We start from the raw sequence: 144,179 nt of genomic DNA, 5'->3' as shown, positions 1-144,179 counted from the left end.
ACCTCTGTTGTATGATCACCTGCGAGAATGAAATTTCACGTATTAGTTATTGAATATGTCGACAACTTATATTAAAAACGGCATCTTTCTACCGATGGATACGAATTTTTTTATACCCCCTCTTAGTAAAAGAGTTGAAATATGGAAGATTACTGAAGTTTAAAACATTGAAAAATGTGTTTTCTGAATGGCAAAAATGACTTACACTACGGTCATATTTAAGATTAATAAAAAGTGAATTAAAAAAATATTTCACTATGTTAATTTTCGACTGAAATAAGAAGATAAGCAAACGAATTTAAAAAATACTGAAACTTGAATAGTGAAAAGTATATTTGAATAAAATCGAAAGGAAATTATAGTAAACTCTGACTAATTTAACCATGCAGTTGAAAGATTATTTAATAACCGAATTCTTCTGATGACTTTATAATGTAGGTAAGGGAAGTCGGCAAGACGGATCCGTAACCTCGGGACAAGCATTGGCTCTGAGGGCTGGGGTCCGAAGCGGGTATTGCACTGCTGATGTAGCCGAGTGGTCAGGAGCGAGAGTGCATAGCACGCGTTCCTTGAGTGGACCGGGGTTCAAGCCCGTGACTACTAAATACCATAAATATTTGTATTGAAGATTTATTGTAAACTCTACTGACTTGGTCGTCGTGCCGGAGTATAAACAGGAAAAAAAAAAAAAAAAAAAAAACCTATTCTCCTTCATATAAGTCTTAAGGGCTCTCATCATCTGCTACCTCAGTCGGCGTTGTGTGTGTGTGTGTGTGTGTGTTAAGTGACAAAGCGGCTAAGACGATAAGGTAACAGTATATTGCGTCTGTAAATTGCGTGTATTCTGTGGTCCTTTGCCTGTTTGCTGGACGAAAAACCCGAGTTTCCGGGAGAAAAAATCATGAAACCCTCAGCTGAGACCGACTAACAAAAACCAATGAAAATTCCTCGCGTCATTGACGTGATTCGAATTCGGGAATTTTTCATCCTGTGTGTGGAAGACGGTGATTATATCCACTGTGCTTCCCATGAGGGCGTTGTAGTACACTTAGAGGAAATAATTATCAAGTGTTGCAGCATATTCTTTTTCTTCGACTTCATGATTGAGTGTTTTGTTGGGTGTAATTTCTCTTGGTGATAAATGACAACAATTTTAGTTAGTTTTCAATTTCAAAAGCTAATCAATTTCGCTTTTAAATTCAAAATTTGAAAATCCATAAAATCTTAAAGGTTCTCCTTGTGCAGAATTTCAAAAGGACGACTTTTCTCCATACCAAATCAATTGCATCAATAACTAGTTGACTGGCAAATTTTTCGTGTTTTTCTTTCGCCTGGTGATGTTTTTTCTAGGGATGTTGTAGGAAAAACCATTTAGACTGCATTCTAGAGATAATAAACGTTTTATTTTAATGATATATTTTAACACATTTTGTTTATGGATACCCTCAATGGTAAAACTACACTAAGAATAATACCACTGTTACCAATCTCAGAGTTATCCAAAAATATTGCTTAGTAGTAATTTAAATACTATGTATATTGGTTTACAAAGCATCAAAATTTTAAAAATAGCCTCTGGAAAATAATTACAGTAAAAGTAATTTCCACGTATAATCAGAACTATCGTTTTTACAGTGTAAACATAACCTGCCACTGACTTCCACCACTCTTTCTGAACAGTTAGTAATTTCATTCAGTATCATAAACCCTCATGTGTAGCACACCAGATAGAAAAGACATGAGTTCGAGTCCCGTCAATGACGTGAGGAATCTTTATGGGCCATTTTCACAACGTGACTGAATTAGTCGATCTCAAGCAGGGTTTTTTATCCCCGAAATTGGGATTTTTCATCCAGCAAACAGAAAGCGGACCTCAGAACACGCAATTTACAGACTGTATACATGGAGCAATATGGCCTTAGTCGCTGATGCTCCTAAAACTCTACAATAACAACATCAGTATCGTAATGAATTGGTTACTCCCTGTGATGACTCGTGGAACTAAAAACTTAATTCGCTCGCAAAATATAAGGAAACAAGGTTAAGGACATGTACGTGAGTCTAAGTCATAAAAATGACTCTTGCACCCTCCGATACTCACCGGCTTAGTTGTTGTCTATATTAGAGACAACAGCGCCCCTCAAAGCACTAAGGTCCACAGTGCAACCTGACTGAGTTGTTAATCATCGTATGATTAGAACATCCAAGAGCTGAGAGTTATTATCTTCACAAATATTTAATTGGACAGAACTGTCTGTATCTCAAGAGCATTTGAGTCAGAGAGCCAAATTAGAATAACATTCTATTTTGGCTCTCTAACATTCTTGCTCATTTTACAAGGCTATTTACATAAATGCACTGCCCTACCATTAATATCCGGATACACCACCGTTTATAGTTGGTCACGTTCTACCCAAGCACTGTGTGTCAGACAAAACTATAAATATGCTCGTAGGCCTTCTATTAGACAGTACTACGATTGGGAATTCAAAGTGCTACAGTCATTGACTCGATGGAGTTAAGTGTTCCAGCGCAGAATGATAATAGGATGCCACATAAGCAACTGGGTCCCCTTAGATTGCAGGGCCTGGTACGGCGCATCCAATGCACCCTATTTGCACAGCCCTGAAGGTAGTAGAGATAAAGGCTATGGTAGTGCGAACCCTTCTCGCCTCAGCTTGTCACTGAGGGCCCAAGAGTGCGCAGGACACTGCATGATGTACGTGACATTTCAACTGCGCTGAAGACCACTAGATCAACGATTGGTGATGTGATCTTCAAATGGAGGCGCACTAGTGCTGAAACCGTCACGAAACGACCGAGAAAATATCCGAAGCTGACAGAATATGACAGGAGAGCCCTGCAAAAAATCATCCGCTCGGAACGCAGGTTGACATTGTCACAGAACACAGGCCCTCAGTGAGACGATTGGGATACATATCAGCACCAGCACAGTGCATAGGACATAGTGTATAGGGTAATGTGGCACCGGTAGTTTCTTTCCCCCCTCCCAAATCCGCGTGTAAACGCCGTGAGGATTACAAAACTCTGTAAAAGCCAGATTATGTTATGTGAGTTAGTGAGCGTTTGTGTAATGTTAATATTAGGTTGTGTTGGTATGTTATTCTTCTGGCCTCTTAACCTAGGAATCCATGAAACACCACCAACCCCTGGTTATCGTCCAGCGCCACGCGCAGGTCGGCCAGGTAGTCAGGGCCGTGAAAAGGTACTTAAATAAAAATAAATTTTCTGTTTATACTCCGGGACGACCAAACGGTCAGAAGAGTTCACAAGATAGACAGAATACAAGAAACAGCACCGTATTCAGTAGTCACGGGCTTGAACTCCGGTCACTCAAGGCACGTGTACTTATGCACCCGCGCACCTGACCACTAGGCTACGGCGGCCTTAAAATTTCTGTTTATACTCCGGGACGACCAAATGGTCAGAGGAGTTCACAAGACAGATAGAATACAAGAAACAGCACCGTATTCAGCAGTCACGGGCTTGAACCCCGGTCACTCAAGACACGTGTACTTATGCACCCGCGCGCCTGACCACTAGGCTACGGCGGCCTTTGAGGGTTCAGATGCAAAAGAAGCTAAGGGGGCTCTTTTATTTAGTTAAGACTTTAATGGCTCCCTCGATTGGGGCCCCCTAGATTGTAGGCCCTGACTACCTGGCCTGCAATCTAGGGGGCCCCAAGATATAGCTGCAAAACTACATGTCTATTCATAAATATTTGCAATTCACAATACTTATCTTACATAACAACTTTAATTCAAAAGGAAGCATCCATCAGTGAATTCAATATCTTCTACTCAGTTATCTCCATATTTAATTTTAATAACGAACTTACTTTCCGATTATCTTTACATACAACATTTATCTTTAACTTTCTTACTTCAATATTTATTTTCAACTTATCTTACTGCGACATTTATTATAAACTTATCTTAATTCAACATTTATATTTAACTAATCTTACTTAGACATTTATCTTAACTTCACTCTTGACAAATTCGTTAAAGCCTTTCAGTTATATTTTCTCTCTCTCGTATATGGGGACCTACATTTCCATTTTTTAAGTCCTTTTCTTTGCAGTTCCCGCCCTTGGGTAGCACAGTTGGTAGAATCTGCCGTCCTCTCCATACCGGGTGGAAATGACCTGAGTTCGATGACGTGAGGAATTTTTATGGGCCTTTTTCACAATGCGGTTGAGTTAGTCGGTCTCAGGCGAGGGTAGTATGGTTTTTTTCTCCAGCAAAACGGAAAATCGACCACAGAACATGCGCAGTTTACAGACAGTGTACATGGAGCAATATGGCCGTAGTCGCTGATTCTCCTAAAACCCTACTACAATAACAACAAACTCTACAGTTCCCTTCTTTCATCTAATGGAAGAAGGCAACTGCTTTTCTATCTAGGTGCTCCCAAAGTCTGGTATGATTAGCGGAGAAGATTCTCTAATAATTTTGAGTAGAATTATCATAGCTGTTGTATGGAGATGAACGGCTACTATCTGTTTAGCCTACTTTCCATTGTCCAAACCATCTCTTGTATTGGGAATTAAAGATTTTAATTTTTCCATTTTTTGGCTAATAGAACAGGACGCCTGAGCAATTTCTCTTCACTTATGCCCTAGTCCATAATACCCAATGGTCTGCGTCCACTGATGGAATGCTACATCACTATTCTGGCCGTCGACTGTCTATTGTCATCATCTTTTCTTTTCTTTTCTTTTTTTTTTTTTTTTCTTTTTTTCATTATCTTTAGCTGCGTTTTTTTTCCCTCAATCTTGCTCACTGTATTACATCACATAATTTTTTTAGTTTGTTAATAACTACTCTTAACTACTGTAAAAATACGTGTAATAGTGAAAGACAAATTGTCTTTCACTAAATCACTATTACACCTATTTCCATTCTTTGTCTGAGGCAAGGTCAGACGAATCTGTCCTAGGAATAATATGCACACATTAAAATTACATCTTCGCTCTTTAAAATTAAACTCTATTGTACTCCACGCACATCTTCCACACTCTTTCATAAGCAAATTTGCATATATACAAATATCATAACTTCTTATCCGTTATAAATCATCTAATGAGAACTATCACTTTTGAGTAACTGTTTTTTCCTATTCGTCTAAACTTTCAATTTTATAAGTAAGTATTAAAATTTATTTGTTTACTGCCTGTTTTTTTTTTTTTTTTTTTCTTTACTGAAGACGTTATGTTTGTTTTCTTCCCAGGGCTGCCCTCAAATCGCTTAATCAAAAGCCTTATATAACGTGGCCCGTTATTACTCTGTTCGTAAAGCTGCTCTTCTAGCTTTTTAAAAGTAATTCTAAAAAGTTCTGTTTTGTTTGCTACTTAATCTTAATCTGTCTTAACATTAATTTTTGTTAACTTCGGTGAGCAGACACTGGCGACAGGGCCGGATTTTTTTTAATAGGCACCATAGGCACAGTGCCTACGAAATTTTAGGACCTATGAAGGAAGGGAAAAATTTAAAAAAAAAAAAAAAAACAGTTCACTGTGACTAATGAAACTATCTGAGAAAACGTGCTTAATCGACTCTAGGAGCTTCAATTCAATACGCATACGCTATCCAGCGATTGTTCTCAAAACAAGAAGAATCAAAGTGATGATCGCTCCTTCAGTTGAGGTGGTTTATCGTTTGTTATAGTTGAAACCGGAGTCACGTTAATTGACGTGATTCGTAGTCCAAGTGTTAAAATAAAAGAAACATTTTACCCCATTTTTTTAGCACATTTCAGAATAAAAGTGCCTAGGGCCTACGAACACCAAAATCCAGCCCTGAATGGTGGGACGGCTAAAGCCAGAGAACTTTTTACCTTGATTTTTGAGAAGAAGAGAAACATCTTTATTATTGCTAGAAACAATAATACTCATCACGGCGACATGGCCAGGAGTTTTACATTCTAAATGAGATGAATTGGCAAAAAAAAAAGAGTTACCGTTACATGGAAATTATTAGTTACACAAAATTAAACATGTAATAATGAATTTATAATATTGAAAATATGAGGACTTGAACGTCATAAAGAGGAATTATCCCAGTTCCACCAATGTAATCCACTCGAGGAGCATGTGACGATATTTGTAGTCGGTAGCCATTTTTTGTAGGTCGACTCCAAGCCGGAGCAGTGCCTGAATTTTGGGGAGTGCCTGGGCAGGTAGGAACCGACTACACAGTTTCAACCGGTTGTGTTTGAGGATTAGTCTGGGCTCTGACCTCAAGGATGGCGGAGGATTGTGCCACTGACAGAAATCCCAGATGTTTGGGGTGTTTATCTCTCCTGTGTACATTTTTACTGAGGTCGTTAAACGCCTGTTGTCAATTAACCTCGGAAGCCTAGGTACATTTAGCTGCTCGGCCTAATTTTGCTAATTATTAATACAAATACTTAACGAACTTATCGCCTGCATGGGCAGTGAAGTGGATAATGTGGTTGCTCTCTTACACTGAAGGTTACTAGCCACGATTCCATTTCTGTCAAAGAATGACATCCTCAAAGGAGACTTTAGAATCCTTTATGGGCTATTTTCATTCGGTGGCCGAATTAGTTTGCGGGGGGTGGGGATTCATAATCCTCTTCTCTAATTGTGGCATACATGTGAGGATTCTCCATCCTCGGATCTGTCCACCCAGTATACATTACGCTGCCAAAATTACCTGCATGTTTCAAAGAAACTTTTATTGACACAATATTTAATAATGCGTAGGCCCAACTTTGGACTAATTACAGACTGTATCCTCGTTGGTAGACTCAGAACCAACAATTTGTTGCTAACCGGAAGGCGATACTTTTTAGTCCAGTGCTCCATCAGCACAGCGATCAATTCGATAATGATCGCGGGCTTGTTTAAGTTTGCTCCGGTTGACATTCCAGTTCATCATGAAGGTGTTCAGTATTTTTAAAGTCAAGGCTTTTGGGTAGGCCAATGAAACTTGTACGCCTATGTATTCAAACTATGTCATTACAGGCTATGCTGCATTGTCATACTGAAATAGAAAAGAACCCACCCCATACCTCTTCCACAGTGTAGGAAGAACAGAATTTTACAGAATCTCAATATACCGCATGGAATTCATTGTTCCACTAACGACAACCAAGGTCCAAACCCAGCCAACAAAAAACAACCCAAGATGGTGACATATTGCCAAAGGTATCTGGCAATATCATACCTATGACTGCCAAATAACAATAAAAATCAATGGCGAACTATTTTCCCTTCGACTCGATTCGTCAGACAGCCACAATAATCATTCTTGCGCATGGGGAGATCTCGAGGCGTACGTACCCTTTCATTATAACCTTTATCAGCGCGGAAATCTATAGCACATGTTCCCGAAATACATTGTTCATTATTTTGGTATAAACTGTGAACCGCTGTGTTCTGGCAAAAGTCTACAGAACTGGTATTTTTCATGAAACTTTTATTGACACAATAAAAGTAAAATAAATAAATTTTCTGTTTACACTCCTAGACGGCCACATAAGGTCAGAGGAGCTCACAAATAGAGAAAATACAAGAACATTACCGTGTTTAGTAGTCACGTAGGTTAGAATCACGATCACTCAAGCGCGTGTTTCTGAACTCTCGCACTGTCTCGCCTTGTGTGCTGAAAAGTGAGCGGTAATATCTCACTGGCTTAATTTAAATCAAATTAAACTACAATTTATATATAATTTTATTTGGTTAAATTAAATTACATTTGAAAAAATGGTTTCGGTTCAGGTAACAAATTATACAAATTACAGAGCTTGTATATTGAAAAAAAAAGAAGAAAAAAATCACTTTTTTATTAACAAATATTTGGTCTGTGCCTTGCCTACAAGAAAACTTATTATTAATAGTCATAATATTTCATAATATTGTCAAAAAATTTCTAATAGCACAACTTAATTTTTATTTTATTATTGTTTTAGTTATTATTGGATGCGTTATCTAAATATCACGTAATGTAAGCAGATTTAATATTATGTTTTAGTTTAACCTCTGACAGCTGCGCTGTATATGTTTGATTCCCATTGGAAAATAAACAGATAATAATAATAATGGTAATAACCAATAACTTATCAAGAAATAAAGATTTCATGTCTCGGTTATCAATGAAAGTAGCAAGATATACTAGCAACAACGCAATTTTTAGGTTTCGTGCTGTCATCTGGTGGCAATAAAAGAAAATATAAGCAATATCTGTATTTGTAACGGAAAAGACTAACGAAATAAAATTACAAAATAAAGACAAATGGTAAACGTTATATCAGATACATATAATTTTTTATTCTAATATAAAACTAATTTCTGTTGTGAATTGAAGAAAACTATTCTTTAAACAGATACCTTCACGAAAATGAACCACGATTGTCCCAGTTGTAAAATTTTCGAAATTTCCTTGAAACATTCAAAATTCTGACATTAAAATCATAATCAAAATTACAGTATTGTTTTAATTACGAGGACAAGCCAAATGGATAGTAGCATAGTAGGAAAACTGTAACGTTTATTTGAAAATACAGGGCGATTATTACCCTGACATTTAAGTTGTGTTCTTCCCACCTTTCCAATTCATTCCATCTAGGGAGTAGGCCCTTATTAAAAATCCACTTTCACTTTGTAACCTTGATGAATCCTATTAATATGTGAGGTTTATCTTTCCCTGTTTCTCATCTTCAGTCACACCCTATTTATTCTTGCCCTTGAAGTCCAATCTAATAAGCATAGTTCAATGTTAGTATGGTTCACTTGTCGCAAATAATTTCTGTAGTCATCACAGCAAACAGAATGACTCGAAGCAGAACCATGTTCATGAAGCATGCAACCTTTCTTCCACCTCGTTTCTTAAACGTGTTTAGGCCAAGGTAGCTTTATTATGAATGTTATGTTTTATTATGTCTGTTTTGCTTCCGTTTGCAAGTTATAAAGATAGCAAAATTATCGTACATCGTATGCTGATGACCATGAACGTTTATTATGAAGGAATTACTAATTGTAATAATGTGTTTATGAAATTATCATTATTAAAATTTCCCCATTAAACGAACTCTTTTGTACTACGCTGCTCGACAAAATTAACAGAACGGGTAAAAAACGTGTAACTCGTGCAGCTTGCGATGAAGCGGCACAAAATTTGGTATGATGGTGTACCATAGAGTAACGATGAAATGAGGACACAGCGAGAAACTTAGGACAGGTATAAGGGACATTCTAGGGGTTGTATAAGAATTAATAAAAAGATCACATTACAGAAGTCGATAAAGATGCTCGAAAATATGGTCATATGACATCAATATGGCGTATATTCCCCCTCCAACATCTAAACAGGCCTGACAGCTGTAAACCATGCTCAATATAAAGGCGTCTATAAGATACTTTGGCAACAAATCCCATTCTTCAATCAGCTCAGACCTTAGCTCACCAAGTGACCGAGGAGTTGACTGACGGCATGCAATGCGACGCCCAAAGGCGTCCCACACATGTTCAATCGGATTTAACTCTGTGATCGTGCTGGTCACAGCAGTCGTTAGATGTCTTCAGTTTCAAGATATTCCTCCACCACTTCAGCTATATACAGTGGATTATAGCTGAAGCTGATAAACAGTGGTATATCAGCTGTATGCAGTGGCGTTGTCGTGCATTAAAAGAAAATCTGGGCCAACCGCACCCCTAAAAAGTCGCATATAGGGTTTGAAGATCTGTTCTCGGTACCTCCGCGCATTTACGCGCTACCTCTATCAAAAACATGAAGAGGGGTGCAGCCGTTGATGATTATTCCATCCCCACGCGAGAATACGAGAATACTTTCTCAAGGGAGATTCCCTTGGATTGGAAAAGTGCAAATGTATCTCCCATACATAAGGGTGGCTCTAAAAGTGAAGTTGGAAATTATCGACCTGTCAGTCTGACTTCAGTAGTAGGGAAAATCATAGAGGCAATGATCAAGGGTGGAATTCAGGATCATTTGGATCGAATTGAAATTCTCAAGGATACTCAGCATGGTTTTGTAAAGGGAAAATCATGTTTAACAAATCTGGTTCGCTATTTTGAAAGGGTCACTCACGAGCTGGATTTAGGGAATAATTTCGACATTGTTTATTTAGATTTCAGCAAAGCTTTTGACTCAGTCCCACATGAGCGGTTGCTTTATAAGCTGGAACAGGTTGGAATCACTGGGAAAATCCTTAGATGGATAGAAGGATGGCTTCAGGGCAGGAGGCAGAGGGTTGTGATAAATGGCTATTCCTCAGATTGGGTTGATGTAAGAAGTGGGGTTCCCCAAGGATCAGTATTAGGACCACTGTTGTTTTTAATTTTCATAAACGACATTGATGAAGGGATAGAGGGCGTGATGTCTAAATTTGCAGATGATGTTAAAATTGGTAGAGTAGTTAATGATCACTGTCAAGCTGAGCTTCTTCAGAGAGATCTAGATAGACTTCAGGAATGGTCAGAAAAATGGCAGCTGTGCTTTAATCCAACAAAGTGTAAGGTATTACACCTGGGAAACAGTAATCCCAAAAAAACTTATTCACTTGGTGGAGTTCAACTAAACCCAGTACTGGAGGAAAGGGACTTGGGTGTTACGATACGGTCAGACATGAAATTCTCTGAGCATTGTAAACAGGTTGCAAGGAAGGCCCATGGTGTCCTATCGATGATCTATCGAACTTTTGCAAGTAGAGATAGGGACGTGATAATCCCATTATATAAGGCTTATGTTAGACCACACTTGGAATACTGTGTTCAAGTATGGAGACCGCACCTAAAGAAAGATATCGAGCTTCTTGAAAGGGTGCAAAGAAGGGTAACTCGCCTGGTGAGATCGGCAAAAGGGCGTCCTTATGAAGAAAGACTTCGAATATGTGGGTTGCAGAGTTTGGAAACTAGACACCTTAGAGGAGATTTGATTGAGGTGTTTAAGGCTCTGAGAGGCATCAGTAAAATGAATGAGGACAAAATTTTCAAGATTATAAATGATGCTAGAACTAGGGCACATAAATTCAAGTTACGGGGGAAATGTTTAGATTGGACTGCAGGAAGTTTTATTTTAGCCAGCGAGTTATAAATTACTGGAATAAGTTGCCTTCATGGGTGGTAGAGGCCGACAGTTTGGGGAAATTCAAAGATCATCTGGATAGTACTTTCGGGTAAGGGAAGTGCATAGGATGATAGGTTTAATTTCCTTTTTATTTATTTTTTATTTTATTTATTTTTTTATTTATTAATTATTATTATTTAGTTATTTATTTTATTTATTTAATTTTTTTTTTGTTTTTATCATTGTTTTGTTCTGATTTTTTTTTTTTTTTTTTGGCTGGTGCAGCATAAGTCATAGGCTTTCTTGCACCATGCGGCCGTTACTAATACTAATACTAATACTAATACCGCCTCCACCGTAAGTGTTCCTTTATCTTGTGGAGGGATAATACTGCATTCCTCGTTGTCTCCAGACGAAATAATGTCTAGAATCTGTTTGTAGGCTAAAACAGGACTCATCAGAGACCAGAACTGCATTCCATTTTTCAGAGCTCAAAGTCACATGTTTATGGTACCAGTTTCGACGAGCTCTTCGGTGATTTGGGTTTAATGGGACACAGACCACTGGCTTCTTTGTGTAGAATCCACTTGAATTGAACCTTCTTAACACAGTCCGGTTAGAAATGTTTTCACCTGTGGCTGCTGCAACCTCAAGAGGCAGTTGATGAACAGGACATTGTAGGGATGCGTCTTGCTGTTACAGCTAGATAGCGGTCTATTATGGTTTACGTTGCCCTCGGGCGACCTTGGCCAGTTCTTCTTGTAATGGTTCCTGGCTTCCAAAACTGCTTCCATAGTGCTGAGCCGACAGTGGGTTGTCTCAATTCCCAAAATCAATTCCCAAAACGGGAATGAAATTATGTGGTCGCAACCCTCGTTTTTATATGTATGAATAATTTACATAATGTGGAGCTGTATAAGGTGGTAGTCAATTCCTATTGAATACTCGGAATTTGCATGCCACGATGCCTATTCTATCAAATATTCGCCTTCGACGACGCTGTTTACCATAAAATATTCATGAAAAACATTTTGTTTGTTAATTTTGTTGAGCCGTGTAGATAAGCGAAATAATGGGTAAGTATGTTTAAAACCAGTTTGCATTCTGGTAGCATCATTCTTTTAGAAAACTATCAGTATATCCATAAAGCGTTTAGGTTGATCGCGGTTATAGCCCGCATGGCTGGTGACTGCTGTTCTTGTATACTGTACTCTGTTTTGTAAACTCTGTTGACAAATATAAGCGAACCGGAGTATAAACAAAATTTATTTATTTTTAAATCATACAAGTATGATCTAAGTGTCTTTGCAAATAATTTATAGCAGAAAAATGAGGTTAATGATCTTGTCGTAGTAAATACTTCTAACCTATGTGGTAGTACCAGAATTAAAAAAAAAAAAAAAAAAAAAAACGGCGTGTACCCTGTACGTACGTACAAGATGTGTTTTATGTAAAAACATGTTTGACGAAAATCAAAAACGCTTTCAAATCGAACAGCTAGAACCGAAGTTATAAACCATGTAACAATTTATGCTCATGCCCGCTACTTACTCCACCTAATCAACGTTGGTGACCTTAACGTCATACTTCAGTACGAAATATTTAATATGAACGATGTAACGTTTTATACTTACGCCCGCTACTTACTGTACCGAATCAACGTTTGGAAGAAGCAAAATCTAAGCCAATTATCTAATTACCCATTTGATTGTAGCCATTTGTTGAATATTGTGATTGCAACAATACAAGTATTTGTGTTGTTGCAGTCCCCATTTTCGTAACATTCCATTGTTAGGTGCCACTATAGACGTTTTTACATCAGTAATTTTCTGATTAGTGAAAGGGACTGAATGCCAGCCACACTGCTGTAGTTGAGTGTTCAACGATGCCGAAGTTAAATGCAGTGTTGTCGAGAGTATCGAGCAACCAACCTAAGAAAATAAAGGCGGAGGTAGCAATGATTGCGTGAGAACGACAAAGACTATCGAGATTTCTTAAAAGACAATGAGAAAATCAAGCGTTAGATTTAGCAGTGCCTTCAACCAGCAATGCCGCTCCATCTAACAGTGATGTACCCGAAATGAGTAATTATGTACAACGGAACGTTTCTCCAATTGCTGAGCAGATGAGTTTAAATGATCAAGCTTCTTTTCCTTACACCGACTACTATTTACATAACGCGCATCGAGAGTTTGAACGAATATTTATGAAATATGATTTCTGTTCTGTATGCTACTTTTGCGATCGTCTGTGGTTCGAAAACGACACAAAGAAGCCAGCTGCTAAAGTTACACCATTGATACGCACTGCATTTCCCGGTGTTGACGTCGACGGGATCCTTGTATGTAAGTGCTGTAGAGGATCACTTAAGAAAAACACCATTCCAGCGCTATCTAAGTCAAACGGCTCTGTCTACCAGAAATTCCATCTCATTTACCGAAGTTGAATTTAGTGACAGAGAGGCTTATTTCTCCTCGCTTACCGCCCATGCAGATAAGGCGCCTGAGACGGGCATACGGACAATATGGCATTCTGGGCCATGTGATCAATGTGCCTGTTTCAGTCAACACGATGAACCGTAGTGTTGACTGCAACAGTTCATCGCTTGCCAATGGAAGATTGACAACGATAATTGTATAAACGTGCATATAAAGCGCAAGAAAATACACAAGTCCAGCTATTTGATCGGTTTAGTAAGAAAGCGAGCGGTTAAAGCGTAGCTTCAATATTTGGTCAACACAAACACGCCTCTCTATCGATTGTATCAAATCACTACAGATCAGTCATATTTGATGACAGTCACATGAAAATTAATTTGGCTAAAGACGACATAAGCGAAGCGGCTCCGATCTCACAAAAATTCTTCACAAAAATCCTTATGAATGAAATCCTTAGGAAAGCCCGTTTACAAAAACGCATTCCTAAGGAGGTATTTTTCAGCACTTCTGCAACCAATCTTGCGACCAAATCCAAATCTGCTGTCAATGCGTGTGCTAATTATCTAAAGTTATTTATTATTTCCAAAGTCTCTGATGATATTCGCAAAGTTAGCCATAATAAAAATTTACAGATGTATGGAACCATCAAGTATCTGAAAGAACTCAATCTAATTATCAATGCAAACAAATCTGCTCATATAACTTATTCTTCACAAAAACCCAAACCATATAGAAATAAAAATTGCAGCTAACTCAATTCCAAATGACTATACCCACAAAACCTAGGAGTAGATTTCGTTTAGGAAATGACGTAATTTGCGTCATTTCCGCGTCGCATCTTTGTGACAAATTGGCTTTACTTCAGTCCGAAATTTAGTAGGTGCCGCCAAAGATGTTTCCACACAAAAAAAAAAAAAAAAAAAAAAAAAAAAACACAACTCCAGCTAATATTACATTCTGTTAAAATTTGGGAGCAACAATTGATGTTACCAACAGATTGTCAGATTTTAAGGGGATAAAGAAAGTATTATTATTCATGTGGGGACTAACGATATTAAACGAACACTACCTGACGATATGTTGGATAAATATACAGGGTGATTCACTACCAGTGCGACAAACTTGCAGGTGGGGTAGGGGGCACAAAGACGAATCGGAATCACATAGCATTGCAGGGTCCGAAATGCCTTCGTCATGCGGTAGAGGACGTTGAACGGGAGGTCGCGTGAACAGCGATCCCGCTGGAAGTCAGCATTTGCGAACCGGTTCCCGAGGCAGTAGGATGGACGAGTATTCAAACGTTGAACTGGCCGACATGCACCTCGCGTATGGAGCTGCGAACTGTAACGAGCGCGCGCTCTGCGCTTGTACTAGGAACGTTTCCCGCACAGGCGTGCTCCTCATCATACGATTTTCGCACGTGTGCACAGAAGGTTACGTGAGACTGGTTGTTTCACGAGAGGTACCATGAATCGAGAGCGAACGACGAGGACGCCAGACAATGAGGAGAATGTCCTACGTCTTGCAGAAGGCAATCCGAGTACGAGTACTCGAGCGATAGGCCAACGATTGGGTATTTCCCAATCCACTGTATGGAGGATACTGTCAACAATCCAAATGAGTTCATACCATTTGCAACGCGTCCAATCATTGGAGCCTGCGGATTATCCACTCCGGAGGACGTTTGCTACTTGGTTTCTTCAACAGAAACGGTTCGCAAATGCTGACTTCCAGCGGGATCGCTGTTCATGCGACCTCCCGTTCAACGTCCGCTACCGCATGACGAAGGCATTTCGGACCCTGCAATGCTATGTGATTCCGATTTGTCTTTGTGCCTCCTACACCTCCTGCAAGTTTGTCGCACTGGTAGCGAATCACCCTGTAGAACAATGATGAAAAAATTCCGCGAGTTAGATCAGAATATGTATGTGTGTTATTCTGCCCAGATGCGATAGGAGAAATTATGTGCTGGAAAGCCTTATGGATTAACTCAAGACTTGAGAGACTCTGCAAGGCTTTAGGTGAGAAATTTTATAAGCGTGGCTAACACTTATGGGTAGAAAGAATCTATTTTGTGGAGATGGTATTCATTTGAGGAAAGGTAGAGCAAGGATTTTTGTAAGTATTGCCAAGGATACTTTAGGGATTCAGAAAAACTGCTAGTTGGGGAGGTGGGAGAAGGATAATATGGACAAGCGTTTATCTGATGATATGGGTTAAAGTAATGTTTAAACACATCTCAAGAATTCTTTTTTGTTGTTGTAACAGCCAATGTTAGAAAGACTTTTTGAGGGTGGCAACGTGTCAAACAAATGGGAAGATAAAGGGAAACAAGCATAAATAATTTCAAGTGTATCCAATGATGATCAATAATGTACATCTTCCATGTACATTTTTGCTCATCTTCGAGTAGCAACATTGTTGCAGCTTATGAATCAGCATTAACACCAGGGAGAAGAAACCCAGTGCATATCATACCGCGTCTGCTCCAAAAGGTTGGGAGCATGTCTTTCCCCGGATGCAACTGCACAGAAGTTATTTGGTGAAAGGGATTTGCATGTTTCAATATCTTGTTTTACTGCTTCTCGGACTTGAAATGATGAACCCAAGATTCATCTCTGATGATTAAATTCAGAAAGGCTCCTTCCCTCCACAGTGGTCCTATATTATCTTCAGATAGTTTGCTTTGGAACTATCCTACTATAATCTCCTTATAAATAGTATCAGTAATAACTGTGGCAATGGATGCAAGGAAGCAAGTTACTTGGTGTTGTAGAAACTGGTTCCAATAATTAACTACCCTCTGGGTGAAATCAAATTTCCTCACATCTGGCCTGCAATCATTCTTCCTTAATTTAAATTTATGCCACCTCATATGTTTGAGCTAGAATAAGGATGCCATAAACGTTTAGCTTACCCAATCCAATCCTTAAACATCTCAATGAGATGTCTTTGTAGGTGCCTAGTTTCCAGATTCTACAATTTTCAGAACTGTCTTTCTTACTAAGAGTCCCCTCTTCTTCCCCTCACTAATGACAGTAAAGACAGAATCGCCTTTTCCCGTGCCAGGGCCCACTTTAATCGAAAGAAAGCTTACGCAATCCAAGTGAACCTTAACCGCACTCTGAGGAAAGGAAAGCCGTTCTATGCTGCCCCACATGGTGGATTCAATCACATGCTTGATCCTCAAGAATGGCTCAAATACATCGCCAGATTTTCAAATACAACCACAGTCCCATCTACAGTTGTCCAGCCTGACTATGAAAACCCTTCAGATGTCCTAGGGACTATCCAGATCACGGAACAGGAGCTCATACGTGCCATCAATTCCCTTCCCACAACAGCCACTGTTGGGGAGGATGGAATTCCACAATTTATGATCAAATTCTTAAGCACATTCATCACAGGCCCTCTTCTCTCGATCTACAACAGATGCCTCGCTGAGCATTTTTTCCCACCCCAATGGAATAAATACAGAGTGTACCCCATCCCCAAAAACCAATTTGCCACAAACGTTAGCCAGTTCAGACCCATATCAGTTGCCTCTTGTCTGTTAAAAACTCTTGAAAAGGCTTTGCTACCCACAATCACTCAACAAATCCTCCAGACGAAACCACCTGAAATCCACTATGCTATCGCAGGAAAATCATCAATCACTAACTTGGCAGCCACCACAGAACGCATTCTCTCAGCATTTGAACAAAGAGCTGAGCTAGCAACCACATACCTCGACATAAGCGCAGCCTTTGATGCCGTGTCGATTCCGGCCTTGCTCCTCCTACTTAAGGAGAATTTTCACATTCGAGGTGATATGCTGTGCTTTTTGGAATCACTTCTCAGTCACAGAATACTTGTTCTCCATCGGCAGCAACATACCCTATCCTGCGACATTACTGCTGGAGTACCGCAGGGGGGTGTCCTGTCTGGCGTCCTGTTCACAGCCATCATCGTGCCCATTATTGCCTCAACGAATGGTTTCCTATGCTATGCCGATGACTTCAAACTGCTGACTCCAATTAACCCTGGCGACAACCCCGCCCAGCTCAGCAACAGGATCAATTCCCAACTTAAGGATCTAGAATTGTACCTGGCAAACTTCAATCTAAAAATCAACCCTCTGAAGTCTGCTCAGGTTATATTCTCCCTTAAATCCATGCCGACAGTACTCAACGTTTCACTCGCAGGGGTACGAATACCAAACGTACCCTCGCACACAGACCTTGGCGTTCTGTTCGACCAAAAGATGTCCTTTGTCAACCAGATCGACAAACTCAGTACCAGATTTTCTCGTCTACGGTGGATCTCAAAGCAGCAGCTGCTACACGTCCGACATCCTGCCACTGTTAAAAGGTTCATCACCTCCACCGTCTACCCTGCCATTCTCTATGGTGCAGAAATATGGGCCTCTGCTGCACATACAAACCTTAAGCGGGTTTACACTGCTGAATACTGGCTACTGAAATGGGCGAATAACAAGCTTCGGCTACCTCCCGCTACCACAACTACCATGATGGCACAAGCACTCGACATCCCGAGGTTGAAGTTCCTAATCGTTGAAAAGAGGCTGGTCTTCACAGCCAAACTCATCTCAGGCCAAATATCATCTCCAAATATTTGGAATGCTTGCTCTTGGAGGATTCCACAGCCAAGCCTAAGGTCGGTACCAGCACTTGTGGCTCACCACAACAGGCTTGTACTCACCGAAAGATTTCTGCCCAAGCAGATGCTCGCTGCCCTCAACCGTGTGGACGCCGACATCGACACCATAATAAGCAAAAAGAAGGACAGACACAACTTTATCAAAGCTCTTGAAACCTGAATCACTGCCAAGTTGAATTTGTTTTTCTGTATTTGTAGTCAGCTCCTTCTTTTATGATGTATTTGTATTTCTTTTGCATTTGTAATCTGTATTTTGTAGCCTTTTGTATGTGTTCGCTGTATTTTGTAGCCATTTGAATTTGTACATAAGTTATCTATATGTGAACCCCTGGCGCTCGTCGCCGTGATGGGATATTGTGCTGTAAATCTACTTCACAATAAAGATTTATTTATTTATTTTTATTTATTTAATCTTGTTCTACCTTTTCCGACTTTATCACTACCAGTCCATCTATGCACCACGCTCATTTTTCAGTAGATGTGTATTGCGTCGACACAGGAAGCACAGTCTCCATATTAGTAATGTCATCTAGGTAACAGGAAAAAAAAAAAAGCAATGTGCTTGCGTTTTGCTGTAATAAATGAGGTCGTACCTGAAATCGTTTTCAGTTGTCTTCTGCTCTGGCAACTTTACCAATTAAATGTTCATGAATGCAGAAAAGCCAAATTTGTTATGGTTATAATCATTGTTCAACTTGCAAAGGGTAAATTGACAACAGCATAACTACAAATTATGGCTGTCGAAATTTTTTGAACACCCAGTGCTATCTATTAACCATACTATACCAATCATCGGTCGTCTCTTCCTTCTTCACCCCCGACTCTTCAGAGTCCCCGCTGTCGTGGTGGACTAGTCGATATTACAGATATAATATACAGAAACCTCATGGTCTTAGTTGCCTCAGTGCACATTAAAACAACCGTAATCGTGACAGTAAACTTGCAGTCTCGGCTAGGGTAAAGTGTCGGCAGCCCTCGCGGTAGCAGAGTGGTTATAATGGCCGTCCTGCCCAAACCAGATGGAAAAGCCCTGGGTTCAAATCCCGTCAATGACGAGATGAACTTTTATGGGGTTTTTTCACTCCGTAACTCAGTTACTCAGCCTCAGGTGAGGACAACAAGGATTTTTTCTCCATGAAACTCAGATTTTTCATCCAGCGAAACAGGTCAGTTGACCAGAGAACTCACACAATTTATGGACATAATACATGGGTGGATCAAGTTGTTCCCAGGTATCTCTAATATGAATTTCTTTTTTACTTCTGACCATACCGCTCCCTTAACGCATTATTGATAGGACAGGAATCCAAACAGCATGAGTCACCATGGACCCATCCTACTAGTTCTCAACAATGCAAGCTGGTGGTGGCAGGAAAAATAAATTTTCTATTTATATACCAGGACAACTACAAAACGTCAGAGTCCACAAGATAGAAAGAATACAAGAACTTCATACTGTATTTAGTGATCATGTAGACTTCAAACACTGTCACTCCAAGTGCGTGCATTTTTGTACCCTTGCACTGGACCTCTCGGCTACCGAGCCCAAAGTTTATTAAGCCCTATAATGGTGTAGGGAGGGGTTCCAATATTTGTTGAGCCCCTTAATACCGGAGCAACATTTGAAAGACGCAAGTTATCAGGAAATTGTTTCGACCAGGCATCCCTTTATGCCTGCAATGTAACCTTCTCTGAATAGGTTGTTCAAACAGGGTAGTGCCTTGATAAGGCCAGAATTGTACAGAACTGGTTTCAGAAATGTGGGAGTGAATGAATTCAGCCTTCTGTAGTGTCCTGCCTAGTCACCAAATTTTAGTCCAATTGAGCACTTTGGGATGAGGTGGATCAACCTCTTTGGAGTATAAATCCATAAATAACCAAATTTGCAACAACCGTCTGATACAAATGAGTCAGTATGGACGAATGTTCCTGTGGCACGCTTTTGACACCTCGCTGAGTTCATAGCACAATGAATATACGCTGTTCTGTGGTTTACAGAGTGAACTGGAGTCCTCAGAACAGCCTATTTATTACAGATGCTATTAGTAGTGGACCACTGTGGTTAATTCTGCCATAACACATTGTGATGATACATAACTGTAAAATGGCGAGAAATGAGTATATAGTTCTATCTCCCTGTAATGTGCGTTTTGTCTTGTTCATTTGTTTCTGGCCACTTTGATATCAGAAAGCAGCGATCACCAGGAAAGCTGCTTCCCAATACCCGTCCACGTCACGAGGAGGAGCACAACCGTGTTTGTACAATCCTTAATGTACTTTTGTTTATAATACAGACCGTACACGTCTTGGTATGGACTCCATAAGGTGTTACAGGGCGTCCTCTGGTAGTGCTACCCATGCATTGTATAATGTGTCCAGTAATGCCAGAACATTGTCGGATGGATGGTCGTAGCATCGAGTCTTCTTTTCCAGTAGGTTCCAAACATACTCTTGAGTCGTCTGCTAAATAGGTTCCTAGACTTCTGACTCTTTACCAGACGAAGGAAAAGGCACAATGTGCACATAAAATGTACCAGGAAAATCAGTTTTTAACATGGCTAGTCACGATGGATGAAACTTGGATTCATCATTATGATCCCGAAACTAAACAAATGTTAAAACAATGGAAGCATACAGAATCTTCCCCTACCAAAAAAGGTGTAACCAACAAAGTGTAGGCAAGGTGATTCTGTCTGGTTTTTTTCTTTTTTTGGGATCAGCATGGTGTAATACGAACAGATTACCTTCAAGAGAGCTGTACTGTGACGGCGAAGTATTATTCCAACCTTCTCAAAAAGCTATGCGCTGCTATAAAAGAAAAAAAAAGACAGGGAAATCACCATGATGCTCCTGCGCATTCCTCGCATGCTACAGTGAGGTGTGCCATGAATGTGGGTTTGAAATATTGCCCTCGGAGTTCTTCCTCTTTCTTACCCTGCAGTCCTTTCTTCGTGGGAAACACTTTGTTGCTGATGATGAGGTGATTTCTGCTGTCCAGTTTTGGTCTGAAGGACGGACAGAGGATTTCTGCAAACTGCCCTGCGAAAGTGTATTGAGGTGGCAAAACATGTCATTTTGTCTGGTGACCATGATGGAAAAGTGTAATACATGGTATTCGTTTCAATCTTCTATCACAACTTCTTCTGGGTGAATACAAATATTTTTTGAACACCCCCTTTCCCACCTTCATACATCGAGGATTAAGAGCTGTAACTTATTAAATCGAACACCTGCCATTCAGTAAGAGCGTTCGTAAGTTGTGTGTTTCCTGAGAAACATGGCAAGAAATAAGGAACTGCGTGCTTAAAAAAGAAGTGCTACTTCTTTTTACTGAGTGCTTAAAAAGAAGTGCTTTTAAGACATAACTCTGCATAAAGAAAGTTATTCCATGAGAAGTATTGGCATAAAACTAGGTGTTTCTTTAAAGGAGTATAAACTACTGTTCGACGATTGAAGGAGATTGGCAGTTTAAAGAACAAACCACGATCAGGATGGTCGCGCCTAACAACGGAAGCACAAGATATGACCACTCTGATTTTTAAACGCAATCGACAACTTAGTGCACCTGAAATCAGAGCTAAGTTCAATAGGAACAGAGAAACTCCCCTATCTACATCCACTGTTAAACTTCGTCTTAGACAAGCAGAACTTCATGGTCATGTAATGGTCCGAAAGCCATTAGTAAAACAGGAAAATCGAATGAAACGGTTGGCTTGTGCTAAGAGACATCAACATTGGACAACCGAAGACTGGAAAAACGTGCTGTGGGCGGATAAATTCAAATTTGAAATTCTTGGATCCAAGCGTAGAGTTTATGTGAGACGATCAACTGAAGGGAAAAAATTGTTCCGCATTGTAACCCCTGGCATTGTTGCTGTGAAGAGTATATTGTATATTATCACTTTTGTATACAATAAAGATTGTTCCGTGCCTACAGTCAAGCCCGCTGATGTTTCCATGATGATCTGGTGTCGCTTCTGTTTTTCTGGAGTGGGTGACATCGTTATAATTGAAGAAATTTTAAGAAAAGAAGGCTTTGAAAACATTCTTGAACATAATGAAATATCTTCTGGACTTTGCTGAAGAAATTTGATATTACAACAAGACAATGACACGAAGAACTGCTCTAATCTAACCTGTGCAGGGACGTTCTAGCAATTAAACAACAGGAGGGGATATTGCAAATTATGGTGTTGGCCACCCAGTCGCTTGACTTGAACTCCATAGAGCGTTTAATGAATCATCTAGAGTCTAGACCAACGTTTCCCAATCTTTTTGCTCGCGGACCGCTTTTGGCCCCTGGATCGTCACATCCTAGTTCACTTAAATATGGGGTGTACGGACGATAGGTATACAAAATTAAAAATTTATATCTCAGAACTGATTTATTATATGTTTACAATATAATAAATTATATTGTACCTTTTTCAGACTGACACAAAAAATAACTGAATAATAAACTGTGACTATTTGAGTATAATAATCATACTTCATAGGCTACTAGTGTGAAGAATGGTGTTTTTTCGTCTCACAAAGTCCTTTGAAGTTGGAAGTGATTGTAAACAACTGAATTCTCCTATCGGGTGCAACATCCAGTGTGTTGCATCCGACATGACAATCCAAACGATATTTAGATTTTGTTTTAAAAAATTAGTAAACTTTAAAGTAGTCACTGAAGAAATTATCCACGGATCCCTTGGGATTCGCGGAGCACAGTTTCGGAACCACTGATTTAGTCCGTAAGTCTGTCCATCTTTTACCTTGCAGATCGCTTGGAATAATATTAGTGAAGAGACTATTATAAAATTAATCGCCAGAATACCACGGCTGTGTAAGCCAGTGATAAAATCTCGCGAAGCATACTTTGATGAAAAATTAGTATGTTGTTAATATTAATCATTCCAATATTTTTTACTGTAAATGTTTCAATGCTTAAGAAAAAATCTTAAAATACTTTGTAGTGTGTTGTATTTTTTTATATTAAGCCTTAGTTAATTTAAAAAAAAATAACGAACACTGTTGTCCTATGGTGAGATTCCAAACTTTTAAGTGGGAATGTATATGCGTGACCATGGATCAGGTATCCATGTATATATTTGCATATATGCATACGCATATATTTGCCTGCGCGTGTAGCGCAGTGTTTGCAATCACCTCCTTCCCACACCGGGTAGAAAAGTTCGAATCCCGTGAGTGATGCGAGGAACTTTTATGGGTTTTTTTTCACTCCATGGCTTAGTTAGTCGGTGTCAAGCGTAGATAGCGTTCTCATCCCCTGGAAACTCGGGTTTGCATTCAGTAAAACATATAAATCGACCAGGGAACACATGCAATTTATGGATATACAATATTACGTATGGGCACAGATTAGTTTATTCTCGAGTGGCTCTAATATGACAGTTTTATCCATTGTGGATGATCAGGTGTACCATTTCATAGTGACTTCTTTAACGGATGGTACATGTGTGTTCCAGCAAGATAATGAGCCTTGCCATGTTGCTGGTATTGTTTGAGAGAAGTGCACCGAATATGAAAGAGATTTCTAGCACTACCTTAGCCACCGAATTCGCTGGATATGAATCTCAAAGAACAATATTACATAAATTTTCAAATGTCTTATCGAGTCTATGCCTCGCCGTGTGGGGGCGATACTGGATGTAAGATATAGATATATCCAATATTATGTAGGTGGTCATAATGTTTTGACTGGACAGAGTATGTTTTTAGAGCTCTCAACCCTTACCCCATCTATAATCTTGAACTGTTGGTTCAGAAACGTTTATAGTGTTTCAAGATTACAACTTCCATTCCATTTATTTACACACACAATTTTATGTACATTCTCAAGAGAGAGAGAGAGAGAGTGTGTGTGTGTGTGTGTGTGTGTGTGTGTGTGTGTGTGTGTGTGTGTGTGTGTGTGTGTGTGTGTGTGTGTGTGTGTGTGTCCTAGGCGTTAGCCCATCTTCATCTTTGTTCTCTGTGAAGGTGCAGAAACTCTGCATAACGGGCCTGAAAAAGTGTAAGTCAATGTGTGATGTGTTGTTTGTGTCAGGCCACTATGCCACCAGGGAGCAGTCATCACATGGGCAGCTGCTGCCTGGTGCCCATCCCTGGCACTAGGAACCGGGCGTGGGTCGACTAGCATCCTGTACCGGTGTAATTACCACTGAAAATCAAGATTACAACTAAGAAAAAAAAAAAAAAAAAAAAAACAGCGAAAGGTTATAAGATCACGATGGTCAAGCTCCTGAATCCAATGTTTGTTCAGCAGGTGATGCACTTAATAGGTGATCTATGCATTGATATCAAGGATCAGAAGACTAATTCTAAAATAATTCTATTTTTCTATTCAGAAGACTAAAGAAAAATAATTCTATTTTTAAAAAAAGAAGATAATGGTATTTAAAAAAAAAAAAAATGTTTCCTTGGTTTTTTTTTTTTTTTTTAAGGACTAAACAAGTTATAACTTGTTTAGGCCTTTATTTCTCGCCAGATCTACTTTCTCTCTCTAATTATCACTGTACCTGCGTAACGTTTACTTCTGAACCTATAATTTTGTGTAATGCGGTAAAAACCTTATTCTTCTTCCTTATCCTTATTAATAGAAATTCTTTTTACATTGAACAACATACTATATATATTTTCACTTCAACAACAGCGGCAATAATGTAGAACTTTCAGCTTTCAAATTAGAATGAATCGGTTGCAAAATAATCATTGGCATATCGTATTAAAGTTAAGACTGCCTTCGAAACGTTTTCATTTTTTGAAAAACGTTTGCAATAACTTCACTACAGCTGCATAATCGGTAGGAATTTAGCAATGCTTCATGCCCATATGGTATATGTGGTTTGAAGATAGATTGGCGCATGCGCGATTAATATCACATGTTGCCGATATGTTAGATCAAATAGATTTTAATTTAAAATCTAGTTAGTATAAAAATTATAGTAATTTTCCCTCTGGCACATCATAGAAAGAGATTATATGCTTCTGTAAATTAACTATGTCATTTTAATTCTGTTCTGAATGTCTACATAATCTTCAACGGTTTAATACAGATAAGTTTCATTCAAGCTCTATCTAGAAAATCAAGGAAACACCTCTATCTTCTGATCTAGTCTACACATGGCAACAGAGTAAGTGTAGCATATACATTTATGTACCCAATATCAGTTACTTATACCAGTTCACTGAAGAGAATAATTATTTATTTGAAATGTCTGTTAAAATTTTCGTTATTATTAGCGTATTCTATATAAAATAAATTCTTAAAAAAGTAATGCTTAGAAACTTTACCGATTTTTCCGTGATTTTCATAGTTAAATGTTGATGCTGGTTATTATTATTATCCATATGGTGCAAGGAAGCCTGAGGCTTTTGCTGCACCAGCCAAAAAAATAATTCTGAGTTACCCTGAGAGAGAGAGAGAGAGAGAGAGAGAGAGAGAGAGAGAGAGAGAGAGAGAGAGAAGGGAATCACCAAAAAAGAAAAGAATGATAATGTCCAGCTCAGGACCCTGGGTGTGCCAAGCTCACCTGATGTGAGCCCCTGGGGTTATATTTACATTCATACAAAAAAAGCGAACTTCAGGTTTTCATAAATTTCATTATAGTTGCGAAACTTCTGGTGAATATGGGCTTAGCAAACCCAGGGTCCTGAGCTGGATATCATCATTCTTCTCTTTCTTGGTGATTTCCTTCTACTTCTCTCTCTCTCTCCCAGGGTAACTCAGAAAATTTTTTTGGCTGGTGCAGCATAAGCCTCGGGCTTCCTTGCACCATATGGCTAATAATAATATTAATATTAACTTCGGTGTTTGGGCCCCCTAACCACCGCAAATGGAAAAGGTATCCTCGTAAGTGTTTTAAATGGAATATTTTGGGCTCATTTTGCATCCTTCAGTTCCCGCATTGCCGAATTTTACACGGTAAGCCTGATAAGCAGGGCATAGGGGCGCCAACGTCTGGGCCAACTGATATTCAAAATTTTTTTATTATAACAATACAGTATTTAATAAAAGTATTTCAAGGGACGCCATTTATATTTCTACCTAGGGGCTCCAAAACCGTAGGGCTGCATCTATTTACCAGGGACTTGCAAAGGAGAGGAGGGAGATGCAAGGAACTCAAGATCCAAAAGGGGCCTTAAGATTGTATGTTTTTGGGTTTTGCGGTGTTTGAATAGGTTGGAATGATGTTCCGGCTTGATACACTTACGTTTTAAAAGTAAGCTTAAAGCATCCTGTTTGTCCTGAATATTAAGACAGTCATTACTGAATGCAATTTCAAGTACAGTTTATTCAATAATCAGGGCTCAGACTGGACCAAAACGCCTTTCTGGTTAGTTACACGCATCGGTATCATGTACATACAAAGGGTACTAGGAAAGTTTTGCAATACAGCTTTGTTTATTTAATTTTTTCAAAGTAATTTCCTCTACATTCAATACACCTCTCCATCCTCCGAAACCAATCTTTAAACCAGTTCTGCCAAGTTTCACTAGGGAGTAAAGCACACTCGTTGTCCCAAGCCCGTAGAAGGTCCTCATCACTGGAAAACCGTCTCCCTTTTAGCTTCATTTTCACATGCGGGAACAGTGCAAAGTCGCAGGGAGCAAGGTCTGAACTGTAGGGAGGGTGCTCGAGAAGTTTCAGTCCTGTCGTGGTCAAATATTCGGTGCAGGCTTTGGCGCGGTGAGCTGGAGCAATTTCGTGATAGAGGTACCAGGTGTCCATTCTTGACTTTGGCCGCAGGTTCTTCATAGATCCAATGACTTTAGGCAGGCATTGTTCAGTATACCACTTAGCTGTGACTGTCTTCTGCGTGTCCAAAACGACACGTTCCACAATTCCACTCGATTTGAAAAATACAGCTATCATTTTCTTCTTTACAGATCGGGATTTTCTGACAATTACGGGTGTGTCGTCATCATCAAAGACCCAAACTTTGTTTTGAGCCTTGGTCGGCAGATCGTAATAGTACAGCCAAGTCTCGTCACCTGTCACGATGTTGTTCACATACCGAGATTGTCCCTTATCAAACTTTTTTAACATCTCCCGGCACCAAGTCACACGTCGTGTCATCTGCTCTTCAGTCAGTTGATGCGGCACCCAGAGAGAACAAAGTTTCTTCACGTGCAAATGATCTTGCAGAATCGAACGAATTGCTGGTGCATTTAGGCCCAAAGTATCCTCTATCTGTTGGTAGGTCACTCGCCTGTTTTCGTCAAGCATTTTCCTCACAGCAGTAACGTTTTCCTCCGTAACTGACGTTCGTGGCCTTCCCGGCCTCTCAGAATCCTCCAGAGTGAAATTTCCCCTTTGGAATTCTCTATACCAGCTGAATATCGTTGTACGATGTGGACAATCATCATCTAGTGCAAGAGTCATTTCTTCTAAGCACTGGTCTATGGTTAAACCACGCACGAAATTATACCGCAAAACTGTCCTTATCTCATTTCGTGACCACGATGCCATCGCAAGCACTTTACACTCTCACTACTAATGAATAACTGAGCCCATCGACTTGGCGCGGCGGCTACTATGCACGTATGAACATGTCTCAACATGCAGCAACAAGCAGCTTCCTGTGATTCATTGTTGCGTCATATGCAAAACTTTCCTAGTACCCTTTGTATTTCAAAATATGATATTTTATTAAGGAGCATTCCGTTTCGTAAACTTTTCAACCGAAATTCATAATTCATCCTGCGTCCAAAAGTCAGAACCAGTAAGAATGAATTGCATAGTGTATAATGTTTGCATGTGTTGGATAAATGTATGGCAAAAAATATATTTAATTTAAAAATATATCATTACAGTATTACAACAGTAGGTACACGCCACTGTTGTCCTTTTTCGACATCACTTTTTAGATTAATGGGGTAAAAAGTTTCATACCATCCCTCCCTCTCTCTCTCTCTCTCTCTCTCTCTCTCTTTGGCATTTCCTCTTTCCTCTGCATCTTTCTTCTTGGATTTCTCCGTTATATCAACAGTTATCCTCGATCTAACTTTTTTTTTTCTATTTTTTTATAATTTAATTTTGTTCCTCTACTCTTTTCTGTCTTTCCAGTCTCCATTCTTCAATTTCCTCTTTTCCATAGCCGCCCTCACTCCCTCCATCCATGTGCTTCTAGGTCTTCCTCTCCTTTTCCTTCTAGGGTGTGTCTATTCTTGCTTTTTTTAGGTAATCCCTCTTCTCCCATTCTCATAACATGTCCATACCATTCTAATTTTTTTTGTTCTATTTTGTTGATGATGTTTATCTGAGCGTTCATTGCTTTTCTTATCCTTCCTTCTTTTCCTTCTAGGGTGTGTCTATTCTTGCTTTTTTTAGGTAATCCCTTTTCCATAGCCGCCCTCACTCCCTCCATCCATGTGCTTCTAGGTCTTCCTCTCCTTTTCCTTCTAGGGTGTGTCTATTCTTGCTTTTTTTTAGGTAATCCCTCTTCTCCCATTCTCATAACATGTCCATACCATTCTAATTTTTTTGTTCTGTTTTGTTGATGATGTTTATTTGAGCGTCCATTGCTTTTCTTATATCTTCATTCCTAACTCTTTCTAGTTTAGATCTTCTCCAAAAATCCATCTCGACATCTAGCAATTTCTTCCTTTGCCTTTCCTTGATAGTCCAAATCTCAAATCCATATAGTAAAAGATACTCTGAAAAATTGTATTATATAGTAATCGTTTGGTTTTTGGGAGAATGTTATTGCTCCATAATATTGGATTCAACATTCCCAAGACTTTTCTTCCCTCATTAATTCTCCTTGTAATCTCACCTTCAGAAGAACCATCCATCTGCACAATAGCTCCTCTACATAAAAAAAAGTTACGAGTTATCATCAACAGCTTCAGCCCTGCTGCAATGCAATTTATTTATCTGTTTGGACTTGCCTGAACTCAGAGTCGTGGCGCAGCTGTACCAACGGATTGATATCATCATTTGTATATTGATTACATGCTGTATTTCTTAGGAGATACCTCTTAAGATAATATACAAGCATTATCAGCTAGTATTACGCAAGTGGTTTATATATGCCCTATTTCATCTTAAACATATTAAAAAAAAAAAAGTGGCATTGCCTATTAAACTAAATATAAGTTTAGGAGTAGCTCAGCCATTTTATGGGGGTTCAGGTCTATGCTATCTTTTCCAAGCTATTAAAAAAAAAAAAAAAAAAGGCGGGTTTCACGATAGAAAAATATTCTTTTAATTAAAAAAAAAAAAAAAACAGATTCACAAACCGAGGTGCATGTACGAAACTAAGGACCACAGATGAAAACTGGCACTTGATGATAACTCTTCGAAGTAGTCAATAGAATTTATGCCACATGCAAATATAATATAGAAATATGTAGCATTTAAAGTTGTTTTTAAATATTGCACGATGAATGTATACTAAAAGTGGGTGAAAATAAAGGGGGATGAACTACACGATGGATTTCAACTTACTATCTGTCACCTAACATACATATCAATGAGAGATAGAAAGATGAGTTTACACCTTTAACTTTCGCGTGTGTCCAACTGCCCATGCTCTGTGGCATCGCCGGACATGGCGCCATCAGTAAGGTGAGTGTACATGGTTGTGTGTATGTGCCTTTAGAGTACCTCATTTTAGAATTACCTCGACTTAAAATAAATTCCTAGAAATAGTGAAATTTATTTTTAATGATTCCACATATGTGTTATGATATTTTTGAAGATATTGAGATATAAGATGGACCATAATGATGTCCTAGAATAACCTACATAGAACAATAAAGGGAGCGAAAGGTACTTGTACTCGTTCACCTCCTGTATGAATGGAAGGAAATGTGTGGGAGGGATGGATAGTACGCAACTGCTACCACTGAGGAATCGATGACATCTAAGACATGAACGAAGCGTCTCTGATCTTGGAACTGTCATTGTAGCAAAAGCTTTCGGTAAATAATACATATGCATGCTTTGAAACATCAGGTGGACTGTGTAGTTGGGTAGTCAAAAATATTATCTTTATATTTTTAAGACGAATTGATTTAAAATCTACAAATAAAGATTCTGTATATATATAAAATATAAATAACTTGCCGTTTCTAGAAGAATAAATAACATCTAACAACTCTAGTAGTATTAGAACATAGCGAATTTTTCGTTTTTATAGCCATACTCATTTTTCAAGGCGTGTGAAGATTTTTATCAAAAAACACTATTTAATCGTAATATGATTAGTTAAGCAATAGGTATACGCTTAAGTTCATTACATTAAAGCGAACCCCAGGACTGCAAAATTTGCCCTGTCGTTTAAAACAGAAATATAGTGAACAATGTGTTTATATGAAAGGCTACTAGGCCAATCGGATCTCTTTGAAATAATTTTGGCACACTAGTTAAATGATTTAACTTCGTTATAATTTGTAACATATATTATTTTGAATATGATATAAATGTTACGATGGTATTCATGTTCTGTGACAATTATTATAATGGATAAAACGGCATGTTCGAGATACATCTCGTGACTATGGGCTTGGCACACCCAGGGTTCTGAGCTGGATATCATCATTCTTCTCTTTTTTAGTGATTCCCTCCTACTTCTCTCTCTCTCTCAGGGTACTCAAATTTTTTTTGGCTGGTGCAGCATAAGCCTCCGGCTTCCTTGCACCATATGGCTAATAATAATCTTTGAATGTACATTGGAAGGCTGTGTTCATTGTGACTGTCAGTGTCATCTTAACCCAGTCACCCATGCTCTGACTGTGCTGTTATTATTATTATCATTATTACAGTAAACTCCAAAATTACGAACACCATGTATTCTTGTAAAGTAGTTCATAAATCAGAAGCAATTTTCCCATAGGTTTAATGGCATAATAGAGAATATGTTCCAAAAAGAAAAAAAGCTCACTCCCAACAATGCATGACAATTGGGGTGACCATAAGATTTATGTAAGATATGTATGTTCTAATAAAAATTTTAAAAAAAATAAATAAAATTTTAATACCTTTATTGTGATGTATATTAGGGGTCAATTGCATTTGAGGAACCACACAAGTTAATGAAGTACAGTATACAAAAGTGCTGAAATAGAGTGTGTATGTATGCATGTCCAGTTCAATCACCTTAATTTCTTTTTCTTTTATTGTATTGGCAACATAATAAGGTGCCTCCGTAGCCAGGTGGGAAGGAGCAGCAGTACGTAGCACACGCTTCTTGATTAGACCGGGGTTCGAGCCTGTCACCACCAAATACGGAGGATGCGGAAAGGTCAGGGAATGACCACCGCATTTCCCGCAGCAATATGGCCTTAGTTGCTAATGCTCCTAAAAACCAAATAACAACAAGGCAACATAATCATTGTTCTTATATTATAAGCAGAAAATGAAATTTACTGTGTTTTATATATATTTATTTATTTATTTATTGGAATGGTTTTAATTTTTCTCTTAACCCCCGTATTTTATACAAGACATTCTTGCCACAATTTTGCCAGCAACAATACTTTTCTGAAGTGATTCCCCACAGTTGACGAGGGATTCCTCGTCAACCATGATAAGGGTAGTTGCTGATGACATACTGATCACAGCTGTGTTAAGACAGTGGCCTGGAAGTGAACACATCCAGGTGACATGCTCTTAGTGGTGATAAAATGAATAGTATCACTGGAATCTTTTCATGTAGTGAGGAGGAGTGCATTTCTTATTTGCATCCAGTTGCATAAAAGAGCTTGATATGCCCTTGGTAATAGATAAAAACTGACATAATATTAAAGTGATATGAATAATTGCTTTTAATATATTGAATAAATTAGTCTAATGCCATTTAAAAACTGATAAAAAATAAATGCATAAAGTAATAAGTATACACAATAAGTACAAATACAAATAAATAATATAAAACTGATTTGCAATCTGCTACCACTGTTTTAAAGGACAAAGTACGTTGCCAAAATATTAAATGGGTTTGTGATTCTTGTATGACCAAGAATTGTAAATATTTTGTATAGTTCTTATTTTAGTAATTAGTCAGTTTAAATTAGTTAAATTGCAGTAAACTCTGTAAAATCCAACACCTTACAATCTGGAATTCATTAAAATCCAGTGCATTTTACAACCAAATTAACATTTTACAATCTGGAAATATTAAAGAAGTAAACTGTCACTCATATCAAAGATTCCATTTGTCTTTAAAAATCTGTGCAAAAAAGGTGGCATTTCACTCATTTTAAAATACTTTCAGAACTGTTTTGTCCTTCAATCTATTTTTGTGGCTAGCAACATTTAAATTGCATTGTAATGCAATTATCTTAATTCTCCCAGAAGAGTTTCACTACGCACAACAGAACAAATCTGCAAAGGCAGATTTTCTCTGCTGTGAGTACTGCGACACGAGGACAATGATTTGCCCTAGTATTGTACTACATGACCTTTTCAAAAGGCTAATTGACCATTTGTTTAAAAGATACCAGTAAGACTGTTATGACAGCTTTTTTTTTGAAACTAATTACTCCCTCATCAGATAACAGGTGGTCTCTGGAGATGATACACAGACAACTGTTGTAGAGTTGTTTTTTGTGAGCTGCCGTGTAATATTGTTCCCACATCAGGGGCGGTGCCCCCAATACCTCTCTCAGGCTTCTAGATTCCATTCAAAAGAGGGCAGTTAGGTTAATTAATGACTCATCTCTAACAGAGTCTCTCCAATCTCTGTCTTGTGGACCTTCTGTTTCTGCTGCATGCCTTTTCTATAGATACTTCCATCGGCACTGTTCTTCTGAATTGGCTTGCATAATTCCCACTCTCTCTTCCAAAGCAGTCCGAACATGTACTGCAACCAGTCAACATCCTTTTGCTGTCCACTTTCAAACTGATAGAACCAACTTTTCTTTTTTTCCTCATTTATTCATTCAATTTCCGTTTTTTGGAACAGCCTTCCTTCATACATATTTCCTAGGCACCTCCGTAGCCAGGTGGGAAGGAGCAGCAGTGCGTAGAACACGCTTCTTGATTAGACCGGGGTTCGAGCCCGTCACCACCAAATATGGAGAATGCGGAAAGGTCAGCGAATGACCACCGCATATCCCGGAGCAATATGGCCTTAGTTGCTAATGCTCCAAATAACAAACAAACATATTTCCTGAAAATTACAATCTACAGAAGTTCAAGTCTAATGTCAACAAATATCTTCTTTCATCTTCTCAACCTTCAACCCATTCACAGTACTAAGTATTATAGGTTCTAATACCTCTCATGTTTAGGGTTTTCATTAAAAAAAAATTATATGTGCAATTGGTTTTAATTTTTGCTTTTTAATTCTTGGTTTTAATATGCTGGCCCCAAAAATAGATGATAGGATAGTCCTGCAAACATCTTATAATTTCTCTTTGGACATATATCTTTACCAATATTATCACTATATTATATTTAATAACCTATATCTTACAATCTCTCTGCTCTATCTAGACATTCTGTTTCTGCTGCATGCCTTTTCTATGGATACTTCTACAGCACTGTTCTTCCGAACTTACATGTTTATTTCCCCCACTCTCTTCCAAACCAATGCAAACATGTGCCTCAGACAGTCAACATCCATTTACTGTCTAACTTCAAACTCACTGAACCAACTTTTCTTCTTCCTCTTTTATCCCTTTAGCTTCTGTTTCCTGAAAATTAAAATCTACAGAAATTCGTCTTCAGTCTTCTTAACCTTCAACCCATGCATGGTACTAAGTACTATAGGTTCTAATATCTTTTGTGTTATTTTCAAATTTGTCATAAAAATATGACTGTGTAAAACAGGCTTTAAATAGTACAAAACGTACATACCACCAGCAGCATGAATAGCATTATTTTACTACATGAATAATACTGATTACTCAGTTGTGGCACAGTACATACTTGCAGTATCAGTGTGTCAGTTACTTGAGTTTTAAGTTGTTCCATGGTGACTTCCTCGTTGTTTACAAAAATGGAATTTGTTAAAATGACATTGTGGGAGACACTACAGATCTGTTTATTTTTTCTCAGTTAACCAATATTATTTTAATTTATGGCAGAGAATATCATAGTTGCTGTTTTACAGATACACTGAAAAATTTCCAGCTTAGGAATACCAAATTGTAAAACATTTGCAACTATAGAGAGACAATTTAGATTAACAGGTATGCTAAAACCATTATGGGTAAATGCTGAGATTTCAATGAACTGAAAATATTGAAGACAAATACTTAAAGTACCAGAAGGTTTCCAGATTGTATAAATATTTCATCTACAAGCAAATGGCAGATGTTACATGAATGGCAGTTGTGTCCATTTCACACTACACCTGTAAAAGAATTATTGCTACATCTTAAATGCCGAAACCTTTGTCAGTGGCTCATTGTGCAATGCACACACAATCCTCGGTTTCTCACTCATGATTACAGATGAATCATGATTTACAAGAAATGGAATTCTCAACTGTCATTAGCAGTTGTTTTGACAGTTGAGTTGTTTCGACAGCTCAACTGTCATTAGCAGAGGCATATAATTCAAGAAAGCAAGCTTATACAGCATCAGCAAAAAAAACCCTTCCCATTTTACCCATCCATTTGTTCCAACTTCTATCAACTTCCACAACGCAGATGGAAGTTTGTTCCAGCAATCAACTACCCGCTGGCTAAAGGCAAATTTCCGCACATCTATTCAACAACTGTCTTTCCTCAATTTCAGTTTATGCCCCCTCAGGTTTGTAATCTGAGCAAGATGAAGAATTCCATCAGTATTGAGCCTGCTCAATCCATTCAAGGCCTTATACACCTCAATCAGATTGCCTCACAGGTGCCTAGTCTCCAGATTCTACAATTTAGCATTAGCAAAGGCACATGATGCAAGAAAGCAAGCGCTTATATAGAATCAGACAAAAAAAAAAAAAAAAAAAATCCCTTATTTCACCCATCCACTCGCTCCAAATGTTTGTCACGTTCTGCCTTGAATCTATTTAAGCTATCAACTTCTACGACAGATGGAAGTTTGTTCCAGCAATCAACCACCCACTGGCTAAAGGCAAACTTCCACACATCTATCCTACAACCGTCTTTCCTCAATTTGATTTTATGCCCTCTCGGGGGATTATTTTGAGCAAGAGAAAGAATCCCATCCGCAGCATGCTCAAACCATTCAAGGCTTTATACACCTCAATTAGATCACCTCGCAGGTGCCTAGTCTCCAGACACTGTAATTTGCAAAACTCAGCCTTTCTTCGTAAGAGCAACCCTTTGTTCCATTCACTAATCTTGTTGCCCTTCTCTGTACTCATTCCAACAGCTCTACATCCTTCTTAAAATGAGGCCTCCAGACCTGTATACAGTACTCAAGGTGTGGCCTGACCATTGCCTTATACAAGGGGATAATCACCTCCTTATCCCTGCTAGAAAAATTCCTGTATATCATTGACAAGACACCATGAGCTACTCTTGCAGACCATCTGCACTGCTCAGAAAACTTCATATCTGCCTGCACAATTAATGGCGCCTCCGTAGCCAGGTGGGAAGGAGCAGCAGTGCGTAGCACACGCTTCTTGATTAGACCGGGGTTCGAGCCCGTCACCACCAAATACGGAGGATGCGGAAAGGTCAAGGAATGACCACCGCATATCCCGGAGCAATATGGCCTTAGTTGCTAATGCTCCTAAAAACCAAATAACAAATAACAAGCCTGCACAATTACCCCCAGGTCCTTTTCATTCTCTACCACTGTCAGTGTGGTACCACAGAGTTGATACATTATTCTGGGATTACTGCTTCCCATATGTAGTACTTTACATTTGTCAATGTTAAATTTCATTTGCCACCTCTCAGCCCATCTGCTCAACTTTTCTAGATCCTGTTGCAGAAGTGAACTGTCATTAGTGTCATTAACAACCCTGCCAACCTTCGTATCATCTTCAAACTTGGACATTAAGCCTGATATACCATCATCAATATCATTTATAAATACAGAAAAGAGCAATGGAGTCAACACTGAACCCTGAGGGACTCCACTAATAACATTAGTCCACGAAGAGCAGTGTCCATTGATTACCACTCTCTGTCTTCTCCCACTCAACCATCCCTTTATCCATAGCAGCATTTTGCCTCCAATGCCACACTGCTCCAATTTATGCAGCAGTCTTCCATGTGCAACAGTATCAAAGGCTTTTCTAAGATCCAAATATATGATATCAAAGTTATTCTTTGCATCCAGTTCTTATGTGACTACGTCATAGTATCCAATCAAATTAGTCAGACAAGACTTCCCCTTAACAAACCCATGCTGTGTCCAAGCTATAACTGAAGTCTTGTCTAGATGATCCTGCAATGCTTCTTTAACCAGTGCCTCCATTAATTTCCCTGGAACAGAAGTTAAACTAACAGGTCTGTAATTACCTGTGTCTCCCTTTGATCCTCCTTTATGGATTGGGTTCACATTTGCACATCTCCCCCGAGTCCAGGGAAGCTCTCATAATTATGGCTAAGGGTTTTCTTACTTCCTTTGCCGCCTCCTTTAATATAACTGGATAGATTCCATCCACCCCAGGTGCCTTTCTCGCGTTTATCTTCAACAATTTCTCCTCCACTTTACTCTCAGTTATTACAAGATTATCTAGCTTACTGCCAAAGTTGAATACACCTCTGGCATTCCTCTCCCTGAATAACTCCTCATGTGTGAATGTTGATGCAAAATATTCATTTAGTTTGTTAAGCTACCTGAGCAGGATCATCAACAGCTGAACCATCGATATCAAGTGGACCAATCTGATTCATCCCCTTCCTTCTAGAGTTTACATAAGTAAAGAACTCTTTGCTGTTTTTCTTTGCATCCTTTGTCAAAGATTTCTCGTAATCTGCCTCCGCCTGCCTAATCTCCTTTGTAACTTGGTTACAGACCAGCTTATATCTATCATAGGCTTCTGTGTCACATGTTAATTTATATGTATCCCATGCATTTTTCTTCTCTGTCACACATCTAATTAGTTCATCTGATATCCATTTAGGCGTAAATCTTGAACAGTATTTCTTTCTTGGTATGAAAAGCCTAGTAGCATTCCAAGATTAATTCTTTGAATGCTTCCCATCTTGAATTTGCTGTTGGTAACATCATCAGTTGGTTCTACCGTATAGAATTTAAATACTGTCTCAGACCACCGTAGTCACCTTTACGAAAGCAAAAACCCTTCCCTTTACCCTTGATGGTTGTTACCTCTTTTGCAGAACTTAAGCCTTTCTTCGTAAGAGCATCCCGTTGTTCCCCTCACCAGTTTTGTTGCCCTTCTCTGTTCTTGTTCTAGCAACTGTACATCCTTCCTAAAATGAGGTTTCCAGACCTGTACACAGTACTCAAGGTGTGGCCTGACCCATTGCCTATACAAGGGAATAATCACCTTCTTATCCCTGCTCGCAAAATTCCTGTATATCATTGACAAGACCCCATGACCTACTCTGGCACCCTGTCTGCACTGCTTAGCAAACTTCATATCTGACTGCACAATTACCCCCAGGTCTCTTTCATTCTCCACCACCCAGAGTGTAGCACCACCTAGTTGGTTTGTTACTCTGGGGTTACTGCTAACCATATACAGTACTTTGCATTTTTTTTTTTTATGAAAACCCCAAACACGAAAGGTATCAAAACCTATAGTACTTAGTACCGTGCATGGGTTGAAGGAGAAGTATGGGGGGGGGGGATGCCGGAAACTTTGCTCTAGAGACTAAACATGGGTTTCACCACTTCAAGCCTCCAATAAGCAAAGTGGTGGTATTTCACCGGTTGCTGAAAGTCATCTACCGCATTTGTCAATGTTAAACTTCAGTTGCCACTTCTCAGCCCATCTGTCCAACTTTTCTTGATCCTGTTGCAGCAGCCAACTGCCATTACTGTTATTAACAACCTTGCCAATCTTTGTATCATCTGCAAACTTTGATATTAAGCTTGATATACCTTCATCAACTCACTTGCACCTACATCAAAGGGAACCCACGTACAGTTGTCAGTACTCATTGTCAACATACTTTCTCATTTAATGTTTGGTACATTGTTCTTGGGTTAGTGTTATTGATTCTTATTTTTTACCAGCAAGGCTTTCAGGACTGGTATACATGCAATTTGTGGGAACTGTTGGAAGCCATACTCTTCAAAGTGATGGAGGATATATAGTTTATGTATGAGAGCACGCCAGCCAGCCCACCATTCCTCTTGACGTTTCTGACTTTTTGAATGAACTATGAAAACTGATGGATTTGTTGGAATGACACTGCACAATGACCACTACAACACCCAACCTCACACTCTTAGTGTGGGGGGGGGGGGGGTCGCATGAAATACATGGCTTATTCTATGCACATTACTACGTAAGACAAACTGTGAAATTGCATTTTTGAAAGCTGGTGAACCCATTAACAGTTTCTCTGAAATGAAGAGACATGTCAGGGAATTGCAGATTCATCATACTGAATGCTGAATTGAACATAATGATGGTTACTTTTTTTTTTTTTTTTTTATGAAAACCACAAACACGAAAGGTATCAAAACCTATAGTACTTAGTACCGTGCATGGGTTGAAGGAGAAGTATGGGGGGGGGGATGCCGGAAACTTTGCTCTAGAGACAAAACATGGGTTTCACCACTTCAAGCCTCCAATAAACAAAGTGGTGGTATTTCACCGGTTGATGAAAGTCATCTACCACCTACAATTTGAATAGCATTAGCAAAGGCACATGATGCAAGAAAGTAAGCTTATATAGCATCAGTCAAAAAAAAAATAAATAAATAAAAACCTTATTTCACCCATCCACTCGCTCCAAATGTTCTGCCTTGAATCTATTTAAGCTAGTTGTTGCGGATGTTTTCCTTAAAAGTTTATTTCAGTTTCTTTGTATTTTTTGTAATGTCTGATTAATGGTTAATATCTTGGGAAAAAGACCTTTGAGATGTATATTTACTGGAACTTTATTTCTTATTTTTAGCTCTAGAATATGCTCCTGCATTTGTTCCATGCAATTTTGAAACACCTTGCATAATTTCAAAATTGCTTCTTTTCATATATTCAGCTCACATGTGACCATGTCATTGTTTTATCAGTTGGTCAAACAAGATTTTCTCTTTACAAAGTTTTGTTGTGATTCATTTAGGATATTATAGTTCTCAAGATGATCTTTTAATGCACCATTGACCATAGAATCTGTGACCTTCCCAGCCACTCGGGTAAACCTGACTAGCCTATAATTATCCATCTCATCCTTTGTTCTCTCTTTGGATGAATGAGACATTAGCACTTCTCCAGTCGAGAGGATTATTCCCAAGGCCAACAGTGAATTCACAATTCATCCTAGTTGTTTAATACTCTTGTGGCCTCTGTTAGTATGACTAGCTAAATGCTGTTGGTAGCTGAGATGAGGAGGCTTACCCATGTTTAAGCTCAGTAGTTTTCTGTTAGGCCTTTCTCTGTGATACCAGTAATACTTATTCTATAGCCCAGGTACCCAAGACTATACCGCTCCTTCCTATTATAGCTTAGTCGTCATGATGCAGTGCTGTCTGCCACTTGTCTGAAGAGATCTGGGTTTGATTTCTGCTTAACTTTCCACTGCTAACATAGTGCCTAACAGGTACAACTTTTTAAAATTTTTGTTTTTTTTTAAATTTGTAAGTGAAATTAAATCCTTCCATGTACCTTTGCCCACCAGTAATCTCTAACATGGAGTAATGTGGTGAAAATGGTGAAAACAGAAAATGGTAATGTGTACTGTTGTGCTCTCCACACTTGGCCAAAAATTATCCACACTACTGGTACTTTGATATCAGCAGTCATGCTACAGAATGACACTTTTCAGGGCCAGATGGATTTTCAACCGTGCATCCAGACATTTGAGTTGACAGTGGTTTGACTCCACATGACCACTAAATACAGTTTGGTTGTCTTGTTAAAAAATAATTAGTTGTAAACTCCACTGATTACTTCCCTCTAACTGCTCTAATTGATTGTGTGATCTGTCCAATATGCAAGTATTTCTGAATTCACTGGGTAAGCTTCTTAGTAATGCTGTTCCAGTGCAGCCCCTAAAATGATTTTTGGCAATTACTAACCACTCTGTGATTCCTTCCTTTTTAGTCAAGTGGCATGCATGAAAGGCTCATAGTTGTGGTTGTCATTTTGGCAGTGTTTAACAATTATTTTCTAAAATTGTTAACAGAGAAATTGAGAAAAAAAAAATTTTGGGGTCAGAAGGATGATCCACATGTAGTTACTAACTGCCATCATCTGCTGCATGGATGACAATGGTCACCCATCATATTTAAAACTGTCGCTCATGATTGGTACTTGCATTTGCATGGATGTAGTTCTCACTACTTTCCTATCTTATCCTAATTCATAGTTTTCATGTACTTGAGATCAGTTGTGGGTCAGTGGTCTAAATAATTTGGGTGCAAATTGAACTGGAGGACGACGATAGTTACTCATGCAGCCACTCTCATTACAATTCCATTTCTAATTTTGGAGTACAGCATTCTCGTGTTCACTGTGTAATGATACAGTTATTTTATTTCAACCCTGTTATTATTTTGGTATCAGTTTTGGTTTTAGAGCTATATTTCTGTGTGCTGTGCAGTCATGCAGTTATTTTATTTATGTATAAGTAAATATTGCCATTTTGCATTGTGAAGGAATTAGTGTACACAACTTTAGCACTGAGATTGAAATATAGCTGCTAGAGTGGATAAATGAATGTATAGTTATGAACTAAATAGGAGGCATTAAGGAGAAGAGCAAGTGGATTGATCGACTGTGCTGGGCCTGAACTGCTGGGTAGGAGCTTGGATCACTGCCAAGAAGGTTAGAGAAGACAAGCCCAGTGATGCTGTTTGTCCTAGGACTCATGCTGGGTTTTGACACCCCTGGTATTAAATAATTCTGAAAATGGAGACAATTATGTTGATGCTGGCAATATTGTATGTAATGACCATGATTCTACTACAACCAGATGCTTGAAAATGTTTTCTAGTGAATTCTCCCCAGTCACTAATGATGTTTTTGTAAACTGTGTGAACGATCACAACTGAATCAAAAGCATTGCATCCTCACTGATGAGCAAACTTCATTTTAAGGATTCTATATATATTTTAATGGTTAATTTTTTTTTTAAGTGTTTACTGTCCTGAACATGATCTGCAATAATAATAATAGCATTTGAGCAAAAATTAACATATTCCTAAGTTTCCTGTTTGATTTTCCAATACTGTTTCTGCATTTTCACCATAATAAAATAGTGCAGTTGTTATTTTAGAGAATAGTGAAAATATAATCACTTTAACCCAGAAATCTGTCTTATTTCTAGAAGGAATACAGATAATTCTCAGATGTTTCATGGAACTTCTTGTATCATGTCTTCAGTAATTGAAATGCTGTCCCCTGGATGTTACTGGATGTGTGTTTGAAGTTGATGAGTAATAAGGACAGCAGTTCATTCACTGAAGAACTGGTACAGAAAGTACCACAAAATGTTTGAGAATCATATGTATTCTCTCAAGAAATTAAGGCAAATTTCATTCTCCCAGGTTAACATGCATAGATTTTCACTAGTTACTGTTTTGATTTACCTGCACACTCTGCTGCTAAAAGCTTAACTTACTGCTGTTACTGCTTTTCAAGAGAAATTTTCTTCAAAACACATAGCCTGGTATACATATGCTGGATCCCTTGTTCGTTGTAAGTAAAATAGTAACATATTTCCTGTCAGTGTTGAACATCAGATGATTCAGTTATGACAATACTTTTTCTCCCAGAAACATAAAAGCTGTATATCACATCTCAGAATAGATTATCAATAGATTATCAACCTATTATGAGATTATAAAGATAAAATAATTCTGAAAGTGCAAAAAATGAATTTTTTACTTGGAGTACAGTAGTCATCCAAATGACTGATAGGGTTATGGCAAGTCACATGACTACTGAAACGTTAAGGTGGTATTTGTGCTTTTGTTTGTCTTGATATTCCTACCAGAGAATTCCTTATGTAGAATTGCCTTTCTCTCTTTTTTGGTTCAAATTATCCATAATATTTTCTCAAACTTATTTGCTGTTTTTATCACTCTCCCTATTACACAAATCACCCAGAACTTGATTATCTTTTTACAAATCTTGACTTCTTCTAGCTTTAATCTCTCTGAAATTATTTTCCTATACAACTTTTAGCATTAGCATTAGTAGAGGCATTTGATGCAAGAAAGCAAGCTTATGCAGCATCAGCCAAAAAAAAAAAATAAATAAATAAATAAAAAATAACCACTTCCACTTCACCCCTCTGTTCGTTCGAAATACCTGTCCAGTTGAGCCTTAAACTTATTTAGGCCATCAACTTCCACGACAAGGGATGGAAGTCTGTTCCACCAACCAACCACCCGCTGGCTAAAGACAAACTTCCGCACATCTCTTCTACAACTGTCTTTCCTCAATTTGAATCTATGCAACCTCAGGTGATTATTCTGAGCAAGAGGAAGAATCCCATCAGCATTGAGCATGCTCAAACCATTCAAGGCTTTTTACGTTAAGAGACTTGGATATTTACCACGCCATCTTAAACATTAATAAGGCCTGGGCAGAAATTACTAAAAGTTGTTTAAATGGCTCATAGAATAAAATATGCCCACGGCACGTAAAAGGCTTCAAATGATTTGAAAAAGACGAATCATATGAAGAGGTTACAGATAAGATTGTAAAGGTTGCAGAACTACTCCAGTTGGAGGTTGATGCCAAAGACAGGAGGAGTTAGAGGAAGAAGAGAAGGAATTATCTAGCGGAGAACTTATTGACTTGCAGGCAGCAATAGTGAAAGAAGAAAATGCTGACGAAGCTCAGGATGAACCAAATGAGGAGCCAAGACACTTCATCACCAGAGAGATAGCAATGGTGAGGTTTGAGAAGTTGGATCCTGACAGCAAACGATTCTTAAAAGTTAACAGAGGGGTGAATGATATGCTTGCTAGAAAGAAATCTATGATGAAAAGAAAACAGCCACCATCCAGTCATCCACTAATATGTTCTTTCAAAAGGTTCAGTGGCTGACCCCTTCTAAATCTCCACAGCTCTCAACCTCCGCAGCGGCGTACTTATCAGCTGAAGACATCGATTCTGGCAACGATGCTCGAGAAGTAAAACTTACTGACGTTATGCCTGTCTCCTCTCTCTTTTTTTCTTTTTTTTTTTTCTTTTTTCCTAATTTTATAACTTTGAAATTTTTTAAATTGCACACTTTTGTAATTTTTCCTACGCATGAGATAAAAAAATTGAATAAATACGGTGGATTCCGGTTATTTGGGCCACTGGTTAATCGGGGCAGCTGTTTATTTGGGACAAACCTTAACGAACAGAACCTAATCAAGACAATAGCCAGAGTTTTCTTCGCTTAATTGGGATAATGCTGTTTAATCGGGGCAGGAGACAGCAGCACTCGAGATTACCCTACAATCGTCTCCGACCATACCACGTGGTCCGATCAGATTTCTGGAGGTCATAATCATAAAACAACTAGCAGTTTCCGGTTTATTGGGCTTTTCTGTTAGTGCAATCTATTAAAATGGATAGTAAACTCGATCTTATTGAAATTGTGATAATACCGACACCTAGAATACTGTGGGTTTTATGTTATTATGGTGAAATGTGTTCCCGTTCCATGAAATCTTCAATCATATAAAAAACAAATTTTCAGAATCTTCTCTTCCTATTTTTTAAGCTTCGTAACTTGTTACTCCGTTCTCACTTGTGCGTATCATGTCAGTTGCAATTTGTGTACCGTGTTATTTGTTATTGATTGCTTATCTTTTTTAATGTTACACTGTTTTAAATTTTAACCCCCCCAAATGTCAGTGAACAGAAATATCAACTAGTTAGTATGTACATATTATAGTACGTATTAATTAAAAATAATGGATTTACTCATTAAAGAATTGTAGGATCATCTAGATAGGACTGCAGTTATAGTTCAGTCATAGCATGGGTTTGTTAAGGGGAAGTCTTGCCTGACCAGTTTGATTGGATACTATGAGGTGGTCACTAAGGTATTGGATGCAAAAAAAAATATATTTGATATCATATATCTAGGGATTTCAGGAAAGCATTTGATACTGTTTCACATAAAAGGCTGCTGTACAAATTGAAGCAGTGTGGCATTAAGAGCAAGTTGCTGCAATGGATAAAGGGATGGTTGAGTGGGAAAAAAACAGAGTGGTAATCAATGGCCACTGCTCTTCATGGACTATAAAAAATGTCCAATTTTTCAGATGATACAAAGCTTGGCATGGTTGTTAATGACGGTATACTACTGCAACAGGATCAGGATCTCGAAAAATCAAGCAGGTGGGCTCAGAGGTGGAAACTGAAGTTTAACATTGACAAATGCAAAATACTGCATATGGGTAGCAGTAACCCCAGAGTAATGTACCAACTGTGTGGTACTACACTCAGGGTAGTGGAGAATGAAGAGACCTCGAGGTAATTGTATAGTCAGATATGAAGTTTCCTGTGCAGTGCAGACAGCCTGCCAGAGCAGGTTATGGGGTATCGTCAGTTATAGACAGGAATTTTCTAGCAGGGATAAGGAGGTGATTATCCCTTTGTATAAGACAATGGTCAAGCCACACCTTGAGTACTGTATACAGGTCTGGAGGCCTTATTTTAGGAAGGATGTAGAGCTGCTGGAATGAGTGCAGAGAAGGGCAACAAGATTAATGAAGGAGAACAAAGGGTCACTGTTACCACTAAAAGCTTAGTTCTGTATATTTCAGCATCTGGAGAGCAGGCACCTGCAGGGTGATCTGATTCTGGTGTATAAGGCCTTGAATGGTTTGAGCAATCTCAGTATTGATGAGATTCTTCCGCTTGCTCAGATTACACACTTGAGACTGCATAAATTCAAATTGAGGAAAGAGAGTTGTAGAGTGGGAGTTTGCCTTACAGACTTTCATCTGTTGTTGTAGAGGTTGATAGCATAAATAAATTCAAGCAAGAACCGGAAAGACTTAGAGAAAACGGATGGTTGAAATGGAAAGGTTTTTTTTTTTTTTGGTTGATGCTGTATAAGCTTACCTTCTTGCATCATATGCCTCTATTAATGGTAATAGCAGTGGGAATCCCTACTTCCTTATTTCTGTCACTAAGTCACTTATTTGGAACATGTTAATTACTAGCTTATTAATTTTTAAATTATAGGCAGTCCTTGGTTATCCAAAATAATGTTTCTTTGGATGACAGCTCATCAGTTAACTAAACTTATTTTTTATAGGAACAGTGTTATTAATTATGGTTAAGATTTTTCCCAAGAGCCAGATACCATATATCTCAATTATCTGGGTTATTTTTACCTACTTAACCCAGAAAATTGTATTAAACTGATTATAGCTTAAGTACTGTATAGTAATGTATTTATCAATCTAAATTACAAATATCTTAACTTCATAAACCAATGTACATAATTATAGTTTATTATCAATGATGATCAGAATTTGAATATTGGTCATACAATGTATACAGACAGGATACAGGGGAAGGGGAGGTTATGCTCTTAGTTAAGAACACAAAGTCTAAGGTTGTACACCCAGTGGACATGGATAGTCAGTTTAGTGTTCGGTCAGTTTGGTGTGACATAAGCACTGGGAAAACAAAGACGAGAGTAGGAGTGTTTTATTGGCCTAATGACTGTGATGAGTAGAGTGAACAACTATACAGATATATGGAGGGGCCAGTAAATCAGAATGTTTTATAATGGAGGAAAATTAACTTTCCAGATATTGACTTGTTCATATGGGTTGGTCACTTGCACAGTAGCAAGACTTTTGTGGATTTATTGGATGATTGTTTTCTATTAGCATGTTTAGAGAGGCAACTAGAATAAGCAATACTCTTGATCTGATTATCAACCGCAACCCCTCGTACAAAATTTGTACATTAAGAATTTGCAGATGAGAGATCCAGTAGATGACAGTGAACACAGTCCATTGATGTGGGATTTACTTCAAGATGTAAATACTGTCAAAGGCAAGGGAAAGGGCTTTTGTAAAGATGACTATAGTGGTCTCAGACACTTAAATTCTGTGAAGTGGGACCAACTGATGAAGTTACAAACAGCAACATTCTAAATGGGAAGCATTCAGGGAAGTAATCATAGAAATTACTAGGCTTTTCATACCAACTAAGAAATACTGTTCAAGGCTTAGACATAAATGGATGTCTGATGAGACTTGTGGAAGAAAAGAAAAATGCATGGGATGCATATAGATTAACAGCTGATAACAGATGTATACAGTAGATATAAATTAGTCTGCAGTCAAGTTACAAAGGAGGTTAGGCAAGTAGTGATCATGCAGTCATTATTTGGAAGATGAAGAAAGACATTGCAGTAGTTAAAGGTAACGGAATGGGTTTTAATTTCAGAAAAGAGGACTATGACAGTTTAAGGTGCTACATGGTGCCATGTGGCATCAATTCATAGGACATATTACAGAGGGAGGGCAAATACATTAGAATTATGGAATATCTTTAAAGTGATAATCACAGAAGCCATTGACACATATATATACCATTAAGAAAATGTAGCATGAGAAGGATGCCAAGATGGATGAATACAGAGCTAGCTAGTCTAATAGAACAGAAAAAGAAAACATGGGAAAGTTACAGAGCAAGGAAAGTATTGACACCTACAACAGCTACAAGTTGATCTATAATAGTACCACACATGTAAGTTTAGGGAAGCCAAGGGGCCAAGTATGAGAAAGCACTGGCTAAGAGAGCAAAGAATGGAGTTGAGTAGTTTTTCATATATGTGAATACAAAGAAGGAGAAAACGAATCAGATGGGACCCTTGTGTACTGGGTGTAGGAAAGTCTTAGATAAGCCAGTTGATGTTCCTGATGAATTGAATAGGTACTTCGCATCAGTCTTTACTGACAAAAGACCATGCTGAGGAGAGACCCTATGAGTGGGATTAAGACATATGAAATTAATGATTTCAAAATTACAAATGACTGGTCATTAGAAAAACTTCAGATCTTAAAGGCAAGTAAGGCTCCTGGAGTTGTTGACATATACCCAATAGTTTTGATGGAGGTGGCCAATAGTTTTGACAGAGGTGTATTGAATCACTGGAGTTAATTATTGAGGGCATAATTTGACTCGAGAGAGAGATTCTTTTGCATTGAGAAGTGCCAACATATCACCATATATATATATCTTAAAGTACAGATATATACTTTATATATATAAAGGCGTGACAAAGTTGTGATGAGATGTATGGAGATGGTGGTTAATGATAGTAATCATGTTGCATTACTGCATCAAGACAAACTCAGGCAGATGAGCTGAGAAGTGGCAATTGAAGATTAACATTGACAAATGCAGGATACTGCATGTGGGTTGCAGTAATCCCAGAATAACATATGAACTATGTGCTGCCACACTCAGGATAGTCAGACATGAAGTTCTCTGAGTGCTGCAGATGAACTGCTGGAACAGGCTCATGGTGTTTTGTCAGTGACATACAGGAATTTTCTAGTGATGATAAGGAGTGATTATCCTATTGTATAAGACAGTGTTTAGGACACACATTGAGTACTGCATACAGATGCGGTAGCCTCATTTTAGAAGGATGAAGATCTGTTGGAATGGACTCAGAGAAAAGCAATGAGATTAGTGAGAGGAATAAAAGGGTACTCTTACCGGGAAAGCTTTTAGCTCTGCAAACTGCAGCGCCTGAAGAACAGGCACCTGCGACAATAGCTGATTGGGGTGTTTAGGTCTTTGAATGGATTAAATAAACTCAACGCTGATGGAATTCTTCCTCTTGTTCAGACTACACTCATGAGGGTGCATAAATTGAAGTTGAGGAAAAATGGTTGCAGGGTAGATGTGCAGACATTTGCTGTTAGCTAGCAGGTTGTTTATTGTTGGAGCAAATTCCCATCTGGTGTTGTTAGAGGTGGGTAATATGAATAAATTCAAGGAAGAATTGGATGTTAGAGGGGAATAGATAGGTGATATGGGAAGTGTTGGCCCTGATGACAGCAGCACACCGTCAAGGCATTGACAAGATCAATTTCTGAAGATAATCAACTGATAGTTCATGGTTTCAAACACAAATTATGGCTTCCTCAAGGTCACAAAGGGTCTTTTGTTTCTTTCTGGCAACTGCAGATTCCACACGATGCCAACAGTTCTCTATAAGATTCAGGTCCGGGCTCTTTCCTGGCCAGCTAACAGTTGTAATGGACCATTCTTCCAACCATTTTTTCACCTATAACAAATGTAAACACATTACTGTCGAACCTCTAATGCAGAAATGAAGCTAAAGTAACTACAGAAGTGCCTACTTACACTTTTTGCCCAATGACAAGGAGCAGAGTCGTCCTGAAAGATGCAGCTACTTGACAGGTTGAAATGGTCTCTAATGGTTGGCAGCAATTTGCCTTCCAATATAGTCAGGTGTCCATTGGCATTTACAGAACCTTTTATAAACTGCAGGAGGTGACCTACTCCGCGATACGAAAAGCCAAATGATATGGGCTGATAGGGAATTTCACTGTAGACACCATACAGTCTGGATGGATGGAAGGTATTCTTCATGCCTACGGCGAATCGTTTGTCTCCTATCAGAGCCATGCAGGTTGAATTTCTCCTCATCCGAGAAAATAACTGACTTCCACTGCTCGGGGGGGGGGGGGGGTCCATTTCACATGCTCCTTACACCAAATTAATCGGGCCTTTTTCATATGTTGTGTGAGGAGTGGCCTCTTCTTAGGACGGGCTACAAGTCCATTTTTGAAGAGGCATCTTCTGACTGTTACTACACTTGCTACCACTCCTGTATGTTCTTCCCATTCACTTTTCAGCTCAGATGAAGGTCTTTACGGTTTTTACGGCATAAGCACTTCAAAATGCGGTCCTGTTTTGGCTTAGAGACTCGTTTACATCTGGTTCCTTTTTTCCTATCAACAGAACCAGTATTCTTGAGTTTGGAAAGAAATCTACTCACTGTCGACTGATTACAAGACACTCTATAAGCAATATGACGGGAAGAACATCCTTCCTCACTAAAGCAACAATAGCACTCTTTCTTCGTAGTGTCAACTGCATGTAACTCGCCATCCTGACACAAGCAAGGAATGACTGCAACTTTTGCAGAGCGTGCTTATATAGCTGAAAGTAACAGCTGATGCAGTATTACATCATCATCTACGCGTGTCAATCTTATCTGATGCAATCTGTAAGAAATATTTCCATATACAGTCCATTCCGGCTATTTGGGATACATCAGGACTAGTGCATTTTGGCCCAATTAATCGGCTGCCCCAATTATCCAAAGTTTCATGTAAATAGTTAAAAATGCAATGTACCCCCCCCCCCCCCTTACAATTGGTTCACTGTACAATCAGCCGCCTCCGTAGCCAGGTGGGAAGGAGCAGCAGTGCGTAGCACTCGCTTCTTGATTAGACCGGGGTTCGAGCCCGTCACCACCAAATACGGAGTATGCGGAAAGGTCAGGGAATGACCACCGTATATCCCGGAGCAATATGGCTTTAGTTGCTAATGCTCCTAAAAACCAAAGAACAACAAAAAGAACAACAACTGTACAATCAAATCACGTTACGACGAACTCAACGTAGTAAAGTACCATTCACTATATGATGTGCAGTAAGTGCCGGTCATTGTGATCACGTTTGTGAATTGAATTTTAATTCTATTAAACAGCGATTCTAATTAGCGAAAATAGGAGGAATATTATCCACAGGCTATAAAAGCAAAGATATATTAAGCACAAATTTATCCTTTATTACCTTACCAATTAAAAAATTAAATGATACGTGAAAATCGGAAGAATATACGTGATAATCGGAATAATTAATACGTACTGTAATATGTACATACGAACTAGTTGACATTTCTGTTCACTGACATTTGTGGGTGGGGTTAAAATTTAAAACAGTAAAAAGATAAGCAATCAATAACAAAGAACACGGCACACACAGATTGCAAGTAACATAATACGCGCATGTGAGAACGGAGTAACGAGTTACAAAGCTTTAAAAATAGGAATGAAGAGATCTGAAAATTAATTTTTTATATGATTGAAGATTTCATGGAAGTGTAAACACATTTCACCATAATGATCCACAGAATTCTAGCTGTCGGTATTATCGCAAATTCAGTAAGATCGAGTTTACTGTCCGTTTATGATAGATTTCACTAACAGAAAAGCTCAATAAACAGGTGACTGATAATTGTTTTTATTGTTTTATGGTTGTGACCTCCAGAATTTCGACTGAACCACGTGGTACCGTCGGAGACAATCGTAGGATAATCTCCAGTGCTGCGGTCTCCTGCCCCGATTAAACAGCATGCTGTCCCAATTAAGTGAAGTAAGCCCTGGCTATTTTCTCGATTGGTTTCTGTTTTTTAAGATTTGCCCCAAATAAACGGCTGCCTTGATTAACCGGTGGCCCAAATAACCGGAATCCACTGTACTTACATTATTCGGACAATTACAATTTTAAGGGGTGGTGCACTCTCTTCGAACACCAGTGTATGTTCAAAAAATTTCTTTAACACTGAGTGGACAGGAATCATGGGAGACCCACCTTTCGCCCACATAAGGGCAGTCACATGGTGAAGCATTGAGTCCACTACTTCACGAAAGCATTTCACAGGTATTTCCATCCATGCTTGCTGCATTGCTGTCCATAATTCCGTCGCATTCCTGGGTGGAGGATCCAAAGCTCAAATAAACCTTTCCACAGCATCCCAAAGATGCTCTACAGACTTCATGTCCAGTGAATGGGAGGCCATTCCATGGTGGTAAAATTTTTGGAATGCTCTTCAAACCACTTTCTAGTCATCACAGCACTGTGGGGAGGCAAATTGTCTTGCTGAAAGAAGCCACTGCCCTGTGGGTGCACGATAACCATGAAGGGCTTGCAAGGATGGACACGTAACCTGGACAGGTCAGAGATGCATCTAGACATACCAGAGGTCCAAAAGTGTGCCAGTTGAACACCCCCCAGACCATTACCAACCATCTACTTTCCTGAACAGCTCCTTGTTGACATGGCAGGTGCATAGCTTTGTGCAGTTTCTGGCAGATACGCACCCTCTCGTGCGCTCGAAATAAGTGGAAACAGGACTCATCGGACAAGGAGACCCGTCTCCAATCATCCAAGGTCTAGTGTCGATGTTCTTTCACCCAGTTGAGGCGTAGAGTCCTGTGTCATGGTGTTAGCGATGGGACTCTGGTGGGTCAGCAGCTCCCATAACCTATTACGGCTAATGGTTGCCTGATGGTCTTGGTGGAGACGTTTCTGGCACCTCCCTCGTTGAAATCGGCGGTGATTTGTGCCACTGTCACTCTCCGGTTGGCTGAAACAATGTGAGATGGACAGCATCCACCACCTTTCTCTGCCCATAGCATTGTCCATGATGAGATGTTATTCCAAAAATGGTGTATTCCTGATACACTCTTGATACTGTCTAACGGGATAGTGCAATTTCTGTACCACTTCCGCGATAAAGTGACCCATGCGTCTGGCACCCACTATCATCCCTCTTTCAAAGTCGGTTAACTCAACGTTTAGCCATACTGACATTGAATTACCGTCTACATGAATGCAATGATGCAGTGTACCTATATACCTGCCAAGTGGTGGGTTCGTCCACTAGCGAGAGAGGTAACAGCATTGCATTGCTCAGGAACCAGGTATCCCATGAATTCTGTCCTTTCAGTGTATATTTCATGTAATTAATAAAAAAGAGATATTAAAAGCATTGAAAACAAATAAGTGTATTATTAAATATACCCAGCAGAAATAACTTCCCATTTGTGAATATATGAGTATAGTGTTGATTGTAGTGTGCCGCAGCAACAAAAAGGTTGAGGAACACTGGCTTAGACAAAAGCTCACCTAAGATGGCTTTAAAATATGTAGTTATTCCCTGATCCATTAGCAAAAACATTGAAGTAGTATTGCGAGGATGAAACGCCATTTTAACATTTGACAACTCCATAATGCCAAAATTTTTCTCAGGCAGTATTTTTCCCATACTGGACACAAAATCACCGAACCACACCTTGAATACCATGCTTTCAGCCAAAGCCTTTGGATTAAACTTCTGTATCACTGGATGGGCAGGCCTCTTGGTGCCCTGAGAATGGTAAACTAACATTAATTTTCAATTTAAAGTCACCACTATCATTAGCACCTAACAGTAATCTCTCATTAGTGTTTTGAAAATAAACGTGTCATTTATTTTCCTGCCTAATAGATCTTTGAGGGCATTTTTTCCATTACAGTCCCATTGTGTCCACATTGAACTTGATTAGCACAATGTCAACTTTCCTGAATGACTTTAGCCAATCATGTTGGGAATTGACTAGCTGCTTACATCTTTAACACTATCATGTTTGTTACTTTTGTTACAGTGCAGCATTTGCAAGTTTATTCTTGCTTTAAAATACACGAATCACCCTTTTTCTAGCACTAAATTATTCCTCTTTGGAGCCCTCACCAAGTTATTCCTAAAGATCCTCACAAAGATGGTGCTTTGGCATGGATTACAACTAGATTAATAGACACATGACACTGAATTTGGTCCTTTATCCAATTATGAGAAGTTTTTTCATCTCTCTGCTTAGTCCATTGTGGGTTCTAATTGGCTTGCATGATAACTGAGCCTTTAACCTGCTTCCAAAATTTGAGCCTTATCCTTGAGAACTGTTACCTACATTGTACAAAGCACATTTAACACAGCCAATTTCTTTGTTAGATTGCCAGTTTTAAAATTTTTGATTATGTTTAATTTCAAGAACAAGGGGCTTTTTTCTATGTTTCTTACCAAAAGAAGTATCACTGCCATTGCACTTTCTTTTCTCAGACATGGTTAAGGGATAACAGCTGGAAACACCAAAAATCCTATAATATAAGAGTTATACATATTGTAATCAAAACAAAAGGCCTCCGTAGCCGAGTGGTCAGGAGTGGGAGTGCAGTAGCACACGCTCCTTGAGTAGACCGGGGTTCAAGCCCCTGACTGCTAAATACGGTCAATCTGCCAACCTGCACTGGACCAGCGTGGCAGATTATGGTCCATTTCCCTCAACATGAATTGTTGAGGAGGCTTCCATCCTGCAGTGGGTTGATAATGGCTGCAGTTTACCTTTTTTTTTTTAATCAAAACAAGAAATTACTGGTCAGCTGAATCAGGCCCCTGTGTCAAATGTATGAACTGCCTCCGATGTTTATCAACACACACTAACTAACCGAGAAGAGCATGCATGAGAACAGTGTTATCTATTCCTTAAGCCGCATTGATGAATATCAAAACTGATACCAGTCTCACATGAACATTTGGGACATAAAATAAAATTTCTCATTCCCATGTTATAAATCAATTATATATAATTAAATTGAATAGAATTTTAATTCATGCAACAATACTGAAACATGCTAATGTGCTGTAGAGAAACATTACTCATATAGGTTTGGATATTCACTCACTCACACACACACACACACACACACACAAACAAAAAAAGTTAAAAAGTTATAAGCTGTCTCTTAGACAGCACATTAGTAGTCATGTCTGCTTCAATATAGAAGTGGGAATAGGCTATGCAATATGTATAAACTTAATCGGTCCAAATTTAGACTTAATAAGAGAATGTCTCTCTGTGTTTTAACCAAAGAATCAATTTATTTTTAATTTCTTTTAGACACTTTCCAGTTAGATGCTCTTTTGTATAAGTAGGAGATCTTCCTACTTATACAAAATACTGTATGTATATATATAAATATATATATATATATTTATATTTAAAAAATCTGTGAATAATTTAACTTCTCTCATTATATGCATCCATTTTTGTTCTTTAACAAAAAAATAAATAATAAATAAATGCTGAATGTCATTCTGATGGCATGTTAGTTTTTACATTCCTGAACCCACACATTAACTGTTAAGAGTTAACTATCAGAAAACAAACAAACAAACAAAAAATTGCACTGTCTTTTTTTCTTTTTCTTTTTTTTTTCTTTCCTTTTTTTATTATTATTTTTTTTCTGTAATAGTGTAAACTGCTAATTTTTTTTTTTTCCAAATGCTATTGCAACAGTGTCAGTACCACCTGTGTTAAACACTGTAGATTAAGAACAAATACTCTAAATTATTTGAGGTTAACTTGATGACGTGTGAAAATTCATAGGCAAATAGATCATTTTGAACCTGTTCAATGGAGATTTTTCAGAATTTTAATAAAGAAACTAAGATGAAACATTTCTTGAAAGGAGTCACGAGTTACAGCTGGATGAACAGAGTAGATTGAGAGTGAAAAATATCTAAAAAGTAGGGGAGAAGATATTAAATGGGCCACACATCATGGGTGTCACTGGTTTAAATTATAAAAAGTAACTGACTGATAGTAAGAAAATCAATAATAATCTTGACATAGACAGAATTGTTATCAGCAACAGTAAAGAATTTATGAAAAGTGGAGTGCACGACTATGTGACAGTTGTCGCAATGAAACAGTTAAAGGCAAACAGCAAAGGAGATAATATGTTTTCTCCTAGTAGCAGTTGATAAGATAGCCTGCTCCTGCTGCAATTACAAGAATGCTACTACAGTTCCAGTCTGCTATATTCTTAAAAAAAGAGAAAGTGTATGCAGTGATACTATGATGTGGTTACAAAGGAACTCGATGCAAAATAATTTTGATATCATATAGTTGGATTTCTGGAAAGCTTTTGACACTGTTGCATATGGAAGACTAATGTACAAATTGGAGCAGTATGGTATTAAGGGTAAGTTGTTACAATGGATAAAAGGGTGGTTGAGTGGGAGAAGACAGAGAGTGGTAATCAGTGGATGCAGCTCTCGTGGACTAATGTTATTAGTGGAGTCCCCCAGGGTTCGGTGTTGGGCCAACTGTTGTTTTTTATATTTATCAGTGATATTGATGAAGGTGTATCAGGCTTAATGTCGAAGTTTACAGATGATACAAAGGTTGGCAGGGTTGTTAATGACAGTAATGGTAGTGTGCTACTGCAACAGGATCTAGAAAATTTGGGCAGATGGGCTGAGAAGTGGCAACTGAAGTTTAACATTGACAAATGCAAAGTACTGCATATGGGTAGAAGTAATCCCAGAAAAATGTACCAACTGTGTGGTACTACACTTAGGGTGATAGAAAATGAAAAAGATCTGGGAGCAATTGTGCAGTCAGATATAAAGTTTTCTGAGCAGTGCAGACAGGCTGCCAGAGCAGGTCATGGGGTATCATCAATGATATACAGGAATTTTGCTAGTGGGGAAAAGGAGGTGAATATCCCTTTGTATAGGGCAATGGTCAGGCCACGCTGTGAGTACTGCATACAGGTCTGGAGGCCTCATTTTAGGAAGGATGTTGAAAGGCTTAAGTTCTGCAAATTGCAGCATCTGGAGACTAGGCACCTGTGAGGTGATCTGATTGAGGTGTATAAGGCCTTGAATATGAGTATGCTGAATTCTGATGGGATTCTTCTGCTTGCTCAGATTACAAACCTGAGTGGGCTTAAATTCAAATTGAGGAAAGACAGTTGTAGAATAGATATGTGGAAATTTGCCTTTAGCCAGTGGGTGGTTAATTGCTGGAACAAACTTCCATCTGTTGTTGTGGAAGTTGATAGTTTAAATAAATTCAAGGAGGAGGAACTGGACAAACTTTTAGAGGGATAGGATGTGTGAAATTGGTTTTTTTTTTTTTGTTTTTTTTGGCTGATGCTACATAAGCTCATATGCTTGCTTTCTTGCATCACATGCCTCCATTACTACTAATACTACTACCGATTAATGCATTTATTATTTGTTGATATTGTATTATATTAATATTTATATCAATATATTAATATGATATAGTATGATCCAATTAATCCAAAAATTAAATAGAGAGATAAAAATTACTAAAAATATATAATAAAAATAAATAAGAAAAAATGGTAGAAAAGCTAATATCAGTGGCAGCAAAAAAGCACAATCCACTACATGTTGCTTATAATAAGCTAAATTAAAATAGGATATTTGCCAGTAGCATGGCAAACTAGTAGAGTGAAAAAAAACTGAACCAAATAAATTATTTTATTTGGTTCAGTTCATTTTCACTTTACTGGTTTGCCGTGCTACTGGCAAATATCCTATTTTAATTTAGCTTATGATATAGTATGTATATATGACAGCAGATTTTGTTGATAAGATAAAAATTTAAGTAGAATATATAATTGTACATATTCATTCTATATCGTAAATTGAATAAATTTACGATATAGTATGAGCTCTTCATTGTCATCATAGATCTTGACATATTTCATCTCTGACAGTATCTCTGTTTCCTCATTGCAAAATGGAATGTGCAGCATTACCATCTCGTGCTTTTACTCATTGAGATCTCTGAGCCAAGTAATAGTTTCAATAGCATAATATGCATGGATACTGTTGTTTCTTGCAGCTTTTGTTAGCACTGCATGTGTAATTTGCAACAAAGCATGACAGAGTAACACGATCCAACATGATAGTACGGTTGCAACAATACAAATATTTGTATTGTTGCAATCATACTGTTCAACAAATGGCCACAATCAAATGAGTAATTAGGCTATTGACCTAACCCATTGTAGTTACCAGGTTTTTCCTTCAGGGGGAGCAAAGGTGATAAAATAGGCACTTTTACTGTATGTTCGTAATATGTTCTATGTCCCCGTCAAGAATTTATTCACCATTCCATAAGTGTCATTTAATGCAAAAATCTTGCAGGGGGAGCAAATGCACCCCACATAGGTACGCTACTGGCCTAACCTCTTCCAAACGTTGATTCAGTAGAGTAAGCAGTGGGTGTGTGTATCCTATTTACCACTAACATTGATTCGGTAGTGTAAGTAGCGGGTGAGAGCATAAATTACATTGTTTGTGATTTCGGTTCTAGCTGTTTGAAACTTAGTAGGTGTCGTCAAAGATGTTACAAATAAAAAATATCTTTCATGCATACAGGGTACACACACAATTTGTTTTTTGATACAGTTAGGTTCCTTAGTGAGAACCAGATATAGGATATTAGAGCCTCTTGTACTCTCTTGAATATGCTGGGATCAGTAGCAATCATTCCCTTTGTTCAGACAACTGTTACCATATAGTGTATTTCCAGTCAACATATTCCAGCCTATAAAAGGTAAGCTAAATTTGCCCATAGGGAGAGACATTCAAGCTTACTAGACCATTCAGTTTGCCTAAAGAAATTTGAGAAATTCTGTCATACTCTTCAGAGTCATTTGGACTGTAATATACCCCTACTGTCATTTTCCCTTTACTATAGATCATTTCACACCTGACTGTTTCAATGTTAGCATTACCTTTATCAGACTTAGGGAACATTTTTGTCACCTTCAGGCAGTTTTAGATGAGAAGCACTCTTCCATCACTCCCTATCTCTTCTGAACACATTTTATTCATCAAATTAAAATTCTTCATCTTATCTCTGAGTGACATCAGCATTAGTTAAAAGCTGAACTAAATTCATTTAATTTAGCTTTTGATCAATCTTCTCAACAGCTGTCCTGGTGACATCTCTGATTTTTAAATGTATAGCAGATTTGCCCATTCTGGTGATCCTGAACAATTTAAAAAGATATTAGCAGCAACTTAGGCAGAACCATGAATAATGGTATTTGTGTCTAAGTTGGGCATAAGTCCAGGCTTTAGCACTGAGTACTCATCTTTGATGAGAGCAAAAAGTCTCTCCATGATTAAAATCGAATGGAGGTAATGTGCATTTGATTTTGACTACTGCGTTGAAATACCCCTGCAATCCTCTCTATGTGTGTGTGTGTGCGCGCGCGTGCGCGTGTGTGCGTGCGCATGCAGACCCTGTAGTAATGTTTCTTACTATACATTTTTATATATACAGGGTGTCTCAAAAATATTGGTACAAACATTTAGGGGAGGTAGGTAACATCTAAAGGAATGTGAATCGCATAGGTACCCATAACCAGAAACGTCACCGTAGGTCGGTAGACGGTGCTGTTCATCAGTTCGCAAGAGGGAAAATTTCTGGTTTACTCATTCAAGCAGTAGTCGCCGCACGAAGAGCATGCATCGATATACGAACTGTGAGCTGGCAAACATGCACCTAGTGTATGGGTTAGCAGAGGGCAATGGACGAGCCGTTCAACGAATTTATGGAGAATGCTTCCCAGACAGACATGTACCGGACCACCGTTTGTTTGCGCGTGTGCATCAAAATTTGTGCGACTATGGGTCATTTAGAGGTAACAAGAGTAGTGCGGGCAGACTACGTTCGACGCGAACTCCCGACATGCAAGAAAGCGTGTTGAATGCCATCCAGAATAATCCTACTACCAGCACACATGCCGTTGCCTCTGCCTTAGGAGTGTCTCGTTGCAGCGTACAGCGTGTCTGGCACGACGATTCCTTACACCCCCCTTTCATCTCCAAAGGGTTCAGTTACTGCTCCCCCAAGATCATCCTGCATATGTGGCTTTTGCGCAGTGGTTTCTCCAAGAAAGTGTTCAAGACTTGAATTTTCCAGCCTATGTTTTGTTCACGGATGAGGCTTATTTCACTCGGGAAGGCTTATTCAGTCAGCACAATGCTCATGTGTGGGCTCACAACAACCCACACAGTGTGCGCCCCCAAGCGGCACAACATCGCTTCGCAATAAATGTGTGGGCAGGTATGGTTGGTGACTGCTTAGTCGGCTCATACCTGTTACCATCCCGCATGAACTCCGCTAAATATCGGATCTTTCTTGAACAAGTTCTACCAGGGTTACTTGACGATGTTCCAGCAAATGTGAGACGCAACATTTGGTTTCAACATGACAGGGCGCCTGCCCATTATGGAAGGTGTGTTCGTGACCATTTGAACGGCCGTTTTGGGGGTCGATGGATTGGCCATGGTGGACCCGTTGCCTGGCCCCCACACTCACCTGATTTATCGAGCCTTGATTTCTTTCTGTGGGGGGCCCTCAAATCTATCGTGTATGAATCGCCTGTGGAGACGGAAATGGATCTCGTGGCAAGACTCGTCTGCGCTACTGTCAAAGAAACTCCAGGTGTGTTTGACCGTGTCCGCCAATCCATGCTGTGTCGGTGTCACGTATGCATCACGTCTCATGGTGGAACCTTCGAGCATCTGTTGTAACATCATGAAATTCATCCATCTCGTACTCCATTGTTAATATTATGTCAAATAAATGTTTACCACTAATTACTGTCTTGTGTCATTTCTGCTTCTTGTGCCTCTTCTACTACTTTCCCGTGACGTTTCCGGTTATGGGTGCCTATGCAATTCACGTTCCTTTAGATGTTACCTACCTCCCCTAAACGTTTGTACCAATATTTTTGAGACACCCTGTACATAGGCATGCAAAATAATATATTCTTTTTTTGTCTCCTCTTTCTCTCTCTCCTGTGCCTGAGATTTTAGCTTGGTTTGTTATTGACATAACAGAAGCCCAGGCCATTAGAGCTGTACTGTAACACATGAACCTAAATGAAGTCAGGGAAAAAAAAAATTCAGTAATCAGATTCATTTGAAGTAGGTAATGAACTGAGGCTTGAAGCCGGTGTATTGTTTTCATGATGCACAAAAAATGGTTCACTGTCACAGAATAGATGTATTCTGTCTGTTGTATGCTTCTCAGATCGGAATATGCCTTGAACTATTTTCTAGCAAATGGCACTACTTTTAGTGGAAAGTATTCCTTTCAGAGGAATTTGCTCTGAATTGGGATTTAGCTGTAATTTTCTTGCAAAAAAATAAGCTTGCTGAATATGTATTTCAGGTGATTTCCTTTTTTTTTTTTCTTTTTTTTTGTGACTCTGTTAGCTGCAGTACTAGAACACTGTAGTAGGTTAAGCTCCCTTTTTTTGGGATTCCTACTTTTAGTCAGAGTCTAAAAGAAGGAATTAAGCACTTTTACCTACTTGCAAACTAAATCTGTTTTATTTGTTTTATTTCCAACCAAACAACTGTATATTGACTGTAATCATAGGTTTTGTGGTATGTTCCTATCACTTCTTCAGTGATTGCTGTCGTTACTATTTGACTGTTACAAAAAACTACACTGTAACGAAGAATGACTAGAGATACATGATATCACATATGTTAACTGTTTGGTCATTATCTGTGGAAAGGTGAAATAGTAATGATGTAGTCACTGAAGGAGGCACATATCATGAAACATCTCATTACAATCTGTGTATAATTTTCAGTTGGAAATAAAACAGATATAAAGCACTTCTACCCATGGGGGTATAAGTTGAAGATAAACACAAGAAAGGCACCCGGGGTGGATGGGATCTATCCAGTTATATTAAAGGAGGCAGCAAAGGAAGTAAGCAAACCCTTAGCCATAATTATGAGAGCTTCCTTGGACTCAGGGGAGGTACCCATAGACTGGAAATGTGCAAATGTGACCCCAATTCACAAAGGAGGATCAAAGGCTGACACAAGTAATTATAGACCTGTGAGCTTAACTTCTGTTCCAGGAAAATTAATGGAGGCACTGGTTAAAGAAGCACTGCAGGATCATTTAGACAAGACTTCTGTTATAGCTCAGACACAGCATGGTTTTGTTAAGGGGAAGTCTTGCCTGACCAACTTGATTGGATACTATGATGCAGTCACAAAAGAACTGGATGCAGGGAATAACTTTGATATTATATACTTGGATCTTAGAAAGGCTTTTGATACTGTTGCACATGGAAGACTGCTACACAAATTGGAGCAGTGTGACATTGGAGGCAAATTGCTGCTATGGATAAAGGGGTGGTTGAGGGGGAGAAGACAGAGAGTGGTAATCAATGGACACTGCTCATCGTGTACTAATGTTATTAGTGGAGTCCCTCAGGGCTCAGTGTTGGGTCCATTATTGTTTTCTGTATTTATAAATGATATTGATGATGGTATATCAAGCTTAATGTCCAAGTTTGCAGATGATACAAAGGTTGGCAGGGTTGTCAAGGACACTACTGACACTATGCTGCTGCAACAGGATCTGGAAAGGTTGAGCAGATGGGCTGAGAGGTGGCAAATGAAGTTTAACATTGACAAATGTAAAGTACTACACATGGGAAACAGCAACCCCAGAACAACGTATCAACTCTGTGGTTCTACACTGACAGTGGTAGAGAATGAAAGGGACTTGGGGGTGATTGTGCAGGCAGATATGAAGTTATCTGAGCAGTGCAGATGGGCTGCAAGAGTAGCTCATGGTGTATTGTCAATGATATATAGGAATTTTTCCAGCAGGGATAAGGAGGTGATTATTCCATTGTATAAGGCAATGGTCAGGCCACACCTAGAGTACTGTATACAGGTCTGGAGGCCTCATTTCAAGAAGGATGTAGAGCTGCTGGAACGAGTACAGAGAAGGGCAACAAGATTAGTGAATGGAACAAAGGGGTGCTCTTACGAAGAAAGGCTTAAGTTTTGCAAATTACAGTGTCTGGAGACTAGGCACCACGAGGTGATCTGATAGAGGTGTATAAATCCTTGAATAGTTTAAGCATGCTCAATGCTGATGGGATTCTTCCTCTAGCTCAGAAAAATCACCTGAGAGGGCATAAATTCAAATTGAGGAAAGACAGATGTAGGATAGACGTGCGGAAATTTGCCTTTAGCCAGCGGGTGGTTGGTTGGTGGAACAGACTTCCATCCCTTGTGGTGGAGGTTGATAGCCTAAATAAGTTTAAGGCTCAGCTGGACAGGTATTTTGAACGAACAGAGGGGTGAAGTGGAAGTGGGTTTTTTTTTTTTTTTTTTGGCTGATGCTGCATAAGCTTGCTTTCTTGCATCAAATGCCTCTACTAATGCTAATGCTAATGCTAAAAGTGCTTTATTCATTCTTTTAGCCCAGTGGTTTTCAATGGGGTGCCGCGGCACCTTAGGCTGCCGCAACAACATTCCACGGGTGCCACGTAATTTGGCTTTAAGTTACTTAAACTTATTATTATTTTTTAAATTTATATGTTTATTTCATTATAAAAAGGTGTACAGTAGCTTTTTAATTTTATGGTGACCTATAATTGATGTTTACTTAGTACCTCTATATAAAGAATAAAATTATATACTGTATATATATAATTTGTATTATGAAATGTAATTTTTATAATTATATTATTGTAATAAATATCATATAACATATATATTTTTTAATATTATATATATATATAGATATATATATATATATTGAGAAAATTGAGTAGGGGTGCTGCAAAATAAAATAAATTACTTAGGGGTGCCATTATTTAAAAAAGGTTGAAACCACTGTTTTAGCCTATTTTGTTACTTATATATCATGCCACTCAAACAACATTAACGAACAAAACAAATATAATTTTCAAACTTAGAATAATGCATTTATGTAAATATTATTAAATTAACCACTGCTCTCTTTAGCAAAGTATTCTACTTAATGAACATAGTTAATTAATAGGGGGAAAAAATACAAAGACTAAAACTGAAGAAGTTCTAAGTAAAACTTAATAGCACTTATTGTTCACTTTTGAAATGTTGAGTAATGGAACCTGTTTCAAAGTGGCAAGTTGAAATAAACCCCTCCCCATGCATTGTAAATTTCACTTATGTTGCACTATAAACATGAGTTCTAAATGGTTGGTGCTTATAATTTCGGCGCCTCCGTAGCCAGGTGGGAAGGAGCAGCAGTGCGTAGCACACGCTTCTTGATTAGACCGGGGTTCGAGCCCGTCACCACCAAATACGGAGGATGCGGAAAGGTCAGGAAATGACCACCGCATATTCCCGGAGCAATATGGCCTTAGTTGCTAATGCTCCTAAAAACCAAACAAACAACAACAGCTTATAATTTCAGTGGTTGCCACCTTGTTTCAAGATGGCAGCTAGAAATGAAAATAGCAATATGCCATGGGGGCACCAACTACTGTACACTGGACAATGATAGCACCTATGGTAAACTTAAATTTGATAACCCTAACCCTGCCATAAAAAAAGAGCATCTTATGCAGTTCTTTCATGTATTGCCATGTCCCTTGTTATGAATTTGGTTTCAGTTAGGTTGTTGCAAGTGCACAAGCTCTGAATTGGTAGTGTTTATAGTTCAGGTGATGGCCAGTTTGTTTCAAGATTGTGAACATGAAAGATATAAATTGGTAGTGCTTATAATTCAAGTGATGACCAATTTATATCTAATGCTGGTCCTAGGTAGGGGCTAAAGGGACTGTAACCCCCTCCCCATGATCAAAATAATATGGATTTGTTTTTACTGTTTGGAATGCTGCTTTAGCTCCACCCCCTCCACAAACACACACACCTTTAGAAATCCTGGGCTGCTACTGCTAGTATCCACCGACACACACACATCAAAGACTGCAAACATAAAGTTGTTGCAGGTAGGGTAGACTTGGTAATCTCCTACAATCATCCTAGAATTAGCTTGCTTTCTGTTTTTAGAAAGTAGACTAAAAATTCATATTTAGTAACTTTCTCACTTAATGAATTAGAAGGCATGTATCTGACTACTGTTACCAGGACATTTAGTGGAAATGATTACTTATGTCTCTTTTTTTTTTTATTAGCATGGCCCAAGAATATTTGCATTTTTGCTGTTAAAAGATTTTGTAGTGAATACTTTCTTAGCACTGAAAAGGTGATATGAATAAATTTAAAGATATAAAAAGGACTTGTTAGGTTTTTATATTTTTAAATGTATTCATTTTGCCTTTTCATAGCCATAACAGTAAAATCTTCTACAGCTCTAATATAGATATAGTTGAAGATAACATCAAGGTAATTTGGTGTCCTCTGTCAGAGCCATTTCTACCTTGCTTATGTGACCTAATCTCTCCTTGAATCATTTCCACAGGGAAGGTCATATTAAGAACAAAAGTCACTTGGCCTAGAGCTGCCAGTATTTTAAAAGAAAACAGCATAAGCTAGTTTATGCTTCTTAGTCAGGATTCTACCTTGAACTGCTTTCCAACAGCACTGCTTTGTACAGAAAGCTGCAAAAACATTGTAATGATATATAAATAAATATATATTTTAAAAAATGTTCACTTTGGAAATATGATTCACCCAGGTTTTGTATCATCACAAGAACTTTCAATATTTTGGGAATAGGAAATTGCATTTCTTTGTTATTCACACTTCAATTAAAAAAAAATAATAATAAAAAAATCCATGTTTACTTATTATTTATTTTTTTCATCCTATACTGGTTTTTCAAGCTTTTATTTCCTTAATATTTTTCTGCTCTAACATTTCTTTCGTTATATATTGTATTCCATCAGCTCACAAGGCAGAATAATGTTTAGGATTGCAGGTGATAGTGTATAGTAATTTCTATGTACGAATCCATAAACATCAACAGGTGGCCAAAAGTAGGCTAGTACTGTAATACATCTGGAGCTTGCTAATGTGGTCTCTTGGTAATTTTTATTCAGATGCATTGCTCTTGCACAATAAGTATACATGTGCTGTAGAGGTGGATTTTTTTGATAGTTTATTTAATTGCTATTGATTAATATTATTCTTATTTTAGTGTAATTTTATGTGTAGTGCTAGTATAATATCACAAAAATTAGTGCTTTAACTATAATAAACCTTTGTCATGTTTTGCAGTCTTAGTCGCATTATCCTTTTTTATGATGTAAAAACTGTTCATGCTTTGTAAGTTTTCAAAAAGTTAGAACAGTGTTTTTTTTTTACCTAGGAATGAAATGACTGATATTTTAAAATTTTGACGTGTTTTTAGTGCAAATATTATTTTGAATTTTGATATCTGTGTAAGCAAATCATTTATTAAAAAAATATATAGACTCTATTTCTTTATTTTAACATTTCTTTTATATTGCTTGCTTTTTTTTTTATATGCAGACTAATTTTTTGTTTCTGTGGTCACATTACCTTATTTCATAGTTGTGTATGCATTCATTTTATGCATTAACCATTGAAATGAAAAATAACTTTCCCAAAATTACCCCAATTTTTTAAAAGTTACTTGTCAAATAAAGTTTAATGATTAAATAATACCTTTACCATTCTTTAAATAGCTTTTAGCAATTGTGATCCTCTTAGACTCTCTTAAATTAACATTTTTGTAAACATAAATACTTGCTTTCTGATATTTTCATTTTGGACCTTGTAAAATAATTTAAAGTGTTAATTCTTAATTTTTTGAATAAACATTTCTTTTAGAGTTAGGTGATTTTTAATTTATAAATAAATGGTATTTGCTCTTTAGACATTGCTAAGATTATATTTTGAACCACTAACTTGTAACCTTCCTCAGATTGAAAGTTTGGAATTTTCATAAAGTACAATATACAGCAGTGATATTGTTACATTCTATCTGTAGGTACCATGAGCATTTTATATGTATAAAAAAAGTTACAAATTAAAACTCTAATATTCAAGTATAGAATTGCAGCTAAGCACATATATCTGTACATTTATAATTTCCATTATGCAGTAATTCCTAGAAGTCTCCATATCCCTTCTGTTCTTTGTTATTTATCATTGATCACTCCAGATCTGTGGACCAGGTCCAATCTGGAGTTTGTCTACCTGTTTTAAACAAAGTCCTAATGACCCAAAGGTCATATCAAAAGTTTAAACAAGTCCTATTGAACCAAGAGCCATGTCAAAAAAATAAATATCATGATTCCTCATATCACAAGGAATTGAATTAACAATCTTTCAAGAGACTTTATTAATAAGAAAATTCAAAAATTATCCATATTATTTTTTGGTTGCTAATGTTACAACTTTATTTTATATTTCTCTCTAGAGCAAAAGTTTTCAAATTGCAGTCTACAAAGTTACTTTCAGGTGATAACATAGAAGGTTGCAAAAATATCTTCTGTACTTGGCTCTGATGCTGAAATAAATTTTTATTTACATTTAATCTTTTGGATTAAATTATAATTAAACCTTCTGGATTTATAATGGTAAACCTGATACCATGTCCGAAAGTACATGGTATCAAGGGTATGAGTGGCTTTTGAAAAGTTTGTGGCCTGAGTATGAAGTGTTTATTTGAGGAGTCTAGTAATCTGTTCCTTTTCAACATAGTCCCCTTTGTAGTCAATACACTTTTGCCACCGATGCTATAGTGCATTGATTCCTGCTGTGAAGAAAGTTTTTTCTTGGGCCTCCAAGGAATGCATCCACTGCAGCAATGATGTCACTGTCATTGAGAAGATGGATGCTAGCCAGGTATTTTTTCAAAAATAGGAAATAGGTGAAAGTCCAGTGGTGCTAGATCTGATGTATATGGAGGATGGTACAAGATTTTAAATCCACACTCATGCAGTGCAGCCATGGCAGTGGCAGACTTGTGCACAGGCACATTGTCCTGGTGGAACAAAACTCCTTTGCTGAATTTTCCTTGGTGTTTGTCTTTGATGTTTTCACACAAATCATTAACAGGTTGCCATAATACGCTCATGTGACTGTCTGGCCTTTCTGTAGGTAATCCATTAACAGCACTCCATGAACACCCCCAAAAAACTGATGCCATCACCTTGCTAGCAGAAGGAATCAACTTGGCTTTCTTTGGAGGGGGAGAAGAGCTGTGTTTATACTGTTTAGACTGCTCCTTTGTCACTGGTGAAAGTGATAGATGCACTCCTCATCTGTGGTCACAAAGCTTGAAAGGTAAATTGCTTTATCTGCTTGAAAACAATGTAAATATTCACTTGACTTAAACTCGTGCATTTTTGAACTGCTGTCAATAACTTTGGTACATTGTGTTGACTTCTTTTTCATAATGAGTACCTCTGTTATTATGTGATATTCAGATGAGATGCCCAAGATGCTGACACTTTACTGAACTGTCACTCTTCAGTTGAACTGTCAGTCGATCACTCATCATGAGATTGTGCACATTCTTGCAACTTCTGGAGTGTTGGATGTTGGAAAATGATCTACAGCATGGATCATCTTCCAGGTTCTCCCACCCTCATTTAAATTCTGCTACCCACTTCTTAACCATGGAATAGGAAGCAGCATCCTCCCCCAATGCTGTAACCCTATCCTCATGAATTGTCTTTGTATTTTTCTCAAATATTGAATGATTGCATGGTGACTGATTTTGTCTATCATTCCTTGTTCACATGACTTTGTTGATTTCAGGACCTCTAATTAAAAAAAAAATTGAAACTGCGTGAAACTTGGTGGGTTACTATTTAAAGCGTTATACATTAAATGCATGAATTTTTAACACTACTACTACCCTTTCATACTCAGGCACCAACTTTTTATATATCGATTATACAGTATGCAAGTGAAAATTACAATGAAAAACATGGTAATAATATAATAATATAGATTTATTTACAGAACTGCAAATAAGTTCTAAGATTACTGAAATTTAATTTTTGTTATTAGTGTTCTCAAAAGGTGGTTGATGATAATGTATAGTTTTGTAAATAAAACTGTTGTTTTTCATATATCAGTAATAGCATTAAGAAAGGTAAATCAATGCAAGAAAGCCAGGCTTGTAAGTGTCAAAAAAAAAAAATAAATAAATAAAAAAAATATATATATATATATATATATAACTGAAATAATAATCACCTGCAAAATTGCACACATGAGCATGGATCAGGCTAGGATTTGTAAAGTGATGCTTAATTAGCAAAGTAGCTATCATGGTGTGTGAAGTATTGCAGTCACTTATTTCTTGAATTCTACCTTTATTTGGCACATAATGGCCTTTAGTTGCTATTGCACCATAACACCTCCCATAACCACAACAACATTATTTCTTGAAAGAAATATGTTTTTATTTTATTTTCTTTTACTTTTTTTGCAAATTCTTATCGTATTACATAAAAAGTACAACTAAAAAACATATCATAAAAACTGTGCATGCATTATAAGTATACAAAAAGTTAGAACAGTGTCTAGGAATCAAATGACTAATATTTTAAAATTTTAATGTCTATATTTAGAACACAAATATCGTTATTTTGAATTTTGATATCTATGTAAGCAAGAATTTATGGAAAATGTATATACCATATATTATTTTTTTTATTTCAACATTTCTTTTATTGCTTACTCTTTTTTTTTTTTTGCTTACATGTAGACTAATTTTTTGTTTCTGTGGTATATTACTAAATCATTACTAAAAGTTAAATAGTTATATGACAGATTAATTCTTTAACAAAAGTACCTAAATATGTTTTCTTTTCCTTCCCTCTCCCTCCTTCTCTCCTAAAAGTAAAGAGGAATTGATGAGAAATTCAGATCCTCTGTCATGGGGGCTAAGTGGAGAGAGCCTTATGACTGAAGGTGAAAAATATCACAGGTAATATTCTGTTGTAAAAGTACTAGGTTTATTTATAGAAATTATTAAACTGTTTTACACATTTCACTTTAATTGATTTGTTAAACTATAATTAATATACAGTTACTATTAACAGTGGCACATGATGCAAGAAAGAACATTTATACAGCTTATGCAAAAAAAAAAAATTCTCATTTCACCTATCCATCCCCTCCAGTATATGTCCAGTTCTTCCTTGAATTTATTCAAACTATCCACTTCCACACTAACATAGTAGCTTGTTCCAGCAATCAACCACCCATTGGCTGAAGGCAAACTTCTGCACATCCTTCCTCAGTTTGAATTTATGACCCCTCATTGTGCATAGTCTGAGCAAGAGGAAGAGTCCGATCAGCATTAAATTTTCTCAAGCCATTCAAAGCCTCAAACACCTCAATAAGATCATCTCACAGGTGCCTAGTGTCCAGGTGCTACAATTTACAGCACTGAAGTTTTTTGGTAAGAGCACCCCTTTGTTCCCCTCAACAATCTCATTGCCATTCTCTGTAGTCGATTTGGTGCATTATGGCCTTAGATGCTAATGTGCCATAAAACAACAACAATAACAACACCTTATCTGTACCTGTTCCAGCAGCTGTATATCCTTCCTCAAATGAGACCTCCAGACCTGTATGCAGTACTCAAGATTTGGTCTGACCATTGCCTTATACAATGGATAATCACCTCCTTATCCCTGCTAGCAAAATTCTTGTATATCATTGACAAGACACTGAGCTACTCTTGCAGACAGTCTGCACTGCTCAGAGAACTTCATATCAGACTGCACAGTTACCCCAGGTACTTTTCATTTTTCACTACCCTAAGTGTAGTACCATACAGTTGATTCATTAGTCTGGGATTATGCTAACATGTGCAGTACCCTTATATTTGTCAATGTTAAACTTCAGTTGCCATTTCTTAGCCCATCTGCTTAATTTTTCTAGATCTTGTTGCATTAGCATACCTTAATTGCTGTCATTAACCACCCTGCCAACTTTGTATCATCTGCAAAATTAGGTATTGACTGATATAACCTGATCAATATCATTAATAAATATAGAAAACTACAATGGGCCCAACAACCTTGTGGGACTCTACTGATAACATTAATCCACAAAGAGAAGTGTCCATTGATAACTACTCTCTGTCTTCTCCCACTTAACCACCCCTTTATCCATTGTTAACAACTCTGTCTTCTCTCACCCAACCATCTCTTTATCCTTAGCAGTAACTTGCCCAATTTTGTTAAACAACATAGTTACAACAGCTAACATGGAGTAGGACGTCAATGTACCATTGCACAGTTCTTAAACTTTTGTGAGCCACACTGCTCCAATTTATGCAGCAGTCTTTTATGTGCAACAGTATCAAAAGCTTTCCTGAAATCCAAGTATTTGATATCAAAATTATTTTTTGCATCCAGTTCTTCTGTCACTGCATCACAATATTCATTCAAATAGATTACACAAGACTTCTCCTTAACAAATCCATGCTGTGACTGAAGTATTCTCTTCTGTCTAGGTGGTTCTGCATTACTTCTTTAATTAGTGACTCCATTATTTCCCTAGAATAGAAGTTAAGCTAGCAGGTCAGTTTCCATATTATCTCAAAAGTTTTCTCTCAGTGGTTGTTTCAGTTAAAATCAAACAAAATTTTAAATAAACATTTAAAAAGGAATAACATGAGAACTTTTTGGCTGGACTTTGATGCTTTATTGCTAAAATATTAACATCTTGAAACACACCATTGGAATTCATTAGCACCCTGTGCTGCCTACTATGATTTCTAAATATTTTATTGCATAATATCCATTATAACTGAATTATAATTCAGTATAATTATGTTTTTATTGTTAACCCATATTGTGCCCCAAGGTTTTTTGAGATATCATATACACACACTTGGTTAATGGAATAAAAATTTATCCCATTCGGCAAGAAATAATTCAAAATTGTTTGGTTTTTGTTGCCACCATTATTTTCATTCTGTGAAAATCATTTTTATATATTAAAGTCATATATTTTTAAATAATTTCTAAGAATAAAACACCTGCAGTGCTTTAGATATGCACTTTAGGCATGTTTTTTATCATCTTATTTGAGAGTTTTGAATATTATCTCCCTTATTATCTTTGACTGACAGAGAAATGTAAATTAAAAACATTTTACATCATGAAATTTAAGCATGCTGCTTAAACAGAAATAATGGGAGAAATATATAGGTGAACTATGGAATGGTCTTCTTAACAATAAAATTAATTAGGGATTAATGAAGCATGGTTGGGGGAGGTTCCTGAGAATAGTAGGCTACAAAAATGCTAGATACTGAATTAGAGACACCTCTTACAACATCATGTCAAAAGTTTGAGAAAAGCAAATTTGTAATCCTTGTTCTTATTATGCAAATAAGAACCTGGTAAAGGGTTTGTAACATGATGCTTATCTATTAAAATATTATTGCAATGTACAAAGTGTTGGAATTATTTATATCTTGAGGCTTTACTTGATATTGCATTTTCCCTGTTTGTGCGATAACTATGTGGAGACTTTTCAATCGGAATTTTTTTCAGTGAAAAAATCGAAGAAAACACTTTTCTTGATAGGTATTGAGAGTTTCAGCTGTGTGAATGGAGCAGGTGAAGAGCACAATGTGGCTGAAATAGCTTAGTAGGTGTAAAAGTTGGCAGAATTGTGGGCAAACATATATTCCTGAATGATTTTGATAATATATAATAGTAATTTTCACACTTTCATCCTACAACTGTCTTTCCTCAATTTGAATTTATGCCTCCTAGATTATGAATCTGAGGGGGCATAAATTCAAATTGAGGAAAGACAGTTGTAGAATAGATGTGCAGAAATTTGCCTTTAGCCAGTAGGTAGTTGATTGCTGGAACAAACTTCCATCTGTCATTGTGGAAGTTGATAGCTTAAATAAATTCAAGGAGGAACTGGAAAAACTTTTAGAGGGAATGGATGTGCGAAATTGTTTTTTTTTTTGGCTGATGCTACATAAGCTCATATGCTTGCTTTCTTGCATCACATACCTCTACTACTACTATTTACCCTTGACAACAGTTATGTCTTTAGATGTGTCCCAGGCGCCTCCGTAGCCAGGTGGGAAGGAGCAGCAGTGTGTAGCACACGCTTCTTGATTAGACCGGGGTTCGAGCCCGTCACCACCAAATACGGAGGATGGGGAAAGGTCAGGGAATGACCACCGCATATTTCGGAGCAATGTGGCCTTAGTTGCTAATGCTCCTAAAAACCAAACAACAGTAAACAACAGATGTGTCCCAGATTAGTATATTATAATTACTACCTACAAATGGTTTTTAGTGTAAAAGTTCTCTGTGTCAAAGTCAAATACTTAAAAATAATGTCAAAATATTGTTCTTCTAAATGACATCCTAACACGTAGATATAACAGTCAGTTATGTGATCAATAAAGAAATATACTGCGGTTGTGAGAGTGCCCACCCACAAGTCCCAATCAATTTCTGGAAAATTGAACACTCCCCCCCCCATGATAATACATTTATCTGCTTACCCACTCCATTTTCATTGTATTTATGAGACTAATTTGGTCTATTACACACCAACAGCCTCATTTTTGTTTCCCTATCACTTATATCAAGTCAGACTGACTCAGTATCTTTTCAGTTCTCATCTGTAGGAGTAATCCCTTAAGTTTAATTGTTGGGTCCTCACTTTGTTCAACATTTATGAATGATATTGATAAAGACATCAATATCAATCATAATATCTGCAAACACAGACATTTCATAATATTGTTCATGTTTGCAGATGATACAAAGATTGACAGAGTGGTTAATGACAGCAATCTAGGTGTCCATCAGCAAAAGATCTAAAAAAATTAGGCAGATGTGGCAATTTAAATTGAAAATTCGTTGAAATTACTGTACTGAGACCCAGGGAAACTACTTTGAAGTGACAACTCACAACAGTCCTTAAGTACCCTTGTTGAATTTAAATATTAAAATACAGACACAAATCTTGAAATATGTTTTGTTAACATTCCTACTTTCGGGGATGAATTCATAATTCACAATTCCCTTGTATCTTAAACTTCCATCAGAACTTTATCTGTTATATGGAAATTTCTGTAGACAATGGGATATTTTCTTCTAAACAGTTTGTTTTGTCTGTTCCTATAAGGACCACTATCTTTTATCTCCTAATGATGATTCCACTTAGGAAGGAGACATCTGCAGTTGTTATAATTTGGTCTGCACTGATAGTCTCTTGTTCACCTAACATTATGTTCAGGGTTATGAATGACTCTAGTATATGGGGATAGCTGTTAGAACTGACCACCTGCTCCCAGAATGTCTTTGATTTTTCAAATGTGTCCTTGAAAAGTCACAAGAACTAGAAATAATGTACTTGAGACTTCCAGATCATTACATCACAAGCTCTCTTGAAATGGTCAATGAGGATATATTTGCTTACAGCTGTTATGGCTAAATTGGAGTGGATATCAGTGAGATAACTAGGGAATAGCAAATGTGATCTCTATTATAATCAACAAATAGAGTTCAAGAAAAAATCCAGAATAACAAAATATATGATTTTATTTCAAAATATTATTTCAATTTTTATCATCTAAATCAATTATTATTAAAGTCTAGTTTTCATATGAAAGCTACAGAATTTGTGATAATAATCGAATAATTAGATGAGGTGTGGCTATTAAATAGCAAGACTGTACGCAGCCACCAAACAGTTGACCTTGAACCTTTCCTTAGTTGCCTGCCAAGTCATGTCGCAATATGCTCATTTGCTTAGCAGTGAGACATTTTCATTACCTTGTGTTTTTACAGTTTGCTGTAAAAATGACAGACAAAAGAATCAAACAACAAATCAAAGCATCAACCATCGGTTGGTGCTTTCTAAAGAAAACACCAACTGATAGTTGGTATTATCTTTAGAAAGCTATGAATTGTTACATCAAGTTTATGGGGAAGATAATGTGTCAAGGTCTTGCATGTTTGAATGGCATAAAACAGTTTTAGAAGGAAGAGAGAATGTGGAAGCCGATGAATGACAAGGCTATCCGGTATCCATGAAAACTAATGAAAATGTGAAGTGGGTACAGACATTGATTAGAAGTTCTTGTTGTTTAAACATTAGAATGGTTTTATCAGAACTCAATATGGGCAAAGAAACAGTTAGACAAATTTTAACTGAAAATTTAGGCATGAGAAATGCATGTGCCACAATGGTGCTAAAAACTTTGAATGAAGATCACAGAATGAAAAGGCTCCAAGTTTGCGAATATGTTTCTGAAAAAATTAAAGAAGATCCAGACTTTCTGATTACTGTAATTACTCACAATGAAATTTGACTGTTCCAGTATGACTTAGAAACTAAGACAGTTAATGAAATGGAAGACTAAACAATCCCCCAGACAAAAAAAAAGTAAGAATGTCAAAATTAAAAATGAAACATGCTTCTTGTTTTCCTAGATATTAAAGGATTTATTATCACTGAATACATCCCACTGAATCAGAGTGCACATCAAGCATGCTACATTAAAGTTCTGACATATATGAAAAAAATTCAAAGGAAGAGACCTGAATTGTAATAGGATGGTTGAAAAAACTCTTCCCATTTCACCCAACCATTCACTCCAGAAGTTTGTTTAGTTCAACAAATTATTAGCCAGTTTCTGTGAAAAAAATAAATCCCTGAGTATAAACATCCACTTACTCGTCAGACCTAGCCCTGTGTGACTTTTCTCTCTTCTTAAACTGAAACGTGTACTTAAAGGCAACCCATTGTCAGTCCATTAGAGATATTCAGCAAAAAATTACCAAAGGGTTAAAAGGGCTTACAGAAGATGACTTCCAGAAATGTTCCTATGTTTGGAAGAAACATATGGAACAGTGTGTGCAAGTTGTGAAGGCAATTATTTTGAAGGGGATAACTTGTAAGGTATGAAATATTTCAATATACAGCAATACCTCGCTTAGCACGGCTTCAAACAGCACGGGTTTCACTTTAATACGGTTTTCAATTAAGTTTAAGTCGAAAATTTACTGTACATATTAAAACTCATTCAATAGCCTAGACAAATACTATACATATATGTTGCTTTGTTGTAGCCAGGTACTATACATATATGCTGCTTTGTTGTAGCCAGATACTATACATGTATGCTGTGGTGCCAACTCTATTGTCTACCATGCACATGTGACAATAGCTCCCTTCAGAAAGTCATCTGCAACATGCTACAGTGTTCAGTATTCTTAATTCCATCCTGACGAGACGACATGATAGTTTTTCAACTTTTCATTTCAAAATTTATTTTTTACCCCTTTAAATACGATCGAAAATATATCTGCATCTTGACCAGAAATCACCGCCAACAACATGCATTCTGTTTGGCAGCATGTTTTGCCCCATTTGGTAAATGATTTCACTGGTTTTGAATCGCAAGTTCAGATAATTTCCGAAGACATTGTGAAGGTCGGAAAAGACTTGGGATTCGAAACTTTGGACACTGCATTGACATACGTGCGACTTAGATGATGCAACTCTCCTTGAAATTGACGAGTAAACTGCATATGCAGAAGAGGAAAACAATTTTGAAGTGGATAACACTGAAGTGCCACTAAAACAAATTTTCAACAGAAGAACTGGAGAAAGTTTTTTGGGGGGTTGACATGGCCTGCAAGCTGATTATGAATGGAGATCTGAATGTTGAACGCAGCATCAAGGTACAGCAAATTTTACAAGATGGGATTTGATGCTACAAAGACTTGTACGCCGAGAAAAGAAGTGATGGCTTCACCAGACTTCATTATTGAAATATCTAAATAAACAACTGCTTTTTTCTCATCTTTCATGATGTTACCTTTTCATTAATAAAATTTTTGCAATATTTTCTTAAATTTCAAATACTTTTAATTGGCTATCAAGCGCAAATTGTTTATAGATTTATTATAATTTGTTTATAGATTGTTTCTCTGGTACGCATTCAATTAAAACCCATTATAATTATACTTCAATCAGCACGGTTTCACATAACACAGAATAGTTTTGGTACCAATTATCAGTGTTATGTGGGGTATTGCTGTATTTATTTTATTGAAAGTCATTGTTTAATAGCCACGCCTTGTAAAATCAAACAGCTAATGTTGTTTGATCTTATTGAAATTATATGGAGTTAAGGTCTATTACTTGTTGTCCCCCCTCTCTCACTCTGTTTTTTTTTTTTTTTTTTCCCCGTAGTCAATAGGATTTATACCACCTTGTTAATTCAATAGTTTTCATTCTCACAACAGAATAAACTTTTTATTGCAACAAGTTTCTCTAGTATTACACACATATATTTGTTTGAAAGTAATGCATTTGTAAGATTAACCCTTTGGTAATGTCATTACATTGGAAAGAAGTTGATCTGCCATTTAGCCATTGTCTCATCTTTTAAATAATTAACGGATTAACTTATTAACCATGTCATTTTTGTGAGAATAGTGCAATTCATTGTGAAGGCAAAGTTCATTCTGCTATGAGCATTAACACCACTGGATTAACTAAGCAGTTTAAATTCTGCTGGTTGCACAGAAAACATAATAGGATAGTCCCCTAACTCCATGTAATTAAATAATTATAATTAATTAAATTTAATTAATATTATAGTTAATAATTTCATATATTTAATTGTGTTTTCAGATCGAAGGAGACCAAAAATAGTATGATAAATCTAGTAAATTATGATTATTATTATTATTATTGCTCTTATATTATTTCTCCCTGATTGGGGCTTCCACCTCATGACAGGTATTGCTACCAAGTACACAGGGTGGTGGTTGTTATGTCTGGTGCTACCGTTGGTCGAGGAACGCTCTGACTATCCTACAGGTGTTCAAGGTTGTGACTTTCTGTAGTTCCTTGTAGGTGTTTGCTGGAAGACCTATTGCTGCTAGGCTGTTATATAGGGTCTTTGGCACCATACCTGTGTTTGACACGATGATTGGAATGGTCGTTACTTGTTGCATATGCCACATCTCTTTGATCTCCTGTCTTAGGTTCATGTAGTTCCTGATTTTTTCCCCATGGGTTTTCTGCAGGTTGCTTGGGCTATGTCAATCAAATAGGTAGCCTTTTCCTTCTTGTCCACAAGGGTTATGTGCGGGATGGTCCTGTCCATTATTATGGCACGGTCCCAGTACAACTTGTGGGTTGGGGTCTCTAGTACTGCCAGGGGTTCGTACTTGTAGTACAGTACAGTTTCTTTGACCAACTGGTATTTCCTTGCTAGCTTCTGATGTATTATCCTGGCTACCTGGTTGTGTCTATGAGTGTACTCAGTCTGGGTGATCACCTTGCATCCAGCAGTGATGTGTTGGATCGTTTCTGAGGCCAGGTGGCATCGTCGACATGTGTCATCGAACACTCCAGGCTCCTTGGCGATGTATTTTCTATAGTTCCTAGTGTTGGTTACCTGGTCTTGGATGGCGAGCATGAATCCTTCAGTCTTGGGGAAGAGCATCTCGCTCACGAGCCATGCATTGGAAGCAATTTTATCTATGTGATCTTGATGGAGATCATTATAGTGTCTGCCATGGAGTGTCTTCTCTGCCCATCTTTCTAGCTTCATTTGTACCTCCTGGTTGGGGGGGACTCCTTGCTTAGGTTGAGTGGGGTATACTGCTTGTCTATCTTCCTTATGGCCCGGTGGAGTGCTGCTGTGTGTTTCTGGAAGTAATCCTTCAGGTTAACGATCACTGTCTTCTGTTGCTCAATGAGGTCTATCAGGCCCCTTCCTCCTTCTTTCCGGGCAATTGTCAGTCTCTCCACAGCAGATTTCGGGTGGTGTTGGCAGCTCTTGGTCATCATTGTCCTTGTCTTTCTCATGATATCCTCCAGCTCGGTGTTAGTCCAATCTATGACTCAGAATGGCTTTAACTGTGTTCCCTCCGTTCAGCTTTGCTTTCAGCAGGCTTCTGAGTCTCTGATGGTATTTTTCGGTCAGGCAGGCATTAATTTCCTTGTGCTGTAACTGCCGAGCCTGCATCATCCCCAAGTATTTGTAGGCCTCTCCCTCTACCATGGCTTCGATCTCTTTACCACTCTACAGCTGGTAGTTTCGGTTGACTAATTTTCCCTGACACAATTCGTGGGTCTTGCATTTGTCCAGACCAAATTCCATCCTAATATCATTACTGAATTCTTCGGTGATCTGGAGTAGTTGCTGAAGGTGCTTCTCGGTTCCCGCATAGAGCTTGATGTCATCCATGTACAGCAAGCTCTATGCAGTGGGTGAGGGTGTACAGGTTCTTCCTTCCTTCTTTGAGGTTATATCCGTACTTGCTACTGTTGAGCATGGTAGATAGCGGGTTAAGTGCTAGACAGAACCACAATGGGCTGAGGACATCTCCCTGAAAGATTCCTCTCCTGATGGGGATTGGCCTGGTTGTGACGTTTACGACCTTAATGATGGTACTCCATTTCACCATCGTTTCTTCTAGGAAGGTTATCACTATCGGATTGACTTTGTAGATGTTCAGCTCCTCTATTAGCCAGCTATGAGGCACAGAGTCAAAGGCCTTGTGGTAATCGATGTAGGCTGTGTACATGTTGCGCCGCTTCTCCGGCTTGCTCCATAACCGCTGCATCAATGGTTAATTGTTCCTTGCATCCTTTCTGTTGTTCGGCCATTATGTTCTGGCTCTCCAAGTGGTCTGATATCTTCCTGGTTATGCAGCTGGTCAAATCTTGTACATTGTTGGGAGGCAGGCGATTGGCCTATATTTTGCCGGTTTCTTGGATCTTTAGAACAAATCAGATATGTGATTCCTTGAGTGGGAAACTTTGGGATTGTCTCTGGGTGCCTTATCATTCGGGTGAACTGCTCTGCCAGGTGCTTGTGTGTGCAAGTGAGCTTCTTGTACGTACCAGTAGTTGTGGACATTTATCTATTCCTGCAGTTCACCAGTTGTGAGAGTTCTTGATCATCTGTTTTACTACTTTTTCCTGAATCTCCCACCCTCTCATTTCTTGTACGTCCTTGGTTTCCTTGCGTTCTAGTTCTATCCAGGTGGCTCGCCTGTTATGTCTTACTTCCCTGCTCCATATGTTTCCCCAGAACTCCTCAATCGTCGTCTTCTTGGGTGGTCCGTTCCCTTCTTTCCCATCTTCTCCGAGATTCCTGTAGAAGCCTCTTTGGTCCTCATCGAAGATTCGGTTGTTTATTTTCCTCTGGGAGCTCTCTTTGTATCAGCGTAGTCTTCTTGCTGAGTGCAAGGAGGTTCTGCTTCAATGTGTCCAAGTTCTCCTATTTTCTGATTTTATTGTCTCATGTTTGCTGGGGACGCTGTCTCTCTTGAGGATGCTCTTCACTTTTCCAATTAATTTCTTACTCCTATTGCCCCGTTGGTACTGCGTCAATTGGCCTATCTTGACTCTTAATTCTTCTTATTATTATTATTCAACAAACACCCGTGCACAGAAATTATCTAGGAGGGTGGTGCATACATACATCAAACAAAATTTATTAGATAGTAACATAGAATTAAATCAGCAAAAACAAATAAATAAATAAGGAGGAATTACTATATAGATAGTCATTTACACTATGAATTGATTGTCATAGTAAATCTGTTGAATGGTATTTCCTCAGTCCTTTAAGAATCTTATGAAGACACTGTACAGCATACATTACAGATTATTAAGAGTTCATAGGCACTTAGTCTTGTTACAAAAACTAAATGTAGAGTTCCCTTTCCAAGAATCATGATTTAGTGATTATTGGAAAGCCCTTTTTTGTGCTAAATGAATACATGTTATTGCTTCATTATCCTACCAACATAGAGATGTTGAAATATGTAGTGTTTCTTTTGGTGTTTGAATATGTTATCAGTGTTTCATGAATTGTTTTATCGCAACTATTAAAGAACAGAACTATACAGGAATACAAATGGTTTTGTTATTACATACATGATCAGTAAAAAATTCATTATTACAACTTTTTGAACTTTCTTTTTTTCAACCTATTATTACAACCTATATTGTACTTTCTTTTTTTTTTTTCCTGTGTATATGCTTTGAAAGAAAGCAAATACACTATACAGTTTTTATAATTAATATTTTGCTTTTGTTATAATTAATAAAGCCTAACAGTTTTATAACTTTAGTTATTTAGTTTATATCTCATTTAATTAATATATGTGTATATTTTTCATCCCTAGAACATGTGAAAGGATATGGACAGGGTTAAATAGCAGAGCATGCAATATTATAATAGTGATTCTTGTGTTCACTGAAGGCCTAGTCATTTTATCTGAAGTGCTCATCGATTTAGGAGTTGTTCGAGGTAAAAATAATTTTTTGTGTGAAGTAGTGAGATTGGCATTAAATTTTTGGGAAGCATAAACTTTATTTCTTTATTAATTCTTCTCTTCTTCTTCCTGCCCAATATTAGGCCTAGTGGCCTTTTATGGTCTCTATCCATCTTTGTAGGGTCTACGTCTGTCTCTCCTTCCCCGGGGTTTGTAGTTTAGAATTTCTTTCAGATAGCGTCCATCCTCCATTCTCTCTACGTGCTGGATCCATCTGTTTCTGCGAGTCAATAAAATTCAGTACTGAAGTTGTCTCCAGTTTTGACAGGATGTCTTGATTTCTTTTCATGTCAAGTCTGGTATAGCCTGCAGTTCTGCACATGAAGTGCATTTCTGCACCAGTCAGCCTTCTCTTATCCCCTTTTCTCATTGTCATTGGCTCAGAGCCATAGGTTAGAATGAGTCTGGCGAGAGTGTTATGTATTTGTGTCCTTGTTTTCTTATGCACCAGATTAGATTTGAAAATATTTATAGTTTTAGCTATTCCTATGTAATTATTTATTTTTTTGCTCAATATCTTTTTTTTTTTCATAGGACAGTTATCCTGGGAATTTTAAAGTATTTATTAATTATTTATTTAATTTATTTATTTTTTTTATACAAGTTATTGTTAAGGTACTTTTCTTATTTATTTAACAATTCCAGTATGTTGCTGCAACTCAGTCATGTTATTACTCAGGATAAGGGAACTGCTCTGACATCTAGCAGCTTTTTTAATGTTTTTATATACACTTTTGTCATTAATTAATGTCTCCATCAAAGATTAGAATTGTTACTTGCTTCAAATTATTCAAGGAACAACTGAAAATAATCACATTTGCTTAAAAAACCTCATCCATTCATAAAGGATAGGCTAAGTTGGAAATGAGTGAAATAGACTAATGAGTTTAACTTTTGTAATGTAGTTGATGAAACTGATGAAGTAGTTAATGAAAATAGTGATTAAGGATGTAATATAGAAACATCTCGATAAGAATGAAATTCTAAAGGGATCATAGCATGGGTTTGTGAGGAGGAAGTCTTCCCTGACAAATCTGGTTAATTAGCATGATGAAGTCATGAAGCATTTTTAGATGCACAAAATTTCGGTATTGTATTTACAGCTATGGGGTTTTTGTCAATGATATACAAAAACTTTGCTAACAGGGATACAGAGGTGATTATCCCTTTGTACATGGCAATGGTTAGGACACATCTTGAGTACTGTGTACAGATCTGGAGATCTCACTTTAGGAAGGATGTAGATCTGCTGGAATGGGTGCAGAGAAGGGCAACCAGACTGGTGAAGGGAACAAAAGAGTGCTCTACCAAGAAAGGCTTCATTCTGCAAATTGCAGCATCTGGAAGCTAGCCACCTGTAAAAAGATCTGATTGAGATATTTAAAGCCTTGAATGGATTGGATAATCAAAATGTTGATGGCATCCTTCCTCTTACGGAGCCTACACAACGAGGGGGCATAAACTCAAATTGAGGAAGGATGGTTGCAGGACAGATGTGTGGAAGTTTGCCTTCAGCCAGTGGGTGGTTGATTGTTGGAACAGGCATCCATCTATTGTTGTGGAAGTGGATGGTTTGAATAAATTCAAGGAAGAACTAGACAAATCCATGGAGAGTATGGATGGGGAAAGTGTGTAGGGTTTTTTTTTTTTTTGGATGGTGCCTTTATAAGCTTGCTTTCTTGCATCATTTGCCACTACTAATATAATTTTAGTGTAGTTTTTTGATTTGGTTCCTCATGAGATTTTACTATACAAACAGGAACTTTCTGGGATTACTGGGAAGATCTTCAAGTGGATTTGGAGCTGGCTAAGTGAAAGGAGACAGAAAGGTAATTAATGAGCACTTTTCAAAATGGGCTAATATAGCCATTGAGGATCCCTTGGGATTAAGCTTTGGGCCCCTCTTTTCTGCAGTGATATTGATGGGGGTAAATTGGCTTAAATTGGTTACATGTGTGGTCTGAAAGATGGCAGCTGAAGTTTAATCCTACTAAATGTACAGTTTTGCAACTTTAGGAAAGAAATCAGTGGGGGGATGACATACAGACACTAGAGGATATAGAATTAAAGATTCAAAATGAGGAAGGTTTAGGGATTGTGAACAAGCAGATATAAAATTTTCCTTGAAGTGTGAACAGATGGATAGAAGGATCAGACCATCAATGATCAATATGACATTTGCAAGCAGGTAGAAAAATGTTATTATTCCTCTTTATAAATAAGGAGGTATGATCAGTGGTGAGCTGTGAATATTTTAACAATGGGCTCGCAGTTTTTCTGACTTTCTACCACATAAATTTGATCGATCACGGAAGTGATGTCATCTGTGGCTTCCACTAGAGGTACTTCCCACGCTCGCACTACTAGTAGTGTGATTAGAGCGGGTGACCCATTTTTCGTGACCAGTATGATATCTCGAGTCAGGGGCAGATTTAGCGGGGTGGACAGATGCGGCTTTTATCCCCTTAACCATGCATATAAGTGAATGTGTAAAACGTTCCTAGGTCTATCTAAAAACAAAAAAAACTTAAAAACCTGGTCGTCATGCCTTGCCTTACAATGATAACTGGATACGACAGTGTCGGCAGTTTTAACCTTTTAGAATTTTTGAATAGTATGACATCACAATCATGCTTCCTGAAGTTACTACTGCAGTAAGTATAATTGCAACAATACAAATATTTGTCAACAATTTCTTTTTTCGTCTCGCATTTTCATTACTTTCAATTGTTAGGTTCCCCTAACAGCTGCATATGTCACTTCAACTACAAGATCTGTTCATCAGTCGGTGCTATTTTACAGATATATTTTGATATGTTGCACTTGCAAGTATACATCTCTTACTTTAGTTATCATAAATCCATTGTATCTTGTCTTCCATAAATTATGAAAATCTGTGAATGATCAATAAAATATTTACAATAAAAAAGCTCTTATTTCGTAATCAATATATACAAAGCAAAATACATAAAAGAAACGCGAAGGATGTTTTGCATAAACCATCTACTGCACGTGCTCGGCACACGTGCAACTTTTTTATTTGTCTTTTCAAGAGGCGTTTTTTTCCAAGATAATCTTCTCATTTAATTATAAATTTCACGATTGCATGCATAATGGTACACACAAATTGCAACTAACACGATTCGCATGGAGTAACAAGTTTACGAAGCTTTAAAAAAAAGGAATGAAGAGAAGATTCTGAAAATTTATGTTTTTTATACGATTGAAGATTTCAGTAAAGGGGAAACATATTTCACCATAATAATGTAGAAAACCACACAATTCCAGCTATCACTATTTTCACAAATGCAATAACATCGAGTTTACTACCTGTTTATAATTGCTTGTAGTAACAGAAAAGCCCAATAAACCAGAAAGTGCAAATTGTTTTTATTGTTTTATGGTCATGACTTCCAGAAATGTGCTTTAGAAAAATATCACAAAGGCATTTAAAATTGATTCTTATAATGGAACATATGATAACGCTGAAAGTGTAGTGCATTTTAATGATTTGAATTGGTAACTAATACAATTTACAAACCATGCTCACGACCTCTTATATGGCCTTAAGGTCACGCTCATGACCTTAAAAATGACATTTTAGAGAGATAAATAGCTTAGTTATATGGCGAAAATTTCAACTTCCGAGATCTTGAAGCAAATTACCAAAAAACAATGTGTTATTGGGTTCACATTACAATATTTTAATGATACTATGGTATCTCTGGAACTGATTAATATCGTTAAGTGGAGTGCACTGTATTGTATAGCTACGCAAGTAGTTTGGAATGTGGTATGTATGAATGTTTAGCATTCATTTTTTGCAATTAATGTTCATATTTTCGATTTTGTTGATACTTGATACTTAGGAAAAAACTCGTAAAGCAAGAACCGCCTGTATAAAAACAAATATTACATAAAAAGTACACAAAAAATCACAGATTACATGAAAAAATATTATTTCACAAATATTCAAAAAAAATTTATTCTAAAAATTGCCATATACAATTTACTTCTTTATTAATATTTGTTGTTGATCTTCTGCTTTGCTCAATAGCTGAGCGATGATTACAGAGGAATAACTTAACGATCCAGATCAAATTAAAGCAATGGTTTTCCATTTAGATGTATGGTCTTCATAATCTGTAACGTGTTTAATTGTCACAATATTATTCATTACACTGAAAGCTCACTCAGCTTCAACTCTGCTAATCGCAATGATTTCAAAGATATTTTCTGGCTTTCTTAATTGAAAAGGGAATTTCACTCGATTTTAAAGATAAACTGCCTTCGACAAAATCTCTAAAATCATTAATTTTTATTTCATATTTTATCAGAAAACTTAAATTTCTTATTCAGTTTTCACTGTCTTCCCACCGAGACGAAAGTTCTTTCACACTCCACGATTTTGGGTAGCATATGTTTAAAATTTCTTTCAATGGTATCGTTATTTTCTTTATTTAATTTAAAATTACTCTGTTGTGTTAATAACTTATCCTTTGAGGATAAAACAATGCATTTAATAACTTGTCACAAGGTAATTTTTTTTACTTTCAATTTTGATTCCTTCAAATTCTTTCCACTTCAACATGCTCTCAATTTTAGCTTCATAATTTCCTTCAGAATTTTTCAAATTGGCAATAGCATTGATAGTTTGAATAATTAGTTTATCTGCTTTTACCATAGTGATTCTGTAAAGCTTCTGAAAGGTAAGAGCACTCCTGCAAGATGTCGATCATTAGTGCTAAATGGTTAAGAAATTCCAAATTTAAAAGTCGATTTAATAATCTGGAATATTTAAAATTCTGATTCAAAATGTTTGCACAAAGCGGGATAATTTCTCCAACCCACAATTGCCATCCACAAGCTACCAGCTGCTCATCGTGGCCCAAACACATGACCGTTCTTTATAGTTTCCACATCAAGTTGTTTAGCAATCATCCTTAATTCGCGCTAGTTTTTTGGAGATTGGTGATAGTTTTTTTTTTTTTTTTTTAATTATTGCCTGTATGCCATTATATTTTAGAACATTTTCTACACAGTTGAAAGGCTAGACAAAGTTTCAAAATCTGCCAACTTTTCATCTTCGTAAAGTTTATATACTATTTTAGTTGCCTCAATCCCCCCCCTCTATGTTGCTACTCTCACTAGTTCTTTGAAACAGTGCAAAATGTCGGAATCACGCAGATATTCTGCTACTGTGACCATGTAAACATAGACAAGAGAAATTTACTGGAAGGCGTGGATCACTCACTTCTCCGAAAAACATACGCCCATTTGCTGGAGTAAAGGGGAACCACAACACAGATTGACCAGAGGCTATTATCTGTGTTGGGAATCTTCTTAATCCTCTGACTGGTTATGGAAAGCATATTGACTAGCGCAACTTCTCAGTATGTGACTGCATAGGTTTTACGGACACCACTAACATTGTGGAATGGTAATCCTTTTCACCCTTAATTCGCACTTTCTAATTACCTAAATTGCTTAAAGGCCAGAGGTGAGAACAATGCATACACAGTTGTCTCTCCTAATCCGTTCGTTATATGGAAATTTTCTTCGTTCAATGGAAACTATTTTAAATGTAATTACCAAGGGGAATCAAAAAATTTGCTATAAAGAAGTTCGTTAAACAGAGGTCGGACTGTAATTAAATCAAAAATGAAGCAATTTTAAAATTTTATAACTGATGGCGCAATTGATCATAATCGATCAATTGCGCCATTAAAATGCTGGGAATGGGGCCCCCTCACCCCACTATAGTTTCAGCTCTGGATACTCAATAATTGCATTCAGGATTTTATTTGTAAAATAAATGATTGTCTCAACAATGGGTTAGCAAATTTTCAAAAAAAAAATAACAATGGGCTCTTGCGAGCCCACTATAGCTCACCACTAGGTATAATAAATAAATAAGTTCTGGGGAGAAGCTTCTATCTATGAAAACTGTTGTCATTATACATGTCAGACATAGCCTCTTTCTGTACATAGCTGTGAGCAAATTTGGTTTGCTACTTAGTGCATTGATTTTATGTTGTGGGGGCACTTTGTCATGAGTTGCTTTGGTTACTGAACTACTCTAAATAAAAATGTATGCCCTAGTCTCAACCTGGGTTTTGATCTATTTTGGGATCTCATCAGTGGGCAGATAGGGATTGTGAAAACCTGAACAGCTCGGTGATAAGATATATAACTACAGTATGTGAAATAGTGCAGTAAGTGGAAGTAGCTATGGTTAAGTCTCAAGTTATGAAAGCTATAAAACATTACTGTATATGTTGGGCATAGCCTCTTTCTGTATATAGCTGTTGGCAACCTTGGTTTGCTACTTATTGCATCAATCTTTTAACTTGTAGCGAAGTGCTTCCACAATATGAGATTGTTGCATTAAGTAACAAACCCAGTTTGCTCATAGTTGTGTACAGAAAGATGTTATGCCCGACATGTACAATAACTTTTTATAGTTTTCATAACAAGGCTTTTCCCAAACTCTAACTATGCCTACTTTGTTCGGTGCACCATCTCTCATCTTATATATTGTGGATATGTATCATGACGAAGTTATTTAGGTCTTCATAGTGGCTACTCTGGATTTACATTGGAGAATCCATCTTTTTTACTTGAATTGACCCCTTCTCCATTATAATTTAGTTGGTGACAAAGAGTTTCTTCATATTTTTTCTGAAACTTAGTTTTTTACTGTCTTTTTCTTTTTGCAAAAAAAAAAAATAGTAAACCTATGCTAAAAATTGGATTTTTTTTATTTGCAAATTTTTGCTTATTTTCATTAATAAATTTGTTTCAGCTGTGTTACATTGAAAAATAGAAATTCTGGACAATTTGCATATTTCTCTGTAATATGTCGTCATTTCATCTTATTTGTGTGGTGTTGAAGCTAATTAACAGTGTCTTTCAGTGAGATGCAAAAGAAATAATGCCAAATTTCAGAAGACATAATGCAAAATTTTCCATGTCTTGTAAAATCTGAAAAAAGGTAAGGCATTTGTGTTTTGCTGTATGTAGATGTGATTTTTCAATTTCAAGTGATGGATAGCGATGTAATCAGACATTTGCAAACAAATACGTATAGGAACAGCGTGTAGTACATAAAAATAAATGTAGCATTTCATAGTGACAAGGATGTCATACATGCCAGATGTTTATTTGCATATTTTATCATAGAACATAATCTTCCTTTGAGTTTGTGCTGATCATGTAGATGAATTGTTCAGAAATATGTTTCCTGATAGTTAAATAGCAAAAAATGAAGATTGTGGAAGAACAAAAGCAACAGGCATTGTTAGGGAAAGAAGAGGAGTGATGGCTCTGAAAAATGGGCCATTTTTAATTGCTATAGAAGACAGTAATCAAAGTAATTCCAAGATATAACCGATTATGGTGTCCTTTTGTAATACAAAAAATTGTCAGAGTGAAAGCAGCTTGCTGTCAGTGGAAGGTTACTCTACATGTTACAGCATTGGGCATCTTCTTCTGAACATCCTGAAAGCATGTGGGATTCCTTTAAAAACCGTTTGGCACTTAGTGTTGATAATGCACCTGGTATGATAGGGTATTAAAAAAGGAGATTGAGTACCTGTTGGTAAAAGACTGTTCTCGTCGTGTTAGTAGTTTGTATGTTGAAAAGGGAGCTGCATGCTTTCCTAAAAAAGTGGATGATTATTTGGTGACCATTTACTACTATCTAGAAAGAAGTGCCAAAAGGGAAGGCAGTTTAAACAATTTCAACTGATGCATGATACTGAAGTAAAAAAGATTTTGAAGCATGTGTGTATACACATTGATTGTCTTTGGTTAAATGTATAACTAGACTGAAAAACAGTGACAACCTTTGACAAGTCTATTTAAAGAAGAGATTAGAAGTGGTGTGAAAAACCATATGAGTACTTCTCAGTTACCAAATTGAAAGGTACAAGTGATCACTAGCGAGTGCAATGATTCATATCCAAATCCAATTCATGATCCAAAAGAAGCTTTGAAAGAAAACAGAACTTCTGAATCACAGACTTCTGGTGAAAGCAATCCTATGCAGGTTAAGCAATCTTGTAATACTGGGCACATTATTCTCACTCTTGCAGAAAATCTATTCGTGTCCCTCTCTTCTGGCTTGAATAAATCAATTTAAATATTGCACAAATGTTTTAAAGTCTGAACATATCTCTTCAATCCAACATACTTCCATACATCCATGTACTGAGGTCATTACTCCTAGATATGTTGACGAATGTTATATGCAAATTTATTGTACCAACAGTTTTTAAATCTTCCACTTCCATTTTGAAAGTTGATTACCACAGCAGACTAAGTCAGAAGGGTGATTCTGACTAAGTTATAGGCATTTCTACTGCCAAGCTCATGGAGAGTCTAAAACAGGAAGTTAAAATTCTGTTCTTTTGTTCACTGAAGAAAAATCCTAGTTAAATTAATGTTTGAAGGGATTACTGTACTATAACAAGTCCTATGGGTGTATTTTAATGTAAAATATATATTTTGTTACTGAAATTTAATTTGTAGTGCAGTGTGGACTTGACAAAATCTCCTGCTTTTTCTGAAAAATCTGCTGTTTTTGTGGGGAACTCCTGCCTTTTTCAAAAAAAAAAAAAAAACCTGTTTTAGCACAAAAAGTCCTATCAACTATGAAATTGGATTGTTGCTCTCTCTTTTTTATTTTGTGAAATGGGCTTTTTTTTTTTCTTTTTTTTTTTTTTTTGCTGATTCAGTATGTTCACATCATGAAATCATTTGGCCTCATCAATGCTAATGTATAAATATATGCATCATGTTTAATTAATGAACATAAACTCACTGATAACTATAAATTCATTTGTATGAAATTTGTGTTCTGTATAAAGCTACATTTACATTTGGATATGTGCTTCAGAATATGTAACAGCACAAATCCTTAGACTAGAGCAGCAAAAAAAAAAAGAGCTCAGAGTAGTGAGAATAGTTTGGCTCAGGGGAGGGGAGATTCCTAAGGGCATTTATCCTCTGAATCAATCTTATTTGTAATGTTTGCAGAATGTAAGCAGCCTGTATCAGGACTTAATAGATCCACAGAAGATGCCTTTATATGTTTTTGATGCAACAAAAGTGAGGAGATTAAGCAAAAATTTAGCATTTTTAAGGGTGAATTTGAGTTCTTGAAGGAAAGGGTTGATGCCTTAGAAGAAACTAAAGCTACAAGGACCTATCAAGCATTCAGCTGTCCAACTCAAGGCATCAGGCAGCATGGCAGGATCACCCAGTGCAGAAGGCTTTGGTTCTGCTGAAAGTAGCTATTGTTGGTGACTCTGTTGCAAGAGAAATGAAAGATATATTATGAAAAAGGAATAGGCGTAACAGTACCAGAGTAGGTCTACCAGGGGCAAAAGTTAATGATATTGTAGAACAGTTTCATATTTTAAAGGGCACAAAATATGAGATTGTGTTTATTGGTACTAAAGATATTCAGCATAGGCATTATGAGATTTACTTAACAGGTGTGATGCAATGTTGATGGAAAGCCATGGTTTGAAAGTGCTTGGAATTTTTCCCAAGCATCATAGGAGAGAGTATGTAAGAATCATGTCAATTAATTTTGCCCTGACAACATTGTGTAAGGCTCATGGATAGGATTTTTCTCAACATGGCCTGCACTTGTTTACTGGAAGGACTTTTTATATGAATGGTATATATTTAAATAGAAGAGGTGCAAGAATATTTGCTGATGCTATTGAAGGAGTGTTAGATGATTGTAAAACTGCTAGTTTTGGATAATATGCAGACTAATAGTTTAGTGACAGCTATAAGCAAGGCGAAATTGATACATACAGTGCTTCTATTTGAACATGCCATAGCCTGGAAAGCAAGGTGGGAGTAGGATTACAAGGTCTTTGGGATAAATACTCATGTGATAAACAGTTATATGGGTTATGTTAAGATTGCTGAGTACAGACAGGCACTCACATACTTGCTTTAGTATATTGGTTAAATCATTGAATGCTGACATAAAAGAAGTATCAGAAATATGATGGCATTCTGACATAGGGGATGAAGAATTTGAGTACAGTGAGCATGTGCCATGTATGTGTAATGTTAGAGTGGTTTCCAACACACATGTCCATAATGTGTGCATGTGCATTGTGTTGGGTTATGTTCTTTTGTTTGACTGGCAACTTGCTACCAGAAAGCAACAATCACTTGGAAAGTTCCTTCCTTACACCCATCCTTTTTGCAAGTAAGTGGGACCATTTACTATATATATGCTTGGTATCATCATCCCCACAAGAGTATGGGGTGAGGAATCACTTGAAAAAAAATTATGTATGATGGTTGATAGTTAGAGCAGGAGAGGAATCAGATGTTGCAGGTATAAGGAGAAAGTAGAATGCAACCTCTAATAAGACAGAAGGAGAAAGTAACAAGAATAAAGAGGAATAAGAGGAATTATTCTGCCATGGGTAAGAAATAATTCTTACCCCTTGCAAGGCAAAGGATCAGCAATAAGTGATCTTGCCTTATCTCCTGACTTTAAGCAAGAGACTAAGGTCAGCAGATGAAATCCTACCCCATGCAGAGGAATGGTGTTTGCCACAAGAGTCCCATACAGGAGAGTGTCATTCCAAGATGTAGATCCCATCCTTGGCAAAAAAAAAGAAAAAAAAAGAGGTCTCGAGGAAATCTCACCCTGGTCTAGTCACCAGGATCAGTAGTAATAGGACTACACTACACTACAGAAATTGCATATATGTGTTTCTGTCTAGACAGCATTACTCTGCAGTCATCTGGTACAGAATTGCCCAGGATCACTGTACAATTTGCACTACAGAAAGGATGTGCTCTAAAATCAACAACAGCACGTGCGTGAACTGGCTGATTTACCATTCTGTACTAACTTGCAGGAAATTATCTTTATGCAAGGTGGTTCACCGCCACACTTCACTATTTCTGGAAAAAAACTGGCTCGATATTAATTTTCTTAAAACATGGATTGGCAAAATTGTGCCAGCAGATTGGTTCTATTTTGACCATGATGTATTTCTTTTCTTTTGATGCTGGTACAAAAAAAAAAAAAGAAGCTTACCAAAGAAAGTCAACAACTGTTGAAGAACTGGAGAAAATTATCATGGAAGTGACTGGCATTGTTGCTGTGAACTTCCCTTTGTATTTAATGTGAAATAAGGCAGTCAGATTGAGAAAGTTCTTTACCATGCTGGTGCCTATGTTGAAATTTGAATTGTTAAGTAAATGGTGTAAAATTGTCTAACAAACATTGCTTGATTAAATCTTTTATTCCCATGGTACTCCAACAATACCTTTTAAAAATAGGATGTATTGACTTTCAGATTACTGTCATGAGATTTATAATTTAGTGGATTCTTTGATTTTAAAATTATTATTTTTTTCATTATATTTACTGCCTTTTTATGTACATATATAATGAATTTTAAATATCTTACAGACCCGTCTTGGAAACCCAGGAATGTAAACTGTACACAGAACTTCCCTTTGTTCTCTAGTGACTTAATTAGCCCTAAACTTAAAACAGCCAAAACTATCTTTTCATATTTAAGCATTGTATTATTAACAATATTTATTTTAGAGGTAAGTAACTTATAACTTGTTTTGTACTTAATCTATTTTATTTCGGTCATGTGTCATTTTAGTATTTTAAGAATTGTGCATGTGATATTTCCTTTGAACCTATAAATTTCATTAATGCTAAATATTATAATTAATAAAAAAAAAAATTATTTTAAAAGTTTACACTTATATATGCAGTGTGCTCATATGGTAACTCCATATGAGCACACTGCATATATCAGTGTAATTTTCCTGAGGAGTGTTGGCAATCCATGCTAAGTAAATAGCGAGCTTGGGAAACCTCTAGCTCCTGGTTTTCCTGGTGTGCGATGTGTTTTGATCTTATCACTTCAAAAAAAAAAAAAAGTGATTGTGAGTTTATCAAATATTAGTAGAAATGCAGGTTTCTACAACAAGCCTGAGATATAAGACTAGATGGTTTTGGGGGTTTTCTGAATATCGGGTCCTTACAGTTTACATCTGTTAAATACATTGTACATGTTGCAAAATATAGGAATAAAAAATAATATACTATGGTGTTTTCAAAATGGAAACATTGGACAGTACATGGGTACTTTCATAATTTCTCCCTTTCCATTCCAAGAGATTGAGCTATTATCTTATTGTGTGAGATTATGCATTATACTTAAGTTGAAGTGTAAGGGTTATCAGTCTTTGCCTTTAGTTATAGTACATGATCCATAATTTTCTTAAAACATTTCTTGCCATTTCGGTTGCCTCATGCATTTCAGGTTTCCTTTAAACAAAATTTCATATATTTTATAAAACCACATTTTATATGTTGTTAATTTAAAAAGCTCTTTTTGTTCCAGTCTATGAATTAATTCTATATTTAGGATGATCTCCCAGCAATTGTAGTATATCACTGACCTCAGAAAACTTCCCTGTGGCTGTCTAAGCAGTGTTTCCTAGGTAACAGTTAAACCCATTATCATATGATTGGATGGTTTGTTCATAATAAATCCCATAATATATGTCTCCTATTGGTTGCATTTGGGAATACTCTGCTCTGGGCGCCTCCGTAGCCAGGTGGGAAGGAGCAGCAGTGCGTAGCACACGCTTCTTGATTAGACCGGAGTTCGAGCCCGTCATCACCAAATACGGAGGATGCGGAAAGGTCAGGGAATGACCACCGCATTTCCCGGAGCAATATGGCAGTTGCTAATCCTCCTAAAAACCAAAATAACAACAATAACAATACTCTGCTCCACATATAGGAACAAAAGTAAAGACTTCTATATGTTTTTACTGATTAGCTTGTATTCCCCATGTGTCACTGGTCAGAATTACTGAGCATAGTGTGCCCTTTCATACTGCCAAACAGATATAGTGTGTGTGCAGTTTTATGTTCTCATATTTAACATATAAGAACATAAAAATGCATATAAATAAAAAAATTTAAATAAGCAAATAAAAAAATTGCCTATAGATGCATCATTAATCACTCCCATTTTACAAAGATAATTTAGAAGTGTGATCTGTTTCATCAGTTTCAATTTGAGACCTTTTAGGTTTTCTTTTATTACACTTAGCACATCAAAAACTCCATTGGAAGCGTCTCACTGTTTTCATAAAATCCAGTTAGTCTCCACGGCATTCTAAGCTTGTGAATAAGTTGGTAAAGGTTTGTAGTGAATTGCATCTTCAATGAATTCAGTGTTGTCTTTGGCACTATCTTCTTTGTTTACTAAAGTCTATTACCTCCATATTATATTACCTCCATAGATATTTCAATAAGTCATCAAATTGTCATCCACATGGATGAAATTGTCAGTCATTTAAATGGTCAAAATTTGTGATTCCATTTTGCTTCAGTCATTCTGATAAAGGTAGTAGATTGCCTTCATAACATTTTTGATCACTACCAGAAAATTCTCCTTATGATAAGCCAGATTTCCAGAAAAAAAATTTATAGCCATTACAGGTGTAACAGTATCCTATGCATCTTTCATCAAACAAATTAAATCTGTAATCTTCATGCTTGTCAATCAGTCAGTTGGAGAACCAAGAATCACATGAAATAACTGTTGAAGCTTTTAATAGTGCCCATGTCTATTCGCTGCAAAACAGAGGTTGCATTTGAAGGCAAAAACACCAGTTGGATAAAATCTGCATGTGAGGGTGCACTGGCCAATTTTCTGCAAGTAGTAGAATCCCCCACCCCATCATTGTTCCACTTATGTATTTTTGAAAAATATCAGAAGCTATCCATGCCTTCTTATTTATTAGTCACATATTCAACAGGAAGCTTCTTTACATTTCTGAAACAGGTGCTTCCATGATTTTTAAATTACAAAAAGTTTTTTTTTTTTTTTTTTAAACTTAAACACTTTTGGGTCTTGTGCCGCTAACACATTTTTCGCCTTTAAATTTAAAAGTTGCATGTGAGTTTCATGTTATAAAACACTTTCAGTTTTGTCTGCATTGTAGATGTCTTCTTCCCTGTAATCTTTCTTACATTCTACTCAAACGTTTTTCACCCATTCACTTGCTGTTTTATAACTTACTGATAGGTCTTCTCTGCTGGCTGTGGATAAACAGGTGTTATGCCAGTTATGATAATGCCATCCTTTGTTATGTGTATAATTCTCATGCCTTAATTGTTTTGCATATTTTTCTGTCTGTACCTTTAAAATGGGGCTGTTAGCATTAGCATTAGTAGAGGCATATGATGCAAGAAAGCAAGCTTATTCAGCATCAGCCAAAAAAAAAAAAAAAAAAAAAAAAAAGCACAACCACTACTCCCATTTTACCCCTCCGTTCGTTCGAAATACCTGTCCAGCTGAGCCTTAAATTTGTTTAGGCTATCAACAACAAGTGATGGAAGTCTATTCCACAAACCAACTGCCCGCTGGCTAAAGGCAAATTTCCGTACATCTATCCGACATCTGTCCTTCCTCAATTTGAATTTATGCCCTCTCAGGTGATTATTCTGAGTAAGAGGAAGAATCCCATCGGCATTGAGCATGCTCAAGCCATTCAAAGCCTTATACACCTCTATCAGATCACCTCGCCGATGCCTAGTCTCCAGACTCTGTAATTTGCAAAACTTAAGCCTTTCTTCGTAAGAGCAACCCTTTGTTCCATTCACTAATCTTGTTGCCCTTCTCTGTACTCGTTCCAGCAGCTCTACATCCTTCTTGAAATGAGGCCTCCAGACCTGTATACGGTACTCAAGGTGTGGCCTGACCAATGCCTTATACAAGGGAATAATCACATCCCTATCCCTGCTAGAAAAATTCCTGTATATCATTGACAAGACACCATGAGCTACTCTTGCAGCTCGTCTGCACTGCTCAGAAAACTTCATATCTGCCTGCAAAATTACCCCCAGGTCCTTTTCATTCTCTACCACTGTCAGCGTAGTACCACAGAGTTGATACGTTGATCTGGGGTTACTGTTTCCCATATGTAGTAGTTTACATTTGTCAATGTTAAACTTCATTTGCCACCTCTCAGCCCATCTGCTCAACCTTTCCAGATCCTGTTGCAGCAGCACAGCATCAGTAGTGTCCTTAACAACCCTGCCAACCTTTGTATCGTCTGCAAACTAGGACATTAAGCTTGATATACCATCATCTATATCATTTATAAATACAGAAAACAACAATGGATCCAACACTGAACCCTGAGGAACTCCACTAATAACATTAGTCCACGTTGAGCAGTGTCCATTGATTACCACTCTCTGTCTTCTGCCACTCAACCATCCCTTTATCCATAGCAGCAATTTGCCTCCAATGCCACACTGCTCCAATTTGTGCAGCAGTCTTCCATGTGCAACAGTATCAAAAGCCTTTCTAAGATCCAAATATATAATATCAAAGTTATTCCCTGCATCCAGTTCTTTTGTGACTACATCATAGTATCCAATCAAATTGGTCAGACAAGACCTGCCCTTAACAAAACCATGCTGTGTCTGAGCTATAACTGAATTCTTGTCGAGATGATCCTGCAGTACTTCTTTAACCAGTGCCTCCATTAATTTTCCTGGAACCGAAGTTAAACTCACAGGTCTATAATTACTTGTGTCAGCCTTTGATCCTCCTTTGTGAATTGGGGTTACATTTGCACATCTCCAGTCTATGGGTACCTCCCCTGAGTCCAAAGAAGCTCTCATAATTATGGCTAGGGGTTTGCTTACTTCCTTTGCTGCCTCCTTTAATATAACTGGATAGATCCCATCCACCCTGGGTGCCTTTTTTATGTTTATCCTTAACAATTTCTCCTCCACTGTTGATTTGGAAACCAGAATTCCTTTGTATCTTAAACCATTCTAGAAGTGCTAGATCAACATTATTCAAGTCACATTTTCTTGCTTGAAGTGAGGTTGTTTTCTAGTGCAGACAAAATTGCTTCTTTGTTTTTCCATAAAGTTGAAACCATAGATGATGATGATGAATCAAAGGGCAAAATCTCCACTACTTTTGTCACCGGTGGTCTAACTCTAGGGAATATATTGCAGAAAGAGAACACAATAGCTCATTGGTCCGTACTTTGAAAACGGGCAGACCAAGTTTGTTCAATATATCCATGAAGCATACTTGTTATATATGTGAAATTTTTGTGTGTAAATACTTGTAAACTTAACTTGGAGATAGCCTTTGTTCACTGTGCCCATGACCTTTATATGTCTGTGCTTGTTATAACCAAGTCAAGCTTGGTTATAACAAGCACAGACAAAATTTGTAAATAAAGAAAATTAAATATAAATTTTCCTGAAATCTATGTGCCTTGCTGCACAAAAAATATCTAATAGCAATTTTTTTTTTTTTTTTAACACTTTCTTGGTTTGAAAATGATAGTTTCTAAACACGAGAAAGGTTTCAGGAGTTAGATTATCACTTAAATCCGAAATTAGTGCACTTGTTGTAGCATATTATAAAAAAAAAAAAAAGATAGTTTTGCCAATAGACTGTCGATCTAGTAACACAATAAGATTTCCAAGTCTGTTAGTAGAGATCAAAACCTTTTGATTGAAATTGAAGATCATGCAATGTGGAAAGATGAAATTGAAGAACAGAATGGAACAGAACAGGCTCAGATGATGAGTAATAATGTGAAAGTGACATTGAAAATATTTTATGGTGTAATGAAATATTAGCTTACTCATTTGATATAGAAATTATTATCAGGATGTGTTAATGTAGGTTCATTCCTTAGTATATTTGCTAGTGTTCATAAAATAAATTCTGCATTTATGAGGTGCTATCCAGATATTAGAAGAATGGTTAATAACACTAGTGGTAACAATTCAGATTTTTCTGCTATATTTATGCAGTAGTTGAGTACCTTAGAATATATTTTTGCAATAATTTCTTCATTATATGTCATTCTGTTATATACAATGTCCGTGTGATTTTTGAAAGAGTAACTCAAAAGACCAAATAGTTTGCACTAACTCGTGTTTCAAGCTGGGTAAGACAACTTAGAAACACATGCCATACTATGAAAAACCTTTGGAGAGTATACTTTATTAGAAGCATATGATATTCAAATGGGTTTCATTGTTTAAAGGCTATTCGTACCACCCTAACAATTTCCTTAAAGACAAAATGACTGTGTTCCACCATCTACTTACCGTGTTGAACAGAACTATGCTGCAGCTTAATCTTTTCAGAGAAAAAATTAAACCCCAAATGAAACAAATGTAGCAGTGTCTTGGAGATTAAGTGAAAATAAAAGGTGATATTTGACAATATTATGAAAAAAATTTCAGGCATTCTTCAAATGATGGCAGAATCACTAGAATTCAGAATATTGTCTCAAGCAGAGTAAATTGAAGGAGACATGATGCAAAAAAATTGGATAAGTTAAATGAGTATTACTTTTAAATATATTATATGATTGTTATGGTAGTACCTTATACACCACAAGATACATGCCTCATAAAATTTGTCCAAGATTTAATCCACACCTGCAAAAAGTTAGCCACCAGATGTTGTGAAACAGCAAATTAAAATAATTTCTTCTGGGACAGTTGTTAAGCAGAGGCACATGATGCAAGTAAGCAAGTTTATATAGCATCAGCCAAAAAAAAAAAAAAAATCCCTTATTCACACATCCACTCGCTCCAAATGTTTGTCAAGTTCTGCCTTGAATCTATTTAAGCTATCAACTTCTACAACGACAGATGGAAGTTTGTTCCAGCAGCCAACCACCCGCTAGCTAAATGCAAACTTCCGCACATCTATCCTACAACTGTCTTTCGCACATCTATCCTACAACTGTCTTTCCTCAATTTGAATTTATACCCTCTCATTCTGAGCAAGAGGAAGAATCCCATCAGCATTCAGCATGCTCAAACCATTCAAGGCTTTATACACCCCAATCAGATCACCTCACAAGTGTCTAGTCTCCGGACACTGTAATTTGCAAAACTTAAGCCTTTCTTTGTGAGAGCAACCCTTTGTTCCATTCACTAATCTTGTTGCCCTTCTCTGTACTCGTTCCAACAGCTCTATGTCCTTCTTAAAATGAGGCCTCCAGACCTATATACAGTACTCAAGGTGTGGTCTGAGCATTCCTTATACAAGGATACAAGGGGATAATCACCTCCTTATCCCTGCTAGAAAAATTCCTGTATATCATTGACAAGACACCATGAGCTACTCTTGCAGACCGTCTGCACTGCTCAGAAAACTTCATATCTGCCTGCACAATTACCCCCAAGTCCTTTTCATTCTCTACCATTGTCAGTGTGGTACCACAGAGTTGATACATTACTCTGGAATTACTGCTTCCCATATGTAGTACTTTACATTTGTCAATGTTAAACTTCATTTGCCACCTCTTAGCACATCTGCTCAACTTTCTAGATCCTGTTGCAGCAACGTACTGTCATTAGTTTCATTAACAACCCTGCCAACCTTCGTATCGTCTGCAAACTTGGACATTAAGCCTGATATATCATCATCAATATCATTTATAAATACAGTCAGTCCTCATATAACACGTGTTTACACTACACGAATTGAATCATATATGATTTATAAATAGGGGAACGATATTGTATATAACACGAACCGAATTCGCTTATGCACGATTCGCCTTTGTGTTTACAAGAAATGGCACTCGAATGCGTAATCACCCCAACTGAACACAACACGATAGGAATGAAGAGAGGATTCTGAAAATGTATTTATGTTTTTTTATATCAGTGAAGAGGAAACACATTTCACCATAATAACGTAAAAACCCACACAATTCCAACTATTGGTATTATCGCAAATGCCATTAGATCGAGTTTACTACCAGTTTATAACAGATTCCACTAGCAGAAACACAACTGGAAATTGTTTTTATTGCTTTATGGTAGTAACCCCAGAAATGTGCTTTAGTAAAATGTGAGGTGTTAATAGTGTATCTCTGCCTTTACGGTGTTGTTTATTCAATTGCTACACGTGCACAGCTTTGTTTATGTGTATCAAGCGTGCCTCCTCATTTTGTAATTGTGCTTTATTCCCTAAAGATGAGCAAAATACTTAAAAGGTGTGAAAAGGAAACGTCCTGGTGAAGACACTACAGATTCAGAGAGAAAAAGGAAAGCAATATCGATAAACAGAGGTGGACTGGGTCAAAAATTCTTACCCGGGAAAATTTGTAGTGGCCTCATACTAGCGTTTATGGCCAAAATCACACCGGCCTCCAGCCCACCGAGGTTTCCCCGGTAAGGCTTATGGCCAGTCCGCCTCTGTCGATAGAGAAAAAATATGAAATTGTGAAACACTTTGAGTGAAATGAAAGTCCATGTGATATTGCACGTGCTACAGGCCTAAATGAGGCAATGCTGAGAATTACAGAGAATGCAGAGAAAATAAAAACAACTTTCATAGCAGGAACAACTCAAAGTGTAATTAAAATCCATTAGATTAAGACACAAAGAATTGGAAGAGATGGAACAGCTGTCATCTGTTTAGATAGAAAATCTAACAAAAAACAAGTTTGCTTACGATAGAAGCAAAAGCATTAGCAATATTTTATTACGTAATAGTCGTAATAAAATACTTATGTATTTAATTATGATTATTTATTGTGTTTGGTAATGTTTTGATTACAAATGTGTGTTCAATCTTGGGTGGTCGGCACCTAACCCTATTTTTCCCATAGAGCCTGTTGTTTATATTGCACCAGGGTTTCTAGGAACACAACTATCGTGCAATACGAGAACTGACTGTATAGAAAACAACAATGGACCCAACACTGAACCCTGAGGGACTCCACTAATAATATTGGCCCACGAAGAGCAGTGTCCATTGATTGCCACTCTCTGTCTTCTCCCACTCAACCATCTCTTTAGCCCTAGCAGCAGTTTGCCTCCAGTGCCACACTGCTCCAATTAGTGCAGCAATCTTCCATGTGCAACAGTATCAAAGGCTTTTCTAAGATCCAAATATATGATATCAAAGTTATTCTTTGCATCCAGTTCTTTTGTGACTACATCATAGTATCCAATCAAATTAGTCGACAAGACTTTTCCTTAACAAACCCATGCTGTGTCCGAGCTATAACTAAAGTCTTGTCTAGATGATCCTGCAATGCTTCTTTAACCAGTGCCTCCATTAATTTCCCTGGAACAGAAGTTAAACCAGCAGGTCTGTAATTACCTGTGTCTCCCTTTGATCCTCCTTTGTGGATTGGGGTTACATTTGCACATCTCCAGTCCATGGGTACCTCCCCTGAGTCCAGGGAAGCTCTCATAATTATGGCTAAGGATTTGCTTACTTTCTTTGCCGCCTCCTTTGATATAACTGAATAGATTCCATCCACCCCAGGTACCTTTCTTGTGTTTATCTTCAACAATTTCTCCTCTACTTTACTCTCAGTTATTACAAGATTATCTAGCTTACTGCCAGAGTTGATTAGACCTCTGGCATTCCCCTCCCTGAATAACTCCTCGTGTGGATGTCGATGCAAAATATTCATTTAGTTTATTTGCTACCTGAGCAGGATCATCAACAGTTGAACCATCGATATCAAGTGGACCAATCTGATTCATCCCCTTTCTTCTAGTAAAGAACTCTTTGCTATTTTTCTGGTTCGAGCCCATCACCACCAAATACGGTTTTTTCTTTGCATCCTTTGCCAAAGATTTCTCATAATCTGCCTTCGCCTGCCTGACCTCCTTTGTAACTTGGTTACAGACCAGCTTATATCTATCATAGGCTTCTGTGTCACATGTGAATTTATATGTATCCCGTGCATTTTTCTTCTCTGTCACATGTCTAATTAGTTCATCTGACATCCATTTAGGCCTAAATCGTGAACAATATTTCTTTGTCGGTATGAAAAGCCTAGTAGATTCCAAGATTAATTCTTTGAATGCTTCCCATTTTGAATTTGCTGTTGGTAACATCATCAGTTGGTTCCACCGTATAGAATTTAAATACTGTCTCAGACCACCATAGTCACCTTTACAAAAGCAAAAACCCTTCTCTTTACCCTTAATGGTAGTTACCTCTTTGAGTAAATCTCACTTCAGCACACTGTAATCACGGTCACCTAGTGGTTCCTTTATCTGCAGATTCTTGATGCAGAAGAATCATTACTGATAATCAGATGAAGAGTATTACTCCCTCTAGTTGCCTCCCAAACATGCTCCTGTAGAAAACAGTCATCCAATAAATCCACAAAAGCCTTGCTAGTGTGTGAGTGACCAACCCACAAATTCCAGTCAATATCCGGGAAATTAAAATTCCCCATTATAAGACACTCTAATTTACTTGCACACTCTATTTCTCTGCACAATTGCTCATTATACTCATCAGATTCATTAGGCCTATAACACACACCCACTCTCATTTTTCCTTTCCCAGTGCTTTATGTCACACCAAACAGACTCAACATTGCATTGTCCACCAACATCAATTGGATGCACTTCCTTAGATTTTACGTATTTCTTAAACTAACAGCATAACCCCTCCTCCCTTCCTGTCCTGTCTATCCTTTCTGTACACATCATTGTACTCCCCAAATTCCAGTTCTGCACTGCCGACCGGGCTAGCCAGGTGGGTAAAGTGCCTGCCTGGCACCCAAAGGTCATGGGTTCGAATCCCGCCTCGGGCTTGGATCAAAGTACTGCAAAAACCTTGGGAGGTGCATTATGGCCACAGAAGCCGATGCGCCAACAACTACCAAAAAAAAAAAAAAAAAAAGTTCTGCACTGCTTATGTCTGTGTGACACCATGTCTCTGATATCCCAACAATATCTGCCTTTGATGAGCTTGAAGTGCTTCAAGCTCATCGAATTTATTAACTATATTCCTAGCATTGGTATATATGCAAGTATATATGCACTTGTTTCTACTCTTAGTTACCCTAACACAGCCCATGTATTTACTTCCACTATGACTCCCAGCAGTCCTGGAAATTCCCATTTCCTTGCTTTCCAGGCTGCTGCTCAATTGCATTTCGATAGAAGTAGTGCAAGAATCACTTTTACCTCTGCCAACGGTTACTATTAATCTATTATCCCCCCCCCCAAGCTAGCAGATTTCCGACCCACTTAACTCTGCCTTGATAGCATCATCAAATATTCTTGCACCCTTTCTATTTAAGTGTATCCCATCCCTGTAGAAGCAGTCTCTCCTGTTAACAAGCGCAAACCAGGCTGAGAAAAATTCTACCCGTTGAGACTTGCACAATCTCTCCAGGGCCGAATTGATCGACAAGGCTCTCATCATATACTCCCTCCTATCGTGTCTGGGCAGAATTGCAGACACTTTCAAATCCAACCCTAATTCATGGCTTTTTTTCAGCATTGCCTTATACTTGTTAAGTAATTCTGCTGGTCTCCTACTCTTAATATTATTAGTGCCAATGTGTACAACAATATCACCCTTTGTGCCCTTAAAGGATGATATCTGCCCTACAACGTCATCAACCTTTGCCCCTGGCAGACATACCCTGGTCCTGTTCCATCCATCCATATTGCACAATATGTTCCCCGTTTCCCTGACAATAGAGTCACCTACAACAACTAGTTCCTTTGGGATCAGCGCATTCTGCCTTTGGGGTTGCCGCTGTGTTGCATGATCAGTTGGTGTGGGCAGTTGAGAGCTTGATGGGCCCCTCAATTTAAATCCTTCGAGGGCATCCACCCTGTCCTTCAAGCTTTCATATAAGCCCATAACAATTCTGAGTTGGCGCCTGATTTCCTCGCACTCCTACCATTGTGCACATGCAAAGACATTCCCCTTGGCAATATCATGTCCCGTTCCTGATTGCTCCACAAACATCAAACAAGCAATGCATTTCAATAGACTGTGATTCAGAGGACAACCGCCCCCTCGGTTCTCCCCTGAGCCACAGCACTTCCACTAGTTTGAGCCTTTTGCTTTGCTGCTCTTGTCTGAGTCAGGATTTCTATTCAAGTTCAATAAAATTCCAATACAAAATATAACCCTAAACCTATATCCCAATGCAGTTATAACACTATATATATATATATATTTCGGTGTCGAATATTATCTCCAAGTTACATTATATGACTTTTTTATCCCCTGTCAACTTATATGTATTAATTTATGATGTTACGTTTGTAATAACTAGGTTACTATATTTATTTAGTTAAAAAAGTACAATTCAATTGACAATGAAATTTAATAAGATTAATAAATTTTACTGATTAATTGATACTACTATACTCGCTATCTAGTTTTCCGTTAAACCTTATGCTAGCACACGTTGTATCATATAACAGTGGCGGCAAGTTACGTACGGTTAATCTACGGACACGAGGTATTATTTACTTTCCAAATCGCGCTATCTAAATTCAAAATAATCACGGAGCTTGACTAGGTCTCTAAGCTACTTATAGAAAATAATTTAATCTAACAATTAAGACAGTAAAGCGGCTAAAAGAGTTGGTTGTGAATGCACTTTCAGAGTTGGTTGTGAATGCTCGACTTACAATTATCGTTCATGCAAACAAAGCTCCATAAGGTAAACAGTATAATGTTTTCACAAATGAACAGTCTTTAAATATCTATTTATTTTTTCCTGATTAAATACGGATGGATAAATGCCATTGATAGCTTAACGTCCAGTATACTAATTTAATGTTCATTGCAAAAAGCTTTATTGAAACATGCCATTTCTTGTAAAGAGACAGAGAATAGCAATTCTGAAACAATGAACTGTAAGTTCATTGTTTCAGAAGGCCTTGAATGGGTTCAGCACGCTGAATTCTGATGGGATCCTTCCACTTGTTCAGATTACGAACCTAAGGGGGCATAAATTCAAATTAAGAAAGGACAGATGTAGAATAGATGTGCGGAAATTTGCCTTTAGCCAGCGGGTGGTTAATTGCTGGAACAAACTTCCATCTGTCGTTGTGGAAGTTGATAGGTTAAATAAATTTAAGGAGGAACTGGACAGGCATTTGGAGGGAATGGTGTGATTTTTTTTTTTTTTTTGGCTGATGCTGCATAAGCTCATACATTTGCTTTCTTGCATCACATGCCACTACTACTACTACTAGTTCAACATCACAGCTGTTAAACTGACTTGTAAAATACTAATTACCAGACCACATTCCTTAGTCATCAACTGAAAACCAGGAGGCCAGATTTGTTAATCCTTGACTACATAATATGATCTTTATTCTTTTTTTTTTTTTTTTTTTACTGAATATTATTGGTAGGATTAAATACAAGTGGATAAAATGCTATTTGATAGCTTTAAAATCCGCACTGAATTGTACTATGCCTCTATCAAAAGTCATACCAATCCTTGGAAAATATATACAGCAGTGATCCTAAAGCAAAGAACTTACAGTTCAACATCATATCCACTAAAATTGACATGTAAAAATTCTAGTCACCAGACCATACATATTTCTTAGTCACCAGTGGTAACCAGGCAACAATTTGTCAAGCCATGACTGCCTAACACTATCATTGTTTAATTGAGTTTCATTATTGTATATTACATTAAGGCTGCTTCTTATAAAAACTTGGGAACACTAGGATTTCCAGGATTTTGCAAGAATAACTCTAGAATATTTTCATTGAGTAAATATGATATACTATAGTGGAACATTACAAAAAAAAAAAAAAAAAAAATCAGAGAGAGAAAGGAATGAAATGGAATGAAACTAATTATTTTATTCAGCTGAGATAAACTGATTATACACTCTGAGAAATTTTTTATATTGAAAAAAATGAAAGAAAATAAGTACTAATAGATGGTCAGTTATTTTACTTATCATGTAAAAATGTGTGAAGATGGTATATAAATATCAAGAAATGCAAGCAATGTTTTTCTTTTTTTTTCTCTTCCAGATAACTTTTAGGATATTAAGTGGCAAAACAAAATTTATTGTACAGGGTGTTGAGGTAAGAATTGAGAGCAAATTTATGTATTAGGAATATTTTTTCATAAAATTTGTAGGTTTTTCATAAAATATGTTGATCATCTGAACTAATTGAGCATTGATGAGTTTTAGTTAATCGAATTGTTTGGATAAAAATGTGGAGCCACTTTTAAAGTTCACTCATATGCACACATTCAGATGTATATGTACATACTATAAACGCCCCAAACGTGTGGGATTTCTGTCAGTGGCACAATCCTCTGCCATCCTTGAGGTCAAAGCCCACACTAATCCTCATATACAACCGGCTGAAACTGTGTAATCATTTCCTACCTGCCCAGGCACTCCCCAAAATTCAGGCACTGCTCCATCTTGGAATTTGCCTGCAGAAAATGGTTACTGACTACAAATACCGTCGCATTCTCCTCGAGTGGATCGAATCTGTTGAACCAGGATAAATTCTTCCAAATTGTGTTATGATGTTCAGTTCTGTTTCTGTTATATTTTCCTATTTATTATACTTTAAATTTACATGTTTTTATTTTGTGTAACTTATAATATCCCATGTAACTATTAATTTTACCAGTTTAATCACATGTATCATTCCTTAATGTAAAACTCCTGGCCAAGTCGCCGTGATGAGAACTATTGTTTCTAGTACTTGTACCGTACTTAGCAGCAATAAAGAAGTTTATTATACTTTTAAAGAGAGAGAGAATATCTTTATTGCAAATGTTCAGTTGAAAAAGTGTGCTGACATATGCCATACCACACATTTAGACTATCTCGTAAACGTCAAGTGCAGCCATTATCAACCCACTGCAGGATGGAAGCCTCCTCAACAATTCATGCTGAGAGAAATGGACCATAATCTGCCACGTTGGTCCAGTGCGGTTTGGCAAATCGACCGTATTCAGCAGTCAGGGGCTTGAACCTCGGTCTACTCAAAGAGCGTGTGCTCTACACTCCTGCTCCTGACCACTCAGCTACAGAGGCCGTTCTCACCTGATAGCAAGTATTTCTGGAACAACGTTGGTTGTGACAGATAGGATCCATATAGTGGGAATTGTTCCTTTTGGTGAAGCCATCTTGAGTGATATTGGCCTTGTCAATTCACAGGATATTTCTGAGGAAACAGATTTTCTTCTACCATGGTTAACAGAACATTACAAAAGTCCATGCATTTGGTATCATCACCTTCATGCAAACTTTGTTGTTAAAACAAGTGATAGGGATGCAGTTTTCTTTCAAAGGATCTTCCAAATCTGTGTGTGCATGATCTCACATTCAGAAGAATCTTCCCAGACAGTGCTAGCCAGCTGTGATGGGAAGAATTCTTCATGAACATGTTCCAAATTCTGTACACATTTGTATCCTTTTTTATACATCAAGCTACCAGTTAGCATAAAGTGAGTTGCAACAGACAGAATTGTGGTGTGTGATATTTGAAGCCTTAGGATGTCTCTCAGAAAATAATCTTACTGTTACTCTATCATTTCAGCTGTATTCTCCGTACAGTAATACCATCTTGCATAAATTGTTTTTGGAAAATGTGCTTTCGCACGATTTTACAAATGTATATGTGAATAAACACTAAGAAGGAGTACTTCTGATGAATTTTGCTGTGTTCATTTCAGTTCATGTTGCTCAGCCAGCACTGTGATATGTAAATTTTATGCTTCCACTGCATCCCAGTACTTATTCAGGATTTTGCTTCACCAATTGGAGGGTAAAGTTGTGTCCATATTTGCATAAAATTCTCTACTGCATGGTATTTGCCATTCCCAGTGTGCTGACAAGAACATCACAATTCATGGCTCGTTGAAACCCCCCCACCCCCACCCCCACAACTTTTGCATTGAGAAAAAAGCAGTTGATTAGGCAGAATTTAAATTTAGAAATTGTAAAATGTAAGTGGTAACACTTAATCTCATGAATCCACAAACCCTCATGAATTTATGCAAACAGACCTCCTAACAGACACTCTTTCCATTCTGTAAATAAGTTGCAGTATAATAGAAGACACTGCAATCATGACATGCTCTAAAGTTTGCAAAACTGCTTATGCTACTCATCTTGAAAATGAATATAAACAGTTCATAATTAATTTTTTTCCACCTGGTAACAATCCACACTCAGATCATTAACTCTCACTGTATAACAGGATTCAGTAGGCACAAGGTTCCGGGAATTGACATGCCCTGTGAATAAAGGCTGCCCGCAGGGTTCGATCGTTGGCCCTTTCTTCTGGAACATTGTTCTGGATGAATTTCTGGCCTTGGATCTGGGCCCCGTGGAAACCCTGGCCTTTGCAGATGACATGATTTTCCTTGTAAAAGGTGACACATGAGTGGTTGTAGAGCAAAGATCAATTGCTTCCTCTTGCAGCTGCAGGAATGGGCACAAATGCATATGCTCAAAATATCACCTGACAAAACCAAACAAATACTGTACATCTAAAGGCAATTTGGACCTAAGAAGACATCCACAAATCAAAATTAACACAACCACTATAAAAATGGTAACAGAACTAAAATATCTTGGAGTAGTCTTCAATTCAAAATTAACTTTTTATCCACATTTGACCTACTTGGTGAAAAAAGTGAGAAATTATTCAGGTATGATTACCAGGATCAGTCGGGCAGACTGCGGGCTCAAAAGAAAGACCCTGGCAATCATATACCGTGCAATGTTCATACCTGTTATCACCTATGGAGCCGGTGTGTGGTTCACCTGCTTGGCCATAGCAAGAAACATGAATAAATTAGAATCAATTGATCATTCCCATTATCCAAGTAGCCAAAAGAGGCTTGTATTATAGACCTAAAAAGGGCATACCCACAGATTTTCTGGGGATAGCTCTGGAAACAGCAAACACCATCAAGGCTGAAAGAAAAAGAATAGTCACAAACAAATTGGGAGCAGGAAACCAGAGGTCTGGTTACCAAAAGGTTTCTACCGTGGGTTGCAATGGTTAGCCCAAAGCCACCTAAGTGGTATGCCCCTGGACTTTTTACAACATTTATATTGACAGGTCACAGCTCCCTAAAGGCAAAACTAATTTCCTTAGGGCTGACTGATGACCCAAACTGCACCTGTGGCAAGGGTGAAGACTGGACACACATTCTATATGAATGTATAATTTATGACATCCCTAGAACACAGCTAATAGCACAGATTGGCCCACTTCCCAGGGGAGAAGAACATCTATTCATCAGAAGAGGAAAATTATAAAGCCTTTACAACCTTCACACAGAAAGTATTCGAAACATGCAGAACTATCCAAAGAAGGTCAATCCAGCCCCACAGCAATTAAACAATAATCAATTGTTAAAACTGCCCACGTCTCCCACCACACTCAGACAATGACTTAAAACTGTCAGGATAGCAGTACTCTGTGCCCTGACATAACAAAACCGAATTGACCTGGGTACCCCCAGGACTACCCGGCCATGTGTAGGAACCTGGGCCCCACACCAAATAACCATGTAGGGGAGGGAGATATAGAGGCAGCCAGGGAAGCAGATTAGCTGAAAAATATTAGTAAACTAAGCTAGTAGCAAGGGGATGCAATGTAGAATGAAAGAAGAATGAATGGGCTGGGCACTGAGTGAAAGAGCAAATGTAATTAGCCAAAAGAATACAAAGTTAATAATAACTTAATTACTTGTACAGGTTCCCTGTACAAGTAATATGCAATGAACCTGTATTCCTAAAGACAAGGTTTTTAGTACACACAGATCACAAACAAATTGTTAGATTAAGATTTATCTGCAATCAAGTAATGGCAATCTGTGTGGGATCTGAAGCAACAAAGTCATTCTTGTTTGGCTTGTTGGGCACAGTTGTATTATACATTCTTTTCTTCTAAGGGCTGATGACCCTGCTATGTGCAAGAACTGTAATACCATTTTAACTATTCGTTGGTTTACAGCATAGATGGCTCAGTTAAATTACCATAATTTTAAGTGAATATCCTAATTTTAGTAATTCTTATATATGTTTTATATATTTTATTTGTCTGGCTGAACTGTTTTAACTCAGTCAGGTTTTGTATGACAGACAATAAGGCTTATTTTTTTAACCTTTATAATTTGTTAAATTTGCATACATATTTATTTTATGATATGTATTTACACCACCTTTAATTATTCCTTTTGATGTGGTAACCTGTTTGCAGGTTAAAAAACATATTTATAGATGCATCTTTATTTTGATGCAGTATAGCCTGCCTCTCTTTCTACATTACGTTCAGTGTTGTCACTGCACCATTAAACACTAAATAACCAACCAACTTTCAGGCATCTGATTTGATTGAGGTATCTGAAAGGCTTTAGTGAATTATGTATTGGGGATAAATCCCCATGGGTGGTTTGAACTAACAGGATATGTACTTAAATTAAGGAAGTGTAGTTGTAGACATAGTATAAGAAAATTATCTTTTAGCCAAAGGGTTATTAATTGCTGGAAAAAACTATTGCCTAATTTTGTAGAACTGGAGAGCTTATTCTAAGTTTAGGGAAGACTTGGACAGATGACTTACTCTTCTGATCATTGAAGTAAAATTTACAGAAATATTATATAGTATTTATTCAAGCAAAGAGAAAGTTGTCTGCCCCTAGTTACCATCCATATGCTAGAAAGGATATACACAACCATTAATATAGATGGCACACACAACACACACACACACACACTAGTGCCTTAGTGTACTACTTAGAAATTCACACAATGTGAGAGCATATTTTTCTTTTAATGACTAGAAGAATTTAAAAGCTAAAATAATAGAAATATATGTTGTTTGTTTTCTTGGATCTTTTAGGTTTTTGATGCAGTTGTAGTTTTAATTGCTTTTGGATTGGATGTTGCTTTTTTAATTTCATCTTCTAAAGATGGAACAGGAAAGAAAGCAGCTGTATTTATTATTCTCCTTCGTCTCTGGAGAATAAAAAAAGTAATTGAAAGTAAGTTTAAATTTTGCTGTCTTACTGTAGTGGAATTGTAAATATTTAATTTGATATTAATAACTGTGAGCAATTATTAAAATAACACAAACCTGGTCATATGAGATCATATGACCAGGTTTAAACTTCCAACAACCCATGGAAGTTTAAAGTTTAGAAAAGAAATCTTGTGGGGGGGGGGGGTTTGCTATGATGTTCTTATTGTACTTTGAAGGTAGACCATGTGAACAGGAGCTAAAGAACATGAAAATAGTAATGATAATTTAAAAAGAAAAAAATTAAAAACTGATTTGTGCATCCTTGAAAATGAGGTTTGACAGTTTGTGATTTCAGTTTTAGAAGTATATAGATTTCCTTAAGCTCACTACAAAAAAGATGAAGTTAGCAGCAGATCTGGGAGATCTGTTAACTTTGTACCACAATTTTTCTGTAGGTGTATCATGCAGGAACCAGATTTATCTCTTTATTGATCTTACACAGATGATTCACTGATGTGAACTAATAAATTAACAAGCCTTAATTTTGGCTTTCAACTTAATAGCATAAATCAACAAAACAGATGTTCATGAGTTAAAAATTTTAATGGTTTTTTTTTTTTTGCAAGCTTAGGTATAAAGATGGAACATCTCTCTAAGGTTTAGCAAGAAACTTTAGGGGAAGAAGGCAAATTATACAGATAAAAGGCTATACTAGGAATCAAGTTGAACCTCCTACTAGACATAACCTGATAATCAGCCACTTTGTGTTTGATGGTTTCCTCTACAATGGCTGGGATATTACCACTTTATAACATTTAAGTGTGTGTGTGTGCGTGCGTGCACGCACTCACACATGCAAAAGTGTGTATGCTCTTTAATCTCTTTATCCATGTATGCATGCACAAGTATGCTCCTTGATCTTTTCATGAGTGAGTTTATAAGCACTGTTGGGTCCTGAGGGGTGAATGTTTTCAAATTTTTTGAAAATATGTAAAAATTAAAACTTTATATACATGAATCCTTTTAAATATTAATTTTTTTCTTATTTTGGAATGGCTGGCCAATATTAATAGTGAAATTATTTACAAAAATTAAATCAGAATTAAAAAAAAAAAAAAACTGAAAAATCTACTATACAACACTTGTTGTATAGCAGATTTTCTTACTTCGAGTGCCAGATTGTAACATACAATTGACTTTCCAGGGCTCCTTATATACAGTAGTCTGATTCATTCAGCCGTGTCCTCTGACACATGGTCTGCCTGATTATTTTCTCTTCTCAACACTGTCAGTTTCTCTAAATTGATTATACCAGTGAGAAATAGCTTTGTGGTCAGGAGGATCTCTTGCATATTTGCAACAAAAAATGTTTCATGGTTAAAAAAGATTTGCATCCTGTAACACACACACTGAGAAATTTTCTCTTGTATGGATACTAGTGCTACCGATGCAGTACTAGCACTATGCCAGCATTAAACAAAAAAACTTTGAGAGTTTCTTAACATTTTTTTAACAAAAATAACCATTGTACTGTAATTATTTAATGAATTACAGCACTTACAAATACAAGTATTCTTTTATAAGAACCCTTTATTTTAAATTTAATCTTAGGAAACACTTGAAACACAAATAATTACAGCAAATTAATTGATGCTGTTAATTATGTTATAGGTAAGACAAGGTGCTGTCTTGCTCTTATGAACCTAATCTGCCCAATATCAAAACAAAAATAAATAAAATAAACATAAAAATAAGATTAAGAAGAACAAAGCAACACTCACCCTCGTGGGAGTGAATGTACGACTCCTCCCACAAAGAGACTCATACCCAAAAAATGAGCATTACTAAAATAATAACATAAAAATACCACAAAATGTATTTTTGTAGAAGCAGATAGTACCTTGACTTATTTATAACCCCATTAACAGCATTAATTAATTTGTTGTATTTATTTTGTGATTCAAGTGTTTCCTAAATTTCATTTAATAATTTATATAACCAAGTTTTCATTCCTAATAATAAATTTTTACCCTATATTTTCCAAATCCAAAATGCAAGTTGTCCAAAGATTTCCAGTTGGTATAATTTTAATTCTTGTTACTAGATAGAATGCACATTCAAGAAGATTTAAAAAAAAAATACTCCATTATCAGTAGCATGCTTTTTATTGATTTTGCAGTGCTAAAATTCTTAACAAAAATTGCATTCTTTACCTTTGGATAAGTCGGTTTTCCAATAAAATGTAAATCTAACTTGCACACAATTAAAAATAAATAAATGTGGCAAACATGAAGCAAACAAATAGCTATGCAAACTAGCTACATTTGAAATGGGCTTGTGTGAAGCTCAAAATATGAAGCTGGAAACTTGATTTTTTCCATTGCACTGTAAACCAAAAACTTTCAGTACTATTTTTTAGTACAACTCATACATGTATCTCAATTTCAAAGAAAAAAAAGATATTATATAAAACTATTTTGCAGCAGGTTATATCTTTTCTGCTGTTTTCCAGCCCAGCACAAAGTGCTCCTTACTTAGTGTTATGCAGATTGACAGTTCATATTTGATCTGTACAACTAACAGAATTTGAATTTTCAAAAGAGAAATTAAAGAAATCACTTTCTTTTAAAGTAGGTTGAGTATCAGTTATGTGGATAAGGTAGTTGAAGAGTGTGAAGGCCATAAAAGAATCTTGCTTACCCAACTCAGGATATGTGAGATTAAAACTAATTGTAAAACATTTTAAAATATACTTAACACTTGTAAAATCAGTAAAGGTGACACAAATTCTTCTTTTGTGCAAGCATATATTTTCTAAATATATATACTACTTGTTATATCACACTTAAAATTTTTTTTTCTTTTTTGTATCATTTTGTGTTATCTTTTCAGCTAATTTAAATTATTTTTTTTTTAAATTAAATACACTATTGACTCTTGTGTGCATTGTAATATCAAAATCAAGAATAACATTACAAAAGTATATAATTTTAAATTATATCTTGCTTTTATTCCAAGCCTAACTGAATGGTGGACAAAGTTCGCCAGGTGCCTGCTTGTGGGTTTTTTTTTTTTTTTTTTTTTTTTTACTATTAAAAATAGCATCAGTTTGAGAAAGTAGTTCGAATTCATTGTAAGTCACACCATAAATTTAATTGCTGATTTTATATTTTTTTTTTTTTTTTTTTTTTTTCCCCTCTGTTTCTTCAGTAATTGTTATCTTATTGTTGCATCCTATAGATTTATTTCATAAATAACAGATTTAGCATGTTTGTTTGTTTTTTTTAATACAGTACAATGCCAAGATTACAATCACAGAAGAAAGTAGACTATAAAAAATCTTAAAAACTTATATATGTGAATTTTTAACAATAAATACATTATAAAAACTTTATGCAGTTAAATAAGGATTAAGAAATTAATATTTTTACCTTTAATTCTACTCTTAATTGGTAATGGCAGAATCAAGAGAGAAATAGGTATGAAGGTACAACTTACAGAACTATACTTGGTATTAGAAACATATAAACTTAAAAAAAATCACTAAATTTTTTGTGAAACAAGTATTAAAAATGGAATAAATGCTCCTATAAGGCTAAATTTTCTATAAACTAACTAAAAATGATTTAATACTCTGTTATATTGATAACAGAAATTATAAAAGCAACTGTTTATCTATTTAAAAAAAAATTATAGAAATATACTGTTGGCCATATGAATAACTTTCCATAATGTTGATATTCTGAATTTTGAATTAATGATAACTATAAAAATAATAATGTCAGTAAACAGAAATTTGTGACATGAGCCAATAAGTCTTTTAAAAGATCAGTATTTTATTGGTCCTAATGTTTAATTATCATCTTACACATGTCCAACATGGATTGTATCAAATCCTTGATGTAACCAAGAATCTGATACTCCATGTAATCCTAGTTCATATGTAATCTTCATGTTACCTGTGATTCATGGTCATGATAAGCATTGGATATTGGGTTTCTTACATGTGAAATTTTTCACCTAAAGATAAATCAGTATGCTATTTGTTATAAATTAATCATTAACTTGCTGGAAACTGCATGAAATAGTTGTGTAATGTTGTAATTACATTGCCTGTGATATTGCAAGGGATAATGTCATGCTGAAAAATATAATTTTGTTTTCTTAAAGTGATCTCTGATAACCAGCAGAAGAGTCCCCTTTAATTTTTTTTTTTTTTTTTTTTTTTTTTTTTATGGTAGCAGCTATTAACAACAGTGTTTACAAAGTATATTCTGCCTACTCCTTTGCTTGTTAAGTATCCTCAAATTATTTGGCAAAATGATAATTTCACTGAGTCTGTGGTGAACATAGTGGTTCCCATCTGATTCATGGAAGTTAAATTTGGATTTATCAGAGAGCATTACAGTTTTACACTGCTCATTTTTTTTAGCTCAGTTTAAGCATTAGGTCCTTAAGGTTGTCACAGGCATTCTCTCAGATATGCCAGACAAGCTCTACTTGCTACCTGGGAGTCTGAAACGCTGATGGAACTGATATTCGGGTGACACTCGAGTCAAGTGGACCCAATTTTGGCAAAGTCCAGATGATCTGCGATAGCCAAATCCTCTGCTTACACCTTCACGATGGTGGGACTGTTAGTAATCCTGGGTATAACCCCCATACGCAAGCACACTGTGGGTGACCACCCAAGCATGAACCCACGTAAGCAGGGGTCAAGGTGTGGCACCCACACCACATGGAAGAATGCTGCCCCTCTGTGTTACCAGGCAATTCTAGGTGGTAGATGACTCTCATCAACCGGTGCAATACCACCACTTTGCTTATTAGAATCTTGAAGTGGTGAAACCCATGTTTAGTCTCCAGAGCTAAGTTCTGGTCAACCTTTCCCATCTCTTCCATCATGCAGTATGACTGATGACTTTTAAGGTTATGATGGACATCATGGCGATATCCAATCTTCCTTACATTTTGAGGGTACAGCTCTAAAACGGTATTCGCAGACTGGCCGCTAATTAGTACACCGGACCGAACCTATAGTTTATATTATACCTATAGTTTATTTATACTCTAGGTATTAGAACCTATAGTATAAACACTATAGGTTCTAATACCTCTCGTGTTTGGGGTTTTCATAAAAAAAAAAATACATATTTTCCTCATGGATATGGTTAATAAAGGCTCCTTACAAGATTGATATGTTTTCAGATCGCTCATCATAAGTCTTTATTGGACAGTTATTTCACTTGCTTTACACTAATAAGTTGCTCCCGTGTGGGTTTTAGGTCGGTGGAACTTTCTAGGTTGGTCGTGGAGCTTAGATATTAGCATTAGCATTAGTAGAGGCATATGATGCAAGAAAGCAAGCTTATTCAGCATCAACCAAAAAAAAAAAAAAAAAAAACACAACCACTACTCCCATTTCACCCCTCCGTTCGTTCAAAATACCTGTCCAGCTGAGCCTTAAATTTGTTTAGGCTATCAACTTCAACAACAAGTGATGGAAGTCTATTCCACAAACCAACTGCCCGCTGGCTAAAGGCAAATTTCCACACATCTATCCGACATCCGTCCTTCCTCAGTTTGAATTTATGCCCTCTCAGGTGATTATTCTGAGCAAGAGGAAGAATCCCATTGGACATTAAGCTTGATATACCATCATCAATATCATTTATAAATACAGAAAACAACAATGGACCCAACACTGAACCCTGAGGAACTCCACTAATAACATTAGTCCATTGAGCAGTGTCCATTGATTACCACTCTCTGTCTTCTGCCACTCAACCATCCCTTTATCCATAGCAGCAATTTGCCTCCAATGCCACACTGCTCCAATTTGTGCAGCAGTCTTCCATGCGCAACAGTATCAAAAGCCTTTCTAAGATCCAAATATATAATATCAAAGTTATTCCCTGCATCCAGTTCTTTTGTGACTACATCATAGTATCCAATCAAATTGGTCAGACAAGACCTGCCCTTAACAAAACCATGCTGTGTCTGAGCTATAACTGAATTCTTGTCTAGATGATCCTGCAGTGCTTCTTTAACCAGTGCCTCCATTAATTTTCCTGGAACCGAAGTTAAACTAACAGGTCTATAATTACTTGTGTCAGCCTTTGATCCTCCTTTGTGAATTGGGGTTACATTTGCACATCTCCAGTCTATGGGTACCTCCCCTGAGTCCAAAGAAGCTCTCATAATTATGGCTAGGGGTTTGCTTACTTCCTTTGCTGCCTCCTTTAATATAACTGGATAGATCCCATCCACCCCGGGTGCCTTTTTTATGTTTATCCCCAACAATTTCTCCTCCACTTTCCTCTCAGTTATTAGAAAATCATCTAGCTCACTGCCAATGTTTACTTCACCTACGACATTCCCCTTCCTGAATAACTCCTCATGTGTGAATGTAGATGCAAAATACTTGTTTAGATTGATTCATCCCTTTCCTTTTTGAGTTTAAATAGGTAAAGAACTCTTTTCTGTTTTTCTTTGCATCCTTTGCCAAGGATTTCTCATAATCTGTCTTTGCCTGCCTAATCTCCTTTGTGACTTGGTTACAGACCAACTTATATCTATCATAGGCTTCCATGTCACCCATTAATTTGTATGTATCCGATGCATTTTTCTTCTCTGCCATATGTCTCATTAGTTCATCTGACAACCATTTAGACCTGAACCTTGAACAATATTTCTTGGTTGGTATGTAAAGCCTGGTAGCTTCCAAGATTAGTTCCTTGAATGCTTCCCATTTTGAATTTGCTGTTGGTAACATCATCAGTTGGTCCCGCTGTATAGAATTTAAATACTGTCTCAGACCATCATAGTCGCCTTTACAAAAGCAAAAACCCTTCCCTTTACCTCTGATGGTAGTTACCTCCTTGAGTAAATCCCACTTCAGCACACTGTGATCACTGCCACCTAGTGGCTCCTTTATCTGCAGATTCTTAATGCATGAAGAATCACTACTGATAATCAGATCAAGAGTATTACTCCCTCTAGTTGCCTCCCGAACATGCTGGTATAGAAAACAATCATCCAATAAATCCACAAAAGCCTTGCTAGTGTGTGAGTGACCAACCCACAAATTCCAGTCAATATCTGGGAAATTAAAATCCCCCATTATAAGACTCTCTGATTTACTGGCCCATTCTATTTCCCTGTACAGTATCTTATTATATTCATCAGAGTCATTAGGCCTATAGCACACTCCTACTCTCAATTTTGATTTACCTATGCTTATGTCACACCAAACTGATTCGACACTGCCCTGTCCATCGATGTCGACTGGCTTCACTTCCTTGGATTTTATGTGTTTCTTAACTAATAGCATAACCCCTCCTCCCTTCCTATCCTTTCTGTAGACTTTGTACTCCCCAAATTCCAGTTCTGCATTCCTTATATCTGTGTGACACCACGTCTCTGATATCCCAACAATATCTGCCTTTGATGTTTTGAGCAATACCTCAAATTCATCAAATTTATTTACTAAACTCCTAGCATTGGAGTTTTATAAGTCTTTTATATACTAGAGTACTCCATCTGGTTTGGGATGTGTTCCAGATTTTCTTTTGACATTTCTGGTTTTGTGTTTCTTTTTAAGAATTCTTAATATAGAAGAATTTTAGCTAACGTTTCTGAAAATATATCAGCTAGAAAAGCCTTTCCTACCAAGAGCAATAATTGTACTGTTCTTCCTTGGTAAGAAAAGGCTATTGCAACATACATTCATCATGATGCAGTAGCATGCTGATATTAAATGAGGAAATTGTACCTTCAGTTGATATAATTAAACATGTACAATAAGATACTAAAGAAGTAATGAAGTTTTAATCTTTTTCCATGTTTTTTTTTTTTTTTTTGAAGACTTCGGAACTTTGTAAAAATTCAAAACTATGTACATAAATGCTTTCAAATATTATTATTTTTTCTATTTTGACTTTACAGAAAAACAGAGGAATTATTGTCAAAATTAAAATTAAAATCAAAATTTCTTAAAAAATAAATAAATTTTAAAAAAATTGAAAAAAAATCACAAAAATATTAAAAAAACTGCAAAAATTAAGTCTTTGCAGTCTATACATTTATATATGTGAGTTTTTTTTTTTTTTTTTTAATTATTCTGTTTCATCAACTTCTGGATCCAAATTCCTGAGAATTTTTTCAGCTCTGTCCCACATTGTCCCAAAGCTTGCTAAATGGGCCATGCCCTCCTAATGCCAATTTACAAAACTGTCATAAATATTAAAATGCTACACTTGTTGATAATGTATTGACAGAACCTTGAAAACTATATGTACATGCATACTTGCAAAAGGGTTGGAAGGGTGCAGTTTTTGTTGCTGCTATTGTATGTCCAAAACTCTGGTAAATGGAAATGGTGAGGAGATAATGTGGATATTTTTGGGATTATCTATGAGAATATAATTCCTGTTAATTTATTTGCAGGGTATTTTATTTACTGAGTAGTTTATCTTTAAGTAGCACTACAAAACTTTTTGATTTGAAATTCATTGTTTTTTTGTTCCAGTTTCTGTGTAAAACACCTGAACATGTAGGATTTAATATTTTTAAAGAGCTAGTGGATCATAAGATAAATTTATCTGCTGTACCTTTCTTTAGGTAATACTTATGTATTTCATTAGAAAACTTTGGTTTTAATTCTTCAGGTGCTATTAATTCAGCCAAAGCAAAGCTAGGACATATCATTATTACATACCAAAGAGAGAAATCACAAGCTGAACACAAAGTTGACTTGCTTATTTTAAAAGTAGAAGACTTAGAGGTAAGAATGCTTAGATTTATTTTCACTTGCTTTTTTTACCTTTAGCTTTTGTTGTGAATTTATTAGAAAAGTATTTTATAGTGCAAAATATGTTAACATTTTCTTTAAATTTCATTCAGTTTCTATAAGAGTAATTTGAATATAATTTGAAAGACCGTGATAAAATAACACATTCATTCTTGCAAATGAATATAGATCAACCCTCCCAGAACACACACACACACACACTATATCTTAAAGAGTTCATTTTAAATGTGTGTACAGTTGCTTAAAGTTAACTCATTGCTAGACATGTGATTATAACTTTGACTCCAAGTGTTTTATATCTCTTTCACACTACAGAGTAAAATAACTTCAAAGAAATACATTTTCTTTGAGTTGTTATCTAATGGAAAATAATTCTGCAGCTGTGTTTTATGTGCTTGTACTGTTTTGTTTTCTAAATTAAGTAGTGAGAACAGATGTTTAATATCAGCATTTACAAAAAATTCCTGCAGTTGGTTATAGTCAAAGTAATTTATTAGAACCGATTCAAGGAAGCCAAGCTTTTGCTGCATAACCAGAAAAACTTCATTGTTAACTAGACATCAGATTATATATATATAACATGAATATTACTAGCCACACTACATATTTCATTAATTCAATTAGATTTTCAGACGTTAAACTTGGAAATGAAACTTCATTCACTGAAAACATCACATTATTACAATAAATTAGTATGAGAAAAATTTCAGTTAGTGTGGGAAAACATGTTGATGATGCTTTACTTAAATTCTTGTGCTCTGTTGGATGAGAGTACATTCTTTGAACATGTAACATAACAGTTCACCTTTGCCATAAAAATTTACAGAATGGACAGTTATAGCTTTCATTCATATCTGATACTGCATTTATGGAATTGTGGATCTCCAGTCACTGAAAATATTTTACTACAGATGGCAGTGTTGTCTTTTATGTTATTTGTGAAAAGAACGTACTACCATACAGAAAAAAATTCCAAAGGCCAACATGTGAAAGCAGCAAAAAAATTGCCAGGTCAGTCACTTTTAATCAAGCCATTTATCTCAGGAGAAGAATAAAAAAAGTGACTTTTCAAAGTATCTGTCTCATCTTGGTAAGCAGCCATATCCCTTTCAATAAGTTAAATAATCCATTTTTCAAATGATTTTTGAAAAATATTCTCTAAATCTAAACATTTCAGTGGGATCTACCTTGAAGGAGAATTATCTTAATGCTATTTATGATGGTATTCTTTACAAAAATTGATCAAGATATTGGAGAAAAATGAATCTGGTTGTCCACTGATGAAATGGAAAATGCTTATAGCTGTTATATTGCACATTTCATTGAGAAAGTAGACAGAGAACATTTTTTTTTTTTATGAAAACTCCAAACATGAAAGGTATTAGTACCTTTAGTACCTGCATGGGCTGGAGGTTGAAGAGATGAAAAAAGGTACTTGTTGACATTAGACTTGAATTTCTGTAGGTTATAATTTTCAGAAAATGTGTGAAGGAAGATTGTTCCAGGAAATGGAAATTGAAGGAATAAATGAGGAAGAGGAAGAATTGGTTCTATGAGTTTGAAGTCAGACAGTAAAAATGATGATGACTGGTTACAGCAGGTGTTTGAACTAGTTTGGAAGGGGCTTTTTAAGAGATGGGTCAGTAATTAACCTAACTGCCCACTTTTGAATAGAGTCTAAAAGCCTGAGAGAGGTTATGGGAGCATCACTCCAGATGTGGGAACAATATTCAATGATAGGGCAGAGTTGAGATTTTTACGGAGTGAGTAGCTCTTTAGAAGAGAAGTAACACTGAGAGCAAAAGAGAAAACCCAGATTTTAGATGCAAAGGAAGCAATTTTGTGATGTCCTTATGCCAAGAGAGATTAGAAATCAGGATAATTCCCAATACAGATATGTGATCTTGTCTAAAAATCTGAGTGTCATTGAAGATAAGCATAGGAGCACAAGAATCCTTTTTGCAAGATATAAGATAGGACTAAATTTTGGAAGGATTGAAATTAACTAAATTATCTTTGCCCCACTGGAGAATTACCTGGAGATCAGCATTTAAGGAATTGGGTGGATGTTCGAGAAGTTGAAGCTCTCTCTGCAGAGCAAGTCCCCCCCCCCCCCAAACAGGAAGGTGGAATGCAATATGCTGTCATCAGCAAAACCATGGATAGGATTTTCATTCAATGGAAGAAGGTCATTAATATATAATAGGAAAAGAGTGGGAGAAAGAACTGAACCTTGGGGAACACCAGCATTAGTGGAGAAGTTAGAAGACAGAGAGCCATCTACCATCACCTGCAAGTGAGCAGTCAGAGAGAAAACTGGATACCCAATTCCAAAAAAAAAAAAAAAAAACTGACAAACCATAAGTTGGAAGCTTATATAGAGGACCTTTATGCCAAATACAACCAAAAGCTTTTGAAATATCAAGAGCAACTTCTTAAGTTTGATCAAAATTTTCCATGGAATTTGTCCATAGATGAGTAACATAAGCCAGTATATCACAGTGGATTGACACTGATGGAATCTATAGTGGCAATCATTAATAAGATGGAAGGTTTCTAGATAGTTTAGGAGTTGCCATTTAATGGATTTTTCCATTACTTTAGTAAGGGTGGAAATGTAATGGGATAATAATTAGATGAAAGGGATTTGTCACCCTTCTTAGGAACTGGCTGGATATGAACAAATTTCCAAGCAGAAGGAAAAACACCAGTGTAAATTTGATGCATAATAGATATAAGTTCAGTAGCACAGGTTTTGAGAACAAGTGGAGAAATACCATCAGGACCTGGCACTTTCTTGGCATCAGGAGCATTCAGAATTCTTCTCACCTCCCTTTGACATAATAACACCACAGGAGGCATTGAACTGAGAGTACTGGGGTTGGTAGGAGGTGGTTTAACAAGAGTTAGAAGAAAAGTAGGATGCTAGCAGGTCGGGTTTATCTTTTGCTGAGACAGCAATAGAACCATTGGGTTTTAAAAGACGGAAATAGAGGGGGGGGGGGCAAAAGACCACAATGCACGACTACCATTTGGACAAAAAGCAAGTTTTCTACTCTTAGCCTATTCAAAATCTAGTTTAATAATTATTTACAATTGTTGCAAGCCAGTTTCAATACGTAACATTCTTAACTTGAACAGCATTTATTGGAAAACAAAGTTTAAATAAAGGATTTCATCCCTACAAGAATCATTTCACTGACACAATCTGAGCAAAAATTGTGTTGTCTGCATTTGCTTGCTTACTTGCAAGGCTCTCAAAAACATGAATCACTCCACATTTGCAAGATTTATGAACGATTCTTTGCAGTTATCATGGCCAGATCAAGGATTGACCCATGCCATTGAATTTGCTCATATACAGCCAATTTCTTTTAATTTCTCTAAGCTACCAACCTCAGCAATATTTCTCAGAATTTCTGAGGTTGGGAGCTTATTCAAGTGGCCATTTGTTGAGCCTAAATGTGGTTAATCACAGTCTTCCACCTGTTTTGGCAGTATGTGTTAAATATTGAGTTGTAAGAGGTAACACTTGCTATTTTAAAACACTTTACTTTTGATATATATATTGAAGGGCATGCTAATACTTGGGTATAAATTATAAGATAACACTTTACTAAATGGGAATAGCTAGGTTAGTTTCTCTGCTTACTGTTATGCACTGGAATTTCAATTAGTAATGAATATTCAAGAAGCTGAAGCTGTTTTTGTGCAGGGTAGTTTTCTCAAATGGAAGATGGAATGGAGTGTGCTGTCATCAGGAAAACTATGGATAAGATTTCCAGTCAGTGGAAAATGGTTATTAATATAGAAGAGAAAAAGAGTGGGAGAAAGTACTGAACCTTGGGTGGTGGGGCAGCATTAGTTGAGAAGTTAGAAGATAGAGAGAACTGGCTACCCAATTACAAAAAAAGGGGTGAGGAAAACTTTGGGTGGAGGCTTGTTTGGTGAAATTCAGCTGCTTGAATTTCACCAAACTTTTCCATAGAAATCAAAAGACGAGTAATATTAGCCAATTTCTAACCAGTGAATTCACACTGACAGAATCCATATTGGCAACTATTGATCAGATGAAAGGTCTCTAGATAGTTTTAGCATTGACATTTGCTAGATTTTTAAATTATTTTGGAAAGAGTACAGGTAAGTGCAGTAGGTTGATAGCTGGGAGGAAGAGATTTATCATACTTTTTAGTAATTGGCTGTTTATGAGCAAATTTCCATGCTGAAGGAAAAACTACAATGGAATAAGAAAGTTTAAAAAGTTCACACAAAACAGGAACAAGCTCAGAATTGCAGGTTTCAGAACAAGTGGAGAAATGCCATAAGGACCTGAAACTTTCTTGGCATTAAGATTGTTTATAATTGTTCCTACACACAGTTACTAATTTGTTCTAGATTTTGGTTATATGGTCTAGAATCTGAATTTTCCATCTCTCTCTCTCTCTCTCTCTCACTCTCACTCACTCACTCACTCACTCACTCACACACACACACACACACACACACACACACACACACACACACACACACACACCGGGCTAGCCGAGTGGGTAAAGTATCTCTCTCACTCACTCACACACACACACACAACTGAGAATTATAAGCAATTCTTAAAACCATTATTTCTGTAAAGTCCTTCAAAATAATCATAGGTAATAAGGTACCTTTAAACTCTAAACTATTTCATAATAATAACAATAAATAAAATAGAAGCCTACTGCTACCTTCCCTGCTAGTTTATGAACATAATTTTCAATTTACAATTTTTCATTAGTATATCCTGCAAACATAATTAAAGGTATTAATGTGCCCTTAATGATAAAAAGACACTGTAACTTTAAGACACTACAATTTGTTCACAAGCTTATACTTATAGATCATTCAAATTTTTATGATACATACCTTTTTTTCTTTGTTTCAGCATGAAGTAGCCTATTTAAAAGAAAAGCTCAAGAAAACGGAGAAAGAACCCCTTTTTGCCAAAAGACGTAGAGCTAAAGATACTTTTAGCATTCAGCCAAAGCATCCTACTATCACTATTGCTATTGAAACTAGTCCAGCAAACCATCCCTCTGCTGGCACACAAACATATATTCAAGGGGATTATAACCATTATAGCCCTCTATTCTCAGAAAGTAAGATTTAATAGCATTCATACAAATTCATAGTTTATATTAAATTTCAGAAATAGTCACTGAAACTTTTATTGCATGCAGTTTTATATATTTCATTATTATTGTACTAGTTATTTACATAAATAATTGATTGAAAGAGAGGAAACTAGTCTTCACAATTATTAATATTACTATTGGCAAAATGATCCAATGAAGCAAGCTCATTAAGCATCAGCCAAAATATAATAAAAAATAAAATAATAAAATTAAAAAATAAAATAGCAACCAATGTAACCTTCCCTCACTTCATTTACTAATTTATTTCAAGTATTTATCCAATCCCTCCTTAAATTTAGATAAACTTTCAAATTCCAAAAGGATAGGTGGGAGTTTATTCTAAATTTTCAGACTTCTAGTCAACAGTTATTTATGCCCCTTGTGTATGTCATGTGACTAAGTATAAAATTCCTCCACTATAGCCAAGTGGTCGGGTGTGAGTGTGCATGAGTACATGTGCTTTGAGTGACTGGGGTTCAAGCCCGTGATCTGCTAAATACAGTGCTGTTTCTTGTACTGTCTGTCTGTCTTGTGAACTTTTTCTTGTATTCTGTCTATGTTGTGGTCATTTTACTCAAACTTTCAAGGCCTTAACACCTCAACAGGCCACCCTACAGATGCCTGGTTTCTAAACACTGTAGCTTATAAAACTCAAGAATGCCCCTTTGTTCCCTTAGCCAATCTCTTTGCTCTTCTTTGTATTCTTTCTTACAGATCCACATCTTTCCTAAAGTGGGATCACCAAGCCTGTATGTAGTATTCAAGATTTGGTCTAACCATTGCTATATATAATGGCATAATCATCTCTTCATCTCTACCGGCACAGTTTCTATATATCACTGACAAAACCCCTAGTAGCCTATCTACACTGTTCAGAAAACGGAAAACTTGATATCAGATTGTATAATTACTTCCAAGCTCTTTTCATTATCTCCAACCTTGGGTTTGGTGTTACACAAGTGGTATGTTACTCTAGTATTACTGCTATCCGGGATGTAAGGCCTTGCAATTTCCAGTGTTAAACCTCAGCTGCCTCAGCCCTTCCAAATAATTTATTTATCTTGTTGAAGTAGCATACCGGCCGACCAGGCTAGCCAGGTGGATAAAGTGCCTGCCTGTCAACCCAAAGGTCGCGGGTTCAAATCCCGCCTTGGGCTTGGATCACAGTAAAATACAAAAACTTTGGGAGGTGCATTATAGCCACAGAAGCTGATGCGCCAACAACTAACAAAAAAAAAAAAAAATAAAAAAAAGAAGTAGCATACCCAAATTATTTTCATTAAATGATGATTAAGTGTTAGCCAATAAAATAATTTTATTACAAATAGATACTGATTATAAATAGATCCATGGTAAATGATGATTTACCATGGATCCCAGTACAACAGGCCCATTTGTCCTCATTATTTTCATTAATTACTCTGTCTACTTTTGTATCTTCAGCAAACTTAGACATTAAACTTGAAATTCCTGCATCAATATCATTAATGAATATTATAAACAGTACGAGGCCAAGAACCAAACTGTGTGAAACCCTACTCATAACATTAATCCATGAAGAGCAGTAGTCATTTATAATTACTCTCTGCCTCCTTACACTTAACCATCCCTTTATCCATAGTAGTAATGCACATCAGTTATCCATAGTAGTGACTTTAAATGCTTGCATCAATGTCATTAATGAATATTAAAAACATTTAAGTGGCCAAGAACCATAACATTAATACATAAAGAGCAATAGCCACTTATAACTACTTTCCGTTTCCTTACACTTAACCTATATAAAGAGAACATTGTATAACAAATGAACTGGTGCACTATGATCTCCGTTGTCAATGCACCAATAAACACCAAAACAACAACAACAACCTTACACTTAACATTTTCTTTATCAGTATTCAGGTTGTCTATAAATTATTAACTTGATTATGAAGCTCAATTAAAATTTTATTATAATAGGCATCTTAAAATGGTTTGCTGCAGTTATCAAAGCAATGCAATGAGTTTTTTCTCATGCGGTTGGCAGCCTTGATCCCTGCAAGCATTGAGACAGTATGGCATTAAAATGACAACTATGCAAAAGAAAGCAGTGTGCATATTGTAGCTGTGTAATACCAAATCTCCAGTGACTGTAAAGAGACATTTTCAATGGGAACTCTAGAAAGTTCCACCTATGGAGTAATCAGTGAGGTGATAGATGAAACTGTTTCAAGAAACCTGCAGTGTGCTACACCAAAAAGGAGCAGATAGGCCTAGTGTATCTGCAGATAAAGTTTCAGAAATTCAGGAAGTATTTGCCTGAAGTCCTACAAAATCTGTCTGCCAGGAAAGCCTGCAGCTGCAAATATCATGAGCAGCATTGCACAGGGTGGTTCACAAGAGATTGAAACTTTATACTAACAAAGTGCATATCATCCAGGAAATTAAGCTTCACAATAAGAGGAATTTGCTGTTCACATTCTCAACCATACAGTCAAAGATGATGTTGTGGTGCCCCATCTTGCTGATATAACACCTGTATATAGCCACAGGTGTTATATCAGCAAGATGGGGCACCACAACATTGGAGCTTGCATGTATGCAAGATTTTCTTAATAAAAAATTTCCTAACTGATGGATTGACCAGGATGGTCCCATTCCATGGCCTCCTCATTCCCCAGATATCACACCTATAGATGTTTTGTATGGAAGCTATGCAAAAAAAGTTAATGCCACAGAATTAAAAGACTGGATTGAACAGACAGTGATTTCCATTTCTCAAGAGATGCTTCAAAACTTGGAGTGAAATCATCTACTGTCTTGACATTCTATGTGCTACTGAGGTGCAGTTCTGTGATAAGGAATTCTTTGAGTTGCTGTATTAAGTGCAGTAAACTGTTTTTACAATACCTATTTCAATAAATTTTGAATTGGACTTTATAATCAGGTGAATAATTTACAGACACCCTATAGTAACTTCCCCTTATTGCAACATTGCTCTAGTTTATGCAATAATCATTCATTTGGGACTGTATCAAAAACTTTACTGAAATCTAAGTAAATGACAGTCATTTCTTCCATGAAATTCTTTACGACAACCTCATAGTTAGGAGGGCTGGATAAGACATGATCTGCCCTTAACAAAGCCATGCTACAATTTCCTTATAATTCCATACCTGTACAGATGATCTTGTATTGCATTGTGAACTAAGGACTCCATAACTTATCCTGGAACACAGACTGACAGGTCTGTATTTGTTCATTTTGCCCTTTGATTCAGCTTTGGGAATAGGAGAGATATTTGCACAATCCATTCTATAGTAACTTCACCTGAATCCAAGGATGCTCTCATAATTTTAGAGAGTTAAATTTTTGCTTACATCTTTTGTTGATTCCTCCAATATGCTTCCTCTGGTCCCACAGGAAGAAGCTGTTGTTTTTGTACCTTTATTGTCAGGAAAACAGAAAATGCACTGCCCTATGCAATCTAGCTTGGTGTGAAGCCTGTCATTCTTGGACCACAGACAAATGTAAAGCTGTGCATTGGAGTGACAAACTATAGTTCATGGTCTAACAGTCATGTGTGGCTGTGGTAGAGAGAGCTCCCGCTCAGATTTTATTGTCACAAACAATGAAGTTTGACGGGGGCAGCGTGATGGCCTGGGGTTTTTCATGGTTTGGTCTGGGACAGTTGGTTGTTTTGGGAAAACTACGAACGTTGCAGTCTATCTAGATGTCCTGGACAATGATGTATTGCCTATGTCGTGGCAGCATGTCAGGGAAGCATATCTCTATCAGCCAGACAACTCCATGTCATATTCAGGTTGTGACAAACTGATTCAAGGATATGAGCATGAAAAAAAAGTTGGACTGGCCAGCTGAAAGCCCTGCACTCAGTCCTGTAGAACACCTCTGTGATGAAGTGGATCAGTTCAGTGCATGTAAGGAACAAGGATAGTGGAATAGGACCAGAGTATGTCTGCCATTGGCTAAAGTTAATGAAGTTGAAGAGCAACTGTCTTTTTTTAAGGGCTGAAAAGGTGATATAGTTATGCATGTTGGTAATGATATTGAGTAGATCTGAGGATTTACTTAATAAATACAGGGCAATGTTGAGAAAGTTGCAAGTTAGGAATAAATTTGAAAGTGTTTACAATTCTGCTTGGGCACAATGGGAGAAATTTCATGAGAGCTTTGTCAACCAGTTTGTCCCTGGAGAGATTGTGCAAGTATCATGGGGTAGAATTTTTCTAGTATTGTGTGTACTTATTAACAGGAGAGACTGTTTATACAAGGATTAGATACACTTAAATAGAAGGGATGCAAGAGTATTTTCTGATGCTATTGAAAGAGTTAGGCAGGTCAGAAAACTGCTAGCCTGCGATTACGTAGACTAATAGAAGTAATGGTTAAGTTAACAAATGCAGACATATTAGGGATATCAGAAACATGGTGTCATTCAGATATAAATGATATGGAATTTGAATATGGTGAGTACAATGTGTACAGGAATGACATATAGGAAGGGGATGTGGAGTAATGCTCTCAGTTAAGGAACACATAGAATCTAAGGCAGTGCACTCAGATGATATGCTGGGACAGCGAGTCTGTTTGGTGTGACGTAAGTACTGAGAAAACTAAAATGAGAATAGGAGTCTGCAATAGATAAGTGACTGTGATGAGTATAAGGAACAACTACACAGACAGGTAGTGTCAATAGACCAGAATGTCTTATATTGGGGACTAACTTTTCAGTTATTAACTGGAACTTGTGGGTTGGTCACTCACACAGTAGCAGAAATGGATGACTGTTTTCTATAGCAGCACATTAGAAAGGCAACAAGAGAACGCAGTACTCTTGATCTGATTATCTGATGATTGTCATGTATTAAGAATATCCAGATAAAGGAGCCACTAGATCATATAACATATGCTAAAAAAAAACACTACATACAAGATTCTTGATCACTACTACTTGATTTAGATTTCTGTTTTCTAACACTTTTTTTTTTTATTCAATAATATCTTTTAAGGTCTCTTTTTATATTAAGTATTTGAATTAACACATTAATTGCTATGAGACAGTGTTTTCATCTCTTTTTCCAGAATTGCACTGTATAACACATTTCTGACACATATCACTTTTATTATTTGATCAGCATGACTTATAACTTACAATTAATCAGATGAAAACTCATGTGATTAATTGTATTTATTAGATGAAAACTCATTTAGTAATTTTTGTAAAATTACTCATTTAGTAATTTTCATATAAAGCCATGGCAAAACTGAGCACTTTAAGCATGAAACATCAAGACACTTACCACTAAATGCATTCATGCAGGGTCATAGCCACTTAGTAGTAATTACTGTGTGATGTGATAGTAGTGAATAACAAATGGATATATTCATTGTAGTGCAGAAGCACACATCATTCAGATACATCTTTTAAGTTTTTGTTTTCTCATTTTCTCATTTGAGTGTAAAGTGTGCTAGTTGTCTGATGGCACCAGGGGATTCCACATTGTATTCTTTGTAAGTGACACAGAACTCTGTGGAGGCCAGAGATTTAAAAAGTATGTGAGGAGTGGTTTGTTGTGTAGTGTTATGTTCTGTTGTTTCTCTGACCATTTAGCCGTTGGGCTCTATTGGAACCCACTGTTGCCCACACTTTGCCACGAGGAAGCAGGTTAGGCACCCAGTAAATTATTTAAGCACTCCAGCTGACTCCACCACCTAATTTCTAAGGATTTCAGTGGCAAAGCCTATATATACATACTGTATATAAAAAGGGGGGGACACTAGAATTTGGCCGAAAGAGATTTACAAGAAAGCAGGAGAATTTAGATGTTGATTAGAATTTGGCAGCATTGTTAGGGGATGTACTCAGTTGGTTTAGGTAGAGTGGGGAGAGAGACTGAAGACTGGGGTGAAAACAGGTAGAAGGATGGGGGCGATAGAGTAGGCATTCCCAAAGAGGTCAGTGGAGACAAGCCCACCAGATGAAATATGGGGGAGGCAGGGAGGGGAGGAGATGGAGACCGTCTCCTCCCTACCCTGCCTGAGGATAGGGTTTTAAAGGGAACCAGGTTAGAGTACCCAGTTCAATCACCAAGTGACATGTCGGCAGCAAAGCTGCAGTATGTCTTCTTCAGTGATGGTTGTCAGGCCAATGTAGTGTCGAATCCAGTAGGAAGGTCAAATTGTCCATCCTGCTCTAGGGGTGCGATATGTTAGCTGGCAGTGGGGAACCCACCAGGTGAAGGGGTGGTAGAGACACACATTTACTTCATTCATAATCTACATTCTCACTCTACTTGCATTATTTTTTTTTAGTAGTGAATAACAGTGAGACACAGCATTTATATCTCATAGCCTGTTGCTAAGTTTTTGTAACCATGCTTGTTCATCCTCATAATGAAAGCCATCGCAAAACTGAGTACTTTAAGCATGAAACATCCAGACACATTAACTATTAAACACATTCAAACAAGGTCATAGCCATGAAGTAGTAACTGCTCTGTGGTCAGAGCAGTCAATAAGAGTGAGACACAGTATTTGTCCCTTTGTGGCCTTTTTCTATAAAATTTATTAAGTTGGGCCAAGACACGGTGGGTTTTGGCAATTAACAATAAAAGTTAAATTTAATTAATATGACGTTTATACATTTGTAATATCTATCCATTTATTTAATGAGCAAACCTTTTATTATTATTCAGACCATCAGCTAAACATACACAGCTTCGCAGAAAATGAAGCATCTGCTATCATCAGTAATGCTTTACACCTGATTAGCCAGTTACAGTTATCTTCAGAAGTATTTGTTGAAGATGTTGTCAATGATCAGAAAAGCAGACTAAGAGGTAGACTCAAAAGAAGGCCTGATGGGAGTATGGAAAGTGGATATGGATCTGGAGCTAGTGCTATTAATTGGAATAGAATAAAATCTCAGCCTAGGATAGATGATAAACCCTCACCTGGACCTCCATTAGCTGCTGTTCGTAACAACCTGAAGTGTCCTGAGAGCAGCCCTGAAAGTGGATATGGTTCTGCTAATCATCCTAGAACAAGTAGTACCAGCCCTTTAGACACAGAAGGAGATGGTACTAATCCATCCAGTGGTTCTAAACAAACTGATACAGTTTTCCTATTTCCTGAGCCTTCCCAGCAATCTGATATGGATGATCATGGTGTAGAATTAGAAGTTTTAGATGAAATGTCAGAAATTGAAAGGGTAAAGCGCATTGAATTTGATCCTAACAGGCAAGAAAAGGTAAGCTTAATCTTAAATGTCTTAGATTTGTTATAAATAAAGATTGAATATATAAATTTTTATAAAATTTAGAAAATAGTTTTTGGCATAAGATTGGCAAAAGCTTTTTGTATTTTAATACATGGTTAGTTTAGTTGAACATAGCCACTATATTAATGATGCAAGCAATAAAAAAAAATAGCCTTTGTGACAATATATTGCTGTATATCTCATATCTCATCAGTGAATCAGAACAACTTAGACTTTTTTTTTCATACAGCTGAAATAGTTGATCTTGCATACAAAAGGAAGATTTTTCTTGTATATTTCTCCAATCCTTTTCATTCTTTAGAAGCTGACCTGGAACTTGCATCTCTCATTCAGGTTAAACTCTGAACTGCTATTGTATAGAAAGGTATGGAAGTGAAGTGATTCCCAATACTCTTATGTGGAACAATGAGTAAAAACAATGAAAACAGTCCATAACTAGGTGTCATGATGTGTGCCACTTGGTTAAAATAGGTGTTAACTGTGGCCACTGCTGTCATGAAATCAAGAACAGAAGTGGATCGGAAAACTGCTAGTTTAGCGGGTGGGGGAATACACAGACTAATAGATTAACAGCAGCTGCAGGCAAAGGTGAAAGTGATTCTTGAACTACTTCTATTGAGACATGCAGCATCCTGGAAAGTGAGATGTTGGGGATTACAAGGCCTGCTGGAGGGTCCTCGTAGGAAATGCAGATACGTAGACTTTTTTTAGGATTACTAAGAGCAACTATGCTGTTTCTTCTCCATTGCTCTCACTAGTCAATATAGCAGCTGCAATTCTTTCCTATGGTCAACTTGCTGTCTCCAAATATAGACCAATCCTTTTTCAAATCCTAAAATTATCCAATTAATACAGACAGGACAGGTGAGGGCAGTTATGCTCTTAGATAAGAGGCACATATAATCTAAGGCAGTTCACCCAGTTGATGTGGGTGGCCAGTGCAATACTGAGCCAGTTTGGTGTAACATAAGCACTGAGAAAGCAAAAATGAGAGTAGGAGGCCAAATGACTGTGATGAGTAGAACAAACAACTATACAGACAAATGAGTGAGCCAGTAAATTAGAATGTGTTGTAGTGGAAAATTCTGACTTTCCAGATATTGACTGGAACTTTGGATTGGTCACTCACACAGTAAGAAGACTTTGTCGGATTTATTAGATGAGTGTGAAACAAGACTTTTTATCCTTTCCTCAATAAGGGAACTGTCGATCCACATATGTCTTTTCCCTCTGAATAACATGTTTGCTGCATTCTTTCCATTCTGAAATTCCAATTTCAGCCCACTTTTTGTTCAGATAATGATCTAACATCATATAATTTAAAAGACACATTATGAAATGCAAAGTGTTGCTTAATCTATCCTGACATTAACTCAATTGGGTTTCAGTCTGCATAGTAGAGGATGAAGTACAGATGTCATATCTTTCAAATATTTTATCCAGTTTATATATTTTAGTAGATGGTTTATGTTGTTTAATTAGATTGCATAGTTCATTTTTCAGAATATTCTGATTGTATGGTATTCAGTTTTTTTTTTTTTGCAACCATTGTTGCACATCATATTTTTTGCGAATATTTTCTGATAAAACATTGTGATACAGGCCATTGTTGTTAGTTCACATTCAGAATTTGTTAGTTTCATTGTAATAACCTCCCATCTTTAAATATAAGTACAGCATTAGGGACAAATCCTTTATACCCCCTCTAACATGAGCAATAATTAAATGGGGATCTTTGTTTTCTGGAACTAAAACTGGTTTTCTCACCATTTTGCTTGAATTCCATCTTACATTTACTTTCCAGGTTTTTTAAACTGTATGAGAGCTGTGCAACTATGCAATCACATTTGTCCATATGTATTATAGATTGTCCTCTAAAATGTCCTTAAATATGAAATTTGCAAGTTGACAATATCAGACTGTTCTTTTGAAGGGATTCTATATGTTGCACATTTCTTCCCTTGGAATCCAGAAAGTTTAATTATTCAAAACAAAGTTCTTTCACAGCATTCAAGTTTTGTAGCTTTATTTAGTTTTCTAAGCATTTTCTTTATCTTAGGAAAATTTTTTTTTTTTTTTTTTTTTTTTTTTTTTTTTTATAGAATAGAACTCATTGATGAGTCTTATTACACATTTGGAAAAATTATGACTTTTGAGATACAGAGGGAAAGATTTATTTGGTGATTTACACAATACTTTCTAATTTATTCTTCGCTTCTTAGTTATGATAGCATATATACATAAGGTGCATTAGATAGTATAAACCAGAGCTGTAATGCTCAATAAGGTGCCTATTGTCTGTACATGTCCATCTGCCTGTCTGCATGTAATAACTCAACTCCTAATGGATGGATTTTCATAAATTTTTTTTTTGGTTCTTTTAGATAGATCTGTCAAGCCATCCCAAATTTTATTAAAATAGGACCAATCTGGCAGTTATTATTACTTTTTCCCCACCCCCATACATATTACATAGGCTATCCATATATTGCATATTAAGTGAAGCACTGTTTTTTTTCCCATGTGCTGATTGGTGAAATGAATGAGCGATATAGAAAATGTTCTTGGTTTGTTTATAGAAGTTTCTTTTTATTAATTTTTTTGTTATATATCATAAATTATTATTTTTTACTCTGATACACCAGTTAATGCTGAAATTATTTCAACTGATTTTGTCATTGGTATTAAGAGACTTGCTTGTTTTTTTTGTCTCACTTTTACAGTATTCAGTTATAGCAGCCACTGTTTCTTTTGCTTGTCTGTGCAAATTTTTTATTTTTTAAAGAAGGCATAATAACTATTCAAAAAAAGAGTAGTAATTTTCAATATTTACAGATTGCAAAATCCATATGAAATGAACAACCCTTCACTACCTCTATTTTGTTTTGAACTAATCCTACAGTATAACTGCAGTTGGTCATTTGCTGCACATTTCCTACACCCTGCCAAGCATAATGCTGAGAATTATAACTGTCATATTTATGGACCATACAAGGTGGTGCTGGCAGAAAGAACTTACACTTCAATGAGGAAATCCAAAGAATAGTACATGTGTACTTGGCACGTGTCTAGAAAATTGTTGAACAGTATCAAAGCATTAGTTTAACAATGATAGACTTGTATTGAAAAGGGAAGAGATTATTAGTATTTGTAGTGCCAAATAATGCAAAAAAGCAAATTTATAGAGTATCAGCCAAAAAAAATTGTTGCAAATTGATGAGGTTTTTTAGGTATGAAAAATGAACATATTGTTAACTTTTCTGTTTTCATTTGAACAATCCTTGTTCTTATCAGCAAATAAATTTTCATAGTATGCAGTTACCTCTATGCAGAAATGGCGTTTTAGAAATATCATTTTGAATTGTTGCTATTATCATTGAAAATGCTAATTAACTATTATCCCAGTGGAATATCGTGAACCTTACCTATATTCTTATCACGCAAAGGGCACATGTAATATGTGGATTTTCTAAAACTAATAATGATTGTGTGGCTACTTAATGTAACTGAAAAATTAAATAATGCTTTAAAGGAAATATAAAATAAAATGGGCAGTGAACCGAGTGAAAGCAAAAAATTATATGAATTTATGTAGAATCCTTCCATTCCTCTTTAATTAGTTAAATGTAAATGCATTCTTACATAAATTTCACAGAAGTGCATGATAAAATTGAAGAGTCTCATTGGAGGAATCTTGGAGTATAAACTGGGCCGTTTTAATGCATGAGTGCACCCTGCGGACGCCAGGGGCCTCGGTCTACTGGGGGCTTCACTTGTTGATTTTAAATAATTTTTTAAAAGACCCTCTGTCCCATATGTTGCAGTCAAAAGCACCACAAACATTAATATTTAGAAAAATAATTAGCAAATTTAATTCTCACGTATGATTATAAATTAATAATATATATATATATAATTATATATTATATATATATATATATATATATATATATTAAGTAATTATATTATATAATTATAATTTTTAAGTGTCCACTATGCTCCGTGCAAAGCTTAAACTGAATAGGGACTACATTTGTAAATTCGCCGGGGGGCCTGAGAGTTCTTAAAATGGACCCAAGTATAAAACCATATCTTTGGGAAACTTGTTATAGGAAACCTGTTAGTAAAGATAAATTAGGAAAACTAGATAAGTTTTAGGAGGAAGGAGGAGGATAGGAGTCATAACTCTTCTGTGTTGGTTTTCTCTCTGTTTATCCATGTCCATCCCCACTGATTACCACCATTTTTTCAGATATGGACCACTTATATTTTAGGTGGAAACCATAGATCACTTTTATATTTGAAGTAGAAGCCACAGACTATAAAAAATATTAAAGTATACATGCAAATATATCAATAACTACAATGATATGTACTTATACTTAATATATGAAATATATGTTAGATTGTTATAGGCATACCTGTATCTCCCATCACTGTTAATGAGTGTTGCCTACCACAAAAAAAGCTCTGTATTATTGTCAAGTTCATGGACTACTTTCATAAGTTATACAGACCACATGTTGGGAAATACTCTCTATATAACATTTTCCAGCAGTATTTGCATATCGATGTCTAATACTGTAGCACTGATGGTCCAAAACATAAGTGATGCTGCTGCTGTTACTGTGCTGTTGACCTGCTCCTTTGCTCTTTTTTTTGTCCGTCGTCTAATTACGTGCTTCCACGAGCCAGTTTTTTTTTTTTTTTTACTTTCCACTAAGGGTACATTCTTTCTTTGCTTAATGTCACCTTCACACTGCTCATTGTGTACTTCTGAGAGCTGTTTTGGTGTTCACATGTTCTGATGTTCAATTTGGTTTGATTTATTGTCTCCCTATGCTTTATTGTCCATTTGTTTGTTTGTCTTTATTGGTCTAGGGCAGGGGTCGGCAACCTGTGGCTTGCGAGCTGCATGTAACTGCGGATCTTTAACTTTAGCCCATATGAAGCACAATTTGAAATGGAGTTAGAGGACTTAAAAATCAAGGACATGCGGAGTGCAAGACTAAATGCCTTAAAAATGAAATTGAGGATTCGGAGAGGCAATTCTACACAAATGGATGGCGATAGACAAGTTGAAAATGCAAGACCAAATTGTGTTCGATGCATGGAGTAGCTTACCGGACACGTATTTAAATTTGAAAATATTTGCGTTTGGACTTCTCAGTTTTTGATTCGACATATTTTTGCAGGCAAATATTTTCGAACGTGAACTATATTAAAAATAAATCAAGAAACCGTCTGAACAAAGCAAGTCTCTTAGCAATGTTTAAAGATAAATTATGGCATATTGCCTGATGTTGAGAGACTCGCTCAAGAAGTTCAGCAGCAAAAGTCACATTATTCGTACCTAATTAGATGTTTGTTACGTTTTTACAGTATTAATAAATAATAGTTCAAAAAATATATATTTTTTAATAAAATGCCTTCCCACTCTATTCCATTTCTTAAAAAACTTCCCCCTTCTCCCAGCTTGAGCTGAGGTGCGGCTCTTCGGATTCTCTTTTTTTTTTAATTAGATCAAAAATGGCTGTTCACTCAAAAAAAAAGGTTGCCAACCCCTGATCTATGGTCTAGCACCCAGAAAAAGATCTTTTCATGTTTCTATTTCTCTCATAACTTAACTAACTTTTAATTATCAACAAGTTTCTGTGTTGAAAATAGTTCAAATAACCAGTATTCTACCAAAAAAGAGTATATTGCTATTTATTTAAAAGAAATGTCACTTCTCTGACTGCAGTTCAGTGGTATATCACCTCATCAGAACTAGAATGGTGAACACTAAAGAGGAGTGAAGTCAATTTATAATGAAGAACTATAATGAATGGTGAACGCTAAGGAGGAGTTGTCAATTTATGATGAAGTCATTTATAGTGAATTTAGGTCAAATTAATAGGTCTTAGTTTTAAGGAACTTTGCATGTTAACCCTCACTTATACAAAAAGCCATCTTCACAAGAGATTGATGTGTTTTTTTTATAAGCATCATTTTTTTAACAACATACAGTATAAAAAATTCACATGTATAGCAGGAGTCAGAAAATGGTCAACTGAACAGCATATTTTGGTTTATCAAGAGGAATAAAAACCTACACATAAAAAAAATCCATAAAATATTAAAAAATATATATATTAATATTAATCGCAGTTTTCCAAAAGTGGTTTTATTAACCAGTCAGCAGTCACAGGAAACTATCATATTCCTTTGTGGGTAGAAAATTTGAAAAATGCAAAAAAAAAAAAAAAAAAAAAAAATGAAATTGTTCATTTTTTTTAATGCCATCTATATTTTCAATCATTTCAGAACACAACTGTGAAAAACCTATGTTCTATATTAAAAACATATTTTTAATTGTTGAAAATTAAAACTCAGGTCTAAATTAAAAATTTAGACCTGTCTGCAAGCAAATGCAAATTTAAAATCCACATCCTTCAACCTAAGCTTTTATTAGATACAAGCAGTAGCTTCGTCACAGTCAGTAACGGAGTGCTTGCTGCATGAAAATGAAATGCACGCTTAAACAGTTTGATTCGAGCATCAATGTCATGAAGCCAGAGCACATTACTGATTGGAGAAAAGCACATAGCAGTAAAATGAATTTACTGTCAATAACTCTTCATGACATGTATCATTCAACATGGGTATATAATTAGGTTTATTTAACTTGATCATGAAATTTCCCTAATTGTGTGATAATTAACAGACTGAAATTCTTAAAGGCTCTTCAATCAGAGTTGTGATTATGAGAGAATTATTTACTGTTATCATTTTCTTAGGCTGTGGTTAGCTGATCAAAAGCAGAGGAAATAGGGTTTCCCCATGAGTTACTCTGTATTTTTCAGCCCAAACAACAGGTACACTTCTACAGATATAGGGAACCAGAGCAATATGACCTAAGATGTTGATGCTCCATAACCAATAACAGTAACAAGTAGACCAGTTGAAAATAGGTAGGGAATTGAAAACAACAAAACCTGAAAGAAATGTGAGAAGTTGCCATAATAATATGCAAAAAAACAAAAACTTCAAGAAGAAAATAGTGGAATAAATTGAAAGGAAGATATTGATATAAATTATAATTCTCATTATTAATAAAAGAATAGAAATAAAATTAAAATTTAATGAATGAGAGTGGGATGTGATTGTGAACTGGTCCAGAATTTAGGATGTTTTCCTTAGGTCAAAGTAACCGAATATACCTATATCCAAAGATGAACGGTTACAATTATAGCGAGACGAGAAGAATATAACCATCTTGTTTCTTGCAAATTTGTGCTGGTCATAACAACACACTCACAACTTAAGTTTGATTTTATTCACAGATATGAAGCTTCCTTTACCCAGGACTGCATAAATAATTTACAAAATGCACATATATGTGGTTTCTTGGAAATCCATGAGATAAGAGGAAGTAATTCCAAAGATGTGTGGTGTGGTTTACTCGATAATTTGTTAATTGGACCATCTATCTTTGTCAACGATTTAACAGAAGACAGCTGCGAATTCTATAAATTCGTTTCTGAGAGAAATGAGTTACCAGGTCCATTAATGATAAAGAGTCAGATGTACTTTCAACACAATAGGACTCTGACATTACAATTACCATGTGAGGGAATATTTATGTGAGCATTTTCCTAATTACTGAATAGGTCACGGTGCACCTCAGTCATAACTACTGAGGTTGGCAGATCTTATGACTCTCAGTTACTATCTTTGGGATCACATGAAGACCTTAGTCTATGAAATAAAGGTTGATTCGAGAGCAGTATTGCTTCGTTGCATTGATTCAAGAGCGGTATTACTTACCCAACCATCCTTAGAAAATTGCTGCAGTTAGCTACCAGTTATTACTGATGAAGTGTATAGAAACTCAAAGAGGAAGTGTTGAACTATTATTGTGAATTGTACTGTGTGTGTTTAATACAGTAGTTTTGTTCTTGAAATGTATAAAACTCATTTGGTGTGAAGTACTTAATATTAGCATGTAGAATCCCAAAAGAAATACAGTCAGCTCTGCTATAATGCACATTTTTGCAACGCGAATTTGCTCCAACGCGACTGATATATTAAGGAACAATGACAGTATAACGCGATTTTCGCATTGGCTCATGCGCAATTTCATCTGCGAGTAACCAGGTGAATGTAAAACCCGGCACCAAGCTTGAACATACTGACCTGCACAGCAATACATACAAGTTTATGAAGCTTAAAAAATGTCAAATGTGTGAGAGCTATATTTCCCATTTACTGTAGTTGTATTGGTTGGAGTCACACTGTTGTCATTCGCTGTATTCACAAGATAATACAGTCAGTCCTCGTATAGCACGATAGTTGTGTTCCTAGAAACTCTCGTGCAATGCAAAATTGTGCAATATAAACAGCAGGCCCTATGGGAAAAATAGGGTTAGGTGCCGACCACCCAAGATTGAACACGTTTGTAACCAAAACATTACCAAACACAATAAATAATCGTAATAAAATACTTATGTATTTTATTACGACTATTACGTAATAAAATATTGCTAATGCTTTTGCTTCTATCATAAGCAAACTTGTTTTTTGTTTGATTTTCTGTCCAAACAGATGACAGCTGTTCCATCTCTTCCAGTTCTTTGTGTCTTAATCTAATGGATTTTAATTACACTTTGAGTTATTCCTGCTATGAAAGTTTTTATTTTCTCTGCGTTCTTTGTAATTCTCGGCGTTGTCTCATTTAGGCCTGTAGCACGTGCAATATCACATGGTCTTGGTCTTTCATTTCGCTCAAAGTGTTTCACAATTTCATTTTTTTTTTCTCTATTGACAGAGGCAGACTGGCCATAAGCCTTACCAGGGAAACCACGGTGGGTCGGAGGCCGGTGTGATTTTGGCCATAAACGCTAGTATGAGGCCGCTACAAATTTTCCCGGGTAAGAATTTTTGACCCAGTCAATATTGCTTTTATTTTTCTCTCTGAATCTGTAGTGTATTCACCAGGATGCTTCCTTTTCACACCTTTTAAGTATTTTACTCATTTTTAAGGAATAAAGCACAATTACAAAATGAGGAGACACACTTGATACACATAAACAAAGCTGTGAGCGTATAGCAACTGAATAAACAACACCGTAAAGGCAGAGACAACTCTATTAACACCTCACTAGCTCACATTTTACTAAAGCACATTTCTGGCGGTTACTACCATAAAACAATAAAAAAAAATTTTCAGCTGCGTTCCTGCTAGTGGAATCTGTTATAAACTGGTAGTAAACTCGATCTAATTGCATTTGCAATAATACTGATAGCTGGAATTTTACGTTATTATGGTGAAATGTTTTACCCTTTCACTGATATAAAAAACATAAATACATTTTCAGAATCTTCTCTTCATTTCTATCGTGTTGCTTTCAGTTGGTGATTCCGCGTCCGACTGCCATTTCTTGTAAACACAAAGGTGAATCGTGCATAAGCGAATTCGATTTGTGTTATATACGATATTGTTCCCCTATTTATAAATCATGTATGATCGAATTCATGTAGTGTAAACATGTGTTATACGAGGACTGACTGTACTTGATATTGTAGGCAAACTCACATTTTCAGGAGCTCACATATTTCTGGAGGTTACTATCATAAAACCGTAAAAATTATTGGGTTTTCTGTTAGTGCAATCTAATTATAAATGGGTAGTAAACGTGATCTTATTGCATTTGCGATAATATCGATAGCTGGAATTCTGTGGGTTTTTACATTATTATGGTGAAATGTTATGTTGTTATTTTTGGTTTTTAGGAGCATTAGCAATTAAGGCCATATTGTTCCGGGGATATGCGGTGGTCATTCCCTAACCTTTCCACATCCTCTGTATTTGGTAGTGACGGGCTCGAACCCCGGTTTTAATCAAGAATAAAAGTTTGTATGGAAAGGGCTAAGGTTCATATTCTCCTAGTGACTGGGGAATATAATTTACCTGTATGGAAATTGGTTCTCCATCTGGTAAAAGCAGATGCACTATGTTAGAAGGAGCGTGTGCTACGCACTGTTGCTCCTTCCCACCTCGCTACGGAGGCGCCTGTGGTGAAATGTGTTTCCTCTTCCATGAAATCTCCAATCATATAAAGAAAATAAATTTTCAGAATCTTCTCTTCATTCCAATTTTTTAAGCTTTGTAAACTTGTTACTCTGTATCTCACTTGTGCAATTTATGCAAGCCGTGTTCGTCATTATTGATTGCTTATCTTTTTTACTGTTTTAAATTTTACAATCCAAAAAAATAAAAAAATAATGTCAGTGAACAGAAATATCAATAGTATGTATATATTACAATACCATATTTATTTATTAGAAATTTAAGATGTTTAAACCTGTGTTAGCAGTTTTATAGGGTTTCTAACTTTTTTAAGTATTTTGCTTACCAGACTGAACTTTTTTTTTTTTTGGGTGCTCTACCCCTATCCCTATTTTTCCCATAACCCCTATTGTTTTTAATGCGCAAAATACCATAACGCGGAGATTTTTAGGAACACATGTACCGTGTTATAGCGGAACTGACTATAGGTTGAACAATTAGTATGATTTTTGTCTGATGGAGTTAATGGTTTTGTTGTCAATTAAATGCTTATTACAGGTGTTAAGTAATTGAAACAACATACTCCTCCATTTTTCTTTGTTTTATGATTTGATAGTCAGTAAATATGTAACAGCTCATGTTCTTTAAAACTTATCTTGTCATTAATTCATTAACTCCATAACAAGTCAATTTTGGATATAAGTGAGTTTGGTTATTTAAATGTAGATTGACCCAAGAAACATTCTTCCAAAGTCTGGCACTTTCCTCCTAGTGACATTATATAGGGTAATTCTTAATTGCTTTTGAATTTCTGTAATTTTTGATTTTTATGTTAACACAGGTATCATTCATTTAACCATCCTCTATAGCTTAGTTGGCTTTCCATGCAACAGTTATAATGACTTTTACCTGTTGTATGGAAAGGGCTAAGGTTCATATTCTCCTAGTGACTGGGGAATATAATTTACCTGAATGGAAATTGGTTCTCCATCTGGTAAAAGCAGATGCACTATGTTAGAAAATGCATAATATACAGACAAAAAATAATATTCATAATGATCTACACTATGTTTGTGCAAAGCTGAATAACCTAGAACATTGCATTCATGTAATAAATGACAGTTTTTTTTTTTTTTTTCATATATATATGTATTATTCTTTAGTTTATTTTTCTGTGTTTAGGTCTGAAACTGTGCATTATGTTTGGGTAATCGGAATATTGACATAATTTGATTGAAATAATCAAGAAATTTTCTTTTTAATTCTGAAAATTGGTAGAAATGACATCACATTAATTACATAACATTTGTATTTAAAAATGGAAAATCTGAATTTTTATATATTTATTATTATTATTATTATTTTATTTATTTTATTTATTTATTTTTTTGTACTTATAAATTATATGTATAACACAGTATGTTTTTTCCAGAATATTCCCATCACTACTTTATAGAGAAATTCTCTTAATGTAATACGACATGTTATGTGTACCTTGTGATCTTTACAACATCCAGAAGGAAAAATGAAGACGACATAAGATGTCTGTCTACGGTGGACTTAACGTGAGTGATATATATAAAAAAAAATGTACAACTGAATACAAAATGAAAGAATGTTTTTGAATATAACTTCCATTTATTATTTGGAATGTGGGAACAGACTACTTAAAATAAATGATACATACTGTTATGTTTAACTAAATAAGTAACATGACAAGATTTTTTAAATGAAATAAAAGGTGAACTCCTCTTTTACATAAGCATTGAAGAAATGTTTTATGTGTAAATTGAGAGCAGAGGATTTGTTAAGGCAGCTATATGATCTCTCTCTGTAGGGTTATAAATGTTGAACTTTCTAATGTGTAAATTAATGTTATTTGCTCAAATGTTTACCTGGTAAAGTTTAAAACAGCAATCATTCTAAATGTATGATCCAGTGCTGTTATCACTAGTTGTTTCTTATAACTGAAGAAAGCTTGTTGACTTTGAATAGATCCCCCCTCCCCCGCTTCAATCCTTATTTTGAAAATTTTAATGAGTTTATTTAACTTGAATGAAGCTATATGTTATATCTTTAATTTAGTTTTGGCAGTTTTGGGTACCAGTTATTGATACATGATACCTGTGTGCATGCATTATATTCAAATGAGAAAGTGAGAGTGAACAGAGTGAGAGAGAAAAAGAGGGAGTATTTAAAATTACTTTACTGCTTTCATCAAAGTTTGATTTCCCCCCCCCACAAAATATATAATTATAAATTATATGTCTATAACAATTTAATGCTTAATTAATCCTGAGTGAATCATCTACTACCGCAAATACATGCGAACACTACTATGTTAATAGTTTCCGAACACGTCAAGGAAACACCGAGCTCTCTCAACACGTGCATACTCACAGCCATAACCCCTCAGTTGATTCTGCAATTACTGTTATTAAATTAAATTCACGCTACCAGCTCCTTCAATACAAAACTCTCATAATAGAATGGTGCTTGCTTAACACCAACCTTGATGTCCTCAACACCAAACTTCCGGCTTCCCTTTCCCCGATTTGGAATCTTGCACGCATTAAAATACGACATGTTCGGCAAAACATTTCAGGTACTTAAGTTCACGCCGATTCTCTAGCCGTCATTTCCTTAGTACCAACTGAAGATGTTTTTAACGAAAGTCCATCGTTCATGACTATTCGCCTTATTCTCATTTAAGCATAACTTTACAGTTTTACGTTTTAAAACTGACAACTAGAAGATGGCGCAGTGCACCTCTTCCTCCTCTGAGCTTAATTTTAATTTTTAATTTTAACCCAAGATTTTTAACTTATGATTTTAGTTTTTAATCCGAGGCCTTCCCATACCCCTTTTTTATATAATTCATGCAACTAAACGGATCATGAGGTGAGTGCCGGTTTTATTTAAGCCTTGACTAAAATGCATATTTTCCATCTTAACTTTCGGCATTTTAAGCTCTTGCTATTTTTAATTATAGTTAATCCTGAGCTTGATTATGTACTTTCTGACAGTTAACAGAAAGTTGCAAGGTGATGGCCATCTTATTT

At 36.6% G+C, this 144,179-nt stretch overlaps 1 protein-coding gene across 1 annotated transcript; it reads left to right on the top strand.

Moving 5' to 3' along the window:
• Positions 1-64,600: 64,600 nt before the first annotated feature.
• Positions 64,601-142,706, top strand: LOC150088841 (uncharacterized). The gene is made up of 9 exons (XM_090370337.1): positions 64,601-64,667; positions 68,468-68,554; positions 79,791-79,915; positions 91,402-91,544; positions 109,682-109,823; positions 118,471-118,586; positions 123,535-123,748; positions 130,483-131,036; positions 142,550-142,706. The coding sequence occupies exons 2-9, from the start codon at positions 68,481-68,483 to the stop codon at positions 142,571-142,573; spliced, it is 1,392 nt and encodes a 463-aa protein (XP_090226463.1). The 5' UTR covers positions 64,601-64,667; positions 68,468-68,480; the 3' UTR covers positions 142,574-142,706.
• The last annotated feature ends 1,473 nt before the right edge of the window (positions 142,707-144,179 follow it).

The sequence above is a fragment of the Mastigoproctus giganteus genome, chromosome 3 (assembly GCF_048544385.1).
Source record: "Mastigoproctus giganteus isolate SK-2022 chromosome 3, ASM4854438v1, whole genome shotgun sequence".
Lineage (NCBI taxonomy): Eukaryota > Metazoa > Arthropoda > Arachnida > Uropygi > Thelyphonidae > Mastigoproctus > Mastigoproctus giganteus.
The sequence above is the reverse complement of the archived record's forward strand: the minus strand, read 5'-3'. Positions and strand labels throughout refer to the sequence as shown.

Excerpts from the sequence above, each read along its gene's own strand:
- LOC150088841 (XM_090370337.1), top strand. The coding sequence starts at position 68,481 with ATGAGAAATTCAGATCCTCTGTCATGGGGGCTAAGTGGAGAGAGCCTT. Across the intron at positions 109,824-118,470 it reads AATAAAAAAAGTAATTGAAA|GTGCTATTAATTCAGCCAAA; the intron begins GTAAGTTTAAAT and ends TTAATTCTTCAG. Across the intron at positions 123,749-130,482 it reads TAGCCCTCTATTCTCAGAAA|ACCATCAGCTAAACATACAC; the intron begins GTAAGATTTAAT and ends ATTATTATTCAG.